Consider the following 121896-nt stretch of genomic DNA (forward strand, 5'->3'; position numbering starts at 1 on the left):
CTGCCGCTGTGGTGGTCGAGTGGTTATAGTGCCGGACTCGTGATGCGAGGATCCGGGTTCGAACCCCACAGTGGTGGTCGGCTGAAGTTGGTTTTCTGTGGTTCCCAACTTCAAGGCGCAAATGCGAGCCGATCTCCCCGTTAAAAAGTCTCGCCACAGAGAGCAACAGTCCTACAACGATAAATCATTCAACCATAACACTTCACTCATAGTTAGTAAAACTGGGGCCAGATGACAGCACTACACATAACAAGCATTACACAGCAACAAACTTTACGTCAGGTTGCACTACACGTACACGCACATTCCCGCATGTACCGATTCGTTGGGGGGTTCCGCGGGGGGGGGTGCATGTGTGGTGTAGCAGTAGTAGGTAGGGGCTCGGGGATCCATGATGTTCTTAAGTCAGCCACCTCATTGGGCAATTTGCCTGTTGTGGCGTTGTATTTGTATTTGTATTTTGAGTAAGAAATAAAAATTTCAGCGAGCTGAAAAAAAAAATGTCCGAAACTCTGGAAAAGTCTCGTAAAAATACTGGCTATATGGTCACCCTATATAAACAAGTTTCCGGCCCTTGGACTGTAATGGTTGTGCCCCCCCCCCCCCTGATCTAAATACAACTCCCTAGCACATGAGATATAGGATTTTGTATTATGAAGATGAATCTTCTCTGTAATAACTCAGATTATGTTGTGACGCGATTCTATAAATGGAATATTACACATTGTCCCAAAAGGAATTATGGAATTTCGAAAAAGTTGTCTTTTAGACGAATGGAAATAAATGCATGTGAATAGTGTAAAAAATATTGTATTACAGACCCACATGCTATTGACATTCAATACCTCATTTGAAAGGAGGAAAAAACATTTGCATACCAAAATTAAAAAAACAAATACAAATGAAGGCTGCCCCAAAAGTTTATGGCAGTGTTTCTCAATCCCCTTTTGAGCCCGCAGCCCGGAAAATCGCTTTTTCGTAAGTGAAAGGCCCGGTCTACACACAATCAATGAGAAATTAATGGGAAAAATGAGACAGCGAATCACTCACGTCCTGGTGTGATTAGTGTTAGGGACCCGGCGGGTGAGAAACACTGGTCTATGGAATAATCGAAGACATTATATAACTTCTGAAAAATACACGGTACAGTTAATAACGGATAATGTTTCCCCTAATTTTGAAAGACCATCAAACAAGCGCTCTTTCATTGAAAGAACTACTCTTTGCAGGAGTTACGGTTCCAAAAATTATGAAATTCAGTTTCTATGGCATGTTTCGATGCATCACTGAAGTGAACTGCCACCCATCGGACCGGAGTAGACTTAACGAGATCCGAAGATGACGTCACTCACTGTTACTACGGAGGTTTCGACTGCTGGCTCTGATGCGAAGATAAATCCAAGAAAAAAAATTCAACTGGCCCCTTGCGGGGAATCGAATCCACGTCCCGGGTGAGCGTCCTAGACCACCAGACCAGTACCGTCTTAACTCATGGGCTCATCCGGGAGTGGTTCGGGGGCCCCGAGAGAAGAGGGGCCCTTAAAAAAATGAAATCTTGTTGAAATTTTCGAGAGTAAGCATGTAAATTTGTCTGGTGGGCCTCAGAAAAATCACTTTGCCAAAGGGGGCCTATGATGTTCTTAACACGGCCCTCCACGAGACTACAAAGCCAACGAATCCGCTTTCCTTAGCGCTCGTGTGCGCTGAACGAGGCCGAACGTGGACAGTCAGATCTAACTCACAATTTCTGACATTGCAACCAGACGGATTTATCTCCGCATCAGCTGTCGAAACCTTTGTAGATATAGTGGGGAGTGACACCATCTTTTTGGATAAGTCGCAATCTGGTGGCAGGTCAGAAATTGCGAGTTTTGGCATGAGTTAGATCTGGATGTCCAGGTACAGTTCCATGTTTCGCGTTCAGCGCACACGAACTCTAAGGAATAGAGGACTGGTTGGCTTTGTAGTCTAGAGCAGTGTTTCTTAACCTTTTTCAGCTCATCGCCCCCTATGGATCACATTTTTTCTCGTGGTCCCCCTGTATAGGCCAGGACCCCCTCTACCCTCATCCAAGATTGAGATACTTTTATTATTTTTTATTATGAATAAAATTTGAATAAACGAGATCAATATTTGGAATCCTGGCTAGGCACGGATTCAGATGGTGGATTACCATCCCTCCCAGGAGTCAAACTATATGGTAAAAAACGGTCTGTGTAAAATACGGGACGATTCAACGTACCTGCACGATAAATCGACGACCTTCCCAACACATTAACCATTGCTGTGGCGGCCCTCCATACTTAGCTGGAAATAACAGCTTACATATGAAAATCACAGTACCAGATCCCATATAGTGCAGTCCCCTCCCCACCCGGCAAGTGAGAGGACGCGGATTCAAATCCCTGGAAAGACAGTTGAATTTTCTTTCCTGGATTTATCTTCGTATCAGCCAGCTATCGGAACCTTCGTAGACTTTATGAGTCATTATGTTCCCCGCCCTGTCTATCAGGCTTAGATCAGGACTCATCGGGGGCCAGTCCAGTAGAGTCGCACTCTTTCCATTTTCAAATAGTTTTCCGCAAAGTTGGACATATGCATGGGAGCATCGTCATGCTGAAAAACGCTCTAGCAATGTCTTCAAAATTTAATTAAGAAGAATAAAATTTTCAAGTGTCTCTATGCATTTTTGTGCGTCCCTTCTCCTATCTAGAATTACAAAATATGTGTACACATTGAATGTTGAGGCAGCCCGTACCATCACAGAACTTCCACCCTAAATGTCTGCTTAAGTATGAGAGTAACTTTTGCTCCATATGGTCATAATACCTTATATATATGTATCGGGACCACCAAGTTACATTTATTTTCGTCACTGAAAATAACACTGATCCAGTTGTCTTCATAAGCTACGTGGTTTTGAGTCTATCTTAACTAGGGTGACCATGCGTCCCGTATTTCCAGGGACAGTCCCGGTATTTTTTGGTTTTCTGGCCGTCCCTACTTTTTTGGCAAAATTGTCCCGGGTTTTCCCGTATTTTACACGAAACCTACTTGAATTTTTATTTTTTATTGAAGTCAAAGATTGAAATTTATTTTTCTACTCATAAATTACACTATGATAATTACAACTATAAATAAGAATATTAATCTCCCACATTTGTCTTGGTGAACGTAGGAATTCATTTTATCGTGGAATTCATTTTAATGAATTGCAATTAGCAGTAATGCTTCATTTCCCGCCATTGTGATTTTTCCGTAATTTCAGGAATATTTAGCAACTTTGTTCGGTTTTGGAATCATTTTTGGCGATAATTGGCGATGTCCCGTATTTGGAATCCGAATTTCCCGTATTTCTCTCTAGGAAATATGGTCAGCCTAATCCTAACCTCTCGAAATGTGTGTTGTGTGTTTGAACGCGGGGATCTGAGATGGGGGAGGGGAGATTAGTTAAAGGTTAACCATAAAACCAGTTTTTTTAATTCATCTTAGAAGCGTATTTGGCGAAGTATTCAAACTAGAGGCCCGAGTGATTCCATAAACAAACATTACCTGGGTAATCGTTATAAAGGAATTTCCGATTTTTAACATGTGTGAAATGTCTCTCACTAGACATTTATAAAAGTCAGACTGAAGGAGCATTCGGAATTTGACAATAGCATAAATACGCTTTATTCCAACATTAATACAATACTACAGAGAAACACAACCGACCGTCATGGCCGCCAGAACTAGAATTCCACAGCAATCGAACGGTGCGCGCGTATTGAAGCTCGCGCTCTGCGCTGTTGCCAAATCATACATGAATATAACATATATATAACACCTTCCCTTCGAAAAGAAAGTCTGCACTAAAATGCACAAGTTCAGTTAGGCAACTCACTACACACCTAGTCTTTCAGATGGTCGCCTGCGACGTCGTGATCGCCTCAGATGAGGAGGTGATGAATCAACAGCTTGAGGATCATTTGCCTTCGTCAGTTCATTTCTGGTGGACTCGGTATTCTTCGTCTGATCGGGACCCTCTGATTTATTGGGCTGCTGGGATACCTCGGAACCAGCTGAACGCGAAGTTGACACCGAAAGCCGTTGACGCAATTGGTCCCGATGCCGAACCACGTGACCCGAAGGAGTACTGACTTCCGACATGACCCTACCCCTTGAAGCGGAGACCGTTCCTGGCATCCACCTTGGGCCACTTGCGTAGTTTCTGCACCATACCTTATCCCCAGGTGCAAACTTGGGTTTGAGATCGGGATCCGTCGCCAGATGTTGACCCGGTTTCAACAGGTCCAACCTGCTTCTCATGACTCTGTTGAATATCGCCGTACCAGGAGCTTGACTAGTTGAGGAGACAGGTGTCCTTTGATAGTGAAACAGAAATCTGTCAAGCATTTCTTGGAAGGAGCCGCCCTTAATTTTCTTCAACGCATCCTTCATGGAGCGCACCGCTCTTTCAGTCAACCAATTTGACTGCGGGTAATACGGCGCAGCTCGGACATGGATGATCCCGTTCCTACGGAGGAAATCTGAGAACTCCTGACTAGTGAACGATGTTGCATTATCACTGACGATTGTCCTGAGCAGTCCGAATCTCGCAAAGAGGGATCGTAATGCAGCGACCGTAGCAGCTGACGATGTCGAAGACACCGGAATTGCTTCCAACCACTTAGTGGCAGCATCCACTACTAACAAAACGATGTGGTTATCAAACGGGCCTGCATGGTCGATGTGAATTCTGCTCCAAGGCTCCGTTGTGGAAGGCCATGGTGCCAAGTTTGATGGAGCAACGGAAGCTTCGACTTGACAATCGATGCACGAACGTACCAAGTCCTCAATGTCCTTATCAATATTCGGCCACCACACAGACTGTCTAGCCAAGGCTTTGAGAGCACCCATACCTTGGTGACCCCCATGAAGCTCCGACAGCACGTACTTCCTGTACTTTGGTGGCACGTATATTCTATTCGCACGTATAATCATACCGTTTTCCACCGACAAGTCAGTTCGGCAGAGCCAGAAAGGACGAATTTCAGCCGTTACACGCCTGGGCCAGCCTTGTGCTATGTATCTCTTCACTTTCAACAGAACAGGATCAGCATCTAACTCGTTCTGGAAATGAAATCTGGTCACCGCGCCATCATATATAGATTCCAGCAATAATATTACATCAGCAGGCGTTGGAGAATCAGTCACTGTTGTCGGCACAGGTAGCCTACTGAAAGCATCAGCATTAGCATGAGAAGATCCTTTCCGATACACAATGTTGTACGAGTACACTGATAGTACAAGCGTCCATCGCTGAATGCGAGAAGCAGCCATTGGAGCCACTGGTTTAGTCTCAGAAAACAGGCTCACTAGGGGCTGATGATCGGTTACCAAAGTGAATGTTCTTCCAAGAAGATATTTCCAATACCGTGTAACCCCGAAGACCAACGACAAGGCTTCTCTTTCGATCTGGCTGTAGTTCCTTTCCGCTTTCGTCAGGGATCTAGACGCAAAAGCAATAGGACGATCGCCCACAGCCGAGGGATGGGACAACACAGTTCCTACTCCGTACGGACTAGCGTCACACTCCAGACGAACTTCCTTACTTTCATCGAAGTGGACCAACAACGAAGACATAGACAATCTTCTCTTTGCTTCTTGGAAGGATTACCTCTCCTGCTCAGTCCATTTCCAACATGAATTCTTATTCAACAACTTATACAATGGTGCTAGCATAGAGGACATATTTGGAAGGAATTTTGCATAATACGTCAGCAAACCTATGAAAGACCTCAGTTCACCAGCATTCTTTGGCTCAGGAGCTTTCTCAATGGCTTCCAACTTCGTTTGTACTGGATGTAGTCCTTCTGCATCGATTCTATGCCCCAGATATTCTACCGATGTCTGCATGAACGAGCACGTCGAGGGATGCAACTTGATACCAGCTTCCTGCAAAGTACACAACACTTTTCTCAAATTCTTTAAATGATCCGAAACAGAGCTGCCTGTTATCAGCAAGTCGTCTAGGTAGCGCAACGCATTTTCATGCTCTTGCAAGAGCTTGTCCATTTCTCTCTGAAAAATTGATGGAGCTGACGCTACCCCAAAAGGCAGTCTCGTGTACCTGAACAAACCTCTATGAGTGTTAATCACTAGTAAGTCCCTGGAAGCTTCATCTAATTCCAATTGACAGTACGCATCCGATAAGTCGATCTTTGAAAAAGTCACTCCCCCTGAAAGACGAGCGAACAAATCCTCAATGGATACCTCTCGAGATTCAAGGGCTCGCTGTAGCAACGTTGGCGGTGTGCTTAAAGTCACCACACAGGCGAATCCTACCGTTCGCCTTCAGGACTGGTACTACAGGTGTCGCCCATTCCGATGACGACACTCGTTCCAAAACGCCTAAATCCAAAAGTCTCTACTTATTTCTTCTTCTACCTTCTTCTTATAAGCGTAAGGTACGGGCCAACTTTGAAGAATTTTGGTGAAGCACAGTTTTTTCTTTTCAGACGAACTTTCACATTTTTCAGCTTCCCGAGGTCTCCCGAAAACAGTTCTTGATGTTCATCCAAGACGGCCCGCAAGTACCGTGACGAAGATTTCACGTCAACCTGGATCGTGTTTGTAGAGCCAGCCGGATCAATAGTGCTGAACACCCCTAGTTCGCGGATCCAGTTTCGTCCCATCAAGATCACGAAACACTGATCCACCACCAGGATCGGAAGCATTTAACATTTGGATTCGTACTTCACAGAAACATCCATCGCTCCCACTATCTTCAGACTATGCCTTGTAAAAGATCTGAGCTTTATACGAGTGTCTTTCAAAGGTGGAAATCGACATCGGTGCTTCTTGAACATCGAATAAGGCATCACCGAAAAAGGTGCTCCCGTGTCCACCTGCATTACCATAGGTAGCCCTTGAATCACGACTTGCACGGTACGAGGTGGTGGAAAATCCGACATCGAGTTCAACATCAACACATCGGACGCAGAAGACGAGTTATCCAGCTGGTCGACTTGATTCACTCTGTTCGCACAACGTCCTTGGCCTTTGACTCCAACACTCCACCTGTTCTTCACTGACTTGCATACTCTGGCCAAGTGTCCCGTCTTCCCGCACGAATGGCACGTACTCTTGGCAAACTTGCAAGTTGAGAACTTGTGTCCACTTGCACCACAAGCATAGCAGGAAAACATAACCTTGGCTTGTGACGAGTGATCACCTTTGGAACTCTTCCGTTGCTGCGTCGCTTGCGGCTGCTTTACAAACAGCACTTCCGCTGGAGACGCGTTGTCACCACGCAGGTTAGAGGCGTTTTTCGAGGCCGCTTCCATCGACATCGTGATCTCTGACGCCCGATCGAAAGCCTGATCTCTCTCCGCCAACAGCCTTCTCTGAATAGCGTCATCATTTATCCCACACACGAGCCGATCTCGTAGCATTTCTGCTAAGGTATGCCCATAATAGCAAAACCTGGCTAGAGTTCGAAGTTCGGCTGTAAAGGTTGGCACAGATTCTCCCGGTTTCCTACAGCGACAGTTGAATTTGAACCACTCTGCGATCTCCGACGGAGCCGGTTCAAAATGATTTCTGAGAACGTCTATCAATTCTGCTAGCGTTCGTTCCGTGGGAAAGGCTGAGGACACCATACTTCTTATCAAGCAATACGTCGGCGCACCCACCAGCGATAGGAATATAGCACGCCTGCGGACGTCATCCGTAACTTCATTCGCAATAAAATACTGGTACAACCGCTCGGCATACTCCGAAAACGGTTCTTTCGCTCGGTCGAATTTCCCGATTACACCGATCCGCAGCGTATGAGGAAATCGCTTGAAGAAACTAAGCCTACTCACTACAGCTTGCTTCTATCTTGTTCCTGTTCTGCCGAGACGATGATTTTTAACTTCTGCAGACTGACGTTAGATGTGAGTGACCAAAACAGTGCGCAAGCATGTGAGGGAACTAGGTCAGTGAGTGACCTAGAATGTGTGTGTGTGTGTAAGCAATGAATGGATGAATGAACGCCAGAACATTGCCACTGAACTTATCCCGTTGCCGAGATCTCTTCCAGACCAGCTTCGTGGCAGAGTCCGGAACAGGTGTGTGTAAGCATGCGAATGACCAAAAGATTGATGTAGATAGTGTGAAAGCACGTGGATGTCCAAAAAAAAAAAATGACATAGAGCATATGTAAAAGCGTAAATGATCAAAACAGTGAAACGAACGCTTTTCTAATCCCCCAAATAAGTGTTAACTAGCTCGTGCTAGTTAAATAGGAATAGAGAATAGAGGGAATATTTAAAATTAGTATTTTCAGATATATTTAAATTGATAGTTTGGAGTATTTTAAATTTGATTTTTGGATTTAACTATTTAGAACTGTAGGTCAGGCGCCGATAGCAGGCGACAGTAACCGATCTACTATATGTACAGCAAACAAATAATTGAACAATAGGAACGTAAATAAGAATGGTTGTTTATGGATGGTAGACATGTTTCTTGAGGGTTTAAAGTAAGTGGCGTCATGTCGATGGAAGAAGCTTTGTCCAAGCGGTGGGAACATAGTGCCAATTAAATGAAATACAATCACAGGCCGATGTAAGTAGATGGGGCAATCGCCATTCATTAGGGAATCTTTTAGTTACCGTCACAAAGCATCTGGTCGGTTGTACTTCAGGGGTGCCCTTGGCAAAAGGGATCGTTCGAGGAGTGTTTTCTTGGAGAAAAAGCGGGGAATCGTAGAAAATAAAGGGGACCAACGAATGAATAGGCAAATTTCAAGATTGAGAATAGATGACGGCCATTTAAGTAGAAGTAGAATCCCTTTATTTAGGGGGTGCAATTAAAGTATAACAGAGGATCTAAAATGCCGAGTGTTAGTCATGGGAAGCTTCAATCTAGGTTAAAGGTTAGGCCATGGCCGTTGGGGTTCTCGGGGTCCTGAAGGGAGAATCGCTTGGACAAAGAAATTAGGGATGGATCGGCAGTGGCCAATCTTATGAATAAACCTTCAATAAACGAATAGAAACTTAGAGATGATGGGTAATATATCAAATCAAATTAAATGGGTGGAGTTTTCCAAGGGACGGGGGACGTCCGAAATGAAATCCTAAAGGGATGAGAAAATCTGGATACGGGGAATTGAGAATTGGAGAGTTAGAGAGAAAGGAGTAACGAAACTAGACTGAAAAAGAGATGATTTGTGAAGACTAGAGTTGTAATCACAGGAATCGGTTTCTTGGCTGCGATGAGTGTCTAAGGGGCTAAAGCTAAAGACTGGAGAAGGGTCTCTCTCTGCAACTTGGTGAGTGATGCATGGATTATACTCTCTCTCCCATATGTGACATATAGTGTAGGTACTAGTAATTAATTGTTTTGGGGGTGAACTGAGGTGTAATGGAAAACTACGGGTCATATAATGTTCAGGGTCAAGAGCTTAATTGTTTTGGGGGCCAATCGAAGATTTTGTTAAGTATCTTTGAATGGAATATGTATTAATATTTTTAATAAGGATGGTAATATGACAAATACCATTTGCATTAATTCAATTAACTACAGTGTAAATAAACTAATTAACTTCCAGCATCTCGTGTATGACTACTTTGTGTAAACTTTGCCTGGGTTATATACTTTATAAACACAACTCAACGCAATTGAAATCAGGGAACGGTATTTGCTTACGTACTTGCGAGAACGGTCTCAAACCCGAACGGGCTAACAGAAGTTCACATAGGCAAAATGCAAACACCTGGAATTCCTTTATAACGAAATTTTTTAATTATAACGAAGTGATTTCTCCGAGTCTTTTCGAGTTCGTTATAACGGGATTCGACTGTATAACCGATCCCTGTCTAATTACTTCATCCTGGTGCATAAACGATGCAAGCTAAGGGCTGAAATGGTGTGCTAACCCAGTGGTACGAAAACTTTTTGGAGTGCGACCCCCTTTTGACCAAAAACTTTATCCGATATTGATTTCAATTCAAAATTGATATATTCAACTTTTTTTTTAAAATATCATATAAATATTTACTTTGTTTTTTGATGCACTTAGCGTTCTTTATGCAACATGGAAGGGGGTAGCAAGGTGTATGCTCCTTGATTTTCATATACAGGGTGATAAGAATCATCCGATTTCAAAATGATTCTACCCTTGAAAATCGACCATTAACATATTTTTTTCGTAAAACTAGACACATTTTCCCCCAGTATATTCACATATCACTTATCATTTTATTCTGTGTTTTTAATTTTTAAGAGATATGCAATTTTGAGAAATCGGGTGATTCTCTCTGAAGTGAGCATGTAAAAATACTAACTGGATATTGTCCACCGCATGACAGAAGCACGAATGTACAAATTCTTTCCCTTTTTCCCTTCAATTCCCTACAATTCCCTTTTTTTTATCAGCTGTTTGGATATCCTGTTTTACTATCTATACTATCTAAGTCAAGGGTGACCAACAGTTGGCCCGCGAGACACATGCGTCCCGTGAAGTGATTTTGTGCGGCCCGCGACAAGGTAAAAAGTACAGTGAAAAATTTAAATTTGTGTGATCATTATTTGAACTATCGGTTCCAACAGCAGATTCCTTGATTAACACAAACTGCTTACAAACTTATTTCAAGTGACGAAATTAATTTAATAACTAACTAATTAATATAATGGAGCGGCTTATACACCGAAGCTGCACCACTGATGCGGCCCGCGACGCTACAGCTGACCATTATGTTGGTCCGCGAACAGAAAGAAGTTGGCCACCCCCTGATCTAAGTTGTGCCTGAAACGCGGATGTGTATCCCTTTTTGAAACACACGTTACAAAACATCTTAGGAAAATAGCCTCCATAGAGTAGACATGGGTATAGTAACCATTGAAATGTCATTTCTCACGTTCTTTTTATTTTGCAAGGACATTGCACATTCTGGCATGACAAGGCCGATATATTGGTTATTGTACCAGTAGAATTTGAAAAAATTACATTGTACGATACATGGTAATTAGTTGAACTGGATAAAGGCATTCTTTAGTGTTTTGACACATTTTTAAATAAAAATGAATTTCTTATTTGGAAGTTTTTATTTTGGAAAATCACTCGCGATCCCCCCCCTCGACGCGACTCCAGTTTTGTGCACCACTGTGCTGGCCGATTCACTCCTACCATAGTTAACAACAATGTGCTTCAACAGATGAATTACTTTCTCGCTCATTATTGAGCAATGACATGCTTAAAAATACATTTTGTAGGTGTTGAAACGTCTGTTGAAAATCATTCGCGTTGGAGATTCCAATCTGGTAAGACGCGTTTGCGTCTGGCCTCGAAGGAAGGCCTCTGTATGAGGCCTAATCTAGAATTAGGTAAGAATCACAGATTTTAGGGCTTCGGTCGTGGGCATTGACACTGTTAGGTAGCTCTGGGAAGGGTTCCCAATGCCCCCGTTTGATGTTTTTGTGGTTCGTTGCTCTTTTCTCCCCCTGTTAGTTTGGCTTAGTTCTGTGGACCATAGAGGTACCGAGCATCGTGACCCCCGGCAGTTTGAGTGAACGAACCCTTTGCGTTCGTCCTCTCTGCATTTGGAGGTCAGTTGCTCAGCCACTTACACTCAACATCGTCGTGGCAATGGTATCACTGGCTCGTTGTTTCGAGCCACTGTGCCAATGGTGCCGGGTTTTGAGGAGGTGGACCAAGGGTTCGCAGAGCTGAGCAGAAAGCGTTTCATTCAAGACAACTACAGCCAAACTTAGTTGCCGCTGTGGTGGTCGAATGCGAGAACCCGGGTTCGAACTCTATCGTCACCACAGTGATGGTCATATGAAGTTGGTTTTCTTCGATTTACATAATTTTCATTACATGTAATCTTTGGTATATCCATAAATTCTGGTTTTACCTGAGATACCTGGTTTCCCCTCCCGGGGGAAGGGGGCTGAAGTGCTTACGTTGATTTTTGCGTCAGTCTGGGCGTTTCGCGGTTTTTCCAGTTATAACCGAAGTGACTCCACGCTGAGCCAAGGAAAGCCGCCCACTAATTAAAGCCACCCATTTGCTTAGCTTAACAGACTTGGAAAGTATTAATTTGTTTACTAGTGCAATTAATGATATTATTAAGTACAGTAAAACCTCTCTTTTGCGGTCACCGGTGGGACGAAAAAACAAAAATTCGTCCGTAAAAAATTGGTGACCGTTTATTAAGGGCTTCAATGGCATACTTTTATTACACCGGGGGAAAATATTATTTGCCCGTAGAAGAGGGATGACTCCATCAGTGCAGTGTCCGTTAAGAGGAGTTTTATCGTACTACTTAACCGCACATGTATCTCTTAAACATTCCTGTGGGAAATTTCTAAGGAATTTGTGCAATCCGAACGTGTTGTGTACATATGCGTGACTGTTAACGTACAGTCAAACTCGGTTATAACGACTTCGGCTGTAATGCCCTATAATTGACGGTTCGTACTCATTCCCATAAAGAATAATGTTGACAAACATTGCTTATAGCGTCGATAAAATGCAACCACCTCGGATACAACGACGAATTTTTCGTCACTTTTGTTTCCATGTTGATGACGTTTTCTCAAGAAATTGTTGAGATTAGAGCTGATTACATCCAGGGAATGTTCGTCTGTTTTTTACATTTATACCTAACGTTGGGAAAAAAGATTTATTGCACATATATCTTAAAATTTGTCAAATAGGAGTTTGTTATATCGAGGTCAAGTTTCAGAATTCGTCAAATATGATCGCTAATTATAAGAGTTATTTCAACGATGTTCGGAAAAATTCGCTGAATCAGAGTTCATTATATTTCATTCAGATTCTGGCTCACAGTACGGTCATCTGAATAATAAAATGTTATCACGGAAATCAGACCGATTCATTCTACTTACCAATACGAAATGGCGATTATACATATAATAACCGGCAAATGTAATGAATTTAGTACGATTCATCATGTCATGGACGACGCTTGGGTATTATGCATAAGGGGTCATTCAAGTATTACGTCAGCATCGATGGGGGGGGGGGTTCCGATTTGCTGACTTTTGATGACAAGGGGGAGAGGGGGGGGGGTTGGATGATGCTTATGTAATCAACCACCCTTTATGAAAATATCAAATATTCTTGATGGCATCTTACTCGGTGTGTGCCAAATACGAGAAAAACCTTTCGCTAGTTTGTGGTCACCTGAACTAAAATTCTCCCTAATGATAAATCCCTCACAGATCCACTTCAGCGATCTATAAATGTTTCACGGATCCTTCAAGTGCTCTGGAAATGTTTCCGAGAGGCTTAAGTACTCTGGAACTGTGCAACGCATCACTCAAGTGATCCGGAAATCTGCCACAGTTCACTTAAGTTATCTGAGAATGTTCCGCGGGTAACTTGAGTGATGTAGAACCCCACCGGGGGGCCGGTTAAGTACTCTAAAATTGTGCCACATGTCACTCAAGGGATCTCTAAATGTGCCACGAATCGTTTAAATGTTCTGGAACTGTCGCGGGTTACTTAAGCGATCTTTGAATGCGCCACGGGCCTACTTCAGTGATCTGAATGCCACGGGCCTCTTAAATGCTCTGGAATTGAGCCATTGGTCATCTAAGCGATCTGAAAATGTGGAACTTAGTTCATTTAAAAAAAGTGGGTTTGAGGGGCAAGCCACATCACATAACCTTCAGGGGCAACATTTGGTCCGCGGGTCAAGTGTTTACCATATATGGCTTAAAGAGTGGGTTGCAATGAATTTCTTAAAGATAAATTTTGAGTTAATAAATTGACAGAAATCGATTATAATAACATATAAAAAGGTATTTCTTTCGAAATTTTAATTTTTTACGTTAAAAAATATTTTTTTTTCGTCTGGGGGGGGGGAGGCGCACGAGCCCCCTATGCCCCCTCCTCCCGCGTACGTTTCTGATCCCACCAATATGTGTTAGGAGGTAGGGGGCAGTGCTGACGAAATTTTGCTGACAAGGGGGAGAAGGGGGTCAAAAATGGCTAAAAATTTGCTTATGTAATACTTGAACGGCCTCTAAGCAAAAAAAAATTCATATGTTTTTAAAAAATTAATAGCAACTGATATGAACATGGCCATAAAATTACTATGAGCAAAACCATAGAAATATTTCATTAAAATATATATGCATTTTCCCCCTGCAAATTGAAAGTCTCAATTTGTTTCGAGAGTCCAATTGTGTCAAAACAATTATTCGACAAATATTGGTGTGGCGTTACATAGCTCTCCACCAAGGTTCGTAATCGTTACTTGGTTAATACGTAATTATAAGTATTCTGCTGGTAATTATAGAAATTTCATGAACAGCTCACAAGTAAAAATCGAATGCTTAGGAGTTGCTTAGAAGCATCAATGCCGAAACCAGCCCAAAATATACAATGCCTTTAATTGAAAAATATGAGGAAACTGATGTTTGCTTAAGAGCAACGCTACCGAATAGAGGGTTAAGACAGGCATTTTCTGCAGCATTTATCATCCACTTCTTGACCGAGGAACTGTCACTGAAAGGCTTGGAATGTTTCACTCAAAATATGAAATGTCCTTATTTGAGAAATACGAGAAACTCATGCAGCTTGTGAGAGCAGCGCACTCGAATAAAGTTTTAAGCATTATTTTTGGATACGTTTAGCCCCAGACACCCTGTATTTCGACTTTTCATGGCGATATACCGAGTTATGCGTCATTGTCGGGCGTTTCATTGTCATTAATGAAACGCCCGAAACATTCAGATAATATTTCACTTGAAAATGTAGCTTTCTACAAATAGAATATTTAGTTTTATGACATCGCGCGATCGTAACTGAAAACAATGATAATTGGTGATTCCGGGGTTCCGATGGGTAGCTAAAACCCATTAAACGCCCTTCATCATTACTATGGTGATTTGGTGATTCATATAGCAGTAGTGCGGTTTGCCATAACGGTTAAGTGGGTGAATACGTAGGTTCACCTGACATCCTAAAGGGCTCTTTTTTTAAAAAAGAAAATCAGCATAATTACACAGGCCAACCAGGACTCGTGAATGCCGCTGTGGTGGCCAAGTGGTCATAGTGACTGACTCGTATCGCGGGTACCCGAAACCGACCATGACGTCCCGTCCCCATGGGGGGGGGGATATAAGCTGGTCACCCAGAGGGCTTGGACCATAGTGAAAGAGCGATGCGACGCCCGGAGCACCAAGCATCGAAAGACCCCTAGTTCCCAAGCAGACACAAAATTGAGGTCGCAGTGGGCAGATGATTGCAGAGATACGCACGTCGCCAGCAGGCCTCGAAGAACTTTCGACAGATATATGTATATACACAATACCGTATGCAACAAACAGAAAGACACAAATGCAGAACAAAAACGCTAGTAAGGAAACATTTTATTTTCTGGATATTATGCTGAGGTGAACTCAGAAAGAAAAGCCATCCTGTCTCCGCCGGGACTCGAATCCAGGATCTCTTGCATTCCAGGCAAGCATGATACCATCTACACAACCGGAGACACGACCCTGCCTTCCTTGGTATGCAAGAGGGCCTGGGTTCGAGTTCCGCGGAGACAGGATGACTTTTTCGAGTTCACCTCAGCATAATATCCAGAAAATAAAATGTTTTTTTGATATCTTGGGCTGAGAAAACGCCATCTATCTCTCTCTAAAAACGCTATTCCGGGGCAAAGGGCAACAAAATACGACTGGGGAAAAATGACATGTAGAAAAGCACTGTGCATGTAACAAGTAGATGCAAAGAAATATAGAAGCGGAAATTATATAAGGTATTACATGATGCAGTGATGCCGAACAAAACGCTGCACAAGTGCATTGAATTAAAATCTGTAACAGAATTACAGGAAGCTTATGAAAATATGACATATACATGTGACGAAACTTGGTGCCAAAAATGCAGAGAATACTATGGTATATGATACTACAGAAATTGACATGATGCTGAAGACATTACATTTTGCCAATGCGATAGAACGGAAGGTATAAAAGACACAAAAAAATATGACGTAGTACTTATTGCTACAAAAATAGAGACGTAGTATAGCGACAGCATTATGAACAGCAACGGGAATCAAGGAACTTCATTGTCTGTCAGAAGCTGCACGCAAAGACATTGTGAGAAAACTGTGGAATATCTCATACTTGGGGAATCGTGGTCTGAATCTGAGTCCGATGAGGGGTTGTGAAGGAATTGAAACATTCTTATTTTGGAACAGTTTCGTGACTGCGATTCTGTCTTCGTTTGAAATGACGCATCTAATAAGGCGCTTAATTCTTTCCATTCTGGAGTGTTTTCGCAGTAACTGTAGCTTCCAAGTGGTGTAATTCTGTGGCGTAGTAGAGCCAAAATGAAAGTCTTTGGTATACTCGCATGCTGTGCCATAGTGAACGACGGTTCCTTCACCTCCACATTTACAGCTATAACCAGACCAGCCATAACTAGAGCATTTAACTTGCGGAAGTACTTCATACATGTCACGATCTGTTTTCGTGTCATTTGACCACCGTGATTGCCATTTCTGTAACAGATCATTTCGCAATTTCTTCATCGCCCAACACTTCGGGACTAGGATAGAGAAATCTGTTACTGGTCTTTTTCGGTCGCTGTTTTTGCTAACAGATCGGCTGCTTCATTCCCAACATTTCCTCTGTGCGCTCTGATCTACGAGGTATGGATATTTCTATTTGGCGGTAATAGGGCTCTAATTTTCCTAGCCATTATGTAGCGTGAAAAAGGATCTAAAACAGCATGTAATGAAGAAAGGGAATCAGAAAGAATGTGTGTTTCTTTCTTGTTGGTGCTTGCTATCGCGGGGACCGAGTTCGAGCCCCACTGTCGCTACAATGGTGGTAGGCTGAAGTTGGTTTTTTTGTGGTTCACAATTTCCAGGCGATGCGAGCCGATCTCCCCATTAAAAAGTCTCGCCACAGAGAGCAACAGGCCTACAAACAGTACAAATATTCAGTCATTACACTTCACTACTGAAATATAGATGGCAGCACTAAAAATCATACACAGCACTAGATACGCACTCAGACTGTTAGGTACACACACTTGCACTTCCGGTACAACTCACTAGGTAGTAAATTGCCCATGGCGAGAGACCTGACTTGTGCTCGGTTTGAAAGAAAGAAAGGGACTCGTGGACAGAATAATTCCAAGGGGAACATAGAGGGCGCGGTAGCCCGGTCGATAAGATACTCGCCTAAAGTACCAAAGAGGTGTCGCGAGTTCGATACCCGGTTCGTCCTTGTCAGAAAACTTTCCTGACACAGGGGGTACAACAAAAAAAACGGTGACTTGACCGCAGCAAAAAATTGCTGCCGCAGGGAGTCCCCCATCGAGGGGTTAGCGCACCAACCTCTCGACGAGTATAAAAAACAAGCCTGCCGTTCGGAATCGGCAATAAATTGTAGGTCCCGGTCTAATTAGCCCTCATGTGCAGAAAATGACCGTGGTGCGACAAAAATGATCAAAGAATGATCAAAGGGAACGTAGAAATACAATGAATACGTAATTGCGATTAGATATGATTAAATGCGATCAAGTATGGATAAATGCGACTAAATGTACAAATACAAATACAAATACAAATACAACGCCACAACAGGCAAAATGCCCAACGAGGCGGCTGATAAAAAGATACCCATAAAAATATGGTTGTCATATGTTTCAAAAATACAGCAACCCAATTAAAAATGCAATTAACACAAATTACAAACAATATATACACATGATAAAATATTATACAATGCCCATAAAGAATACTTATGGTTGTCGTATTCTAAGAATGGACAGAGCTTCTCGATTTACCCCAACATGTTTATCGTATTTCTTTTTAAACGTGTCAATTGTGTTACAATTTACTACCTCCGGGGGTAAGCTATTCCATTTATTAACAACCCTATTGGAGAAAAATTCCCTGCGACACCATAACCTTGCATTGTCCCTCACCAATCGATACTGGTGTCCCCTTGTAAAAGCAGTCGATTGGCGGTGTACTAAAAGTTCATGGTCCATCCTATCCATCCCATTGAAAATTTTGAACACTTCGATCATATCTCCTCGACACCTGCGTTCATCCAATGTAAACATATTCAAAAAATGAAGTCTTTCTTCATAACTCAAGCCCTGCGTGCCAATAAGGACACGCGTAGCTCTTCTCTGCACCCCTTCAACCAAGTCTATGTCCCTCTGTAGGTATGGTCTCCAAAACCTTACAGCATCCAAAACCTTACAGCATATTGTACATACAGCATGTATGTACAATAATAAAATATGAACTCAAAATTCTGAAGAAACATCAATGTATGCCAAGTGTTTAACCAAGTTTTGTTTTGTCTCTCTTATGCTTCTATGCTTCACATCTATGTAAAAAAGAGAAAGAAACACCATTGGGATAAAAATAACCACCATACCTTGTACTATACCTATTGTTTGATCAACTGTTGATCACATATAGAGATTTCTTTGGTCTAATATGAATATATGAATTTCTCCCCCTCCCATTCTGTTTGTTTTTCCTTATTCCTTCCCCTACCGTTTTGTATGTTTTGTGTCAATAGGTTCTAATTTCATATTTACACTAAACAGGATCACAACAGACATCTACAACAGAATACCGAAAAGAAAGCCAAAGGCATGTAGGTCACTCATCATAATTTTTTCAAAAAAAGGGGATCTCATCAGGGACAACATGGTGGTAAATCACCATGAATCATAGCATAGGCGTACGCAGAGTTTTCTCAAGGGGGGGGGGGGGGGGGGGTTTCAATTTCTTTTCCTTCTCGGGGGGGGGGGGATTACGTTTTTTCCTGCAAAATAACAATATAATCTCGGCTTGAGGGGGTTAGAACCCCACCCCCCCCCTCCCTTGGCGTACGCCAATGAATCATAGTATACTATACTATACACATTTTTCCAGAGAATCAAATAATTGGCATGCAGAAACAGTTCGACTTAAAGAGCGCTGTTTCTCCATTACTATTGTCCTCATTACCTCATTATACGAGACATTCACAAGCCCGGAACTGCAGACTTGAATATATGCAGGAACCCCTTAGAAATGTTGTTGAGGATCATATTTCATTACTATATTTGAAATTCAACAGTTAAAAACAAATGCAGTTTTCCGAAATTAAAATTAATTAATTAATTTTTAATTAACTGATTAATTTAATTTTGAGAAAAGACATAAGTGGAACGTCACCGCATTCACCAACACGAAAAAGCGTTGCTACCCGTAACGCCAAAAATAAATACCGCATGTCTATAAAAAATAACAACTGATATTGCCATCAAATTATTACGAGCAAAACCATGAAAAAATATTTCATAATAAAAAATTTCCCCCTGAAATTTAAAAAGAAACCCCCAATTCATTTCGAGAAAGTCCAATTGCATCGCAGCAATTAGTCCATAAATACTTGCATAACGTTATAAAGCTCCAGCAAGGTTCGCTGTCTTTCGTAATCGGCTTCTGGTTAACGCGTAAAGGATAAATATTTGTATTTAAATTATGTCTAGACCTTTTCATTCGAAATAAATAATCATGTTTCCCACAACTCGACATTAACGCTGTTTGCTCTCAATGGAAGAAACATTCTGTGCCGAGCTTTTCTTTTTTGATTCCCGAATGAAACAAACTCCGTTTCCGTTTCTTTCTGTTTCGCGTAGGAATTTAAAACGGATGCGTCTCGATGGTTTCTAGTTAATTTGTATCATTCTCGGTCGTTTCCCAGACTCGAACCTGAAGGGCTTCGATACCGGATATTAGCGGAATTTCCACGAAACGTGCCTTTATCGCCGACTGGAACTCGCCAGTATTTAAGAGGGAACCCATGCAGTTGCCGTCACTCAATCTCGATAAAGTACAACGAACTCTCTCTGTCCTCAGAACAGACCGCTAACAAGTATAAGGTGAGTCAAGTTGTCCTCTTCTTATTTTTGTTTTTTGTTTTTTTTTTCGTTGTTCCACGTTATAAAATCTTGTGCCGTAAGTGGCATTATTCATTTTTGACGTAACCTGTGTGTTGTCAACTGCGGTTACGATTGAATCGCCGCAGAAAAGAGTTTGAGATTGATTTAACATATCCATTTGTAAACGATTTGCTAAAGTAACGTGATGCCAATCTCTCTCTCATACAGTGCAGTTCTAAGAAATTGAATTTTGTGTAAAAATTCATAAACTTTTACTTGCTCTCAATGAGATTCGTCACCCACGTCGAACCAACTGAGTGTAAATTTTGAGAATAGAAAGGAAGAACTTGACGTTGATAAGCATTTCTATTACTGCTTTTACAAGGGGACACCAGTATCGATTGGTGAGGACAATGTCGCAGGGAATTTTTCTCTAATAGGGTAGTTAATAAATGGAATAGCTTACCCCCGGAGGTAGTAGATTGTAACACAATTGACACGTTTAAAAAGAAATACGATAAACATGTTGGGGTAAATCGAGAGGCTATCCATTCTTAGAATAAGACAACCATAAGTATTCTTTATGGGCATTGTATAACATTTTATCATGTGTATATATTGTTTGTAATTGCATTTTTAATTGAGTTGCTGTATTTTTGAAATATATGACATCTATATTTGTTCTGGGCATCTTTTTCTCAGTCACCTCGTTGGGCATTTTGCCTGTTGTGGCGTTGTATTTGTATTTATTTGTATACTTCACCTTATATACATGCACCTCGTACACATTCCTCTAAGGAATTTCTAACGGATCGGCACATGCCGGGACGCGTGTTGTGTGGCCCTCACGTATGTGATGTTTCGTGATCATGATGCCATCTGTCTTCCATTTTCTGAAGTAGAGATGTAAATGATTGAATTTTCATGTTTATGTTAGCATAGTGTTGTAGGTCTGCTTGCACTCTCCGCAGGGAATAGCCATGATGCATAAAAATTTCTGCAAATTATAGAATTTTCGGTGTAATTTTTTATAAACTTATATAGACGTGCACTCAAAAACTGCAGTCTGAGGAAATCGCATTCGAGATGTTTTTTCTTGCATGCATTTACATTATAATTCATTACGTCATTCTTTGACTGAAATTAAACCAATTGACATGCAATTTTTTGCATTTGATATAGAATTGAATGAAGTATTTTTTTAGTCATTTTTGAAAAATCGACCTCAGGGGTTCGTGGCTCCTCTAAAGTCATCCTATAGGATCCTATGCTATGCACAGAACTTCTCTACCCCCCCCCCCCGCTCTCCCGGACTATTCCATTCTGTAGAACACTGAATTACATCCACTCTAAGCAATTTCGTGAAAAAGTTCATAAAATTGTTTATGTTTTCGATGGGATTTGTCACCCACGTAGAGACAACTGTATATGAATTCTGATAGGAAAACTGTATATCAGCACTATGTCGTATTACGATTTTGACTCATACTTCCTCGTTTTAATTCTGTAATTTTGAAAAATTTCCTCATCTTCATCCTTGTCACCACCACACACTGTGTACATACGCGTTCTATTCACCAGTGTACACATGTACTAATTTATACAGGGTGATTCAGAAAAGATAGGGAAAAACTTTAAGAGGTGATAGTACACACCAATACAAACAATTACCATAAAAGAATGAATGCGTGGGTCTAACATGAAGCGCAAACGCGTGCCAGTGCGTTTCGAAACGGCCGCGCTCCGAGTGAACGTTAAAACGGCATTCCTGTTGGAATTTATCGGGAGGAAAAAGAACACCCATGTAACCTGGGGAAGAAGAAGAAGAAACTGTATGCAAATATGCACCAGACCCCGGGAAGCAAGAAAGAATCCCGTTTCGCACAGCTGCCGATGCAAGCGTGCAAATGTTTTCGGATTGGGCAACCGCCTGTGTGGAAAACGCTCACTGTACATTCGTGCTGCCTCTGTGGTACTTCCGATTGCAGCTCCGCAAATGAAATGCATGTTTGCTTTTTTGGTTCTACTAAAGTGTGCCATTATCCCTAACGTTACAACTGTTAGAACGGCTGCACGCTGGAATAACTTCACAGTGCTGGCATCCGCGACCTTTATTCACTGTGATGCAGACATGCATACGGTCTTTCCTTCTTCCCCAGGTTACATTTTCACTCACGGTATTCTTTTTCTCTCGATAAATTTCAACAGGAATGCCGTTTTAACGTTTAAAAAGCGGCTGTTTTGAAACGCGCTGGCGCGTTTGCGTTTCATGTTAGACCGTGCATTCATTCTTTGATGATAATTGTTTGTATAGGTGTTTACTATCACCTCTTAAAGTTTCCCCCCCCCCCATCTTTTCTGAATCACCCTGTATATCTATGTTAATATGTTTTATTTTGATCTTGCAGAAGACAAAAAAACGAAATGGACGTGTCGTCACCTCATGTACTTTTCGCAGTCCTGCTGTCTATGATGTCAGTTGCGATCGCCGCGGACGATGTCCCTCGCTTACCGAAACCTCTAGCAGAATTCCCTTTCAAAGGATCTGCCACTGGAAAAAGCGCTCATTGGAATATGCCAGAAGTGAGTTCCAACGCAACGTGCATTCATTTGAGAAATAGAAATCTCAACAAATGATTTCAATAATCTTTGAAAGCATCGAAGTATGTAAGTCTTCATGGGCTGCCTCATAGCAAGATTTCAGACTGAAGAGCCGTGAGTCAGCGTCAGTGGTCAAGGATTCGGCTGAGAGCACACCGTTTAGACACGTCAAGGCAATACCGCTTTAAACAAGCCTAGTAATTTTGGTTCCTATAGATTTGAATAACGCAACGTTTCGGTTTATCTCACTAATCGGTGAGCGTTGCGACGTACAAATCAACGTGAATAACAACGATTAAGCGTGTCTAAAGCTGTCTTGTCTAAAGCCATGTCCACACTCGTGTAAATGCTAATAGCCATTCGCAAATATTTGCTTCCAAAGTGTCCTTTCCTTGAGGCAAAGAAGCAGCAGTGGCATAGGCTGACTAAACTGTGGCGCTGCCTGGTTCAATATTCCTTGGCGAATATTTTCCAAGAGCAAGAGAACCGATTTTTCCAGAACACTCGTCTTGTTGCGACTGTTGGCGTTCTTTGCCGAATGTGTGTGGCCATACCGATCGGAAGAGGGGGGGGGGGAAGGAAGGTGGTTCCTTTGACTTTAGTTGGAAGCTGAAAGGAACTCGACCAGCCTTCCAATACTTACCAGCCTCCTATTTGACGAGCATTGCGAATGGTGGAGCGGCCACACTACTTTCCCATAGAATGCATCGGGCCAGCCTTGACACGGGTGTGGCCATAGCTTAACCGTCGTTTTACAGACTGAAACGACTGACGTTCGCTGTCAGTCGTTTCAGTCGTCTGATGTGAACCCAGCCTTAGACTTCGTAAAAAAAAAACTTGAGATTTACAGATGCGAAAGTATTACTTGTTAAGGATGAACGACAGGGAGTTCAAACATTCTGAAGTTTTGGGGAAGGGGGCAGCTTAAGCGAGGATGCAATAAGTGCGGTGCACCCTGGCGGTATGGTGTAAGGGGCAGCAGCCTAAGCTTTGTGTGTAAACACATAAATTTTTTGAAATTTTTGAAATGTAATAATAAAAATTCCTACGACATTACGTACCGTCAGTGTTTTTCAGCCGTACCTTGAAAATGTTGAGAAAACTTGACGGGGGACAAACAGGGCTCAGGGCCTAATACCAGAAAAAAAAGGACTCTATTACCGAAGAGTGTATTGGTTCCGCACCCAGTAATTTTTTGGAAGCGGTCAAATAAAGGCAAAGAAAGAATTTGGGTTCTCACTTTATCAGGGACTGGAGCACCGGAAAACATTGAGATTTAAATCTTCCTTCTTCCTCAATACTCCTCAAGAGCTTCAAAGGGGAACATACAGTTCCACATCGAACACAACAAGCACCTACCCTCCACGAATTGTTACAATTCGTTCTGGTCGACAGTACGATTCCGTTTCCGATGATTAAAGTACTGTAAGGGTCCGATACATCATTATAAAAAGCAGACTTTTTTATATTTTGTTGGTTAAAAAATGGTGTGCGGATTTGGACGGGCAAACGTTTATAACAGAGTCCCCATTGGCTAAAGCCCTTCAGTTTTCCCTCAGACTTGTCTTTTGGGGGGGGGGCGGGCAGTATATGAGGTTCTACATTTGGCAGCAGGCACGACTTCCTATATAACCTAGGAGACTAGATCCATCCGTTTTGAGTTCTAGAATTCTTTCAGGAAAAAATTAGTTTCAGTTTTGTAACTATCTCTTATAGCAATGCATTTTCTAAGGGTCGACGGCTTTGTTCTCAGCCCAAGATATCAATGAATGAAAGCCCAATTCATTCATTCAGCCCAAGATATCGAAGAAACGGATATTTTCTGGATATTATGCTGAGGTGAACTCGGAAAGAAAAGTAATCTTGTCTCCACATCGGGACTCAAACCCAGGCTCTCTTGCATACCGTGTGTAGCATGCATGTAGCCAGCACGCTACCATCTACGCCACTGGAGACAGGACCCTACCTTCCTTGTTTCACGCACTGCGGCGTGAGGAGCTGAATTATCTTGGGCTGAGAAAAAAGTCGTCCATCTTTATATCTACCGTCCCACCTGGGGGCCATTCCCTGAAGTTAAGAGAGAGGCCACTAATGCCTCTACTTCAGCTCCTCACGCCACAGTGCGAGAAACAAGGAAGGCAGGGTCGTGTCTCCAGTGGTGTAGATGATAGCATGCTTGCTCAGTATGCAAGAGGGGCCTGCTGAGATAAGATGACTTTTCTTTCAGAGTTCACCTCAGAAAACATCTGTTTCCTTGAACGCATTTTTCTGTTAAACACTTTCAGAGCTACGCAAGTAGTTATGCATTAAACTAATGACATATTTCGAATTCATTGTTTGCAGGACCACGCGATCCGCCGGTACCTATCCAAGTCACCTGGCAAATTTCTCGGGAAAGTTACCGACGAGGACGTCGAGAGCCTTCGCCAGAGTCTTACGCAAGAAGACTGGGAACAGTTCACGCCACCTCCAGTCACCGATACCCAGTGCCATGTTGAATTGCGAGAGGTGAGGAAATTTGGACAGTGTTCTCACGTATTTTCTATGTTATCTAGCTCGTAATTCCTGCTAAAAAAATATACAGAAGTTACATTTAACAAGGGTCATCCACGGCCTGATTGTAACGTGTTCTGGGGTGGGGCTGGGGTCAAGAAAAAATTTGTGTGGGGTGGGGGTGCTTGCCCATGTGAAAATCGGGTCCTGGGGAACAGAAGATTTTATATGGGTTCTGTTGCTGACGATGTGAGTTTCAACTTTAATGCAAAGTTGCTGGTGTATGCCATACAGGTGCCCCAATATCTTAGACGTGACATCGTTTTTTTCCCCTTAAATTACTATTGTGCTTTTGAAATGCTGCAAAAACAAGCGGACAACCGTTGTCTGCTAACGGGAAGTTCCCATTAATAGGTAGGGATAGTTGTAGGAGCGATTCCACTGTTTTACATTTGATGAGAACTTGTAGGGTTATAAATGTAATACCGTAGAGGAATGCTATTAACTGCGCTTTGTATGACATGCTGTCGTGGGGAATTGCATTATACATTGATGTGTGCTCTCCGCATTCACTGGATAGTTATTATAGTTTCTGGACGGCGAGCGGCTACTCTCTCATTTCTAAATAGCATTTGCATGCCAATTTCGTATTTTGAGATGTTTATTTATTTTCCAATGCTCGATAACGTTGACTTTAGTCACGTATATTCTAAGAAAGAGCTCATGCCGATATCTCAGTAGAATATATTTACAGAGTGTGCGTATTAGATACATATGTATATATAAGTGGTAGAAAGTCAATCCTTATACAGGGTATATACTATGGACGACCATATGGACGACCACCCTTATGAAAAACTAATATGGAGAGGTCTGTTCAGTTTTTTATTTCACTAATATAATTATGCAGTCATAACACTTTAAGCATTGATTACGTCGCTTCATAATTCTGCCAAATTCACCAAACGTATAATTTGTCGTTTTCGAAGATGATAGAAATTCTATAATCCCTAAAAATTGAAGGAATCTGTATATTTGTGTGAATGACATTTACGAAAAATTTATTCTCGCAGAAGGGAAATTTTTTTTTAGCGCAGAAAAACAAAATTTGGTCAATTTTTTTCCCTTGATAGAGGTCACTGCACGAAAGCTAATCACTGGAAATGCGCAGATCAGTCCTTTAAAATGCAGTGTGTATGGTTGAAAGCTCATTTCTCTGAATTTTCCTGTTACTAGAGCTTATATAGGGTAGCGATGTTGACATTGGTGGATGAAGTACTACACTGGTGAAGTTGTTTCGCCTCAGCCCAAGAATAACGGTCTGAAGCTTTACGAACGTTTCGGACACAGGAGAGATTGAAAAAATATCCAGAAATCCGTGATTTTATTAAATCCCTCTACCGACGAAAATTTAAACTAATTTCTTTTCTGTACAGAAACCCCCCCCCCCACCCAAATCACATTCAAATATGCCACTTCCTTCAATTTTTATGAATTTATAATATTGCCCACTTAGCGAAACACTAATTAGCATGTTGCATCACCATTTTGATTGTTTCCGCAACACAATTAACGTGATTAACACAATAAGCTTGTCGAATGATCACAGAGTTACAGATTGTCGTGATGACGTCTGAAAAATACAATTTAAAATTTTTACGGCATCTTATTTATGTTATGAATGTGTGTATATTTAAAACCATATTTATAAGAATAAGCAGTAAAGTGATGGCTTCGAATTTGAAAATTGAGAGCTGAGGGAGGAACGGATGCGTATAATACGACGTATAAGAGTATTTCGAAGGGGCGGAAAAATTATTAGTTTTTCCGGTAAAAGCCTGAAGTTTGTCTCTGCTAAGAGGGTCCCAACATGACCGTCTCCTTATAAATACGCCACTGAATGAAACTTCATCTGAAAAAAGGTGGCCAAGTTCCGCGTGAATTATGTAGGCTGAGATAAATTTCGAAAATTGTGAAAATATTCCAAGGACAAATCCGATGATACCGATTTCATTATGTCAGCACCTAACATGCAAAGGTAGGCCCAAAAAAGAAAAAAAAAACGTATTCACGCCAAAATTTGCGGACGTGATTATGAAACGGCCTACCCCAAATTTTTTCTTGTTCCGTTACACCGACGCGTAAGTGATAGATCACTGTAGTACTTTAACCCATTGCAGGTGAAACGCATTCCTGGACGCTGCACCAAGCTTGGAGGTCATATACCGGCATGCCAGACAGACGAATACGTCGAGATCGATTACAAAGAGTGCAGCTAGAGACGATTCGGAAAAAAAAACTCATGTTACTCAATACCCATGTATCGCAAGTATTATCGATAAAATGGTCAGCCTATCGATCGATCACGTAAAGCTGATTCATTGCGCATTTATGTATTCTTCCTGTACGACGATGGGAATCACTGGTTCGGTGTCGAATACCACCACTTTGTGTCTTATATTGTGTGTAAATATATATAACGATGTCTCTTATATTATTTCGTCAGGTCCTGTTATTCATGGTGTTCTTGTACAGTATGTTCCGTAGAACATGTGTACTCGCACTTATCGTTATTTAAGTATGTCATTATAAATATATAAAAAAATATATATTCAGCGTTATACTTATACCAGCACATTTTCATCAAAATTGCAGCACGAAAACTATGCTTTCGCATGAAGTTATACATGTTTGCAATTATATTGTAGAAAAAAACACACTCTTTAGCATGTATGCCACAGGAATGCTTTGAATTTCGGTACGACACTGTACATTGTGATGCTTGCTGCAGTTGCCATGCGCGATGATTGATATTTATATCACATTTAAATAACTTGTATGGAAACTTGTTGAATAAATGTATGCGTTCTAGAAATACGAATCTGTATTTTGTGTGCATTTATTTCCAATATATCTCTGTACGGTATGTATATAGGGTGCACCAAAGTCATTGGACTTTGAAATTCATAAGGAGGGATAGATAGACAGAACCGCTCACAACCCCGAACTGACGCAAAGCAACTTACCCCCGTTACCTCAAGAGACAAGATTGTGTCGGAAAAATTAGCAAAGATTAATAGTAGTGGCCTCTTTGCCCCGTGCTCGCAAGTATCAAATCACTCGCGTCGTTTTCCCTACGAAGACAGCTATCAAGTCTATGTAACGTACAAGCCATTTGACTAAAAATGGACAGCTGAACCCAATGACCAGGGAGAAAAATTGCACGAGCGCCCAGTGGCACATAAGGGCTGGAGACCGCAGCTTAGGATTTCAAAAGAAGTGAGGAGAAGACTTGAGGGGCATAAGAGGAGGGATTGTCTTCGCAAGTTATGATGTGTATCTTGAAATTTCACTCGTATATCGGGGTGCCGTAGATGAGACATATACAGCTCATACCCCCTCCATCATCGCTCTGCCGATTAAATGTAGTAGTGCATTGAAGCCCATGGTTGGCTCAAAGATGGCGAAAATTTTAGAAAAGAAATGTGGCTGGAAGTACATCTTTATCACGGGAGTTACCAGCCACTGCCACAGGTACTAATAAATATCATATATTCATGGTAATTGATGCTAACTAATTATATGCGATAAAATGATGTAATATGAATAAATGGCGATAAAGTGTCACCATACGATGAGTAAGATGTAACAAGTTAATAGTCACGCGATTAATGGTACATGACCGCTGGTCATGATGGTACATGGTACATGAATATGGTAATGAAGATGCTTTACATTTGATGTGGAAAATATTTTACTTGCGGTAAATAGGGTTCATAATATGTGTAACTAGGGTGACCATACGTCCCGTATTTCCCGGGACAGTCCCGGTATTTTCTGTTTTTTTGGTCGTCCCGACTTTTTGGCAAAAGTGTCCCGGTTTTTCCCGTATTTTACACGAAGCCTACATGAATATTTACTCTTTATTGAAGTCAAAGATTGACATTATTTTTCAACTCATAAATTATTTCATGACATTCATCTTGGTGAACGTTTTTCTTCGTGGAATTCATTTTAATCCACTTCAATTTGCAGTAATGGTTCATTTCCCACCATTTTGATTTTTCTGTCATTTCAACAATATTTGGCAATTTTGTTTGGTTTTGGCGTCATTTTTGGCGATAGTTGGCAGTGTCCCGTATTTGGAATCTTAATGTCCCGTATTTCTCTCGAAGAAATATGGTCAGCCTATGTGTAACATGAAGTATTTACAATGACATATAAAGTGTATCAATTCTGGCAGCACCAGAATGGAGAGAATAAGCCATATAATACAAGTACATGTCAAAGATCCGGAACATTGGATCTGGATACCTCGAGAAAATTTTTAGGATTTTTATGTCTGAAGGTATCAGTGAGATATTATGATGGAGATTTCACGCAGATGACCTGTCAGAGGTGAGAATCATAACGATTTCTGGAGAGGTATTTGGAATAATCCATGATTGTGTGCTTCAATCTTGGTATCCCTGAGTTTATGCCTATTTCGGATGAACCGGGCGCGGTAGCCCAAGTCGATATAAGACACTCGCCTAAAGTACCAAAGAGGTGTCGCGAGTTCGATACCCGGTTCGTCCTTGTCAGAAAACTTTCCTGACACAGGGATACAACAAAAACGGCGATATGACCGCAGAAAAAAATTGCTACCGCAGGGAGTCCCCCATCGAGGGGTTAGCGCACCAACCTCTCGATGAGTATGAAAAACAAGCCTGCCGTTCGGACTCGGCAATAAATTGTAGGTCCCGGTCTAATTAGCCCTCGTGTGCAGAAAATGACCGTGGGACGACAAAAATGATCGAGACCCTTCGCTCTGTCTCCCAGGGGGGCCTGGTATATCTTCCGAGTATTATGTTTTGGAAACGTTCAGTGGATCAATAACATTAGGATACATCCAGGCAGGAGCTGCGTAAAGCAACGCAAAATCATTAAGAGGGCCGACCTACACTCGGAAATTTTGCTTCGGGACCCTTCCTACCTCTATTTTCATCAGAACTAAATTTTGACAGGACAAAATATCATTGTAGATTTTAAATCATATATTTAAATACTTTTATTTAAATTATTTGTTTTTATTTTTTATTTTATTTTATTATTTAAAACTTTTATTTTATTTATTTATTTACATTTTACCCATTTTTTTGTATTTATTCTCTTTATTCATTTATTTTCTTCGCTTTAACGACAAAAAAGTTTAGCAGTTTTACCAACAGATGGCACTTTCAAGCAATGATCAGAGATATGCAAAAATGAAAATTTCAAAATTATTTTGACATCTTTCTCAGCTGTCCCTTCAACATTGGTTTCTTTTTTTCACTCGTAATTTATGTTAAGAGTTTTGAGAGTTCTGATTGAAAATTGCAAGTTAAATTAAATAACCCTAACATAGCAGGAGCGTAAGCAGGATAGATGCCCCCCCCCCCCGTTTCGGGGGCGCTTGCGTTGCGTATTTTTTGAGAGACATAGCGTTTAAATAATTTCGTCGCGCAATTTTTTGTGAACGCTCCTGGTATCGATGGATGGTTTAAAACAGTGGTTCTCACCCAGGGGCCATATGGCCCCCTAGTGGTACTGGGATATTTCAAGGAGGCCACGGAAGAAAATGGAGAAAGAGAGGCCATCACAGGTGGTTTGGAGGGCTACAGAGAGCTAAGAAAAATTAAAAGGTGGGAAGAAATATATGAAGCTTTTATATTAGTGACTATACAATTACAGAATCCAACAAAGCCACCCATAAAACCAGGGCCGTCTTAGGGCAAGGACCCACCCGGGCCTCACCGCCTACATTTTGCAGCAGGTTCCCTAGGATGGGGGTTTTTCCGCAGGCCCCCGGCTAGATTTTTCACAGATCCTCGAAATAAAATTATAGTGTGAAAATCAAAAAATGATGAAAACCATATCAGGCCCCAGGCTGCAGCTCTGTCAGTCCCACTCTTATGAGGGGTCATGCCCGGGGGTCTCGTGTCCATAAGTGATCCCACCTTATGATAATTTGTATAGTACTGTTACGATTTGTAGGCGATAGATGGCGCGATTTGTTCGATGGCTCTCAGAAATATCGAAATCGGTTCATGCTGGTTTCAGTTTATCGGGTAGAGATGTTACTGGTGAGAACATTCTAGAAAGTCCCGCCCCTCCATACGGTGGCGCCGCCGACTAGGAAACTTAGAGATAGAATTTTGTAGAATGTTCTATTTCTCGAATTTTCTGTCGGGGTTATAAATAGTGCGGCGCTCACAAGATGGCAGGCTAGACAGGTTCAGAAAAGACTCAGAGAGACTGAGAGAGGCTAGACAGGCACAAGGAGATTCCGTCAGATGTGTTTGACGTTGAGAGAAAGTTGTTAGCTCTCTGATTAGGCTGTAAATACGTGTAAATTGCTGTTCTTTAAATAAATCTGTGTTTGTCCGTCGAACCGCTTCTTGTTTTTGCAATACCGAAGTCTTGTGGAAAATTATCCGGAACAGTACAATAAATTTTGAAAATAAGTAGGAAATATGCAGGCTGTTTATTTCTAGCTATGTATGGTTCGACCACAGCATCACTTTACCTAGGGGAGCCCATGATGTTGAAACGGTCCGGAATAGAACTCGGACTATTGGGGAGCTCAATAAATTCTAGGCCAGTGTCTGGGGGATAATCTTTGAAAAATTTTCATTCAGTATAAATTCACTGGAAAAAAAATCAATTCAATACGTTTATAGGATCTTGCTTCTAGGATGAGGGTCGAAGACTGGGTAAGACAGGGGAGTAACGAGAAAAAAAATGTGGTTCAAAGGGGGCTACGCGCAAAAAAGGTTAAGAAACACTGGTTTAAAAGACGTATTCACGTCAAAAATTAAATGTACAGGGAAACCAACAAGAAAAGACCACCTCTAAACAACTGGCCTCTTCATCTTGGAATAGAACGGATACTGTAAAAATTTTAAACGTGTTTTAAGAAAAATAATATTTTTGACATTTTACGTGAGTTTGTGACATGATTTCTAAAACTCTGTTCATTGTATCATTACGAAATTTTAACATGATATTTTGCTATGTATTGTTGAGGCAGGGAATCAAAATCTAAAAGTCTATCAGATATATTTTTTTAATTACAATATTTTATAGATGAAATGTAGGATGATATTTCAGAAACTCCACGCGTACATTAACATATTTTGACGTAACCTATGGGCATATTACGCGATCCTTTAAATTTTAGTTCATAACCTGCAACATTACTAGCTGAATGTACTGTGAAAAATCACAAACCATTTCATTATCAAAATTGCTTGCAATCGTGTTTCGAATATTACTTGGATTTTGCCTAAAATTTGACATAAAAATGACGTTTTCATAGAAAATGGTACAGGAAGACCGAAATTTTTACCGTTTTCACCATTTCCCGGACGCTTTCTATCAAAAAAAAAGCTGTTAAAGTTCACTCCAGTACCATTTTACGGAAAAGAATTCTCGAACGTAGTCGGATACCTTAACGAATTAACATTTTTTCATAAATGTTGCAAGGAAGAGAAAGGTTTTAGTTATTTGTTTATGCAAGGATAATTGTTTTGCAACTTATTATAAGGGAGAAAAATTAATGCAAAGTCACCGCACCCGAAGGGGTGGCCACTCTATTCTATCGTATTTCGCTTTTCATCTCACCCAACTGGAAACAATTAGGGACAAATAGAAAAATAGTATAAATACATAAATTTAGTTTTAACTTATTACAAATATTATTAAAGGGAATTATATATTCTTCTATGTGTATAATGAAAATCTACCTAATGGAAGATTCTGTTTAGGTGTTAATCTTTAAATGGGGTTTTAATCTCGTAAATTAGTAATTAAAAAGTTGATGTGGATCTAACGTGCAATATCAATAGGCCCTGGAGACTGAAAATTTCTTATGGGAATCTCTGTATAATTGTGTGTGCCTGTAACAAATATAAAATATTGTTCTCAAGCCGATTCGCAAATATTAAACATTTCACTAATAAAGCAACCAGTATTCAACTGACTGATTTAATTATACATTGATTTTCTCATCCACTGTTAAAACAATGAGTATTGCTTATACCCCCCAAAACAAACTTCTATCAATACTGTAAGATGTAAGTACTGTAAACAAAAAGTTTCGCAATGTTTTCATGAAACATAAATACACAGGTAATGAGGTTGTGATAAAAATTGGCGGGGGAGGTCACCGACAACATTTTTTTTTCACCGCTAAGAAAGTCCTTATTTGGGAAAATTCACTCTTGACGACATGTTCAGACAGCTCGACATGAGTGAATGACATTCATGAACTCGAGATTCAGTTCGACATGATTGAATAAATGATCGAGAGAACAAGTGAACGAGTGAATAAATGATCCAATGAGCATGTGGACGTTTGAGCGAATGAATAAGTGAACATGAATGAATGTGAGGTCACTCAATCTCTCTCTCTCTCAGTACATCGGCCACTCACTTTCTCTGTAGGTCGCTCATTTTACTCCCTAGGTCACTCACTCATTAAGTCGCTTGCTTTGTCATTCCCTCACTCTATCATAAACTCACCAGGTTGCTCACTCGGTCACTCACTAACTCCATTACTCCTTGAGTAGGTCACTCACTCTGTCACACACGCACTCAATCACCTTCTCCTAGCCAGATCATGGCCCGGCGCTGCCAATGAAGATATTTTAGCAGGTGGTCGAAGACCAGAAACATGCTTGGAAATATGTACGTACAAAGGTTTTTAACAGCTGCCTGATGCGAAGATATATTTTGGAAAGAGAGAAATTCAACTGCCACTGCGGGGAATCGAACCTTCGTCCTTTCACTTTCCGGGTGGGCGCCCTAGACCACTAGACTACAAAGACAACGAATATCTCAATCTTTCCTTGAAGCTCGTGTGCATTGAACGGGACCGTACATGGACGGTCGGACCTAACTCAGACCATAACTCACAATTGCTGACAATGCCACCAGATGGCTACTTATCCGAGGATGATGTCACTCTCCGTTATCATTCTTTCTCCGGATAGCGGAGAGTGACATCATCCTCGGAAAATATGTATGTGTTGCGAATCTAATGTGAAGCTTTTTCTGTTCAATGCTTGTTAACAATTAATCACCAAGTCACTCACGCACTCACTAGGTCACGTATTCCGACGCTCGCTTGCTCACTCATTCTGACGCTCACTCACTCGCTAGATCACTCATTCTGTCACTCGCTGGCTCACTTGACCACTCAGTCTACCAGGGGTTGCTCACCATGACCCTCACTCACAGAGGACTTGCTCTATCTCTAGGCCGCTCATTCTGTCACTCGCTAGTTTGCTCACTCACCAACATTAACCACTGTGTCTCTCACTCACTAAATACAATCCCTACATCGCTCACTGACGCTCAGTAACTCGTGTTGAACTGTTGTCGGTGAATTTTTCCAGCGTTGAATTTTCTCAGTAGTTAATTGCATGGCTGGAATTGTTGTCGGTGAATTTTCCGTCGGTGATTTTTTCATAAACCGTGATAATTATGTGAGAAATTTGACACCATTTTCAATCAATTAAGCCAGACTTCCTATCACCTCTATATTTCATTTGCAGTGGAGTCAGAGGTCTTCAACCTTTTTATAGTCACGAGCACTGACTGAACCCATCGTCAGAAAGAGAGTACCCTTTCAGCAGTTTTAACATGCGAATGCACGAAATCAGGATGATTTCAGACCTTGAACGCAATTCGAACAAGGTTTTTATTAATTCAAACGTTTATCAAGTGCTCTCGAGCAGGAAATCGGACACGAGCATCAAGCACCCTGGGTACTTCAGAGCACCATGGTGCTCGCGAGCAACCGGTTGAAACTAATTCGTAGTCAACTGATTCTAATTTTAATATGCAAATAAGGAAAAAATATTAATAAATACCACCCGAATCATTGAAGATCACTTAAAAAGAAATCGTAAACATCAATATTTTGAACGCCAATAGAAGCCAAGAATGAATTTAAAAATCCCACAACCCCCCCCCCCTCCTCCCCTAGAGTGTTAGCGGCGGTCAGTATTATTTCGGCAACCCTAGAGTGTTAGTGACGTGATTCCAACATCGCATGGTCAAGTACATCACTGACAAAAAAAGTGCGTAAGAGAGAGGAAAAAAAAGAAATAACTACATTCTAGAAACAGAAAAGTTAGAGGGAAAGAAAAAAAGAAAATGGAAAGAAGTTTTTGTATAGATCAAAATAAACTAGCTAACGATTTTAATGATAACTTTATAAATCAAGTGAGGGATACTGAAGTAAACAATCAAACAAATGACTTTGTAAGCAACGAAAGTTCTCAACTCAATTCAATTGTTCTTCACGAAATTGACTTGCCACAAACTGAAAGCTTGGTTAACTCAATTAATATTAATAAGCCGGCAGGAAGTGATGGTCTGACACCAAAAATGATTAAATTTATCTATCGTCACCACCCATCACTAATAACCCATCTGATTAATAAATCTCTAGATACTGGAATATTTTATAATGAACTAAAAAAGTCGATTGTTACGCCTATATACAAGAAAGGTAATAAAGATGACATGAACAATTACAGACCAATTTCGATTTTACCTATTATGTCAAAATTATTAGAGAAATGGGTAAAACGACAACTTAATAGTTATTTACACGCCATTGCCTACTACTCAAATCATCAATTTGGTTTCAGGGAAAAAAGGAATACTGAAATGGCTATGATTAGATTAATGGACTATATACAAAATAAAATTATTAATAACAAAAAAGTAGCAGCTGTATTTATAGATATCAGTAAAGCGTTTGATACAGTAAACTGGGATATCTTATTGGAAAAACTAAAAAATATTGGAGTAAGAGGGCTCCCGCTTGATTGGTTCAGATCATTTATAACAAATAGGAAACAGACCGTTAAAGTAGGCAATACGATAAGTCAGGTAAGGGCAATAGATACAGGCGTACCTCAGGGATCGGTCCTTGGCCCAATACTTTTTTCTATTTACATTAATGAAATTCATAATATCAATATTTCCGGTCAACTTGTTTCATTCGCAGATGATACAGTTCTAGTTTCTTCCGCTGAAACAACTGAAGAACTGATAAAAAATTTGGAAAAAGACATCCATGCAATAAATAAAAGAATTCGAAACCTTCGACTTAGGCTAAATGCTAGCAAAACTAAATGGGTTCTTTTTAATTGAACTAACTTAAGCACACAGACAGATTTAATGAAATTTCATGAATGTAACGACTTTCTTTCAAATACTATATGTAACTGTTCATACATTGAAAGAGTACGGCATTATAAATATCTTCGAATCATTATTTCATATAACCTAAAATGGAAAGATCATGCTGATCAAGTTGTTAATAAATTACGAGCAATTACAGCAATGGCGTATAAATTAAAGGCTATCATCTCACACCAAAGTTTGAAAGAAGTTTTATATGGACTACAAGTTTGGGGGGGGGGACATAAAAATTCAATCCATACTATAGATAATCTTTATGACTGTTTGCGACGTGACATTATACAAACTAACAGTTCTTCACAAAATAAAGTATCATTAATCCAATTTAATATACGGCAACTTTATCTGTATAAAGTTTTAGTATTCATCTATAAGAATCCTGATTGGTATCCCAGGGTGAACATACAAAGAAGCATTATGAGATCACAATATTTATATCAAATACCATTACCTAAAAAAACAATTTTCAAAAAATCAATGTTTTCTTGCTCCAAGAATATGTAGAGAATTTGATGATATTATTAGACAACAGCAATCATTTTATATGTTTAAAAAGGCTATAAAAGATCGTATACTGGAAATAGCAGATATGGAGCGGTTCGTTTCGTTCGATAATTAATGAAATTTCAAATGATATAAGGAGTAAAATTTGTTTATATCTTTGTTGTGTAAGAAAATATATCTATATTTCGACATATCAGACTATAGTTTAACATTTTAAGGTAATATAGTTGGTGTGACTTGAATGCAGCAATTGTAGTAAAATATATCTATGTATGTTGCCAGAAATTCTTTACGTAATGTATCAATACGACCCATGGAAGGTTTTTTTATATCCCTTTGGGTCGAAAAGTGTTTGTTTAATTTTTTTTTTGTCTGTTTTGTCCATTGTGCTGTTTGTTCAATATAGATGTCGCCAAGAAGCGCGAGAGGTGATGAGTAGCCAACTGATACCATTTTTAATAATTTTTTCGTGGCTATATTAATTACATTCCGCCGCTAATTTTTTTGTTTTTTATTTATTTCCGGGTGAGATGAATATGCACTGAAATTCTCTCACAGTCTTTTAAGGACGACACCTTTTGGCCCTTATCCTGTGAGACTCACAGAGTGTTCGACGCTATTAATGACAATTGCTATGCCAGGGCATCTAAGGCCCCTCTCATGCAGCTGGGGGAGGGGGGGCAGCGCTCAAGTGAGACTATGCGTCAAGACAGATGCGTGGCAGGCGTTTCCGGAACTAGGCATCATTGTCTACACCTTAATAATTTCACGAGGTTTGTATCATATATACGAACGGCTGGATATGCCACCTCGCATATCCAGCCAGCAGCTCAACCCGTTGCTCGCGAGCATTACTGTGCTTCCTAAAGCACCCAGAGTGCTCTATGCTCGTAACCGATTTCGTGCTCGCGAGATTAATGTTCCAATTAAATTCCTTGTGCAACTTGCGTTCTGGGATGGAAATCATCCTGATTTTATGCATTCGTACGTCGAACTTGCCGAAAAGGATGCTCTTCGTTTTTGATGATGGATACAAGCAGTGCTCGACCTCTGTGCTAACCCCTCGTCCATGTGGGACTCACCGCGGTAGTGGACTGTAATATTCATAGCTCAAGCTGTGGTTGGCATGGAAATTGTAAATTGCATTATGAATTCTCACTTGTTTGCGAGAAATTAAATGCTGCTGAATTTCTAATTTGCTGATTATCCATCAGTTATATTTTGAGGTTTTCTTTTTTCTCTTAACGTCTTCACATACAGGCTTCTGGCAACAAAAAAAAAAAGTACGATCTCTATTCAAAGTAATGGCGTGTTAATTCTGGGGGTGGGGGGAGTTCTTGCTCGCATGTTAAAAAAGGAAAAAGAAGGGAGGGGGGAAAGAAATAGAGATGGAAGGAAGAAAACTAGAAAAAATACAGGGCGGGCAAAAAGTCCGTAGAAACTTTAAAAATGAATAAAAACCGGAAAATAACCGAAATAAAAAAACTATTTGCAGGGTTAGCATCGCTAGGTCACAGGGATTTGTTTAAGACAGGAAAAAAATCCCTCAAAACAGCCGATAGGTGGCTCTGGTGCCAGTGACTTCAGTGGACATATGCAAATGAGACTTATAAGAACTTGCGCTCCTAATCCACAACCAGTTCACCGTTGTAAGCAAGGATGAGTATGTGAACAAGTATGCTGAGTGCGGAGGATAAAGCTTTGTTGGTGAAGTTCTTTTACGTGAACCTGTGGTGGTCATGTGGAACACATACTGCTGTAATAAACGATTTGGAGGCATTCTGTTCGTCATTTGCGTATCTTTTGTTTGACTTGTGTATGCCAGCGCCACCTATCGGCTGTCTTTAAGTTATTTTTTCATGTCAAAAATATTCTCGTGACCTCTGGAGATGCTAACCCTGCAAACTGTTTTTATTTCGGTTATTTTCCCGGCTTTTATGAATTTTTACAGTTTTTACGGACTTTTTGCCCACCCTGTATGTGGTACAGATGATTTTTCTACCCCGTTTTTCTATTTCTCTTTTACGTGTTCTCTTTCTACCATGTATAGTAGAAAGATACATCACATGTTTCTGGGGGGGGGGGTGTCACCAAACAGGAGCATAGAAGTAGAACGCGGACATAAAGACAGCTTCTTCCGTTCGTATGGTTGCACCGCACAGCTTCGCGATGACTAAAAAAAAGTTAAAAAGAAATGAAAAGGAGCTGGAATGAGTTTTTTCCATTTGCTTCGGACAAGATTGACTTTATATTGATTTCTGGGTCCAATAGAATTGAGGACATTTTTTCTGCGCATCAACATTTGACAGCATCAAGAGTTCGTGCTGAATGATGCAGGCCATAGAAAAGATCAGCTTTAACACACGTGACATAACTTCTAACTTTAATGAACGAATGACAGAGATTATATTTCTACAGAGATCTTCGACACATTTACTGATACAGAAAAATATTTTCTACTCTGAATGACTTTTACAATAACTTCTCCAACTCAGTCCAAGGGAATTCTTACATGACTCGAATCTGCTCATTTACAGAATATCACATACAAGAGCGTAGATCTTCCAATTTCACATGAGCTGTGACGACTTTTTTCCCCCTATAACTTCAAACGCTCATGGTCTTCACGTTTAATGAAAGCATGATGGACAAACCATACCTAGAGAAAATATAAATACCAATAAGTGGATTTAAGTTGCAAGTTCACGGTAAATGGCTCCAAATACCAAGAAACGACGACTTACCACACTGAGACGGTCGAACACACATGTTGCCGTTTCTGGAATTTCGTACAAGGCCATCGGGGCAGAAGCAGTCCCTTATGCATCCTATGCCACCTGCGGAACCACTGCAAGGCGATTTGGTGGAGCCCATCAAGTTCTCGCAGCTTGGTGGACATGTCCTGGCGCATTCTTTGAGCATCATTCCTTTCGGGCATGCTAAGATAGTAAACATTAGTGATAGAAAACATTAAAACTGTGATGCATAATGACATAGTATTAGGGGCACTATGTTTTCTTTAACCCCAGGAATCCATTCTGTATTTTAAAATTTGGTATGGATTAATCGATAAATCAGATTCACAAAATCGTCATACACCAAGTAATACTCATACCATACTATTGAACACGGATTGAATTATTGTATTGTCATACTTACACATCACTATCGGGAAGTTTCCTGTATTGACCTGAGATGATATCATGGCAGAGGCGGGAGGACTTGATCCACCCGACAGCAAAGAACCCAGCAGTGGAAGAGACGATCCGGAAGAGCCAGAACCACCTAACAAGGAACCTAAAAGAGGCAAAGATGATCTCGAACCACCGCTACCAGATAACAGAGAACCTACGATAGGTAGAGATGATCCTCCGGAAGAGCCTCCGATTCCCGATAACACAGAGCCAACGACAGGAAGAGATGATCCTCCAGAAGAGCCTCCGATTCCCGATAACACAGAACCAACGACAGGAAGAGATGATCCCCCGGAAGAGCCTCCGATTCCCGATAACACAGAACCAACGACAGGAAGAGATGAGCCACCAGATGAGCCACCAGATGAGCCACCCATGCCTGGTAACAAAGAATCAGATAGAGGAACATTTGGCTCAGGATCAACTCCATCTGTTACGGGTGATCTTGTGGTGCCACCTGTGCTTCCAACTTCCTGTTTATGCGTTGTTGTACTCCCTGTAGAAGAAAACGAGATGAGAGTTAATTTCAAAACCGAAATTACGATGGATAGCCCGAATCGATCCACTCAATCACGAGCAAGTATTCAATTGTATATTTACCTACTACGCCTGTACCCTGAGTATCGTTTGTGGTAGGTTCATCGAATTGCAACCGATCCTCAACTATGGTGACCTTTGCTTCCTTGTCTCCGAGCACACTGCCGACAGAAGGGCTGAAGAGCTGTACTCTGAAACTACGGGTTGGTTTCACGTACGGACTGAAGATGATATCTATGGTTATTACAGCTTCGGTGTTGCCGACGTTGAAATTCAGTACTCCGTCTTTCGGCCTGTAGTCACGGTTTGTGGTGGCCGTACCATCGACAGTTCTGAAGCGTACAGCACCCGTGCCGCTGCCGCCCGTTCTGGTGACAACCAAGCGGGCTACTTGGTCAGATTCTCTGACCATGACGTGAGTATCTTGGAAGGATATGACTGCGAGGTCTGTCGAATAAAAATTTGAGACATTAAGCAATCATCTCAATCATTAGAAAATTGAGTTTCTTGCTATAATAATAATAATAATAATAATAATAATAATAATAATAATTCTCACCTTCATCATTGTCCAAGATCTCAGCTGTGAACTTATCCGGGGCACCTAGGGCTGCGTTCCTGCTAGGTTCCATCAGAACCACGTCGAACAATTCGTTGTTCTCCTGCCTGTTGTCGTCAATTATCGGCACGGATATTATCTGCTGCGACTCCTCCGGCGAGAAAACCACGGTACCTTCTGTAAACTGGAAGTCTTCGCCAGCTTTGGCCGTTCTCTCGACAGTCCTGAAGCGGACGGTGGCTCTCCTCTTGAGGTTAACTCTCCGGACAACAAGGATACGGATGCTCTTGGAACTCTCCCTGACGGCTCCGTTTCTCTTGGCGAATTGTATGACGCTCTTCGGTTCTATAAGGGGATACAAAAAAACCAACGGAATACGGTGAATCAATTAATTGAAATAATATCGTGACTCGGTAAGTCAAATCTGATCCGTGCATGAGTCGTTATGAATGGGCCAGAACTTTGGTAGGGAAGACCAGGCATGGTTGGCATAAGGGGTAAGTTGGCATACAGATTCTTTTTTTTTCTACTGCATAAAAACACATAGTGCCAGTTTCGCCAGTGTCGAACCACCCGAGGGTGTTGCATCATCCACTGTAGTTTCAGTGTCAGGGGAAACTCCCAGAGAGGAAGGAGAGCAAGTTTCCTGATTTCCTGAAAGGATTTTTTTTCTTAATTAAAGTTTTTGTCATTCTGAGAAGCCCGTGAATATGTTGAAGCGTTTCCAACAATTGGATCGTCATGTTTAAGAAGGAAATTAGTCCGAAAATCAAGTTTTTGAGAAATCGAGAAAAATGTGGAAGTGTTTTCATTCAATAACGACCGATTTCAAGGTTCCTTCTCTGCCTCTAGGGACTGGTTTCTGTTTTTCTTAACAATCACGTGTACAGTGAAGCTTGGAGATAATTTAGAGCTGCGTTTCTCAGCCCCTATGGTTCGCAAAGATAGCATAGGTGACCCACAGGCAGACTTGATAAATTAACTCTATAATTGAGTGAAAGGAACAGCTTCGGTATAAGGGACACGCCAAATTGGCGACTTTTTTTCCGGCGATAAGTTGCTGTTGTTCCAGAATGTTCGAAGAATTCTGCGAGGCGGTGGCGCTGGTTGTTGTTTTTCCGTGTTCCTAGTGTCCTAGCGCGTCTTTCAAACGGGTCTTACTGCCATTTTCAAACTGGTTTTCTCTTTTTCCATTCTATTCTCTCCCTTTTTTTCTTCCAAATGACGTCACCTTATAGCCGCGGCGTTTTGAAAAACCGTTGGGAGATTAGTTCATTTTCTCTTCCTTCCATGTATATGATGTAGTGTGTGTGTGTCGGATTAATTATTTTGGATATCTTTTCCCTCATGTTGTACCTTTAATATTTTCCAATATTTATTCTTTTCTACATGCAGGATGCCCCTGCATCGTTATTATTTTATTTATTTATTTTATTCAAAAGAATCTGGATACCCGGAAAGAGAGTCCGGGTTTTAATTTATAATTATTTTTTTATTATAATTATGCTTGTTGGTTTTATGCTCGCTCAATCCAGCTCTTATTTATGTTCCCATTTCTCTTGTGTGTTTCATGATATTTTTCATATTGTTTTCTATGCTGGCGTTTTTTTTTTTCGGCGCTCGTAATGTGTCTAACGGCCTTGGCGACTTTTGATGGGGTCGTCGGACATATTTGGCGCCGAAAAAAAAGTCGCCGAAAATCGCCAACCTGTCCCTTATACCGAAGCTGTTCCCAAATCGCTGTGAAAAAAGTGTGTTTCACAGAAAAAACGTTTATAATGACGAAATGAGCATATTGCATTGAAAAAAATACTGAAAATTGTGCAACTTTTGGATATATATGGGAAAAAACAAAATAGGTCATCGTACCATTGTCACATGAATGTTCTGAGGACATTCTACCCAATAAGAATGAAATCGATGCGATAACAATGTCATCTACTGGAGTGCAAAAGAACTAAAACAACTTTTCATACTCCTATCGAGACCTCTATCACTCACAAGTACAATTTTTGTCAAAAATCATAACAGTAAAACCAGTGCAGTCTAGCAAACGTTGCAGCCGTGCTTTTGTGCATGACTTTGATTAAAACTTTTATTTCAAGCAATTTATTTCTATTACTTTATTCAACTTAATATTTATTTTCGTTAATATTCTTACAATTGGGACGTGGACACCCCCTTCCCCAGTAATATGTTCGTGAATTCCTAGGGGTCCGTTACTATAAATCATCATGCTATACTTGCCAACTTGCCCTACATCTAGAGTAAGTTGGCCTAGTTGGAATAATTTTTGAGTGATTTAGCATACAATTTTAAGTGATATTCTCATCCCTAATTTGTAGCCAAGGAGTACCGCTATCCACAGCGTCGATCAATTTGCTGTAAGCATTGTAGAAAAAAATAGAGATATCAAAAGTAATAATGATGCCAAGTAGCCCCAGTCTCCCTCACGCAGCAATTGGATACTTCTATCGCGTCTTATACTCTATTAGATGATTTTTCTTACCATCATCATCAATGATCTCGACAGAAGCTACGTTTGTGGGTCCGAGTACGGATCCTTGGGTTGGGTCCATGAGCTCCACGGTGAACGTCTCAGTCTTCTCTTGTTCTCGATCATCCAGGATGGGTACCCGCAAGGAGACTTCGCTCTCACCATTGGCGAACGAAAGGATGCCTGAGACAGGGGTGTAATCTCTTCCGGCTGTCGCCGTTCCGTCCCGTGTGACATACCGGACACGGACCGCACCGTCTTGACTCTGGGTTCGGATAATGCTCAGGAAAACGGCACCGCTACCTTCCTGGACTGTGTACGTTGGTTGCTTGACCTGGATGACACCCGGACGAACTAAAAGAAAAATTAGAATGACAGTGATTTTTGCCTGGCGTGGGCTTTTCCATCCGTGATTTTTTTTTTCGCAGTATCGCCAGGCCAGGGCCTGTTTCTCGCATGCACAAGGGGCCCCAAAGTTTGTTCCAGACTCTGCCATGGAAGACATCTCGGTAACGAGATAGGCCCGCTGGCAGAGTTCTGGCGTTCATTCATTCAGTTCCTTGGAATTGGCTGCCTGTTATATTATTTTAGGCATAGCCCACATGCTCCCTCTCCCTGCGTACGTCTCTATCTGAAAGATGACTATACATAAAAGACCGTAAAAATTCACATTTGCCTAGGTCTCAAACTCATGAGGAACAGACCCTGAGTATGGCGATGGCGTAAAGTCTCTACTCGAATAGATTTGAATAATTTTTAGGTATGTCAAATGTTGTGGACATAAGGCGATTCTTTTAAGAAGGTTTTTTTACCATCATTGTCTATGATCTCCACAGTAGAAACGCTGTTTGGTCCGAGTACAGCTCCCCCAGTCGGATCTTGAAGCTGAACCGTGAATGTCTCAGTTCTTTCTAGATCCCGGTCGTCGATGATGGGAACCCGTAAAGTAACCTCACTCTCACCAGTGGCGAAAGTCAGCGTGCCAGTGAGAGGAGTGTAATCGCTGCCGGCCGTCGCAGTCCCGTCCCTTGTCGTATATCTGATTCGGACCACACCGTCCAGACCTTGAGTCCGTTGAACAGTCAGAAATACGGCGTTATTGCTTTCCTGGACTGTATACATGCGTTGCTTGAACTCGATGACACCCGGACGAGCTGGAAAACAGGAAAAAAAAGTGATAACTTTTTTTGAAGAATTAAACTTTTCACATAGAGATTTGGAAAAAACTAGAAACCACTTGCCATCGTCATCTGTGATCTCAATGGAGGCGGCACTTGTGGGTCCAAGCACAGCCCCTCCCGTAGGGTCCATCAGCTCCACCGTGAAGGTCTCGGTTCTCTCCTGTTCCCGATCATCCAGGATAGGAATTCGCAAAGATACTTCGGTCTCACCATCGCCAAACGTCAGAGTGCCAGAGACAGGCGTGTAATCCCTGCCGGCCGTCGCAGTCCCGTCCCTTGTCGTATACCTGACCCGAACGGATCCATCCTGACCTTGGGTACGTGTAACGCTGAGGAATATAACACCGTTGCTTTCGCGCACTGCATAAGTAGGTTTGCTGAACTGGATGACACCCGGACGAGCTGCAAATGAAAAAACAAAAAATCCATTACCAATAATATCCGTCACATACAGTGAGAACAGAAGTCACACAATTCATAGAAGAGGGCGTCAGATTGTGCAAAATGCAACTCACCGTCGTCATCGACTATAGTGATTGTTATGACTCTGTTCGGCCCGAGAGTAGCTCCCACGGGGCTGAAGAGTTGCACGACGAACTGCTCCTCGGGTTCCCTCTGGTTGTCGTCGATGACGGTGATGTCGATGGTCGCTTCTCTTTGGCCGTCACCGAATTGGATCTCACCTATGGTCTCGACGTAATCCATCGATTTCGTTGCTGTTTTATCGGCAGTCGCATAGCGAACGCTTATCGGACCGTCGAATCCGCCCGTTCGCGTGACGGTAAGCGTGACCTTTTGGAACGATTCGAAAATCCTGATATCGGTGACTTGGAATTGCACAACTCCTGGGATCTCTGAAGTGGAAAGAAACAACAACAATCAAATGAATTATTTCGAAGGAATATATGCATAAACAAATATTAACTAATCTTGGTATCGATGGTCCAGTTCCAAAGGGGCCGTTCAAGTATTACGTCATCATCGAGGGGGGGAGGGGGTTTCCGATTTCCTGACTTTTGATGTCGGGGGGGGGGGGAGATAATGCTTACGTCATCAACCATCCTTTATGAAAATATGAAATATTTTTAATGACATCTTACTTGGTGCGCCAAAAACGAGAAAAACCTTTCGATAGTTTGTGGGCACTTGAAGTAACACCCCCCCCCCCCTATTTATAAGCGCCCTACAGAGCCACTTTAGTGATCTCTAAATATTTCGCGGATCCAAGTGATCTGGAAATGTGTCCGGGCCGCTTAAGTGCTCTGGAACTGTGCCACGCATCACTTAAATAATCTGAGAATGTGCCGCGGGTAACTTGAGTGATGTAGAACAGCACTGGGGGGGGGGGCACCTAAGTGCTCTAAAACTATGTCACTCAAGGGATCTCTAAATGTGTCACGGACCGCTTAAGTGTTCTGAAACTGTCCCGGGTCATTTAAGTGATCTGTAAATGTGACACGGGCGACTTAAATGTTCTGGAATTGTACCACGGGACACTTGATCGATCTGTAAATGTGCCGCTTAGTTCATTTTCACAAAATTAGGTTTGAGGAGGGCAGGCCGCATCAGATAAACCCCAGGGCCATATTTGGTCCGCGGGCCAAGGGCGTTTATGCGATTCATCTGTATATGGCTTAGAGGGCGGGTCGCAATGAATTTATTAAAGATAAATTTTTTGAGTTCGTAGCCTTACATTGAAATTTTAACAGAAATTGTGTTATAATAACATATAAAGGTATTTTCTTCCGACATTTCAATTTAAAAACAATATTTTTCGCATTAAAAAAATAAATTTTTGGTCGTGGGGGAGTGGGACATGAGCCCCGCATGCTCCTTCCCCCGTGTACGTCTCTGATCCCACCAATTTGCGTTAGGATTCAGAGGGGCAGAGCTGATGACGAAATTTTTCCGACAGGGGGCGGGGGTCAGAATTTTGCCGACTTTTGCTGACGGGGGGGGGGGGAGGAAGAGGGCTTCAAAAATGGCTGAAAATTTGCTTACGTAATACTTGAACGGCCCCAAAGGCGACAAACCATAATTCTTTTGTTTTGAGATATCCGCATTTCAAAGATCCAGTATGCATGGAATTCAATGAGAGTCGGCTCAGGTTTAATTGCCCAATGGGGGCAGCGTATCAGCAGTATTGGGACCGGTCGCGGTTTTGCTATATGTGGAGGCATTTTCCCCCGTTCTCATTTTTTATGTGCTTTACTCAAAAATTCAATTTTCCGAATTGTTTCGTTTTTGAAATGGGCCGTTGATATCACTATATAGGCCAGGGAACTCCAACGCATGGCTAGCGGGTCACATTTTCCCCTCTTTTTGTTGTGGCCCGCTGATCATTTTCAGAAAACGATTGAAAAAGAAAATTATGAAAGAAATTATAATTTCGGATCTTGATGAAACAAATAATTTGAATTTTGATGAAAGAAACAATTCGGGATGATTTCAATGACTCAAATTAGCAGCCCTTCTTGGCCTCTCGCCTCTGCCAATACACCTCTGTCCCAAGATCACTCTCATGGTCGCTCACATTCTCACAAACTGTTTTGGTCACTTACATGCTTGCACACGCTCGAGGTCACTTTTTTGGTCGCTCACTCACCTGATCCTCGCTCCCTTGGTCAACTCCTATGCTCCTAAACCCCCCCCCCGGGTCACTATTTTGATTGCGCACTGACATAGTACTTCACTCTTTAGGTCCCTCACATTCTTGGTCACTTACTGACGTAGCCACGCGCCCTCCAGGTCGTTCTTTTGATCATTCACATGCTTTCATACTGTTTTGCTCTTTTATTGACCTTTGAAAATCAAACACACCCCGCTTCCCATCTCATTGAGATATCGAAGCGTTCCTGGAGAATGGGTGAGTCTGGAAATTTTATTAAATATCTTCAGAATAATAAATAAAAATATTACATATAGGTTGCACATCTCTTATTGACCTGGTCTTTTGACCTCCAGGTCACTCTCATGCTCAGACACTCTTTATGTCATTCTTTTTTGGTCAATCACTGACCTCGTCCCTTGCTCTCTAGGTCATTCTTTGGGACATTCACTGACTCTTTGCTCTATTGGCCTCTCTTTTGTTCACACACATGTTTGCAAATCCTATAGTTCACTCGTTTGGTCATTCACTGACTTGGTGTCCCGCTCAAATGGCAGAGGCAGGCCTATGGCTTTACCATTTATGGATTAAAACACTTTTTCACGCGCTTACCCCATTCTAATTATTTTCTTTACTACTCATTCCCCAAATTTGCAGCCCCTAATATTTTTCCGAATTGAGTTATAGTCCGCTAAGCACCCCCCCCCCCGTGAATACTCGTCTGCGCTCACCAACTGTCATATCATCATACAACAATTTACTACCGATAGACTTGGGCCTGACATCAAGTCGCCATCTGTCGGTGATCACCTTAGGTTCAGAAAGGAAAGAACTTGTTAACTATGTTCTTCCCTGGGATTGAACCTGCGAACCTGATGGTATCCTTAATAGTGGCAAACGAGCATCTTACCACTGCGCCACTCGGGGCAATGGCAGCGGCACTGGTGAACAAAATTGACAATACTACTAATTTCTTCATTGTTGATTGAGCAGGATCCGTTCCACTATCTTCTTAAATGCCACCACACGCCCGGCATATCTCGGGAATCTTCAGGAACCGTGTGGTCCGGTGGGACCAACAGCGCGCAGCCTTCGCGGCAGTTTGCTAGCTTCGTGTCGCGTCATGCGGATTTCCTCTTGACAGGACCGCTGACATAAGGGAAGGTAATAGCTCTCCCCTGGTTTGTCGCCAGCTGCGCCAAGGCAAAAACCTCTGACATTCCTTAAAGGAAACCCTTGTTCGTATGAGAAGTGATATTCTCAAGGTTTCCATGCTGGATGTCATGTTGGTTGACCTTGACGTGTGGTTCCGGCTCGCTGGATGGTAAGACATGGCCGTTTCGGCAAGGTAATGAATGTCGGATGCCCCCCCACAGGTAAGGCGACGCGTTGATGTAACCGTTTACTGTTGATTGAGCAAAATATTACATCAAATCGCGAACCGCGCTAATCAACAATCCCACCAAATAATAGTTTACAAAGACTCTTTGATATCTAATGAAAGCACTTACTGTCATTGTCCTGTATAACGACCCGCACGTATTCAGTGCTCGCAAGAACAGCACCTCCAGACGGATCGAACAGCTTTAATCGGAAGTCCTCATCAGGTTCCCTCACGTTATCATCAATGATGGTGACCGTAACCACTTTCCGAGTCTCGCCGTCCTGGAAGACGATAACGTTATTAACCGACACGTAGTCCATCCCGGAAACCGCGGTACCATCCTGGGTGCTCCACTGAACTCTGATCACGCCGTCGGCTCCACCTGTTCGAATGACCGTGAACGTCGCTGTACCTATACTTTCGGAAACGGTGTATGCATCTTTGTCGAACTTTAAGAATCCCGGATTACCTATAGGTGGAGTCGAAAGACCAATTAGAGTATACTATACTGTAGTTCGAGAGGTTGAGCTGAAATGTGATTCATATAATATCATCATAAAACCAACAGAATCAAATCAATTTCAATCATCAATGCTTTCTTGCAATGCTTCAACTTATTCTAATTTAAATAAGTTGAAATAAATTTGATAAACCGGTTATTATGCATGATTGGCTCGGTAGGTTTGATAACAGGTGAGTTTGATAACCACTTTCATCGGTGATTATGCATGGTACACAAGCGTCGTTGGCAAAGTTTATAAATTCGAAAATAACTCACTTTTACCTGTGATTATGCATAATCCGTTTATGTAATTGTAGTCGGACACCCGATATAACGGACTCATATTCAATGAAGTTCACAAATTGAGGATTTTATATAATCCTGTTCCCGCGTGAATCTGTTAAATGAGAACTTGTAAACATTCGTTAAAGTGAAATAATTTGTTAAATAAAAGTTCGCAATATCTAGGTACGGAAGTGAAATTTGAGTACATTACATTAGGGGTACGATCGAAAAATCAGTAAAATACGAGTTCGTTATACCGAGGTTCGACTTCAGAATTCGTCAAACAAGAATATAGGAGTTATTTCGGGGATGTTGGATAAAATTCGTTAAATCCGAGTTCATTATATCGGGTTCAAAGTGACTGTGGCTGATACAAGTACGGAAATCTAAATAATAAATCTCATCACGACAATGAGACCGATTTATCATACTGAGCAATACGAAAGGAATGTCATGAATTCAGTACGATTTATCATGTTTACCAACGACGCTTGGGCATTATGCATAATCACCGGTAAAAGTTGTGATAATCATTTTAGCATTCATTTTATTTACCAACGACGATTGAGTATTATGCACAGTCACCGGTAAAAGCAATAAATTTAGAGAAATTTATCAAAATTACCAATATATTCGGTGATTATGCATAATTATCGGTTGTTATACATAGAATAACCGGATGTGTCACATTTGCCATAACATATGTATGTTCAAGAAGAGCAGAACGAAATTTCTATAATATACTGAAGAGCCAAAAAAAACTGGTACACCTGCCTAATATCGTGTAGGGCCCCCGCGAGCCCGCAGAAGTGCCGCAACACGGCGTGGCATGGACTCGACTAATGTCTGAAGTAGTGCTGGAGGTAATTGGCACTATGAATCCTGCAGGGCTGTCCATAAATCCGTAGGAGTAAGAGGAGGTGGAGATCTCTTCTGAACAGCACGTTGCAAGGCATCCCAGATATGTTCAATATAGTACATGTCTGGGGATTTAGGTGGCCAGCGGAAGTGTCTAAAGTCAGAAGAGTGTTCCTGGAGCCACTTTGTAGCAATTCTGGACGTGTGGGGGTGTCGCATTGTCCTGCTGAAATTGTCCAAGTCCGTCGGAATGCACAATGGACATGAATGGGTGCAGGTAATCAGACAGGATGCTTACGTACCTGTCAGAGTCGTATCTAGACGTATCAGGGGTCCCATATCACGCCAACTGCACACGCCCCATACCATCACAGAGCCTCCACCAGCTTGAACAGTCCCCTGTTGACATGGATTCATGAGGTTGTCTCCATACCCGTACACGTCCATCAGCTCGAAGCAATTGGAACCGAGACTCGTCAGACCACGCAACGTGTTTCCAGTCCTCAACAGTCCAATGTCGGTGTTGTAGGGCCCAGGCGAGACGTAAAGCTTTGTGTCGTGCAGTCATCAAGGGTACACGAGCGGGCCTTCGGCTCCGAAAGCCCATATCGATGATGTTTCGTTGAATGGTTCGCACGCTGACACTTGTTGATGGCCCAGCATTGGAATCTGCAGCAATTTGCGGAAGGGTTGCACGTCTGTCACGTTTAATGATTCTCGTCAGTCGTCCCGTTCTTGCATGATCTCTTTCCGGCCGCAGCGATGTCGTAGATTTAATTTTTTACCGGATTCCCGATATTCACGGTACACTCGTGAAATGGTCGTACGTGAAAATCCAAATTTCATCGCTACCTCGGAGATGCTATGTCCCATCTCTCGTGCGCCGACTATAACACCACGTTCAAACTCACTTAAATCTCGATAACCTGCCATTGCAGCAGCAGTAACCGATCTGACAACTATGCCAGACACTTGTTGTGTTATATAGTCGTTGTCGACCGCAGCGCCGTGTTCTGATTGGTTTCATATCTCTTTATTTGCATACGCATGCCTGTACCAGTTTTTTTGGCTCTTCAGTTCATAACCCCGTAGACGGAAGAGTTCATGGTCTCACCAATAACTGGGAAAGAGAAAATCCAACCCCCCCCCCCCTCCAGTTAAACAAGACTGAAGTTCACATTTCACAGAATTTCGATAACATTTAAACTTTGGTTTCATTACAAAGTAGAACATAGAGCAAAACTGAAATTTCTGGTTTGTCTGGCAGTTAAACCCCTCCCCCCCCCACCACTCCTCAATAGACTACACTGAAATAATTCGGTATTTGCCTCTAATTAGACTGAAGGAGTTCAGCAGCTCTACAAGTCTCTATTACTAGACAGAGTCTCCAGGAAAGTTATTTCCCATGCAGTTTTAATTATTATTATTTTTATAAATTGGGACAACACAGATATTCAATTTGTTTCAAACTCCAGCAAAAGAATCTAAGTGTGATCTGTATACTTTCTTTCAAACCGAGCACAACTCAGGTCTATCACCATCTATAGGCGATTTACTACCTAGTGAGTTGCGCCGGAAGTGTAATTGTGTATGTGTGCCTAACACAGTCTGAGTCTTTTCCAGGATCGAACCAGTAGATCCTGACGGTGACCTTCTCGGTGGAAGATGAACATCTTACCACTGCAGCACTTGGTCAGACCAAGAGACTTGAATACTGAACGAATCAAGTTGCTTGTTGTCACAGCGCTACTCAAAGCTATCCACCAATAAGTTTACCACCTTCGCAAGAATATAAAGAATTATTGTCTACTAAGTATAAATTGTACTTCGTAGCTTAATACTTTTTTTAGAGGGTGTTGTATTCTTTATATACATATTTATTTTATTCTTCGTGATTTAGTGCTGAGCATTCTACTTTACGTAATTTTTTCGTATAATCTCTTACGTATATTTTGCATAGTAATGTATTTTACATTATTTTAATTTCCAGTTAACGTTTCTCATTTTCGTATTGTTAAGTATTATTATTATTATCTAGCTTTAGCAATAGTGTTAGTATGCCTCGACCTCGACTAGTGTTGTGTAGAGCTTGCGACGGGAGGTTTCCCTGGTCTAGGGGTATAGTAGCTGATAGTTTCAATTGTAAAGGGTGCTTGGATAGAAAAAGGCTGGAACTCGAGGTCGAAGCTTTACGGGAAAAAGTTAGGGTGCTAGAGGGCCCGGTTATAACGGACCCTCTGGTCGTCGAGCCACCTGTTGATGAAGAAGCAATCTCCACGAACAACGACATTTTAGAGGGCGAATGGGTGGTCGTGGATGAGGTAGAGGGGGATAATGATAGGGGTTTAATCATCGGCGATTCTATGGTTAGGGAACTTGGGAACCGAGTGTGTAGGGATTTTCGGGGTTTCGAGCGCTGTTGTCTTCCTGGGGGGAAGATTGGCAACGTTCGAGACGTTTTTCATCGCCGAAAGTTGCCCTTGCGGGTGATTCTGTGGGTGGGAACAAATCAGGTAGGAGCGAATATTAGTGAGTCTCTGTCAGAATACCGGGATTTACTATTATCCGCTAGGGAGGGGGGTTCAGATGTGGCAGTGATTCCAGTGCTGCCAAGGGGTAGTAGGGGATATAGGAGTAGGATCCACCAATTCAATATAGGCCTGAAGGACATTTGCTCCTCACTTGGGGTCACGTTCTTGGAGCTTCCCGCATTTACCGATAGGTGGCTTCGTTCGGATGGGATCCATCTAAATAAGAGAGGGGTCTGGGAGGTTTACGATAGTCTTAGGTCAGGTTTTTTACTCCCAGACCACGTAGTCGGGAATGCGGGTTAGTTAATGATAATCACAACAGTACTGACGGGGAATTACCCACCTCTGACTTGGATGGCTTCTCGATTGACACTAAATCACCGGGCAAATTAAAATGTGTGTTAATAAATGCCAGGAGCTTGGGTAACAAGAAAGATTTTTTAGAAACTATGATAGTTGTGGAGGACTTGGATCTTATAGCCATTACAGAATCTTGGGCAAACGATGGGGATGAATCTTTCTTACACATCTCCGGATACGATACTTTTTTGAGAAATAGATCTGATAGGAAAGGGGGTGGAGTGTTGATATACGTGAAATCATGTTTGAAGGCTAGAGAGTGTAACGTACAGAGAAGTGATATTGAAACCATATGGGTTGAACTTGAGAACAAAAGACGTCATAAGCTTATTGTTGGGGTTTGTTACAATCCACCGAATAGGGATCAAAACTATATCGCCAAAATGCATGATGAAATTTCCTACATGTGTAAGCGAAAGAGGGTTCTCATACTAGGGGATTTCAATTACCCGGGTATTGATTGGGAGAACCTTTCATCTGGAAATCAGTATGAAAGAGACTTTCTTAAGTTGGTGCTCGAAAATTTTTTGTATCAGCATGTATCAGAAGCCACTAGGGGTACTGCTATTTTGGATTTAGTTCTTACTAGTTCTGAGGATCTTGTTGAACATGTTTCGGTGGGGGAAGAGTTTTCTTCCAGTGATCATCGTATCGTCAGATTTCACTGTAACTTTTCCTCGGGTAAGGTTGATAACAAAAGACTGGTTCCTTGTTTTCGGAGAACTAACTTTGATGTTTTGCGAAGAAGGTTAGCGGAAGTTTTCAAAGACCGGTTGGAATCAGTAGGGGTGGTAAGTCAATGGGAAGAATTTAGTACGAAGTCCTCTGTTTTGCACGACGTCATACCCTTTGTTCGAAAAAAGCGTGTTTGTACATCACTCCCTCTATGGTTCACGGATAGCGTGCGGAACCTTTATCTTGAAAAGAAAAGAGCATTCAGAGAGTATAAAAGTGGACGAGGTGACCTATCATTGTTTACTGATAAAAGAAGACTGTTGAAGAAAGCGATAAGGGATAGTAAAAAGCAAGTTGAATCTAGGTTGGCAGATAACATTGGCTCTGACCCAAAATCATTTTTTCAATAATGGATGTAAGGGGACAGTTGGCCCCCTCTCGATAGGGGGCTCAAAAGTAGAGAGCAATGTAGGCATGTGTAGTGCTTTCAATGACTTTTTCGCGTCGGTTTTTAATGGAGATAATGATATTCGATATACGGGTGTTGCATGGGGTAATAAAACGCTCAACGATATTCAAGTGGAAGACGTGGAGGTCCTAAATCTTCTAAGAAATGTATGTGCAAGCAAAGCACCAGGACCAGATGATATCTATCCCAGGGTTCTCAGGGAAGGTGCTAATGAATTGTTGGGGCCAGTCGCACAGATATACAGGAGTAGTGTTGCTGAGGGTATCGTCCCGGGAGATTGGAAACTGGCTAACCTTGTTCCGATATTTAAGAAGGGTAGTAGAGAAGTGGTGTCTAATTATCGTCCAGTGAGTTTGACGAGCTCCCTCTCGAAAATTTTGGAAATTATCATCAAAAGGCAGTTTGTGAAGTGGATAGACGAGAATAATGTATTGTCGGATAATCAGCATGGGTTCAGGAAGGGGAAGTCATGTGTAACTAACCTCCTTTGCTTCTATGATTACGTGACTAAGGCTTTGGGTAAGAGCAAAAATGTCGACGTTGTTTACCTTGATTTCCAGAAGGCATTCGATCGGGTCCAACATGGCAAACTCTTGAAGCGTTTACACGAGATTGGAATAGGGGGCAACTTGCTGAATTGGATAGAATCGTGGTTAAGAGATAGGTCGCAACGAGTTATGGTGAACGGGGAATTCTCTTGTTGGACAGACGTCACAAGTGGAGTTCCTCAGGGAAGTGTCCTTGGCCCCATACTTTTTTCACTTTTTATCGACAAACTCGATCAGGGTATCGATGGAATTACTAGCAAATTCGCAGATGATGTGAAGCTAATGGGGGTAATCGGAAATGAAAGCGATAGGGAGTTGCTCCAGACCAACTTAAACAAGATTGCAGCATGGGCAAATGAATGGAGCATGACGTTTAGCGTAGATAAGTGCATGGTCGCTCATTTTGGTTCGAACAACCCACGGTTCTCTTACGAGTTGAATGGTGTCACTATCCCGGATGCAACTAGAGTCACCGATTTGGGAATTCTCATTGACGAGCGACTTAAGTTTTCTGAACATTGTTCAGCGGTTGTCAAAAAAGCGAATAGAATGCTTGGTCTCATTTTCAAAAAGGTCTCTTCGCGTTCTCCTAAAGTCATTCTTCCGCTTTTTCGAGGCTTAGTTCGTCCTGGACTGGAGTATGCTGTAAGGTTTTGGAGACCATACCTACAGAGGGACATAGACTTGGTTGAAGGGGTGCAGAGAAGAGCTACGCGTGTCCTTATTGGCACACAGGGCTTGAGTTATGAAGAGAGACTTCATTTTTTGAATATGTTTACATTGGATGAACGCAGGTGTCGAGGAGATATGATCGAAGTGTTCAAAATTTTCAATGGGATGGATAGGATGGACCATGAACTTTTAGTACACCGCCAATCGACTGCTTTTACAAGGGGACACCAGTATCGATTGGTGAGGGACAATGCAAGGTTATGGTGTCGCAGGGAATTTTTCTCCAATAGGGTTGTTAACAAATGGAATAGCTTACCGCCGGAGGTAGTAAATTGTAACACAATTGACACGTTTAAAAAGAAATACGATAAACATGTTGGGGTAAATCTAGAAGCTATCCATTCTTAGAATAAGACAACCATAAGTATTCTTTATGGGCATTGTATAATATTTTATCATGTGTATATAGTGTTTGTAATTTGTGTTAATTGCATTTTTAATTGGGTTGCTGTATTTTTGAAACATATGACAACCATATTTTTATGGGCATCTTTTTATCAGCCACCTCGTTGGGCATTTTGCCTGTTGTGGCGTTGTATTTGTATTTGTATTTGTATTTCTGCAGCCTCGATATTGAAGTACAGATGAGGCTGACACGTTGAGTCACCAGTCCACGGGTCTCTTGCAGGTTTCCTAGTCACCCCAACAACGTGCCCTCTAACTTTTTTCCTCCATATGCGTGAATCTTTTGTTGCTTTGCACAAACGTATTCACACCTGACTGAAAAAAAAAGTTTGCTTGCAATAATACTGAAAAGGGACCCGGGTTCGACTCCCGGTAGAGGCAGAGATGAGTTTTTTCCTTCCTTAAAAAATTAACATCTAAAATAATAAATATCTTCACAACATCCAGTCTTCTGTATATCTTGAATACTGAATTTATTCTGAGATGCCGGATCTCCGTGTGCCCGGAAGTATTTTCAGTCGTGAGCAATCACGCGCGTGCGAACAAATCAGAAAGAAGGTTGGTCACCAATACTCTAGTATCCAAGTCTGAGTGGCGACCGGATGCTGAGTATTCCGGTATCTAGGCAACAACAGTATCCCCACGTGAGGATTCCCCACTACAAGCCTGAACATCCTGAGAGTCGAGAAGTAGTCCGTTTAGTCTTCTTGACAGAAAAAAAAATTGGCCAAGGCTGAATCTACGCGTCCCGTTTTTCAGTTGAGTTTGTGGGATTTGCTGAGTATTCCAAATAAAGTTAAACTGACCGATCTTCCTTGAAACGGCAGAACAGAATCAGCGGGGCGAAATACAGTCGAATCCCGTTATAACGAACTCCTGACCTGAAACATCACTTCGTTACAACGAAATTTCGTTATAAATTAATTCCCGGTTTTTTGCTTTGTTCCTATGTAGACGTATTTTGGGGAAATCAGAAAAGTGTTAGTCAAAATGAGATTTTTGCTATAACGGCATTCGCTAAATTCCTCTGTACGTATTTAGAAAAATATATGCAGGAGCATTTTATATTTTAGGTGAATGAAAGATGCGGAATTGACGCAGAATTCATTATTTGAGTAGTGGTATCTGCTCCTTATTCTCCAAACCCAAGGTGTCTTAGAAACTCGTGTAAATATTTTAAAAATTCATAAAATTTGTAGGAATCGGTAGATTTGAATGCGATTTGCAAAAAAGTTATTCTCTCAAAAAGGGATTTTATAGTTTATACAGAAAAATTCAAATTTTTGTCAATAGAGGAAGCTGCACGGAAACAAATCTTTGCTTCTTGAAGCTTTCTCCAAGCTCTTCTGCCTAAAATGTTCGTAAAACTTCATCCGGTTAAGGAAAAACAACTTCACCGATAGTGCTTTATCCCCGATGCAAACTTTAAATGCCACAGAAAAATCAAACATGAGCTGTTACTCGTACACCCTGTATTTCATAGGACTTTATTTTGCATATTTCCAGTGATTTAATTTTAGAAAGTGCCCTTGAAAAACTAAATTATCTAAATATAACCCATTCTTTCAATTATTATGAATTTTTAAACTATTCACCAATTTACGGGACCCTGGAGTGGTATAACACTTGGTAACACCCCGTTTGACATCAAAGGCATCCAGCTATTTCTTAGCCCCTACAACAATGTTTCCCAACCGTTTTGATATCGTTGAGTCCCTGCAGTGAAGACCAATGCAATGTGACCCCCTTGGTGGTTCAAGCCAATGCTCTGCGGACCCCTGTAGCCTCGGATTTTCAATTTCAACTCCAACCTCTCATAAAATCCAAAATATACAATTTTTTTTAAGTTTGTTTATCATAAAAAACTGAATGTATCACAATTTCACAACCCAAAATGTGTCATTCATGCAGTGGTACTGAATGAAAATAATCCTTCGGACCCCCCCCCCCCCCGGTTTCTTGTCCAATATGGGACCAACAATAAACAACGTTTTTGACATAGTTTGGTATAAAAAAATTTTGTTAGGCTGTGTCATGGACACGGCCGCAAGTTTCAAGTTCTTTGTGAAGTAGGTACTGACATAATGCAATTGGTATCATTGGATTTGTCGTGGGAATAACTTACAGACGATGCTAATGTTGTCTATTTGAATTGCGAACTTATCGATGTATAGCGTAAAACAATTTCGTTCCTAATGCGGGATGCGTGTCTGGTGCCCAGACCGAAAGAGGTATTAAAACACACAGTAGCAGCATCGTTGGATTTGCCTCAAAAAATGCCTCTCAGACGACATCATTAGCTTTTACTTGTGTTGCGAACCTCCCGAGATATAGCGGAAAACAATTTCGTTACGAAAGCGGGGCCGCGAGGCTGGTGCCCAGACCGGACAAGGAGCGAGAGTGGTAGCTTTGGATTTGTCTTAACGAGAGCTATGTACAATTCATATTGTATTTATATCTGAGCTACTGCAAAGATGTCCAGTAGTTTAGATGTAAATATAGCATGAATCTTACGGAGCGTACCTTTAGGGCGATATAAACCTTGTAATGCCCTGAGGGATAGAGAATTGAAGCTTTGAGTAGAATGGAAGAAGAAATTAGGCGGGTAGTCTAATGACCTGGACCACTTTTGTACCAAGGGTGTACCAGTGTTCTTTAAAAAATTGAACAAAAATTAAATTTACATAAAGATGCAAGAAGCATCTTCACTCAGCCTCTCCTGCTGGGTAGGGTTGCTCTTGCAATTGTCGATCTTCAGATCCAACCGTATGCCCATAGTGGTGGGTCTGAGTGTTTGGATGCATTAACGACAGCTACCTGTAGACCCAAAAATAATTGATATATGACAGATACAGGAAACTAGCTATATAAGGAGATATCGATGTTTCAGGAAAGGAAAATTCATCTCTGCTCTCACGGGGATGTCCCTGTGAAGGCAGAGATGAATTTCGTCAAACAAATCTAAATATATTTTCCTCTAGTTTGTCTCGCATTTTGTGTTTAGTCTAGAAGAATGCCTCGCTCGATACGGGTGATCCCGAAAAACATATCGATGAACATCCGAAACGGTCTTAAAACTAGATGACTTGTGTTGTTAACCAAACCTGTCTCACATTTGGATTAATTAACAATAATCAACAATGCAAAATTACTTACTATCGTTGTCGACTATGGTGACGGTAGAGACGAAGTTCGGTCCAAGAACGGCACCCCCAGTCGGTCCGTAGAGCGACAGCCTAAATGCCTCGTTTGGCTCCCGTATGGTGTCGTCCACGATCCTCACGTTTATGGTGTTCCTGGACTGTCCATCCTCGAAAACGAGTTCCGCCATCGATGCCTCGTAGTCACTACCTGCCGTGGCAGTCAAGTCCGACGTCTTCCAGAACACCGTCACTCGGCCATCGGTGCCTCCGCTCCTGACAACCTCTAATGTTAAAGTGCCGACGGACTCGACGACCTCCAGAGAAGGTGGTTGTATTTCTAGAATGCCTGGTTTAGCTTGATTGATAGAAACGACATCATGTTAGATCATAATAGACATTTTCAATCACGGGACAATTTCGGTCTGGAGAAGCCATAATCTTACCCCTGAAATCTTCATGACTACTTACCATCATTGTCTAAGATGGTGACGGTCAGCGAAGCCTGCTCTCCGATGGCAAGTCCCGTCGACGGGCCAAACAGTTCAATAGCGAAAGTCTCGCTCGGTTCTCGTAACGTGTCGTCAATTATCGTAAACTCTATGAAACTCTCAGTCTGTCCGTTCTGTAAAACCACCGTCCCTCCTGGAGCCATGTAGTCCTGATTTGCTACAGCGGTGACGTCGCGCGCTTGCCAACGTAAGCTGACGACACCTTTGGTGCCATCCAACCTCACAATCCTGGCTCGGACGACTCCAATGCTCTCGGGAACCATCGGATTCATATCCATAAACTGCACTGTTCCTGGTTTAGCTGCAAAATATGCAAGATACGACGTGGCCTCCATAAATATGTATCATTTACTCAGTTTAGACGAATGAGTTTTATAGATATAGGCTGGTTATAATTAAACCTACGACATTTAGAGAATTCGACAGGAAGAGATTGTGGACAGAGAGAGAGAGAGAGAAAGCTGACACTGCCACCAATCAGATGAAAATGGGTATTACTGCAAGAATGGCTATTAGCAGACAGTAAAGTGTTACATTACTTGCAGTAATGAGCAGACCATTAGCAGACAGTAAAGTGTGACATTACTTGCTGTTACAGTAAATTGTTACATTACTTGCTGTTACAGTAAATTGTTGCATTACTTGCTGTTACAGTAAATTGTTACATTACTTGCTGCTCCCTCATTGTGGAATCTTACGCTTTCGACAGCATGTCGGATTCTTAGGATCACCTTGTCGACTGCCGGTTACAGAATTGGACGTGACAGATTGTAACTTTCTGGTTGCTCAGCTCTGACATACAGCGCACACGATGCAAGCCCCAGAGATTCCAGGAATCCCAATCCATCGGTTACTTTAGTTCTCGTAATACGTTTTCTCTCAGAGATTTACATCATCAGATGTATTCGGTTCATAAAAATGTGGAACAGCTTCTTTGGTATACGATTTTCCAAGTCCATTTCTATGCGTCGCTTATGTCGTGCAGATTATAGAGCTGGGATTAGTCACTGTCTACAGAGACTGATTGAGTTTTTAAGGGATTAACCGTTCAATAAACCATTTCGTCTGATTGTTCGGTTCCGATAGTATCAGCACCTGGTGACCAATCCCAGCATGGCATTGACAATTGAAGGATCGGACATCCCCCTTCTTCCCGCTTCGCAAGTCATTGAGATATCGAAAATCCCAGCATGAATGCCCACTCAAAGTCGAACCGATGCATAAATGGATTCTGATGTCCCGGAGGTGTACTTTTGTTGCAGAATACATTTGCTGTTTGCAATATAATGAAATCAAAGAAACATCGAGTGAATACTTAGACATACATTGAGCAGCAATCTATTGACCATGAAATACTATTCATCCAGAGACGACGACCCTGACTGTACGTATAATATAAAGATAACTCGAATCTCACGAAGACAGAAAGCGAGAAGATTGAAGACAGAGAGCAGAACAATATTTTGATAGATAACGCGATGAATTTGTTAAAGCGGATGCGCCATCTAACGAGTCCAATTCATAAAAACCAATTTGCTTTCACAAATATTTTAAAAAAGTCAAAAAATTATTTGCAGACACAGTAATTATCAATTTTTATTAAAAAAATTATTAAATAACAATTAGTTTGTAGAAAAATATCTGGATTGTATTGCTATTTACTTGAAATTAAAGTTATATATTTTTATATAAAAGGTTTATTTACATTATATGAAAACAACGTGGCCAAAATGTTTGTGTCTGTAAGGACTGCTCAGCAGTGCTTTCGATGTGAGAAGTGTTACGGAACAATGTTAGTCTTGCGTGGGAGTTTCTTAAACGGGGGTTTCTCTCGACATTATCAGGGGCTCTACAAGGAAAAACTATTGAAAATTAAGTGCAAAAAGTTGTAGTTAAAAGGAAATTTCAGAACCACGTACTTCAAAGATTCCACTAATAGTTTGAAATCGCTGTTCAACAGGAAAAGGTGACCCAATTGAACAAAATTTTAATTTGATTATCCGTGGTTCCCGGCACATATCTACAGAGCAGTAAAGGACCATCCATATCACAGATCGTGAAAAAAAAAACTCGTAAATGCGAGCCGGTCTTCCATTTGGAAAAGTTTCTTCGCAGAGAGAGACAAGCACACCTTCAACAGGATACTTAAATATCACGAAAATTCAGGCACCTGCCGTTTTCACTTCAAAATATGTCAGAAAGATGGCCGCACCACCTGTACAAATACAAACAACATAGGCCACACCAAACAAATTTCAAAACAAGAGCTGGCTTTTTTTCTTTCTTTCTTTCAAATCGAGCGCAACTTAGTTCTATCACCATCTATGGGCGATTTACTACCTAGTGAGTTGTGCCGGAAGTGCAACTGTGTGTGTACCTAACAGTCTGAGTGCGTATGTAGTGTTGTATTTTGATTTTCAGTGCCGCCATCTATATTTCAGAAGTGAAGTTAATTATTTGTTATGATTGAATTAAATTTGCACTGTTCGTAGGTCTGTTGCTCTCTGTGGCGAGACTTTTTAAAGGGGAGATCGGCTCGCATTCGCGCCTTGAAGTTGGGAACCACAGAACAACCAACTTCAGCCGACCACCACTGTGGCGATGGTGAGGTCGGCTGAAAACAGATGCCCATGAAAAATATGGATGTTAAATACAGCCGAACTCGGTTAATTCGAAGTCCAAAGTCAAATGAAAACAGTTCGAATTATATCCAATTTTAATCCACCCTGGATCTGTATAAAATTACTAAAAAATTTCATTTATTCATTAAATTCACGTAAAATAATAGTTATCGGGTGTTAAAATTTTATCATCGGTTACGAAACTGTTTCCTAAATTTTGATAATTTCTAATTATAATGATTGATCTTAGCTGCTGTTAAAATGGGAATTAAGTACCAAAAATAAACAGAATTTTTAAACCTTTATTAGTCTTTAAAAATGTGTTTTTTTAGCAACTTCATCGAGAAAAGCAAATTTTGGCTTCTTGTAGAAATTTTGAAAAATAAATTTGCTCGTATAAAAATTATGATTTTTTTTCCTTCCATCTTCGAATTATCCAAAAATTTCGAAAAAAGTTCGAATTAAACAAGCAATTTCAGCATAAAATTAGATAGAAAACTCAAGGGAGAGTTCGTAAAAGTTCGTAAAGTTCGATTTACAGCAACCCTGCATCTTGTTCCGGGAAAAACAGTGGTTCAAATCGACGTTAAAGAAAAAGCGGGATAGGATAGGGAACAGCGGCTGATGTAGCAATAACACTGACGGCGAATTTCACGCCAAGATGGCGGGTAAGTCAGCCTGGTATTTCAACCTGGCCAGGAGCCCCTCGTCGAATTGTTAGAAGGTTCACGTCAATAGAATAACTCACGCGGATTCTCAAATATATCTCGTGAAATCAAAATTGATAGTGGAAAGTAAATCGCACACTTACGACACTGGTCTACCGGTATACAATACTGATCTGGTCCCCGGATGAAACCATCTCTACAGAAACAACCAGCGGTGCATTTAACCTCGCAGCAGACAGTCGTACCCAGAGAATCGCAGTTCATCGGGCAGCTGGGACCGCATGTCCTGTATTCCTCATTCGTTTTGCATACTGCAACGGAACATAAGCACGTAAACCTTCATGAATAATTATGGTGTGTATATATGCAAGTATATATATATGTGAGTGTTATATAATGTGAGAAATGCGGTTATTATACATATTAACCGATTATTATGCATACTTACCAAGCATTTTGGTAAGTTCGATAAATTTCCCCAAATTTATCCCTTTTACCGGTGACTATGCATAGTACCCAAGTGTCGTTGGTAAATTTAATAAGTACATATTGAAAAATTATTATTTTTTACCAGCGATTATGCATTATACCCAAGCATCGCGTCGTTGGTAAACATGATAAATCGTACTATATGATATACTATGCATGATAATTCTTACATGTATTGTATCAGTATATCTGGGTACGATCGTGGAACTTGTTATCTTTACAGTATATCGGTGTTCGACTATATTTATCACACATTATAGACTTATTTGTAATTTTTTTTTCATATTTTTAAATTCATAAATTACACTAGGTTATTATGCTAATCACAGATAAAGGCAATAAATTTCAAGTATTTATCAAATGTACCAATGGTACTTGGTAGTTAAGCATAATCACCGGTAAAAGTGATAATGTTTTCAGTGTTAATAAAAAATTTACCAACGACACTTAGGTATTATGCATACATTATCACCGATAAAAGTGATAATGTTTTCACAGGGTCGTAGTGTACCTTTCGAAGGCGGACAGACTTTTCCTTGAAGATCCTCTTGAAAGAGTTATTATGAAAGAGTTATAATCTTGAAAGAGCTATTTTAAAATAAATTTAAATTTTGTGGGGTGCTCCCCCCCCCCATTGGGGCAGAGGAGCAGTTCCCCGGTTGTCCCCACCCTAGTTATGGCCCTGTGTTTTCAGTATTTATCAAAGTTACCAGCGACGCTTGAGTGTTATGCATATTCACCAGTAAAAGTGATATTTATCGAACAACATGACGATTGATAAGTATGCACAACATTCGATTATTATGTATTATAACCCATATTTATCATATCTACCGTAACATATATATATATATATATATACAGCAAAACTAAATCAATGATAAATTCCTTCACGAACATTACCTGCACTCAATGATGAGACTTGACCCAACAACACCACCAAAACAACAACCAAATGACCGATCAGGACAACACTCTTGAAATTACCTGAAACGAACATTTCCATATACACAAGAAACATCACTAGAAATATTTCTATCATAAATGCACACTAATTATCGATAAAAGGGTTCACATCATTTCTGAGAAATTTTCCATCCGTATATAAGAAAAGCAGAGACTAGAGAAGGATCAAAGAGAATCCTTAAAAGATAAAATTCTGAACATTTCATTCAATTATCTTAATGGAGTTCCGATGTTCCGAACACGAAACAACAACAACAAAATGTTCTAGACTTACCAGAGCGCAACATCGCACAGCCCACGTCCAAACGGCAAACTGCGATCAATATTTATTGTAAAAATTTCCCTTCAAAAAAAATAAAAAAGTAATGAAAAATTGCTACGGTTTGGATATTCCGAGGTGTCACGTTATAAAAATTTCTCTTTTTGTGGATTTTTATTCTTTTTTTTTTATCGTATTTGGGATCAATTTTCGAAGAATTTCAATCGGAACTGGAAATTACAATGAAAATAAAAATTTGAACGTTTACGTACGCGTTGTACGTACGTGATTTATTTGATTTTTTGAAAATCGGATTCACGATTTGTAACGTATTCAATTCTTGCAATATACGATTGCAGGCTCTCTCTCTCTCTGTGTGTGTGTGTGTGACATCATAACTATAGCGTGCATTCAGGGAAAAAAAAATAAATTTCGTGATGTCCTTCATGGCAATTTTATACAGAATATGACACCACATTTTTCAAAATCATTTTTTTTTTCATCCTGTTATTTGACTGGTTCGATTCATTTTATAATGTAGGTATTGTCAAGGGTTGTTGTACAGGGTGTCCTGTAAGTTCGTAAATATTTAAAAAATTTATAAAGAAATACAAAGAATTGTATACAGTGAGACACCTTGCTACAAAGATACTGGATGTAACGATAAATCCCTCCGAAATGATGCCTTTTTCAAGTTGTGTTTGGAAATGTCTATATCAGTTGCAGAGAGAGAGAGAGATAGGGCTTTATTTCCTCAGTCCAACATACAAAGAAAACAGGTATGTTCAGGATTTTATGCGAAATCAAAAAATCAACCATGCCCCCCCTCCTCAAGTCTGTTCTTACGGCGGGGGAGGGGATATAAGCTAGTTACCCCAACGGGTGTGAGCCATGGTGGGGAAAGAAAGACACACACAAACCCATCGAGGCCCGTCACGACGAACCTGCGATGTACAGTCGAATCCCGTTATAACGAACTCCAAGAGAAAGGAGAAATCACTTCGTTATAACGAAATTTCGTTATAAAGGAATTCCAGGTTTTTTGTGTTGCTTGTATGTGAACTTATCTGGAGGATTGGAAAAGTGTTCCTTAAAACGAGATTTTCTCTGTAACGGTACATTCGGTTATTCGTTCAAATAGGATTCGACTGTATTTACGCCCAGGTGAACTCGGAATGAAAAGTCATATGGCCTCCGCCGAGACTCGAACACAGGCCTTCTTGCACTACGGGCGGGTATGCTGCCATCTACACCACTGGAGACACGGCCCAACCTTCCTTATTTACTTTACTCCAGTACTGTACTTTATTTACTACCGCTACTATATACTTTAAACAGAAAATATGTTTCCTTTGATATGTTGCCTCTATCAATCTCTATCTCAACCGTCCCACCTAGGGAGCCATTTGTCAAAATAAAGAGACTACTAATGCCTCTAATTCAGCACCTTATGCCACAGTGCGTGAAATAAGGATGTCCGGTTTCCAGTGGTGTAGATGGCAGACAGACATTCTGACATCCAGAATGTTTGTTCGGAATGCAAGAGGGCCTCGGTTCGTTGTTGGAGACCATGTGGCTTCTCTTTCCGGGTTCACCTAGGCATAAAATCCAGAAAATATTTGTTTCCTTGTCTATATCTCAATGTTTCACAAAGTGAGCAATATCGTCCCCTGGGGACGATGGAAGGGTCCAGAAGAGCGGTAGCAGTTTTGGGTATAGTATAGGATTCTATGGGTTATACACATAGCTGGAATTGAAGGGCGATGAGATGAAATTTCTGAAAGCAGGGGGCTGCACCCCGCCCACCCCCCCCCCCCAGCGGAACCCCCAACGAATCGGCACATGCGGGAATGTGCGTGTACGTGTAGTGAAACCTGATGTGAAGTTTTTTGTTTTTCTGTAATGCTTGTTATGTGTAGTGCTGCCATCTGCCACCAGTTTCTCTAACTATGAGTGAAGTGTTATGATTGAATGATTTATCGTTGTAGGGCTGTTGCTCTCTGTGGCGAGAATTTTTAACGGGGAGATCGGCTCGCATTTGCGCCTTGAAGTTGGGAATCACAGAAAACCAACTTCAGCCGACCACCACTGTGGGGTTCGAACCCGGATCCTCGCATCGCGAGTCCGTCACTATAACCACCACAGCGGCACTTAGGAAAGCGATTCTCAACCGGTGTTCCGCGGAGCTCTTGGGGATGCGTGTGTACTTCCCAGGGGCTTCGCGGCCACTCGAGAATAATAAAATAAATCAATAAATTTGGTAAAGAAACAAAAAAAAAAAAGACGCCCAAATTGTACCGCCATATAAATAATAGAAATTATTCACTGAAAAGGGCTCCGCGAGTCAGAAAAGGTTGAGAACCGCTGCCTTAGGCCATTGCTTAATAGTCCAGAATTCGCTTGTAACTCATTGAAGTCCGGCCATGAAAAGAATTGGGACAGAGTGGGAGCCATGTTCTGGTCTGGCGGTGGTGGCCATGAAAGATTCAGAAAAATTTTGTTATTAAAAAGTGTGAAGGAATTTAACTCAAAAAACGACGCAGTGGTGTCTCTACATACAATGAAATCAGCTACATATTCGTTAAACATTCTAAGCCTTTCAGCGACGGTTCCTTGCTAAACCACTTTAGAGGGCTTTCACACGGAGCGGATGCGGACGCGGGTCCGGAAGAAGTTTTAACAATTGGAATGTACTGAGCCTTTCAGACGAGCCGAAAAATCTCCGCACCTAGGAAATGTTCATGCGGGTCCGGACGTCGTCCGCATGTGTCAAAACCTAAGTGCGGGCTCCGCATCCGCACATAGAAGTTTCGACAATAGGTTTATTCGGAGCTATTCACACGATGCGGATGCGGAGCGAATTCGTCCGCATCTTTGGCTACTTTTTGAAGGTGATTTTTCACGGAATTTTTTTAATTATTTGCCATAAATACCCTTAAAAACACCATATGAAGGTCCCTGTTCATTAATATAATGTACCTACATACGTCTATCCCTCCGTTTCCTTCTGAGATGGAGATATAGCAACTTTAACTGCCTTTTGTCCATATTTCACAATTTTATACAATAAAACCTGCCAACAACGGCCACTGACGGGACCAAAATTATAAGCCGTTCTGTTCATTGCGAATATTTAATTGACTACATACTTTAATAACTTTTAAATTTAATTTAAAAATTTTAATATTTTTCTTTTTAAATTTTTAAAATTATGTAAAATCTATAAATATTTGAAATATTATTTTAAATATTTGTTATTTTTTAAAATTTTAATATGTTAATTTTTTTAAACTTAAAAAAAATACTTTTATTAAACAACGTTATCCACGTACGGGCCGTATCACTCAGGGCCGGATTATGACGTTTGAAGACCCTAGCACTTGAATATTTTTGGTGGTTCCCTCGATACCTACAAGTATATTTTACTCGATATTCAGTCTATAAACTTAAAAAAATGAAATTTTATATTTCAGAAGTGACTAATCTAAGGATGGGATTTCTCTATAAAAATGGTTTATGAAAGTTATTTTATAAAACTTGAAAAAAGCAACTAATAAATTTATTAGTTGCTTTTTTTAAAAGAATTATTATAAAAATTTGATATAAATTCTTTTATAAAACTTGAAAAATGTAGCCGATAAACACATCTGTTACATTCGAGCGAACTTAACTGATCCGCCTATTATCTAACCAATCATTGGTTGCATTTTTCAAGTTTTATAAACGAACTTTTATAAAACCTTTATAGTGTAATCCTAAGACGGAATTGTGATGTGAATATTTCTAAGCACAGACATTTTGAAAGTCTCCACCCCTCCCCTTTTTTTCTACTTGCAATCCTTTGATATCTCCTGAATTTTCATCAAACATCAGTTTCTTATATTTTTCTATTAAAAGGCGTTGCATACTTTGAGTTGGTTTCGGCATTGATGCTTCTAAGCACACAACTGCTTAGTATATTCTATTTTTACTTGTGAGCTGTTCATGAAGTTTCTATAACAACCAGCAGAATATTTATAATTGCGTGTTAACCAAGTAACGGTTACGAAAGATTACAAACCTTTGGTGGAGCTATGTAACGTCATACCAATATTTATCGAATAATTGTTTTGACGCAACTTTACTTTCGGAACAAATTGAGACTTTTAAATTGCAGGGGAAAATATATACATATTTTAATGAAACATTTTCATAGTTTTGGTCGTAGTAATTTTATGGGAAATGTTCGTATATATATTAGTTGTTAATAATTTTTTATAGACGCATGCAATTTTTTTGGTAGCATGCAATTTGTTAGAGGTAGGAACTGTTTTTAGTATCAGTAGAATGCGGTAACGTTTTACTTATGCGTCTTTTTTTTTTAAATTATACATGATTTTGAGGGACTGTTTTTTTTTTTTTTCAACTGTTATATTTTTAATACAGTAATCAAATATGTGATATTAACAACATGCTTAAAGTCCAGAGTTTTCTTGTAACTAACTGTAGATTTGTAGGAAGTTGCATTGTCAAATGCAATTTTATTTGTATTGTAGAGCCTCAATATTCTTATATGCATTATTATTATTATACTTTGCACATTGGCTCTCCCTTAACAACCACGCTCTGGTCACGTGAAAGAATCTCAGTACATTCTGTACTGAAACACGAGATGATCACGTGACCGGATGCCATGTGTGTGAGAAAATCAGTTCAGCTCCAGCTCTCACACGAGATGCATCCACGTCGTCTTTCTATCTCTCTTAATCTACTGTAAAAATGTACCACGTAAATAATATCTTCAATATGGCATCATAATTAAAGATAATGTATCTAAAACTACGTCTCATCCATACGGATGCGCTACCGTCACCACTTAGCGGTATGTATCGTAACATACGCCGTTGTGCTACACTAGTGACTGTGCATAACTCGGTGTATCGCTATGAAAACGCGAAATATAAGGTGTCTGGGATAAATTTGTCCAAAAAATTGGCTTAACCCTTTATTCGACTATGTTGCTTGAACATGAGATTCTAATATTTTTCAAATAAAGAAATTGCATTTTTTTCAGCTAGTTTCGGCATTGATGCTTCTAAGCAACTCTTAAACACTCGATTTCACTTGTGAGCTGTTCGTGAAGTTCCTATAATTACCAGCAGAATAGCTCAAATTCACACTTGTCTCCCTATTTCTAGGAGACTAGTGTACCTTTGAGTACACTTGTAAAGGGTTAAATAAAAATACAAGGGTAAAAAATCAAGGAAGAAAGATTTTTGACCCTTGCATTTTAAAGGAAAATATCATGTGTGGAGGAGACATATTGCTGGTGTGCATTCCTCAACAATGACAGAAGAGGAAGTTGGCAAAAAATAAATGAAGAAATGGGGGGGGGGGGGAATGGTTACGGTCCAAAAAAATCGATATTGCTGTTTCTGCGGTTTTTGTAGCCTAGTACCGTCTCTTTCACCCACGTAAAACACCAGAAGCAAAAATGCTTTCAGTCTGCTGTAATAAAGGAAGAAAGATACTGCATAAGGGACAACGATTTTAGTCACAGTGAACAGATGGGAAAAGAATCCGAGTCCAGCATATGCGCATGCTCAGGAAGCGATATTTGTGTGTATGTATTTGTTTTACTTCACTGATGTGTAGTTCGTTCTTTGTCCTTATGAATTTGAGGTTAGTTCGCGTGCATCAAAATATCACTTAGTATAGATTTATGTGGGTTATTATCCTACACGAACGTCCTATGTCGAGATTCTAGAGGAATGGATGGAATTATAAGAAGCGGTCGTGTAAAACCATCTACGTAAACAAGAAATTTTTAAAGCTTGGACAGATTTCTTAAAGCCTAAATTCTTACTGCCGACAAGGCTAATCAGATGCCTTCGTGTAGATAGTTCTACACGACGTTCAGTATACGTACCACAGTTCCAGTCTTTTTGGTAGTCACGCCAACCAAGTTACTATTAAAAACAAGCACAAAAGGAAGTAAAGGACTATCAACAAAAGGACATGCCTATCGAAGTATTGGAAGTTTTGTACAAGGCCCCAATCCCAATCTCTCGATCGAACTATAATGACCTGCAATCTTTAAAAGCGAACGATCATCTCACAATGCTGGTAAGTGTGGTGCTACGGGTTCGCTATGGCACTACGTCTGCCAATGTCCACACACATTCGGCGTTTATTTTGGTCAGATGTCACAAAGTCAGATGACGGCATTCAAGAGAAGAGTACTAAAAAGCCCGATGAACTTCTGGCGCCTTCAAAATTTGATTCAATTTTTAGACCGTAACCTATATTTGCTGCACGACGAGAAGAGTGGACTACGGAAGAAGCTGGATGAACTTCAGCCTTAGTAAAGCTGATACCAGGGAGATACCAACTTGCGGCCACGTAGGGGTACTGGAAATTCACGAAACTGATATGGCGTTGAATGGCGAACTTTATTGGAGACACAATAGATACTTATCAATGCCACCCATAATCCAGCTAGCCAGCCGATGTAGCTTCGGGAATGATGAAATTATCCCAATTGGCCAGGAGAATTAAGATGCAAGATGCTTACGGAACAGGAATGTGTGCCTAGAATGAGCTAAAATACCAGGGTGTTCGAATATTAGCTGACTTGAACATTTGGACCAGAACTTCATGTGACGCAAACATCACATAGATTTGTAGTTGTACGGCCTACACGACTATGACTTGTGACATCCAACGAATGCGTACGGACCGCCACCAACGGAACTCTGGTTATCGAGTCCAGACGTGCCAAGGACGCTATAATGTCAATTTAGATTTCAATTCTTAGACCACGATTCATCATAATTATTCCATTGATTTATACTCCTGTAATTGGACTTGTTGTTGTGTTATACAAATTTATATCCATATATATACATATACTCATTTAATAAAATTCCCGGATTCAGCCGACCACCACTGTGGCGGGGGGGGGGGGGTTGAACCCGGGAACTCAGAGAGAGTCCGTCACTATGACCACTCGACCACAACAGTGACACCATGTGATGACTATATATCTATTCAATGCATTTTTGTTAGGTTTTTAATCTGTGGGCAAAGTTGCTGGACTTCCAATGTGACGAGATTCAGAATTGATACATTTCGTTGCAAAATGATAAACAATAATAAAATAAATAGTGACACTTTAAACATCAGACAGTTATATATTTACAGAATGATGAACTTCTACCAAGAAACAACGAATGGTTACGGAGAAAAACAAATAGAAACTCGATCAGATTTAAAAACACGAACATCAAATACCAAAAACTAAAAAAAAATCTCTTCCAGAAATGTTTGTCTTTCTATGCACCTAAAATAATGAATTTTTTTCCAAACGGAGGATCAAACAACGAACAACGCTAACAAAAAGTATGAAAGATATCAATACGTAAAAACGTCTGAAATAGTGAAAATGATATTCTCCTAGTATTATGAAATATTTCGATTGCTTTTTTTAATTTTCACACACACACACACACACACACACTCTCTCTCTCTCTCTCTCTCTATTTGTATACTTTGTAAGTGGCTGCAATAAAAAAAAACAAACATAACTGGTAGGTGAGGGTAAAAAGATAAATCTACTTCGTACCTTACTCCCTTATCTATGAGCATTACAGAGAAGAAAGAAAGAGTATATATACAAATACAAATACAAATACAAATACAACGCCACAACAGGCAAAATGCCCAACGAGGTGGCTGATAAAAAGATGCCCATAAAAATATGGTTGTCATATGTTTCAAAAATACAGCAACCCAATTAAAAATGCAATTAACACAAATTACAAACAATATATACACATGATGAAATATTATACAATGCCCATAAAGAATACTTATGGTTGTCTTATTCTAAGAATGGATAGCTTCTCGATTTACCCCAACATGTTTATCGTATTTCTTTTTAAACGTGTCAATTGTGTTACAATTTACTACCTCCGGGGGTAAGCTATTCATTTATTAACAACCCTATTGGAGAAAAATTCCCTGCGACACCATAACCTTGCATTGTCCCTCACCAATCGATACTGGTGTCCCCTTGTAAAAGCAGTCGATTGGCGGTGTACTAAAAGTTCATGGTCCATCCTATCCATCCCATTGAAAATTTTGAACACTTCGATCATATCTCCTCGACACCTGCGTTCATCCAATGTAAACATATTCAAAAAATGAAGTCTTTCTTCATAACTCAAGCCCTGTGTGCCAATAAGGACACGCGTAGCTCTTCTCTGCACCCCTTCAACCAAGTCTATGTCCCTCTGTAGGTATGGTCTCCAAAACCTTACAGCATACTCCAGTCCAGGACGAACTAAGCCTCGAAAAAGCGGAAGAATGACTTTAGGAGAACGCGAAGAGACCTTTTTGAAAATGAGACCAAGCATTCTATTCGCTTTTTTGACAACCGCTGAACAATGTTCAGAAAACTTAAGTCGCTCGTCAATGAGAATTCCCAAATCGGTGACTCTAGTTGCATCCGGGATAGTGACACCATTCAACTCGTAAGAGAACCGTGGGTTGTTCGAACCAAAATGAGCGACCATGCACTTATCTACGCTAAACGTCATGCCCCATTCATTTGCCCATGCTGCAATCTTGTTTAAGTTGGTCTGGAGCAACTCCCTATCGCTTTCATTCCCGATTACCCCCATTAGCTTCACATCATCTGCGAATTTGCTAGTAATTCCATCGATACCCTGATCGAGTTTGTCGATAAAAAGTGAAAAAAGTATGGGGCCAAGGACACTTCCCTGAGGAACTCCACTTGTGACGTCTGTCCAACCAGAGAATTCCCCGTTCACCATAACTCGTTGCGACCTATCTCTTAACCACGATTCTATCCAATTCAGCAAGTTGCCCCCTATTCCAATCTCGTGTAAACGCTTCAAGAGTTTGCCATGTTGGACCCGATCGAATGCCTTCTGGAAATCAAGGTAAACAACGTCGACATTTTTGCTCTTACCCAAAGCCTTAGTCACGTAATCATAGAAGCAAAGGAGGTTAGTTACACATGACTTCCCCTTCCTGAACCCATGCTGATTATCCGACAATACATTATTCTCGTCTATCCACTTCACAAACTGCCTTTTGATGATAATTTCCAAAATTTTCGAGAGGGAGCTCGTCAAACTCACTGGACGATAATTAGACACCACTTCTCTACTACCCTTCTTAAATATCGGAACAACGTTAGCCAGTTTCCAATCTCTCGGGACGATACCCTCAGCAACACTACTCCTGTATATCTGTGCGACTGGCCCCAACAATTCATTAGCACCTTCCCTGAGAACCCTGGGATAGATATCATCTGGTCCTGGTGCTTTGCTTGCACATACATTTCTTAGAAGATTTAGGACCTCCACGTCTTCCACTTGAATATCGTTGAGCGTTTTATTACCCCATGCAACACCCGTATATCGAATATCATTATCTCCATTAAAAACCGACGCGAAAAAGTCATTGAAAGCACTACACATGCCTACATTGCTCTCTACTTTTGAGCCTCCTATCGAGAGGGGGCCAACTATCCCCTTACATCCATATGTATGTGTATCTCTCTATATATATACTGTATATATTATACTGGTTTATTTTATTTGTTTTTTTCTTACTTTTCTACTTTTTTCCCTTCCTTTTTGTAACATGCGTTTGGATGAGGACAAGTTTACCATATTTATTGCCGATTCGTCGAACGAAGATCATCCGAATTTCTCGCGGATCGATGTAAGCGAAGCGGTTAAGGAATGTGATAAATGCTGCAGAAAATGTCCGTCTTAACCCTCTATTTGGCCGTGTTACTGCTCTCAAGCAACATCAGTTTCTTCATATTTTTCTATGAAAAGACAGTGCATATTTTGAGCTGGTTTCGGCATTGATGCTTCTAAGTAACTCCTCTCATCACCTTATCTTTTTTATACTGTCTTACTCTTTCATTTTTTTCCTTCCATTTTTCTAGCGTGTGGTTAGGTTAGGACGAGGTTACTATATTTATTGCCGATTCGTCAAATAGAGAGCATCCGAATTTGTTGCCAATCCGCTTGTAAGCGAAGGGGTTAAAAAATGATTGCGTCACTTTTAAATCACGACAAATTCACCGAACGTGCATCAAACGTATGGCTTGGCATTTTTGAAGCTCATAACAATGATATTAACCAAAGTAGAAATCAAGAAAGCAAAAGATGTGCAAATCCAGTTTTTTTTCTTTCTCGCATTTTCCCTCGAAAGATTTAACTTACAGTGAAGGAGAAGAAGATTACCACATTTTGGGCCAAAAAAAGTGTTGATTTTGGTTGAACAATTTTTCAAATTGCCCTCGTTCGGCTAACATTCCACAAATCTGATGATAAATTTGTCAATACAGTTGGCGAAGGTTAAAAGTTTGTAACATCATACTACATGAAGAAGAAAAAGCGTCAATCGTGAAAAAAAGAAGGCCAAACTTGGCTTCTAACGGGATTGGACATTTCAGTTCATTTTCAAGAAGCTGCAACCCACTGCAAGGGAAAAAAAAATCATTTCTGCTGGGTGTTTGGCGTGTAACTGACGGGATCAACGTCATTTATACGTCACAAAACTTCAAAATGTTATATCTCTGAAATATGAAATATTAGTCTGAGATCCAAAAACGGAAAACGCTTTATCGTGTTATTTTTTTGACATGAAATCACATGGTTCAGTTTTTGTGCTACCCACACAAGCTATTTCTTGTGAAACACTACTATGTGGAAAAAATGTTTTTTTTTATTTGATCAATAACTAAGAAGCTATTATTGTAGTTATTACGCATTAAAAATTGATGACGTCACTACAAAATCAACCGAAAGTGCACCAAATGCATAACTTGGCATTTTTAACACTTTATATTCGACATCATGAAAAGTAGAATAAGAAGAAAATTATTATAAATTAAAATTAAAGTATAAATGTAATGATAATAATAAATAGTTATCATGTAAATTATTTGGTAGGTCATTTTAGTTCTAATTGGAGATACAAAAATACATTTTTGGAACTATTAGTTAATTCAAAACAAATTATCTAACCTGGTACTTTACAAAACCGTCAGAATACAAAGGGTTAAGGTGGTAGCAATGCAATAATCCCGAGACTAATCAAGAAAGCTAAAGCTATGCAGACCAGTTTTTTCCCCTTGTCCTTTCCCTAAAAAAAAAATTTCACTTAACAGTGAAGGGAAAAAAAACACATTTTGCAAAAAAGCGTTGATTTTATGAGAACAAATTTTTCCAATAGATCCCGTATGACTCACACTTTGCAAATCTGGTGATAAATTTTCCAATATAGTGGGCGAAAGTAACATGCATTAACAAGATTAACACCACTCTACACGAAAGGGGAAAAAGCGCCAATCGTGAAAAGAAATAACTGATCTTGGCTTCAAACGGGATTGAATATTTCAGTTCATTTCCAATTAGCGGCAACCCGCTGCATGATATTCGTCCGATCCTAAAATGGAAAACAGTTTTATACATTAGTTTTTGCACGTGTCAGTCACGTGTGTGATTATTGGGCGCTCGAAGTATCCACCCTGTATACGAGTAATGATAATACAATATATTGTTCGCGTTAATGCTGCACATTGGTGTAAATTACATGCGCCATATTCACACTACCATGCTTTTTGTGTTTGCCGCAGAATTTCAGCGTATAATTTTTCACCAGATGGGGAATATAGTCATCCCAAGATCATCACAAAATTAGTCTACGGTCGCTGATAACTATTTTTTTGTATCGTATTTCATGTAATAAAAATCGGAGAGAAGCTATCGTAAATAATTTCATAATTTATTCCGGATCCAAATTATTCCCCACTGAAATATGACGACGCATTAAATATCCCTGTATTATTAAGAACATACTGGAAACATTTTTCCTTCAACACCACAATCAACAGAAAACATCCCACACTAACATAAAATTGTCTCTCCTGCCATAAATATTTAATCAACAGAAAACACACGCAATCTCCCGGTATTTCTCCGGAGGATAAAAAAACGCTTCTTTTTCCAGGAGGAAAAAAATAATAATGCGTGTATACAATGCAACAAGTATTCTTTTTTTTCCCAGGACGAGTTCCCACTTTTCCCATCAAATTAACAGAGAGAGAGAGAGCAGGTATAAATATATATATATACATAAACCGGAGTTTTCCTACCAGGAGCGCGACGATTCCCAACTTACGTATATACAGTATATATATATATAAGAGATTCCCGTTTTGTCCTGGCTCTCAGTTGTTCATCATCCGTCGCAACTCCCGCCTACTTACTTTCTATCCAATTCCCAGATCTCGGAGAGGAAATTTTTAGTGTGTGGGTGCTTTTCTCGCTTTCTCCGTCCGGGAAAGAAAATCGCTCCGTCAAGCGCCGGAAGATCCTGGAAAAATAATAAAAATACGGGAAAATAATAAATAAATAAGAAACGAGATCGTTTAGCCGAAAAGGAAAAAAAAAAGGAGAGACTTACAAAGTAGCGATGGAGTGATATTTATTCCCCCCTCTCTCTCTCTCTCTCCAGGCCGATATTATAGCCGTTCGCTGATAACGATCACTGACCATGGACAGGATGAGGACACTGGTCAGCATATACATCGTGGTTTTCTCCGCTATATTCATTGGTGAGTAGATATTCTGTGTTGTTTTCGTAGTTTTCTGGTTGTTATTGACCTGGAGCGGGCTTTCGAAAGCCTGTCAAAAAATGTGCTTGGTGCGTTTTTGAAACGTGATGGGAACTTGTGTGTGGGGTGAAATACGAGTTTCTTGCGTTGTTGTCAGGTAGGATTCATGTCAAACTTTATTTATTACCTGTAATGCCATCGGTGTATTCTCCGATTTTTATCCCATTCCATATAAAGGCGGACTCTGTCATACATTGGAATATTATTTTTCAAACTTTCTTTTTTTCAAAGAGTCAGTTTTCAACATAAAATTGAATTAAATTCATTTCTCATATCTATACAGTCGAATCCCGTTATAACGAACTCCAACAGACCGATGAAATCACTTCGTTTAAACGAAATTTCGTTATAAAGGAATCCCAGGTCTTTGTATTGTTCCTATGTAAACTTATCTGGAGGATTAGAAAAGTGCTCGTTATATAAAACGAGATTTTCGCTATAACGGTATTCGTTAAAACGGGATTCGACTTTATACTGTATTAGACATCAAGGGTGATATTTAAAGTATATTTTTCGTTCTTATTATTTTCATGTGATATGAATTTGAGAGTAGGCTAAAACTATCCGAGGCACGAATTTGGGTCTTGTACCTGAAACAGGGTCAAATTACAAAGCCGGAAAGAATACAAACATTACCAGAAAAATAATATAATGAACATTTTTTTAATCATAAATATTGAAATGAAAAATATCCGAATAATGAACGCAATTATGGTTATTAATATACAGTCGAACTTGATTAATTCGAAGTCCGAATTCACTGGAAAAAATGCAAATTATCCGGTTAATCTAGCCCGAATCACTAAAATGACTACAAATTGCTTAGCGATAATCAACATTCACAGCGGCGGCTCGAGCTTACCTGCCGCCCGGTTGCAAAGAGGCTCACGCGCCGCCCCTACAAACGACCCTGGTGGGAGGCTGGCAGGGCTTTTACCTAGGGGATCCTAGAATTCACCTAACCTTTTTTTTTTTTAAACGACAGAGCCACACTCCATTTTTTTACCGAGAAAAATGTCCCGCTTTTGAAGAAACTGCCCCGTTTTTCTGATTGTTTTTGGTCTAGAGTTATTTCACCTCTCTTACTTATTGTCAGATAATCCAATCGACAAAACAGCCTTGATTTGTGGGGCCATCATTGCTTTCACTGCATTCTCCTAGGCGATTTTTATTCATAAATTCATTTCAAATTCGATCCCTGGTGCTCCAGATTCTTCTTTTGCCTTTATTTGACCGGTAAGGGAAACTAATATTTCAGGGCACTTATATTAATGCACACTTTTGCCCCTTGTGATAGAGTACTGTTTGTGTTATTGCTGTCCTAGGTCTTGACTGTTCCCTCGAATTTTCTCATCAACTTCATTGTCAGATTAAAACGTGATGTCATGTGAGTTTTTAATATTAGAAATTTTTGTAAAATTTGTTGTGCCCGATTAAAGTTCAAACTGCCGCCCATTCCAACCTACAGTCCGGATGCGCCCTCGTTTTAGCCGCCCCTGAACATTCACACAATAAACACCAATTATTAAAATTTTATCAATATTAATTTATCGAAATTTATCAATTATTTAAAAGTTATCATCAGTTGGAAAACTGTTTCCCAAATTTTAAAAATTTATTATTATAATTAGAGCCCGGAAGTTTAAGAACTTAAAATGGTCAAAATAGGAAGGCAAAAAGGCACTAAAGATGCCTAAAAATAGGCAATAAAAAAAAAGCATTTATAATTTTTGGAAAGAAGAAAAAAATAACTAGAAACTATTTTATTTTTTGTGTCCAATTACTAGCTGAAAAATCGGTTGCACTTAATCCGTCATTATAAACTATAATTAAAACAGCAGACGCGGATTATGTGCAACCGATTGGATGTATTGATGTCATGGCTCACACAAGGCGGGGTAGGAGCAGACACGGCTCTGGGGGCCCATGTGAAACGAGAATTATTTTCAACTCGAGAAAAACCCACAGATCATTTCCTCTACCGACTCCGCGTCTAGTAATGGTGGCCCTGGAATTGGCCTAATCCTGAGGGTCTGCTAACATTTTATATTGGACTTGAAATCAATTTAATTCGGATTACAATGCAGTTTGCTGATTTAATTATAGTTTATAATAACTCCATTGTGATCCAAATTAAATTGATTTCAAGTCCAAAATAAAATGTTAGCAGACCCTCAGGATTAGGTCAATTCCAGGGCCACCATTACTAGACGCGGAGTCGGTAGAGGAAATTATCTGTGGGTTTTTCTCGAGTTGAAAATAATTCTCGTTTCACATGGGCCCCCAGAGCCGTGTCTGCTCTTACCCCGCCTTGTGTGTGAGCCATGGCATCAATTCAAGACCTATTGGGATATAACCATCGGTCCGCTATACACATACGACGCCGTCCAATGCAATGCCTGAGCGAGACATTATGTGAAGCCTGTGGGGGAAAACAAATTTCTAACTTTCCTCTGCTTTTCTAACACGGGCTGCGTTGATGTGTGAATCCATTCACGTCAAACACATTCACGAAATTCATTCCCGTCTAACATCATCCGGTCAATGCAAAGTTAATGCTTGTCAACACCAATCTTCCAGATTACTTGGTTGCATCTAAATGGGGTTGGAAAGGGGGAAATTGTCTTTCTAATGATAATTAATACTGAGAGTTGGAAAATTTTGAAAAGAGAGAAATTATTTTGAATGCCCAAAATATCCAAGTTTTACATATTATGGCCTCTGAAATTCACTAATAAACTTAAAACTATGTTAAAATAGGCATTTATGTCACGAAAATTTCAAAAAGGCATTTTTGCCAAGGTTTGAAAATAGGCAAAAAAAAGGCATTTACGGGCATTTTGCCTGAACTTCCGGGCTCTTATTATAATGTATAGTATAATCGATCTCAGCTGCTGTATTATTCCGCTGCTATAAAAAAATCTTCATCTCACTGTAGGATTTCTTAACCCTGCTCAAAGCCTGATTTATAGGAACAGTTCATGATCATAATTTACGAAAGTGCATCCCAAATTTTTTCTCAAGGAGAAATATACTTCCATTAACGTTGTTACACACTATTTGAACTTTCCGATACTCTCCATATTCTTGAGATGACGACGGAAAAATTCAGATTAAGCGGTGCACATTCTCGATGTCCTCCAGCTGAACGGTGATGAAATGGGCATTAAATTATTAAAAGAAAAAGCTGGAGAGAAGAAACCACAGAATTCTTAAACTTTTATTTGTTTTTAATTAAAGATTTGTTGTTTGACAACTTGGTCAAGCAAAAATAAAAGTCTGGCTTCTTGTAGAAATTTTTCGAACAAAATTTGTTTCATAAAAAAATTATGATTTTTTTTCCTTCCAACTTCGAATTGTCGAAAAAAGTTGGAATTTGACAATACATTTTAGCATTAAATTAGATAGAAAACTCAAGGGCAGTATTTCGATTCTCCCCCGAACCTCAAGTTAACTATGTCTGCCTGTTTCTGCTTACAAAAGTGCTTAATTAAAGCTGTGGGATTTCTTCGATATACTTTAAAGGCCCATAATTAATTTTAAAACGACCTACACTATATGAATTAATGCAGGTGAATATTAAAAGACTATACGGAGACATTAATTTTCATGCTGGAGAGGATATAAATACAAATTTGAAATCAATGTTATTGCATGGATATATTGCACTTCAAGTTATATACTGTTCAAGGTGAACGGGGGCTGTGTTTGATTGTTCCCGCCGCACTTTTATAGTATGATAGTAATTTTGTAACCTTGAATAGTTGTATGAGTGATATTTGTACCCAATACTACCTTCATAGTAATGTTTATATGCATTATCAATAGTATAAAAAAAAATTTGTAAAGTAAATAATGCATGCATGCAATTCAAATGTGAATGTCCAGCACTGTCAACGGAGGCTCTGATTATTCCCGTCGCAGTGCAGGCTCTGTGTGTATTCTGTGAGGGTGTATATTGCATATCGTGTAATAGGAAAGGCAAACAAAACTACTCAGCACTGTGGGCGGAAGCTTTGTTTCTTCGTTTCCCGTCACAGTATATATGTAATTTGTATACATTTTGTTTTTTGATCATTCTCAAATGTCTCCCACTTCAACATGCCAGCTTCTTTTTCTTCTTTCTTGTCCACAAGTCCACCCTTCTTTCGAAATCCCAGGCTGTAGTCTTCGGCCCTTATGTGCCACTGGGCGCACGTGCAATTTTTCTCCGTAGGAATTGGATTCAGTCACCCATTTTTGTCAAATGGCTTGTATGTTGCATTGAGTTGATGGCTGTCTTCGTGGGGAGAACGACGCGAGTAATTCGAAACTTGCGAGCACGGGGCAAGGGGAGCCACCACTATAAATCTTTGTCAACTTTTCCGACACAACTCTGCCTCTTTTGAGGTAACGGAAGTAAGGCGCTTTGCATCAGTCCGGGGTTGTGAGCGGTTCTATCTATCTACTGTTCAAGGTACGCTATGCACTACCATTTGTAAAAAATAATAATTTTATTCACAATGCTTTTGGTATGATTGAGCACTTGGTAGGTGATTACCTGATGAACCATACCAAGTGTTCAATCATACCAAAAGTATTCAGGTCATCACCTGATGAACCATATGTAGTGAGGAACCAATGGAGTGATTTTCATACCAACATAAATATCGTCAGAGAGAAGATACCTCTGAGAGCTGCAATAATCGTACGCAAAGTGATCAATCAAATTTCAAATTTAAAACTATTTTTCTCTTAAAACTATTTACTTTATAGAACAATAATATAATACATTCTATATTACTTATAGAACAATTTACTTTATAGTAACAGAACGTAATCATACACATGTCATGAATATCTGCATGTATGTTCCAAATGACCTTATTGGTTTGAAAAACCAAGAAGTTTCACAGCATTTGAGAGACCTTTAACAATTAGTAGTACTTGCATAGATGGCGCTAGTCTCATTTGGTTTCCGTCTTTCCGACACTTGACTGTCTTTTACAAAAATACTAGAAAACGTTTTTAACTTTTCATCTTCTTGGGGGGGAGGGGTATGGTTCAGCCCCATAGACTTAAGATATAAATAGACCGCGCACGCTATTCATAAAACTTGTCGAACGTGAAGAAAAGATGAGCAGTATTGTCGGGGAAAGAACAGGTTCTGCGCTATTACATTTGGCGCGTTTTCGCAGAAGCTAGGATGTTGCTGTAACGAAATTTGACTCAATTCGATCAAGTTGATGAAAACTTTCCTTCATTTTTTCAATGAATTTCACTCATTTTTATGTGAAATATTTAGGGAGTATCAGATTTGAAAAAATAAATTCTATAAAATAAACAAATATTGGAAAACGGAACAACGTATATGTTGTAAAGCCTAATTCATTTATATTTTTAAATATTCTCTTCATTCACTTTGTCGCTTTTAATTTCGAAAATTTATTTATACGAGGGGTTATTAAAACAAAAATATATCTTTCCAGAACATTACAATTACTCTATATACTCATAATTAATGTATAATTAATTATGATGCATCATATTATGTTATGTAATGTAACACATTCACACTCATACCATATTCAGTCATGAAATAATATTCAAACAATAAGAAAAAGTTTCATTTCTAACATTCCTGAAAAACCTTGTATAACCTCATCACACAAAACTGTAAACACTTACATAATATTTCAGGATTAAAATAGATTTTACTCAAGAAAATTACAGAATCTCATCATCAATTTCTCTAAATTATAAGAATTAAAATTCCATTTAGAGTATATATGTAATAATTTAAAGTGTGTATATATATATATATATATATATAATATTTTAGGATATAATATTTCATATATATAATATAATATTTACACATGTCACATATATATATATATGACACATGTAATCTCTTCGCTCCAAAAGTATGCATATGTTAATCTTAATTTAAGGTATTAAATCGTTTTTAGAATGATTCTTTTTCAAGATAACATCTGAGGTACACAATATATGACTTCAGGTCTTAGTACAGATATTGACTCAAAAAATCAATTGAATAATTAATTTTCTTGTTTGAAGCGGCAATTTCACATACAACAAACATAAATTAATGAATAAAAAAATTTCTTTTCTGTAATAGTTTTATCTCAGGTGTGAAGAGGGGTAAAAATACTATTATTTTTAGAGGTTGTTATGCACTTTTATGCAAAACTGCAATTGTCTAGAGGGGGTGGGGGGGGGAGTTTTCCTCACATTCTATTTAAATAGAATATTTTTCATAAATTTCTCCTCCTGAAAAGCATATTTTCTTCCAAGTTGAGCAAAAGTCGAATGAACTCACTAGCTCGCCAAATCTCGCCAAATCTTGCGGAGACGTATATTTCAGTTAAAACTTCATAAAACTCACAATTTCAATCATTTATTGCCAAAAATTCTATTAAAACATTTAATAATGATTCATGACATTTGAATTTTACCAAAACTTGGAACTTTAATTGAATTAAATCCAAAATGGAGTCGTTAAAAACTGAGATTACGTCAGAAATCCATTGCATCGTCAATTTAATATTCCAATTTTTAATTTATAAGAAGGGGAATAAGCAAAAAAGTATTCCCTTGTGAAAGGATACTGGTCCCCCTTTCCTAAACCGCTCAGAACATCCGAAAGCTGCGCAAGTGTTGGCCATTCTAATCAAAAATAAGACAGCGCGTGTAGATCGTCATACGAGTAGCCATAAGGAAAGCATTGCCAGCGAGATTCCCTGACCAGCCTTTCGACTGGAGTCACGTGACTCCAGATCTTTGCTTCACATTGTAACCCCTCGCGCGCACTCTATAGTATTATTACTCTGTGTTCAGCCCCCATGCCCACCCCTGCTTACTTTCTCTCTAAGAAGGACGAAGATGAGCTAGGAAAGCTTTTTATCTGCGGAGAAAAAAGACTATATTATAGAAATTTTCTTTGCATGATGAAAGAAATTGTGAAAATATGTAAAATCAGAGATAATCAGACAATTAGAAAATGATATGACAATAATTCTAAAAGTTTTCTGGGAAGCATTCCCAGCATTTTTCCGACGATGCCTTGGGGGGGTTGCGCGGAATCCCGGATCAAAAACGTCTGATTCTTGATCTATATGACGACTTATCCCACTTATATTACATATGCAGGATCCATGGCATAATAACTCGTCGCACCACAAACTACTGCCGAACCATTGATCCTAGAGAGAGACCATACTTCCAATTAGAAAAGGTATCCATATAATGTGTGGACCTCAGATACGGAACTGATATTGCAAAGCCTTTTAGATTTATTAAAATGAAATAAAGTGTAATCTTTATACGAACACCCTGTCTTCAAATACCCGATTAGAAAGTTGTTGCCCTGTTTCCCCCGAAGCCAACAAATACAAATTCCGCGTTTCTAAGCGAAATATTCGCTGAAATATTTCAAAAACCGGAGAAACTAAAAAAAAAACTAACACACAACACTTGTTTTCCTCATTTATGTTGTTCTTTCGCAACTTTTTCCGTTTTCCGAATTCAAATATCTCTGCAAATATTTCATTTAGAAACATGGGAATTATTTTAGTTGGCATCAGGAGAGACATGGCAACAACTTTCTTATTGGGTTTTTGAGCACGGGGTGTCCGTATAAAAAGTTATTTTTACTTTATTTCAATAACTATACAACCCCTTGCAATATGAATGACGAATCAAAAGAGTCCACACGTTATTTAGATGTTTCTTCTAATTGGAAGTATGATTCTAGAATCCACGGTTCGCCAGTCATTTGCGGTGCGAGAAGTCAACAAAGCACCCTGTGTATTTAGTTATTAGCTATAATGCCCGGGTTTCCTTCGATGAGATTTTTTGCATCACGTGATATCTCCCTCTTTCTTTCGTTGAGGGACATACAAACCGTGTCTAAGTTAACCAATGACTCATGAAAGAAACAAAAATCTAGATTTAAAGAAACGTAGAAATGAATATATACTTTTTCTTTTTCAAGGGGTGCTAGGTATCTCGATTCCCACCCCCTTGAACTTCAAGTTACCTATCTGCCTGTTCTTGCTTCCAAATTGCTTAGTTAAAGCTGTGGGATTTCTTCGATGTACTTTACGGGCCGTAATTAATTTTAAAACAATCTAAACTGGATGAATTTATGCAGTTGAATATTAAAAGACAATACAGAGACATTAATTTTTATGCTCGAGAGGATAAAAAGTTGAAATCAATGTTATTGCGGAGATATCTAACTCATAAGTGGGTCCGGCTAATTATTTCATACTTAATTTTCTGGGCTTCGTAGCTCTAAGCGAACTCAATACTTCAAAAATCGAGAATTCAATACAATTTTTAAAAATATTGATGTGGTGGAAAATCCCACTAAATTTCCGCATTTCTACCGTAAAATCGGAAATTTTAACATTGATTTCTATGGAGATCATCCTTTGCCTTACCCTCAAAGTTCCGCTGATGATGATTATGGCGTCTATTCAAAAAGCTCTCATTACTGGGAGAATTGGGAAAGTGATAAACCATTATAAAGGTATAAACTATTGTAAATAAATAAATATATATGTATATATACTGGCAGCGTTAAAAAAGTGGCATACCATTGTACAGGCATATACACGTCTGAAACGCACTGCTAGAGAACCACGGTAACCAAAATAAACGTTCCGAAAGTGATTGTTGAGCCCCAGGAACCATTGCTGCCCGACAGGTTTTCGCTCATCTCGGGCATCTGCCCTGCTCTTTTAAAGTATCCTATCGTTCAAGTCGGGTTCCATTCGGTATATATATATATATATATGCGAAATTTGGCGACGATCGATATAAAATTGTAGATCATTGATCATTTTTGTCGCACCACGGTCATTTTCTGCTCACAAGGGCTAATTAGACCGGGACCTATAATTTATTGCCAATTCCGGACTGCAGGCTTGTTTTTTTTTCTGGTCGAGAGGTTGGTGCGCTAACCCCTCGATGGGAGACTCCCTGCGGTAGTAATTTTTTCTGCGGTCATGTTGCCGTTTCTGTTGAACCCCTGTGTCAAGAAAGTTTTCTGACAAGGACGAACCGGGTATTGAACTCGCGACACCGCTAAAGGTGTAAAGATAAATACTCGCTTTAGGCGAGTATCTTATCGACCTGGGCTACCACGTCCTAAAATTGTAGATTTGTATGGAGAACATACACACACAGGGAGGCAGGCAGACAGAAAATCAATTTTCTATATATATAGATTATACTCGTGAAAATTGACGTTAGGTGATTTTATTTGAGATATAACATCCACGATGCTATATATCTGGCATGATGAACAAAATAAAATACTTTCTCACATCTCCTAAGCAAATTCACTTTTTTGGATGCCTCTATAATACCCGGCGCTGCGCCAGTTTTCTTCAGTTACTGGGAGGATTGAAAAAGTGAGGAAACCATTATAAAGGCATATACAAGATTTACAGAAGACTGGATGTTGTGAAGATATTTGTTATTTGAGATGTTCATTTTTTAAGGAAGGAAAAAACTCATCTCTGCCTCTACCGGGAGTCGAACCCGGGTCCCTCGATTGCCGGACGAGTGCTCTGACCACTAAGCTACAGAGGAGATAGAGATTTTCCTTCGCTAGAGCGTATATATGCCGAACGGAACCGTGCAATGGACGGTGAAACCGATCAGCTAATAGCTCATGGACGACGAGCCACCAGAGGGCTATATATATGACATGAATGTCGCTCTCCACTTGTTAATACAAGATTTACAGAAGACTGGATGTTGTGAAGATATTTGTTATTTGAGATGTTCATTTTTTAAGGAAGGAAAAGACTCATCATGCTCTGACCACTAAGCTACAGAGGAGAGAGACCACTAAGCGTCAGAGCACTCGTCCGGCAATCGAGGGACCCGGGTTCGACTCCCGGTAGAGGCAGAGATGAGTTTTTTCCTTCCTTAAAAAATGAACATCTCAAATAACAAATATCTTCACAACATCCAGTCTTCTGTAAATCTTGTATTAACAAGTGGAGAGCGACATTCATGTCATATAAAGGCATATGCATGTCGGAAACGTGTTGCTAGGGGATCACAGCAACCGAAGTACACATTCCGAAACCATTGTTGCCCCAACAGTTTTTCGCCCATTTTCCCTGTTCTGGCGAACTTTTAAAGTAGCGTATCGTTCAACTCGGGTGCCGTTTGGTGCAAATATATGCAAAACATATATATTATAAATATAATATGCAATATTTACCGACGATCGATCTAAAATTTTAGATTTGTATAAAGAACAAGCGCACATACGGAAAATCAAATTTAAATATATAGATTGTCAAAGACATCGTCTCCGAGTATATCAACATTTGACTACACTGATTATATGCACCTCAGCAGTGTCATAATCAGAACAATACGCTGGGTGTCGAGGTTTATATTACCTCCACACTCTAAGTAAATTTAAATTTGAGTAACACACATTGAATATTGAAGGATCGGCCACACCCCTTCACTTCTCATCTGAGAAAGATATCGAAGCATTCCCGAAGAATGGGTGTATCCGAAAATTTATTGATTCATGAGAAAATAACAAACACCAACAAACAATATTTCAATATACATATCTACAATGAAGAATCTAGAATAAAAATTGATAGTAATCATAATCATCATCATCTTAATCAGTCCGTAATCGCACAATGTTCTTACGTAAATAGTCTCGGTATAACACACAGGTGGTGAAACTGCAGGAACCAAGTGGGGTTCGTGAAGGTTTTCTAAAAAAGTTTCGAAAAATATCTGAAGTCACACGATGTTCCAAGTAGCAATCTGAAGAGGGGAAAAAAGTTCGAATATTTATATTTAATTAAAATTATCTGCGATGCTTGCAGATATTTCTCCACAATATCGGATGTATGGAATTAGCAAAATATAAATTAGAACAGCATTTCACAATCTTTCTGGTAACAAGGACAAGTAAAATGTCTGAAAGAGTTTGACGACGGACCACTTGTGTCCCGTATTACAGGACGTCCCTGTAATTTCCGTTGTACCGTTTCAACGTTCATTTCAACGAAAAATAACCAAAATAAAGAAACGGTTTGCAGGGTTAGCATCGCTAGGTCACGGGAATTTTTTTAAGTCAGGAAAAAAAATAACAAAAACAGCCAATAGGTGGCAATAGTACGAGCGACTTCGATGGAAATATGCAAATGAGACGGTTATAAGGACTTACACTCCTAATCCACAATAAGTTCTCCGTTATAAATTGTGTATGTGGACCTGCTGCACTCTGCCGTTGCTGGATTTTTAACTCGCCTTCAATGTGTTGTTCCCTGTGGTGATAGTGGTCACGTGGAACACATACCGCTGTAATAAACGATTTGGAGGCATTCTGTTCGTTATTTGCGTATCTTTTCTTTAACTTGTGTACGTCAGTGCCACCTACAGGCTGTTTTGTGAGTTATTTTTTTTCCTGTCTTAAAAAATTCCTTAAAGTCTACAGACTTTTTGTCCACTTTGTATGTCCCTGTATAGTGCCCTATATATATATATATAAGACGGTCGTATGATCGCAATTTCTAGCATTCTTCTCCATGATGTAAGGTGAATCTAAGTGTATGAAGGCTTTCATTTGAACCCATATGGGTATTGCTAAAATCAAATACAAAGGGTGATTAATTTTATCCTCTGCCTGTAGACAGCCTACGCCATCGTTGCGGACCACCTCTGGTTGAAAAACGCTGAAGTAGAGGAGTTGTAAAAAAGAGGTGTGAGAGTGTAAGTTTTTCTATGTTGGAAGAAGATACGCACAAAATTTGTGGTCTTGATTCAGCACACCACCCCAACATAAAAACACGCATTATAAGATGACGGCACCACTCTAGATACGCACGCAGATTTTGAGTTACACAGACTTCTGGCACAGCTGACTTACCCTTGAAACAGCTGTAAAACGGAACAAGGAAAGGGTCCCAAGGTGACGTCTTCGAAAAGTTTTGAAAAATTACAACTGGATGTACTCGTTTAAATACGCACAAAAATATAAAAAAAATCCGGCGGAATTAACTATGGCTCATTTAAAAAAAAAAAATCGAAATATTAATATTTTGAGGACTCTATACGCCAATAGAGGCCAAGAATGAACTTCAATCCCGCAACCTTAGATTGAGTGTTAGACTGAAGTCATTAAATTAGCCAATGATCAAGTACATCACAAATAAAGAAAGAGGGGGGAAAAAAGAGAAATATAACTATAGTCCGTTTCAGGTTAACTTTGCAGTGAAAGGGAAGCTACGAGGGAACCGCATCACTCGTTGCTATGGGAACGAAAGCCTCTTAACCAATGTATCGATGCGCGGTCTCGGTAAGGTATGGCTGATTACGCCAATCTCACTGAGAAAAATATTTTTAACGTGTAACGTAATTGCACAGTTAAATTAGTAATAATTATAGAATTAAAAGAAAACCATTGCCGATACTTGCAGAAATTAAAGTGAGGTTTTTTGAAATCATTTGTTTTGTTTTTTGATTAGAAAGTGTTTTAAAATTTAGAAAAAATAATTATCTTCTATCAGCGTGTCACTTACTCTTCATTGATGTGCCGTAAGTAACACTAACAATTTCAAAAGACAGTCATATTTTTCCGCAATATTTCCCTTACCTCAGCTGAAATTTATTTACAAAAAAAAATCCAAACAATATTATGAAAGCAACATATAATTTTAAAATACTGTATATTAACCATGGCTCTCAAAAACTTGAGGATTTTTAATTTTTTCTTAAATTTAAATGGAAAAAATTAACATTAAATAAAATTGAGGAGAAGCAGATTAACTTTGTTTTCACGTGTAAATGCAGGAATAGCACCAAATAATAATAATGATACGGAAAAGTTTAGAATTTTTCTACTCACTTTTCTTGCCGAAATTTTCATCGCTCGGCCTTCTCCCCTTTCCCGAACGGTATACGTCGATGCCACTTGCTTTCACGACACCTTTAGTCTTTTGTTACGGTGGATGTGGTGCTCATGGTTATTACGGATGATTGTTATCGAGTTTTGTTTACAGCGAGTATTCAAAAACCAAAAATATAGTATTCAGGAATGGAGGAGCAGAGAAATTTAGCGTGGCTATTTCTGGTGAAAATAAAGACACCACTGTCACATAAAAGATGAAAGCTCAAACCACTGTGGACCCCCCCCCCCCTCTCTCATTTGTTTTATCTGAAGAGACACTAAAGGCAAGGGGCATCTGGAGAAACAGGTGGGTGGAAGATGGCGTCCGTTCGTGTGAGTGGAAGTCGCGACTCTGTCAACACTCTCCGTGATCGGAAACTAAAACTATCCCATAAACATGGCAAAAAATAAATAATTAAAAAAAAGGAGGACATAAAACCAAAACTTCTGCACCCATAGAGGGCCTCTCATAACAATAACGGTGCTCTCGTAGAAGAGAAACACTGAAACACTTCTTGTAATGTATGAGTGAATATCTGAACTCATTTTTGGGAAAACTGATTGAATATTCGTTTTTATGTAAGCCTATAACTGCATGCAAAACAATAAAAAATTGTATTGTTATGGAAAATTCACCCAAATAACGAAAAAAAAAAAAAATATATATATATACACAGTATACAATTGTGTAACGGAAAAAACGACAGTGATATTGGCGGGGAAAATTTCTAGGATATCGCGCCAGAGTGTCGTTGCCGTTGCTATGGATTTTTGATAATGGTAACCAATATTTTTTATAATTTAAAAATTTTAAACAAGTAAACATCGGTTCAAAACGATGTTTTTTCAGTATTTTTTTCAAAATCATATAAAAAATTGAAATATTTTGTATAAAGGTTCATCTTAAACCTCCGATATATGAGAACTATATTTTGCGGCGAAGGAATACACTCTCTACCTTTCTCTTCACTGCAAAGTTAGCCTGAAACAGACTAGTATAGTTATAGTTTCTCTCTTCTCTCTCTGGAAACAGAGAAACTGGAGGAAGGAAAGGAAAAGAAAGTGAAAATAAGTATTTTCATAGATATCGCCGAGAAGCGCAGGGTCCAATGAGTAGAGAGAGAGAGGGGGAGCCAACTCTGTTATAATTTTTAATATTTTCTTTGCGACTTTAATAATCACACTTCACCGCTAACATTTTTAATCTTATGTGATTCTGAGTGAAATGGATATACCTGAAAGTTTTTCGTGATTTTTTGAGGACCGACACCTTGGAAATCTTTCCTTGTAAGTTGCCCTCAATTTTGGAATAGATTGGGGTTTAGAACAATTTCGCGCCTCACGCTGCCTCCTTCCCCCCCCCCCCCCCATGGCTAAAGGATGACTTACACTATAAACAACTACTGAATTACTTTTACCCATCTGCAGTTGTGAAAAGGTTAAAAAACATTGGGTTATGCTCTACTGTACAGACACATTAATAAAACGGTATTCACATGCAACGAAAGGAAATATAGTCAGAGAAATCGCCCTCTGACAACAGTAAAAACAAAAGACTATGACAACAAAATCGGATTATCTCGAATACTCCCCGCCCCCCTCACCCTTGAAGACACATGCGCATGAAAATAATATACTATAGGGTTTATTTAAATAAAACCTAATACCAATAGATACCATAGTTTTTCCTTCGACCACTTCGTTTCAATTCGAAACAGTGTTTCTCAAGGTTTTTATCAATGCAAAAACCCTTTAATGTTCTTTTTTTTTTTAACCTTTAATTTTGAGTTTGAAATTTTTTGAAATTTAAAATTTTAATTTTAAATAAGATTGAGTCAATGAAATTTCACAACTTTGCTTCATTTCATGAACTGAATAGTTTATTTTATTTTGAATCAAGTTTTATTGAATTACATTGATGCCGTCATGGTATTTTATCATGCACGCAAGCTGCTTTTAATGCATTGTTTTGAAAATTGACTAAAATTTGAGTATTCAAGATATGTAAAACTTTATACCAGCATAGGATAGTACATACAATCAAGAACACGTGTAAACGATTTGAAATAAATTAATGGTTAAATACTATTTTTAATGACATTTCTATTAGAGCATAGCTGTTTCACCATACTAAAGGTAGTAAGTTTCTTTGAATAAAAACTGATATCGCAAAACACCATTGATAATCTTATTATTGGTAGTACGGATGGACGTTGCATCCAGCATAGGTGGTCACATCCCATATTGGCCTACCTTCTCCTTTGGACCTTTTGTTGCTCAATATAGTCTATGATTGTTCTTTTCTACATCGGTTTCTCAATTTTTGAATTTTCTTTGCAATTTCACCAGAGAGTGGTGTCCTTTGCTTCACCTTATGATATGTATGAACTTCCAGAGAAAGGAATTGAAACATTTGCTTTTATGAGCATTTTTTTGCTTAACATTTGAGCATCAGTGTAATTTCCTGCATAATCTACATGCGAAATATTCATTGCTGCTGCCTGCAAAACCGTCACAAATGTTCTAATAAACTTGTACAAAAGATATCCCTGCTATTGATAAATGGTTTTCAAATTTTCACGCACTCACAGTCCCTTGAAAATGCGTAGGCGATTTGCTCACCCTCACAGGACTGCATATGAAAAGCTTGTGCATCCCTGGAAATCCATACGATCAATCCTCAATACATGTAAAATAGGCCATAGGTATCTCAAGAAGTGCTTATTGCCCTGTAAGAACGCAAAATACTTTTTTCCCCCCAAGAAAGCGTATGCATCCCGACAAATATGCAGTAAGCTTTCGAATACAAATACAAGGCCACAACAGGCAAAATTCCCAACGAGGTGGCTGAGAAAAAGTTGCCCATAACAAATACGGACGGCATATATTTCAAAATTACAGCAAACTGGAAACAATATACGTACATGATAAAATATTATACAGTGCAAGATTCATTGAAAGACTGGTTATTTGTGGAGATGAAGATTACAAGGAAGAGAAAATGCATCACTGCCCCCACGGGGACTCGAACCCCGGTCTCTCGCTTGCCGGACGAGTGCTCTACCATCTATGGGATCAGATGGTAGAGCATTAAAGAGCACCCTGCGACATCATAACTTAGAATTGACCCTTAACAATCGATGCTACTAAACCAGACATGCACCTCGTCCATATTTCTCGTTCCATGCGTGCCCATGTTATGAACCTAACGTAAAGTTTGCTTCTGTGTAACGCTTGTCATGTATAGTGCTGCCATCTGCTACTAACTTCTTTAACCATGAGTGAATTCTAATGTTTCAAGATTTTACCGTTGTAGGCCTGTTATTCCCTGTGGAGAGACTTTATTTATACCAATCGATACTGGTGTCTCCTTGAAAAAGCGGTCGATTGACGGTGTACTAATAATTCATGGTCCATCCAATCCATCCCGCTGAAAGTTTTGAACACTTCGATTATATCTCCCTGACACCTGCGTTCATCAAATGTAAACATATTCAAAAAATGAAGTCTTTCTTCATAACTCAAACCCCGTGTGACACGCGTAGCTCTTCTCTGCACCCCTTATACCCCTCTGCGTATCTTTTTCGTATATTCTTTGATAATTAGTTCTGTGAATTATAATGTTTGCACTTTTTTAAATACTCTACTTGATTTTGAACTGTAATTGATCATTTTTTCACGCACCTGAATAGCCCGTAACATAACCATAGGAAACAAACACCAGTCAAGAAACGTTGCGTTCTTGTTCGAATCGAAATATTCACGTACTCGCACTTGTCTGTACTAAGACATGCCAAGAATTGACAATAATCCTAACTAACCAATCGCAATGAAATGCCGGTGAAACGTTTTATTTGTACATTTTTTATTATCATGACATCATTTTCTTTCAGAACTTTTCAATCGGTAAAATTTAATCGCAAAAGAAATGAAATTGCGTGAAAGAAATTTCTGTAATTGTTTCATTTCTGAACTGGCATTGAAAATCTTGATTTGTAATTAAATCGTAAACAATCCCGATGGTTTAGAGTGAGATATGGATGGCAGCCCGAGATATCAAAGAAACAGTTATTTTCCGGATATTATGATGAGGTGAACTCGGAAAGAAAAGTCATCTTTTCTTTCAAAGATGACTTTTCTTTCCGAGTTCACCTCATCATAATATCCGGAAAATAACTGTTTCCTTGAAATCTCGATGGTCTTTAGTAGTAGTGTTTTGTGCGTTTCTGGAGTGGTCCTGTTGTTTTTTGGTGCGTTTCTGGAGTGGTGTCGTGCTATCTTCCTTCTCGGTTTATAACCTTAGGGTAATGTACTTTTTAGCTTCCTTACCTTACATCAAGTCTTACCTGGTTGTTTTGTGCTTTTATCACAATATCAATATCCTGGTAAGCTTTTTTTTTTGGAGTTCAAATGCATACCAGGAGTTTGAAGTTGTGATGCTCTGCTGAACTGAAAGCTAAAAGGGGGTAAAGCACAAAACAACCAGGTAAGGCTTCATGTAAGGTAAGGAAGCTAAAAAGTACATTACCCTAAGGTTATAAACCGAGAAGGAAGATAGCACGACACCACTCCAGAAACGCACCAAAAAACAACAGGACCACTCCAGAAACGCACCAAAAAACAACAGGACCACTCCAGAAACGCACAAAACACTACTACTCTCTTTGTATATAGACGGCGTTGGCATCAGATTTACTTCTTGAAATCAAGTGTGTGATTTAATGATTACAATATGATAGGGTGGGAAATATCGGCCAAGGATCAGGGTCTTACATTGTCACGAGCAGTTTAATGCTTTCAGTATCCCCAGGCGGAGAAGGGAAAAGTAAAGCTAAAATAGCCAAAAAGCTCCTTTTTTCCACATTTCCAATTGAATTAATTAATTACCAACTTCGAGCCGGTATTTCCATTAAAAAGTCTCGCCACACAATGCAACAGACTCTACAACGGTGCAATCCTTCAAACATTGCACTTCACTCACGGATCGAAATGTAGACGGCAGCGCTAACTCACCACACTAGATACGCACCCAGAATTTGAAGTACACGCACATCTGACCAGCACTTCCTAGAGATAGAAGGCCTCCGCAGTCTGCTTGTGACGTCAGTAAGTGGTTCATTTTCCCTCAGAATATTCAGCGAAAAAAATTCCCTGCTCGTGCCAGAATCGTTGGCACGAGCAGGGTATTCACCACGTATCATCGTTGTGATGAAAAGAAACGATCGGGCTCAGGATTGGCGATTTCTATGCCCGACATCCAATCACTATACGGTATTTGTGAGCCAATCAGGAAGATTCTAGGCTAAAATAAAAAGAAACGAAATAGGATGCTGTGTTTCAAAATATGGCAAACTTGCTAGGTACTCTGAATGACGTTTATGGCAAACAGTGCAGAGGCCATCTATCTCTTGGAGTGATAGATCGCCACCGGATATGTAGAACCATCCCACAGAGGTCTCACAAGCGTAAAGCTTGCACATCACGGATCATGATAAGTCCTTAACCCACTAACGGCCGTAAAACGGTAGTAATTTGCCAAAAATGACAACAGATCGGGATTGTGCTCAACTTAGAGGAAGTACTAGCCTCATGCTGCCCCCCCCCCCCCCATAACTGCTATGCAAACTCACAGACAGTGCCGTCTTAATACATGCTCCCACACGGGCCAAGCCTTTTTGGCTTCATGAAAATGAGATCTCATTAAAAATTACGAGAGTAAGCATGCGAATTGATAGGCAGGCATTTCTAGCTAAGTAGTGGCCTCAGAGAAATCACTTTCTCCGAAGCCCATGATGCTCTTACAGTATCATGCATAGGACTACCCTGTCTACATGAGACGCCCAGACCAGACCATCACAAATATTTCACGAGCATGCCTTGAAAAATCCCTAGCGGACCCATCGAGGGTGAAAAACCAGTTTTCTATTCACTATGATGTCAAAGTGACGTCCAATCGTTTGGAAAAATGCATACGGGGATAGCTATTGACTTTAGTGATAATACTGACTTCACTCTGTGCATGAATGGGGGATGATGAGTCGGGCTGGTTTTATCCAGTGGCTATACCTTGCACAACTCGTCATCGACGCGTTATCGAGTCTTTGTCTTGACATATACCTACTCAGGCCCGCAACTAGATACTTTGTCATCCGGGGAAAACCGGCATTTTGGCGCCCCTTGATGTAGAAGAAACAGTTAAAAGGTGAATTCGACGCCCCCTTCTGGTTCAGCGCCCGGGGCACTAGACCCGCCTGCTCCCCTCCCTAGTTGCGGCCCTGTACCTACTTTAACGTCCAGCACTGTGTACGGAAACTCTGTTTGATAATTCCCGTCGCAGTGGAGGATCTGTATGTGTATATTGCATATTCCGTAAAAGGAAAGGGAAACAAAACTGCCCAGCACTGTGGACGGAGGCTTTGTTTCTTCGTTTCCCGTCACAGTGTAGGCGCTGTTTATAAATTTTGTATGCATTGTGTGTCCAGAACATTCTCAAATCTCTCCCACTTCAACATGCTAATTTCTTCTTAATTGCCCCACAAGCCTTTTCCACACTTCTTTTGAAATTCCAGGCTGTGGTCTCCGGCCCTTATGTGCCACTTGGCGCAGGTGCAGGTTTTCTCCCTAGTCATTGGGTTCAGCTATGCATTTTAGTCAGATGGCTTGTACGTTGCATCGAGTCGATGGTTGTCTTCATGAGAAGGACGACGCGAGTGATTCGATACTTGCGAGCACGGGGTGTAACGGAAGTAATTGGTGCTTTGCATCAGTCCGGGGTTGTGAACGGTTCTATCTATCTACTGTAATATCCAAATTGGTAAATAACAAGATACGCGCGCGTAGGAGGTTATTATTTCGGTGATGACTCGAAGTTCATCGTATATGACTCTTTTCTCGTTTTCTTCAAGTATCTTTCTTTACGTGCAGAAAAAATTCGAAAATATTCGAGGAAATTGATGAAAAGTTTCATCCGAACATCAAAGGCGGAAAAAAAAAATCGCGATTTCTTATTATTTTTCTTCATTTTCTTCAGACTTCAATATCGAATACGATTCTTTCCCCCTTGCGAAAAATGCAGCATCAAAGGCAAAAAATAAATTTTTTTCTAGAGCGGAAACAATTACGATTGAGTGACGGAAACATAAGAAAAAAATCGTAAATATTTCGTCTCCTCTTTCGATAAATTCCGAAATTTTATTTATTTTTTTCCTCCTCTCGTTTCATCTCTTGACGTTTCTATCGCGCCTACGCTTTTTTTTTTTTTAACGGAATTTCTTATCGACGCTATCGGAAAAAAAAAGGAAATTCATTTCCAATAAATTTCCATAATAATTTCGGTATTTTCATTACCTCGTGGAAATGATAGGAATGTTCTAGAAACATGAAAAAAAAAAAGGTGTTATTTTCCCGTTTATCGTGAAAAAAATGATATAAATAAAGAATTTAAGAGTTGTAAGAAAATGTTCTTGTCGTAACTCGGATGGAGAAATCAATTATTTATTCCGAGTCCTTTATTCGTAATCATGACAGCATTAATACACAGGTGGTTATGACATTCGTATAAAGGACGGCGAAATAACAAGAATTGAATGGCCATAAACAAGAAAAAATTAATGATGACAACCCATAGGAAAAACCGCAGAGAAAATCAATGTTTACTCGGAAAAAGAAACGTGATGACAAGTAAACAGAAATGACGTCATTCGTGGATGATGTAATCATCATCAATAGAGCAACCGTGTCACGTGCGTACCCCTCGTCGCAATGGCAGAGAATTCCCCCAACGCTGATAATGAAATATATTTTTGGAATAAATATTTCGGAAATGGAACCGAGATTGAAAGCGTTGCGGACTCCTTCCACAAGCCGTATATAATCGATGTTTATACAAGGATGACGTCACTCTCCGCTACCATACGAAGGTTTTAACAACTGGCTGATGCGAAGACATATTTTGGAAAGAAGAAAATTCAACTGCCCCTGCGGGGAATCGAACCCACGTCTTTTCACTTTCCGGGTGAACGCCCTAGACCACTTGACTACAGAGGCACCGAATCCCTCGATCTTGTGGTTGTTGAATTTTCTCTCTTTCCAAAATATATCTTCGCAACAGCCAGTTGTTAAAACCTTCGTACGGTAGCGGAGAGTGACGTCATCCTTGTATAAGTCGCCATCTGGTGGCAATGTCAGTAGTTGTGAACTTTGCCTGAGTCTGGTCTGGCCGTCCATGTACGGTCCTTTTCAGTGTACACGAGCTCCAAGGAAAGATTGAGAGATTCGGTGCCTCTGTAGTCTAGTGGTCTAGTGCGTTCACCCGTAAAGTGAAAGGACGTGGGTTCGATTCCCCGCAGGGGCAGTTGAATTTTCTCTTTCCAAAATATATCTTACCAACAGCCAGTTGTTAAAACCTTCGTAATCAATGTTTGTCGCAATTCATGGTCATTATGGGCGTCCCCATGCTGTGTACATGCTTATTTACTGAAGTCACGTGCGTACGCTCACAGAAGATTTCGGGATCTTGTCTCGAGAAAACGGGAGAGTACTTAAAAAATCTTCAACCTTTTTTTTTTGTTGACAGATCAAACGATTGTCGGATGATGATATGTGAATGTATATCTACAGTGGGATAATTACAATTTAAAATATAACACTTAAGTGAAGCAATTATTATAATACAGTCGCCTCCCCCCCCCCCGTATTTGCGGGAGTTACGTTACGGGGGTAACCGCGAATACGGAACATCGTGATTTATGTTTGGTGTTTCTTCTTCTTCATATGATCAAGTATTTAGACCATTCTCAAATCTCTCCCACTTCAACATGCCGACTTCTTCTTACTTGTCCCACAAGTCTTTTCCACACTTCTTTTGAAATCCCAGGCTGCGGTCTCCGGCCCTTATGTGCCATTTGGCGCACGTGCAGGTTTTCTCCCTAGTTATTGGGTTCAGCTATCCATTCTAGTCAAATGGCTTGTACGTTGCATCGAGTTGATAGCTGTCTTCATGGGGAGAACGACACGAGTGATTTTATACTTGCGAGCACGGAGCTGAGGGGGGGGGAGGCACTGCTATAATTCTTTGCTAACTTTTTCCGACACAACCCTGCCTCTTTTGTGGTAACTTACTGATCACCAGGGGTGGTATGTGAAGGGAAAAGACAAGTATGTGCATTGCAGTCGAGTCAAAAATCCAGCAATGTGTTGGTCATGTGGAACACATACTGCTGTAATAAACGATTTTGAGGCATTCTGTTCGTTATTTGCGTATCTTTTTTTTTTTACTTGTATACGTCAGACACACCTATCGGCGGCTGTTTTTTGAGTTACTTTTTTCTGTCTTAAAAATATTCCCGTGATCTAGCGATGCTAACCTTGCAAACCGTTTTTTATTTCGGTTATTATGGATTTTTAGTTTCTACGGCCCACCCTGTATACGGGAGTCTTGGAAACTTGTACCTTCTAGTGAAGAAAATATATTGGCATTTTTGATGATTTTTAATTTCATATCGTTGTCTTGACGCATTTGTGTCAAGTTGCTGTATACATTTTCGACACATTTCAGTGCTTTTCGTGTAATTAGTCAATACAATGGAATTCCACGCCGAGGAGCTGGAAAGTCATCGTATCCACAAACGTATCATTTTAAACAGCTTATTAATTACTTTTATTTCTTTGTTTTTATGTCGTACTAAAATGTAAAAGAAAGTCAATAGTTTAAAAATTTTGATTTAATTTCCATTTCAGGATCGCATTGTTCTCAAATATGCAGCATCGACAGTTTACGTCAAACTATGGCCTCATTACAAAAGGCATTAGATTACTTCAAATCCCACTCGACAGAGCTGAATATAGATGGCGCTGTAGCTGCAAGAATATGTTCAGGTTTCTTTCTTGTTTTTCATATCGATAACTTTCTCCAATCTCATAAGCCTCTGTTTGCATTAAACTCCCTGCACGAGACTGCAATTCGATGTCTAATTTAGTCTGCATCCTTCCAAGGAATAAATTAACGTTAGCGTATCCCACGGAGAGAGGCATTGAGCCATTCCGTCTAGCTGCGTCGTTGAGTCCTTTGTTTACCAGGGAATGTTCGAGAGGATTAAACACATCAGCAGTCTCCGTTCTGACGTTCATAATTTAGTCAAGGATGCAAGATGGATGTCGCGTGGAAACGAAAGCCCCTCGGAGGAAAAAGGTCACGCGCGCCTCATATTTAATTGAAGGGATTTGTATCGAAATCCTAACATAATGCGATCTAATGTCTCCTGGGAGAGGAGTCGCTATTTTTGTCCCGATGTCACGTGCAAGTAATCTTGGAATGGTCCGTGTGGCAAAAGCAGGTGAATCGTATAAATTGCATGAACGCGCGTGTGGCCCGCGGGCCGCATACGGCCTTCGGAGTTTTTTGTCGTGGCTCGCTGATCATTTTCGGAAATTGGTTGAAGACATTGAAAGACGACTATATGCAGAGTTAAGGAAAGAAATAATAACTGAGATAAGAAAATTCTGAATTTTCTATAGAATTAAGTCCAGAATTGAAGAAATAAGTAATTTTTTTCGATTTTTGAAACAAACAATTTCAGAAATACCGAAAAAAAAAAGAAATAACTTGGGAATCAATGAGAGAAATAATTTCGTAATTTGTAATGGAAATTATTTCACACCAAAAAAAATGATTAATGGCATATGTAATTATTGTGAAAGAAATTATTTCAAGATATACTGAGAAGGAAATAGTTACAGAATTACCGGAATAAATAATTACGGAATTGCTAGAATAAATGATCGTAGAATAATCAGAACAAACAATTACAGAATTACCAGAATAAATAATTACAGAATTACCAGAATAAATAATTACAGAAGTACCAGAATAAATAATTACATAAATTACCAGCATAATTAGAACATACAAAAATAAATTATTCGAATAAAGAATTATAAAATGGCCAGAACAAACAATTACAGAATTATCAGAACAAATAATTACAGAATTACCAGGCGCACACCACCTGGTCACTGAAGTGTTAAACAAAATTACTCAAAAACGGGTTTGAAAACCGACAAGGGGCCGTTCAAGTATTACGTCATCATCGATGGGGGGGGGGGGGAAGGGGATTTCCGATTTGCTGACTTTTGATGACAAGGGAGGAGGGGGGAGGGGTTGGATAATGCTTACGTCATCAACCACCCTTTATGAAAATACGAGTTAGGATTCAGAGGGGCACAGGTGATGGCGAAATTTTGCTGACAAGGGGGGGGGGGTTCAGCGTTTTGCTGACTTTTGCTGACGAGGGGGGGGGAAGGGGGGGTCAAAAATGGCTAAAAATTTGCTTACGTAATACTTGAACGGTCCCCAATAATAAATTAATTTATTATTAATTAATAATAAATTAATTAATTTCGTTTTCAAACTTTTTATGAGCGAATGGTCGACAGCATTTAATCGAATAGAATATAATTAGCTTTTCAAATCACTCGGCGGTTCCCTAACGGGGTCCACGGCCCAGTTGTAAAACCATGAAAAAATAATTAATGCCAAGTTAAAATAAAATATAATGAACAAATATGAGATAATAATATAAATACAAATAAATTATTTGAAATAAAAAACGTTTTAATTAAATTAACGTGCAACAACAGCATTGTCATGACGCAAATAGTACTTGTGGTGACACCTGTCGATGGGAATATGAAACGTTGTTTTTGGTTCTTTCGGTTCTTCTGCAGTCCAGTAGATAGCATTGCTATCGTTTATTACTGTTACCGGGTGGGATGTCCTCCACTATTCGAGAACATTCTCACTGTTAGTGGCTGTAGTTCCTGCTGTTCTAAATGGGGGGGGGGGGGGACCAACACCACGCACCGAGATTTCCGGAGGGGGGGGGGGTCCACGACTTTAAGTATTCGGGAACCGCTAATTTAAATCGAGGGTGCTAAACTTTTTTGGACAGTGCGGGTAACTTTATAGATTGAAAACGGGTTGAGAGGGGGGGGGGGTCACTTAAGTGATATTGAAATATGCCGCGGGCCACTCAAGTAAACTTCAAATGTGCAAGGTTACTTAAGTGATCTGGAGCTATGGGTCAGGGGTCTTCAACCCATGGCCCACGGGCCAAAAGTGGCCCCTTGAGCTTTCTGCTGTGGCCCGCCGACAATTTTGAGGATATAGTTACTTAACGTTCAAAAAAGATAAAATTGCAGAAAAAAACAAAAAAAAAGTTGCTAAAAAGAGCTCTGGCAACAGAAATCTGCAATGCTGCATGAGATGCTTTTCAGATTCAATAGAGTGTAATGCTATGCATTTGATACATGAAAAAAATGCCTTCGTACAAGTTCGGAATCCAAAACACTTTTTGAGACCTACGATTTCATATAAAGTACAGGGTGTTTCAAAAAGAATTACCCGATTTGAAATGCGTACATTACGAAAAATATTTGATATATATATATTTCTCAACCAGTGCTCCGCGGAGCCTCCACGGCCGTTATAGGAAAATAAAATCAATCAGTAAATTTGGTAAATACATAAGAAAAGAAGCCTAAAGTATTCCGCCATATTAATTATATACTAGAAAGGTTTGTTCGAGCCAAACAGGGCTCCGCCGTAGAAATTATGTACTGAAAAGCCAGTCAGAAAATGTTGAGAACCGCTGCTTTAAGCGATATATGATAAACTCTTGACCCGCGGATCAAATGTGGCCCTGAAGGTTATCTGATGCGGCTTGCCCCCCCCCCCAACCCAATTTTGTAAAAATGAACTAAGAATATTTACAGATCGCTTAAATGACCCGTGGCACAATTTCAGAGCATATAAGTGGCCCGTGGCACATTCAAAGATCACTTAAGTAACCCGCGAGACAGTTCCAGAACACTTAAACGACCCGTGGCACATTTAGAGATCCCTTGAGTGACATGTGGCACAATTTTAGATCACTTAAGCGGGCCCCCCCCCCCCCAGTGCGGTTCTACATCACTCTAGTTATCCGCGGAACATTCCCAGATTACTTCCGTGGCATAATTAAGGCTCATTGAGTGATGCGTTGCACAGTTTCAGATCACTTAAGCGGCCCGGAAACATTTCCCTAACACTTAAGCAGCCTGTACACATTTCCTGAGCACTTTTTTACGTTTAGAGAAACATTTAGAGATCGCTGAAGTTTCTCTGTAAGGGATTTAGCATTATAGCGAGTATGTTAGCTCATGTGCCCACAAACTAGCGAAAGATTTTTCTCATTTTTGGCGCACCGAGTGAGATGCCATTAAGAATACTTCATGTTTTCATAAAGGGTGGTTGATGAAGTAAGCATCATCAAACCCCCCCCCCCTGCCCCCTTGTCAGCAAAAGTCAGCAAATCGGAAAACCTCTCCTTTCCCCCCCCCCCCCATTGATGCGATGCCGACGTAATAATACTTGAATGACCCTTAACACAGTGATTCTCAACCTCTTTAAGACCGCGGCCCGGTAAATATCTTTTGCGTAAGTGAAAATTCCTTTCATACACACACACACACACACACACACACAACTAACGAGAAATTAATGGGAAAAATTAAACTCACTCTCTCTTCTCTCTTCTGCGAATCTCACGGGATGGGTGCGACAACTGTCAAAACCCAGCACTGGGTCACGACCCCGCGGTTGAGAAACACTTTCATAACAGACGCATAACATATAGGCGTTTAGAGAAGAGATTCTTGGCATTCCTGCACGAGGGCTAGCTTTGCGTACTATTTTAGAAAACCATCTGCACGGGAGAAATTTTATTTCACAAGGGGGCGATTCGATTCGCTGTCATTCAAAGAAGCAGCAGGAATGTGGAGGCAAATAGTTTCCCTAGAAACGCTGAATGAATTTCCAAAACGGAATTCTCCAGAAGGCGGGAAGTGGGGGTACGGACAGTACAGTGACAAAGAATGAAACGTGCTTTCATCATTTCGGTATTCTCGGGAAAGTCCAAAAACAAGGTGTGGGTGTTTCAAGGCGAAGCAAGGCGCCAGTCAAGGCTATAGGATCGGTATATAAAGGGATCATTCAAGTATTACGTCAGTATCGGGAAAGGGGGGGGGGGGTTCGGGTTTGCGTACTTTTGATGACGAGGGGAGGGGGGGGGTTTGAATGATGCTTACGTCACCAACCACCCTTTATAAAAATATGAAATATTTTTAATGGCATATTACTGGGTGTACTAAAAACGAGAAAAACCTTTTCTTAGTTTGCGGGCATCTGAACTAACATTCTTTTATTTGATAAGTCCCTTATACAAGCACTTTGATAATCTATAAATGTCCCGCTGATCCTTCAAGTGAGCTGGAAATGTGTCCGGGCAGCTTAAGTGCTGTGAAACTGTACCACGCGTCACTCAAATGATCTGTAAGTATGCCGCGGATCACTTAAATGATCTGGGAATGTCCCGCTGGTATTTTGAGTGATGTAGTATTGCACTGCGGGCCGCTTAAGTGCTCTAAATCCTGGCCACATGCCACATAAGAGATCTCTAAATGTGCCACAGACCGCTTAAGTGTTCTGGAAGTGTGCCGTGGGTCATTTAAGCGATCTGTGAACGTGCCACGGACCGCGTGAATGCTCTGGAATTATGCCACGGGTCACTTAAGCGATCTGTAACTGCTCCACTTAGTTCATTTTTACAAAATTAGGTTTGAGGTGGCGGACCACATCATATAGATAACCCGAGGGCTAGCTACATTTGCCCCGTGAGTCATAGGTTTAGCATATATGACTTAGACAGTGGGTCGCAATTAACTTTTGAAGAGAAATTTTGAGTTATCAGCCTTCAAATAGCATTGAAATTAACAGAAATTGATCATAACAACATATACACGGCATTTCCTTCCGAAATCTGGGAGGGGGTAATAGCGGGGCTCGTGAAGCCCCGCGTACGTCTCTGATCCCAATATGCGTTGGGAGGGGGTGCTGACGGGGGGGGGGGCTAAAAATATGCTGACGTAATACTTGAATAGCTCCCAAGGGAAAAAAAAATCGAATTTTGTAGTACCTACTGTAAACCCTTAGAAATATGTGACAGGGAGGTGGGTCGCAAATCACTGTTTATTCACCACGTGATCCGGAAATTTCGCCTCCGACATTTCGTCCAAATACACTCATTGCCATAAAAATTTGCGCACCAAGAAATAATTGTGGGATCGAAACGAAAGTTGGCCTGAAGGTACATGTCGGGCAGATATGCAAATGATTAGAAATGCAGCGTGATTGTGCATTGCGTAATGCCACTAGAGGGCGTTGAACTTCGTTCTCCTTGGAGTATAAAACAGGTAAGCAGAGATTGCTGGAGTGTATTTAATCGTTTGCAAAGGAAATGCTGAGGTAGACATGCCGTTACGCCGCCGTCGAAGACCATATGAGCAGTTGTCAGAGTTCGATAGGGGAAGAATCATCGGGATGATGGAAGCTGGGTGGTCAGCTCGGCGAGTAGCTCGTCAACTAGGCCGTTCTGATTTTACTGTGAGGAGGTGTTGGGACCAGTGGACAGAAGAGACGTCATTTACACGGCGACCAGGTTCAGGACGCTCTCGACAGACCAGTCGTCGAAAAGACCGTCACATCATCCGAAACGCATGCGTAGAGCCAACTGCCTCATTGGCCGCTATCCAGACACAGACAGCAGCTTCACTACGGGCCCCCTGTGTCTTCCCGAACCATCGCAAGGCGCCTGGCTGAAGGACATCTGGTATCGCGGCGCCCATTACGTGTGCTGCCAATGACACCCACCCACCAACGCCTCCGTTTGGAGTGGTGTCGAGCACGACGGGATTGGACTGCAACGGAATGGAACCAGGTCGTCTTCAGCGACGAATCGAGATTCAACTTGAGCAGTGATGGCAATCGTGTTCGTGTGTGGAGGCCCCGTGGTGAACGCTTCAATCCCGCCTTCGCTTTACAGCGACACACCGCTCCCACAGCTGGTGTCATGGTATGGAGTGTCATTGCTTACGATACACGGCCATCCCTAATATTGATCCATGGCACAATGACAGCCCAGCGGTACGCCCATAACATCCTTCAGCCACATGTGTTGCCACTCATGGCAGGGCTCCCAGGAGCCATTTTTCAACAAGACAATGCTAGGCCACACACAGCAAGGATGTCACAAGACTGCCTCCGCCGCATTACCACCCTTCCCTGGCCTGCTCTATCGCCAGATTTGTCACCAATCGAGCATATCTGGGATCATTTGGGACGGCAAGTTGGACATCCTACGAGGTTGGTCGAACTAGAGGCGCATTTACAGCAACTGTGGAACGAGATGTCTCAGGACATCATACGGAACTTGTATTCTTCAATGCCCGCTCGTATCGCATCGTGCATTCGCGCTAGAGGGGGTCCAACAGAGTACTAAAACTTCTGTTCATCTGTACTTTTTTCTGCAATAAATGATCCTTTTTCTTGGATTTTCTAATCACTTACTTATATCAACGTAGTACTTACATGTGTAAAATTTCGTTTCATTTTGACGACTTCTTCTAGGTGCGCAAATTTTTATGGCAATGAGTGTATTTCGCTCCTGGTACGTTTCGTCCCCGGTACATTTTACCCCTGACATTTCGCCCAAAATAAATGTATGGGCGACCAGGCGAGGACTAAGTAAGTGACTGACTGTGTGAATGAGCAAGTGATTTGGAGAGTGGCCGTATGTTTGTGATTGACCATATATGTAATTGGGTGAGTGACCGTATGATTGAGTGAGTGACTGTATAGGTGAGGGAATGCCATATGGGTGATCAAGAGATCGTGTGAATGACCGTACCAGTAGCCAAGTGAGCATGCGAGTGACCGTATGAGTGATCACACTCACTTGGTCTCTCATACAGTCACATACTTTCTTTCCAACCGATCACAACTTGGGTCTTTCGCCATGGGCAATTTACTACCGAGCGAATTGTGCCGGAAGCGTGTGTGTACCTAACAGTCGTGCGTATTTAGTGTTGTCTGGTTTTTCAGTTCTGCCATCTATGTTTCAGAAATGAAGTGAGTGAAGAGTAATGACTGAATATTTGTATCGTTTGTAGGCCTGTTGCTTTCTGGGGCAAGACTTTTCAATTGGGAGATTGGCTCGCATTCGCACCTCGAAGTTGGAAACCACAGAAAAAACCAACTTCGGCCGACCATCGCTGTAGCGACGGTGGGGTTGGAGCCGGGATCTCGTGATGTGAGTCCATAACTCTCTGACCACTCAACCACCACAGCGGCACGGTCACATACTATCATTCACACTCATGCGGTGACCCGCGTCTTCAATTTGCCCATCATACGGTTGCGCTCATTTACTCATCTGGTAACTCAGCCACTCACTTGGTCACTTCACTCATTACGTCACTCACACGGTCAGGGCAGAGAGAAGAAAACTATTTTTTTTCCGTCCAAGAATCACCTTTTCTTTGTTTCAATTGCGTTCTTCGCTCTGTCACCAAATTGCAAACTACGATTCATTGCCATGGTTCGTTTGTCTTAGACCGGACTCATCCCTAGCAGATCGTTATAAAAATAGAAAACGATTTACGGCCATTGACATTAGAGGCAGGGGAAACTCGTTGTGTCATGATTGCTGAAAATGACATCTTCGCTTACTTTAGCGTTGTGTCTTCGAGAGTTTCTTCGTTTCCATTTTTGCCAACTAATGTGGTCTGTTACCGCCACATTTCGTCTTTATATGGACACTAATTGGTTCTGGGCCAATCTTTCGTGACAGATTTCGAAAATTAGGTTGCTGGCCAACCTAAACACGGCCCAACAAATATTCCACGTAATTTATACCTGATAGGCTGCCACCTGAAAATAAATAGCAAGGGATCCCACCACACAAGAGCACATCACACAAGGGGTGTTACAATAATGTTTCTGTGGGTAAGTACGCATATCTCAGTGCAAAATACATTGGGTTGCATTTCTTTACTATGTATACAGCATGCTAGACACACGATATAAATCCAAAATGACAAGCAGGGTTTTTTAAGCGTAATGAAGAGAACGACCTCAAACTCATCTAGTGAAGGAATGCAGAACTTCTTGTGCATGGGTTGAGAAGACGAGTCAATTTCATGAGAAACGGGTGTGTTAGGACCCACGAACCTACTCGCGGTTGCCGGGTTTGAGCACTCAAAACACTGAAGCAAGAACTTAGAATGTTCTATCATTCTTCCTGAGGTACATCTGAAAATTATGTATCTTATAGAATAATTATTTCCTAGAGAAAAAGTTGCTCATGTGAAAAGTACTAGCAAGAAATAGCGCGTTACTTCCTTTGAAGTTATAGACTACCGAAATAAGAGCTATATGCAGTAGAATCCCGTTTTAACGAATACCGTTATAGCGAAAATCTCGTTTTAAAGAACACTTTTTTTTAATCCTCTAGATAAGTTTACATAGAAACAATGCAAAAATCTGGAATTTCTGTATAACGAAATTGCGTTTTAACGAAGTGATTTCTCCGGTCTCTTGGAGTTCGTTATAACAGTATTCGACTGCATTTCCAGTTGTCATCTCGAGCCAACAACACTTTCATAAGGCCCCCTATGTTTTGTCTACTAAACTACATTGAAATAGTTTTCCGGATTGGCTACAAGCTGTCCAAATCATATTTTTTGTGTACAAAATCGTATTAATTATGTGTTAACTCTTTCCACAGATCAACTTGATACAATATTGGAGTCTGAGTACATTCTGAACTTACCAGTTGACGTCTATTTCCGTCTTCGTAGAATAAAGGTAAATTAGAAAATGTATATCGTTGTAAAAAGGAGCGTTTATGGCGAAATAATCGCTACCAACTCAAATGAACTGATTTTCCGTTATATTTGAATTTGTTAGGAAACTGCTGATGAAGCCACCGATCGGTCCAAGCCGTTCGCATTGTTCAACAGCAACGAGGATGCAATAAGTAAATAAATGTCCATCCCATACAACTAAACCAGTAAAATTAAATATCATGTCGGTCGAAATGCGACTTTAAACGTGACCTTTTTTGGGCTGTACCCGTAATTTTGAGTTTAATTTTATGTGCAGATCTGATAGCTCTTCTCGAACCTGGCACTTGGAAACTGGATTACGCTCCGAGGCGCGTCGATTTCGGTCTGATGACGAGTTCGAGCTGTAGCAGCAGCGAATTCATGGAGAACAAATCTGATTATTGCGTCGCCGAGCTACTCCCTCATAGGTGAAAAATCAGATTTGCATGTTTGAATAAAAAGTAATCATGATGAGCTTCAAAAGCGTGTTTGTTTGTAGGATGAGAATTGATTCGATACCGTCCGTTTCATGTTCGCCAGTGCAGGTTGAGTGGTGAAAGCTGTAGAATTTCGCCTTCTTGCTGGGAGATGGTGATGACGCCTGGTTACAAAGACTACGCATTGACTCATCAGCTCTTATATCTCCAAATCGCCGAAATGGTATGTTCTTAAGCCTCGCGGTTATTTTCTTTTCTTTTTCGTGTTCAACATGCTGCATTTCGCTTATGATAAAATAGTCTTAAATCCTGAATGATATTATTGCACACTTGAACCTGAAGAACTAGATGCATCCAAGTTCCCATCAATTGTGTCATTTCTGATCTTTCCAGACGGGTGGATATAACTAGATACACCAACACACTGAGTTAGAAATGCATGCCTAGCAATGACTGAAGCCAACTCCAGCATTAATAGTGCATTAGTTGCAGCAGTCTATAATCAGATGTTTAATTTTTGCATTGTTTTGCATTTACTTGCTTGGTGGGTTGGATAGATTGATGGGATATGGGAGGGTGCTGCTACTTTTCCAACAGATACCCTTTACATTAGAGGTTCCGTAAGGAATATTAGCGTGGATATCTGTCTGGTGTTTCAAATTCAAGCTGTCTATAATTTGAGCAGGGTCGCGAAAATCGGATGCCGTGATTGTACACCTATTGTCGAAAGCGCTCATTAAAATTCAAGTCTGACGTCTTAGTCGGTCAATTCATTGCACTGCAGTCAATAGAATGCTCCTCGAACCAGGCGGAACCAAACGGGACCTTCTGCAGGTGAAAGTACCAGCAATTGCTCTGCTGGTGCACTCCACGTGCGATACATACACATACACAAATGAATTTATGGGGTTTGAACAAAACACCCCAATCGTTTTAAACACTAACATTCAGTTTAATGGTTTGAACAAAAAGACACACTGATTACAAAATTATACTCTTTACGTAAAAGCTTTCGTCAAGAAATTTGGATCGCCTATATTTGACGAATCGGCGATGAATATGGTAAACTTGTCCTAACCTGACCGCACGTTAAAAAAAGGAAGAAGGTAAAAGACAAGAAAATATATGTAAGGAAAAAGTATAATAGATAAGTAGATAAAAGAGTATTGTTTTTAAAGTCTCTTTTTCACCCTCACCCTAGGTATTCTTATTCGCTCTCGCATGTATAAAGTAGAGAGATACATTATAGGTGAGGATAAAAAATCAGTGACAGGAGTATAGAAAGAAAAGATGGCGTCAACTTCAGAGAAGGGGATCAACTTCGGTTCATAGGGTTAATATAAAGCTTCACGATGGTAAAGATGGAGAGAGAGCGAGAGAAGAAAGAACACAGGAAAAACACTCTTGTTTGAATTTATTCCACTGTCGGTTGGGCGAAGTATGTCGTCCGTGATCGCAAAGGTGTTGAAAAAACTCTCGAAAAAACATCAAGCAAAATCACGTGTTTTAAAACCGTTAAGAAAGTAAAATAACATCTAATTATAAAGTTATATCGAAGAGAAAGAGTGCGCGCGCATCTGAAGAGGGACGAGCTTTTCTATCGGCGTTAGATACGAGTCTCCTCAGCTTCCTTTATGCAAACGTGGTGAGCGACGTCACATGTGGGAGCGTTGCCACTGATATAACCAAGTGGATGATACACAAATGAATATAGCCAAGTGGAAGATGCAGAATTGGGGATCAGTCACAAGCAGCAGCGCGAACCGATGTGCATCGACATCGAGAGTATCAACTACAGTAATAAAAGTCCCAAAGGAGGAACTTCCCCCCCCCGATTGGTTACACCTCCCTACTATTCGACTTCATACAGCCAAGCAGTAGTTACGGAGATTAACTGAGGCAGTCCGGCTGCCCCAGAGTCTTATAGTAAAGGCTGTCTCATAACGCGCTGGAGACAGTACCAGCTGACGTCATCGCCCTGACAGAACCAGTTGATTACCATTGGCTACTCTGGTATTTCAAGGTCACGCTTTAGTTAGACAGTATTAGAGCAGAACGTCAGGCCCCTGATTAGAGACCACATCCACTGAGCCAAGGTGACAAAAGCAACTTCAAAGGGGGATTAGACAGCCCTTACTATATAGCCTAGGCCTAGAGCGTCCCTCTCGAAATGGGAAAAAATTGCTTCAAAAAAAGCGCGTTGTTTTACTACCCTATCAATTTTGTTCCCCCCCCCTCCCCCCCCAAAAATAAATTTCTGGTCAAAGCTCTGCTGTACAGTTTTGCACCTGTAGTGCAAGATGCAGGATTTCCATGGTGATACCGCTATATTCTCAAACTCGGGTGTTTAATTGGAAATGGGACTCGTGAATCCGTGCCAGTTGCTTTCAATCGGGGGTATGGATCAACATTGTTGCCCAAACGAAGTAGCTAAGTTCTTGGTTCGGGCAACAAAGTTGAGCTCCGTGACTTGCATTAAACGCACTGCTGGCGTAGCCCGTATGGTCAGCTTTCTGGGCTTCATAGGCTTCTTAAAAAGTGGGGCATAAACGGGACATTGATGTTACTATTCGATGTTCCCCCCCCCCCGTTCATCCCTGACTTAGCAAAGAATGGCAACATTATAAACAGTCACACACACGCAAATGGGAGTAACACTATTTTCTGGTTTTTTGCACAGCGCCATCTATGAGGAATTCAACATCTCTGACTATTTTTAGTACATCGCACTTTTTAGTCTCATTTCCCTTTTTTTTCCCCCCTAAACTAAAAATGCAATAAATTATTATGAAAAGTTCAAGTATCATCAAATACTGTGTTATTTTTTTATCATTCAAAACTTATTAAAACAATGATATGATTTATAAATAGCATAAGATATAAAATTTGGTTTCTTTTTTTGTTACAGTACAACTGCGGGTACAAAATGCCCATGTTGAGGGGGAATTACCTGCGGTCGCTACATGACGTTCTGTGCTCCAACATTTACAGAGATGCCGTTGTGATTTCTCGTGCGAACTACCCCGATTCTCACAGGGATATCTTCTCCGAACAAAGTATGGAACATATATAACGCCTTTTTTTTTTTTAATTTATTACGCAAATACAAGCATATCATTCAAACACATGATATACAAATACACGTTTGTTTCAAAATTAAATTAGCACACCCGAGATATTTACAAGTGCTTTCATGAAATGTTCAAGCTCTAAAGAGCTCACATTAGCAGTGCGGTTGTAATTTGCATTCTCATCTTCTACCAGGTAGATATCTCGAGCATATCCGTGGCATAAAGTAAATAGAATGATGCGTCCTAAAATGCCAAATTACTTTATCTTTGTTTCGAAAAATTTGAACAGTAAAAAAATTGCCTTGAAAACGGATTATTATATGAATATTTACATGCAAATTTACATCGGCTTGATCGATTAAGTGTTGTACACTTTCTTGGTTATATATGTAAACTTTGAATAGTTCAATCAAGATTTTTTCCTTTGTTAATTGCTGCAGCATTGATCTCGCTTCTTTGACACTGTCAAAAATCTTGATGGCATTTGAAATTTCCATCTCCGTACAAGTCTTCAACTTCTAGAAGCAAAAGATAGAGAGTCTAATGTACACATGCATCCAGAAAAAAGTCTTTTGATTCACTGGTCTTTATTTTTTGGTTCCAGCAACTGAAAACTTTGTTTGAAGAAGCAAAACACGAAGAGATTAGATCAAGAATTCGGCAAAGTCCATCAAACATCATAGATACTTCGGTGGTTTCGTAATATCTGATGATTTTACCCGATGCTTATCCTACCAAGAGATTGTGGAGTCGTGCTAAAAAAAAAAGCTAATCAATTACAAACCAGCAGCTATCGGCTCTAAAATAACGGATAATGGGATTTAATAATTATTTACGGATAATGGAATTCATGGGTGAGGCCCGATCCATATCTGCTCTGGAGACTCATCAATTCAATGTCTTGATGCATGAAATCCATGGACAAGACCAAAGATGGTCACAGTACAATGTATTCGTACGATATCAGCACACGTTTTCTCATACTGTCCAAGCAAATGCGCATGTAATTTTGCGTTTGCAGAAATGTGCAATTTTTCTATCCGTATTACTATAAGATTGAACTATTTTAGGTTTGCATACGTAACCAGGAAAGACATGCACCACTTATTCTATAAAGTTGATGCAAATTTGCATGAAAATATTTATGTAATATTCCGTTTTAAGTCAGATCTTCTAGTTTTCTTAAAACAAACAGGAAAAAGTAATTTGGAACTTCAAGACGCATCAACTCTACTTTATGCAATTTTCTTGCCACCGACATGCTCACGAAGAATCACTTAGAAGATGAAAATTACTACCGCACTGTTAAGTTAGGCTTCAGAGCTTGAGCATTTCATGAACTGCTCTTGTAAAATTCTGGGTTGTTTTAATTTTTCGAAACAAAGGTGTGTACACACGCATATAATACAAAAAAACACCTTGTGACCTCTCAAGGGACTGAAAAGTCCTCGCTATTTTATTCAATACTAGCTATAATACCCGGCGCTGCCCGGGATTTCTTCAATGAGGCTTTTGGATAACGTGATATCTCCCTCTTTCTTTGAGGGACATGCAAACCGTGTGTAAGTTAACCAATATGGCGACTTCCTGCGCGACTCATGAAAGAAAGAAATCTAGATTTAAAGAAACGTAGAAATGAATTTTTTTTCCCCCTTCTTTTTAAGGAACGCAAAGTATTTCGATTCTCCCCCATCCCCCTTGAATTTCAAGTTATCCATCTCCCTATTTCAGCTTTCAAAAATGCTTAATTAAAACTGTGGAATTTCTTCGATGTACTTTACGGGCGCATAATTAATTTTAAAACAACCTAAAATATGTATATGAATTCATGCAGTTGAATATTAAAAGACAATACGGAGACATTTTTATTTTCGAGCTTGAGAACATGTAAATAACAAATAGAAATCAATGTTATTGCATGGATATTCAACACAAAAGTAGGTCCAGCTAATTACTTCATATTTAATCTCCTGGGCTTCGTATATCTCTAAGCAAACTCAATATTTCAAAAATCGAGAATTCAATAGAATTTTTAAAATTATTGATCTGGCGAAAACCCCTACTAAATTTCCGCATTTCTACAGCAAAATCGGAAATTTTAATACTGATTTCTATGGGATCATCATTTGCCTGACCCTCAAAGTGACGCTGATTATGATTTTGACGTCTATTCAAAAAGCCTCATTACTGGGAGGAATGAAAAAGCGACAAACCATTATAAAGGCATATACTTGTCTGAAACGCATTGCTAGGGAACCATGGTAATCAAAGTAAACATTGTTAAGGCCCAGAAACCATTGTTGCCCAACAGTTTTTCGCTCATTTCGGGCATTTGCTCTGTTCTGACGAAATTTTAAAGTAGCCTATCGTTCAAGTCGGGTTCCATTTGGTATATATGCAAAATTTAGTTACGATCAATCTAAAATTGTAGCTTTGTATAGAGAACATACACACACACACAAAATCAATTTTGTATATATAGATTCTGCAATATAATTCAATTATTACTTACAGTAATTAACTGACCTTTGGCCAACTGATAAAATTACTTAATTTTTTCTTCACATTGAAATTCAACATCCAGTTGGATTGTGTGGAATGATGGGATATACGGATTTCTGGAGGAAGGACTGGATGGACACCATCCTGGGATGGCAAACGCCTCTTGGCTGTTACTTTCATCCAAAGAGATGGGCGTGTACAGGTATTTTTTTTTCCGTATTAATCATGTCGAAAAGGCTCATGTCCCTAACACGATATGGATTATAATCGATGTCTGACCTAACTCTCGGCAATTTCTGAATTCCAGAAAATCTGACTAAAGCCCAAGAATCAAGAAGATCAAAACGCGAGGATATATTCACGACAGGTATTTGAATATCTTCCATTAAGAGAGATTGTCAATGTATCTCGATTGGGATCTTCTGTTCCAAGATATGGATCTGGGTTCGAAGCTTCTGGTGATGTAAACTGATTAATGATGAATAACATTCTTTGTGACATGCCAAAAACCCGTGATTATTCATTTACTTTTGCAGACGGATGCTCCGTTCACATGACTGGCGTCGCAGCTCTCACCATGACCACCGATATAAAGTTCTGTTCTCAACATCTCTCGCAGCATTATCGCCCTCCGAAGAAAAGATACGATTGAAAACATATTTATTGTTTGCGCATGCGTAGTGTAATTTCATTGTGTTATCATCCGCATTAATAAAGTGATTTGGACTGCAAAGACCGTTCCCATGACTGCTTTTCGTCATAAGAATATATTTGACCCATTTATTCAAGAATTTTCGGTGTGTATCCAGGCGCATCGTTCGCGCCAGAGTGGCGTGGTGGTAAGATACTCGTCTAAGGTTGCTGTCACGGTCTCCAGTTCGAACCCAAGGGAGGATATAGATAAGGTATTTTCCCCCTAACGAACTTGAAGCGACCACCGATAGGTAGTTCCTTCATTTCCAATCCATCTCATTAATCGCAGCAAATTGCGATATGGTCAGAGCTGGTGTTTGGGTGAAGTAGTCGTATCGTTGTGCAACAGGTGATTTCCAACCTTTAACCGTAAAGGCCCGTTCACACACATCAAGCAATTAATTAGTTAACTAAATTTTTCATCAAGTTCTTCAAAATTTATGCAAATGGACACGAGCCGTTCACGCGGGTTCAGTTGTCAAGTTGGATACAATCAGCACCTCCTAGAGATAGAAGGCCTCTGCACTGTTTGCCATAAACGTCATTCAGACTACGTAGCAAGTTTGCCACATTTTTAAACACAGTATTCTATTTCGTTTCTTCTTATTTTTACGTAGAATCTTCCTAGTTGGCTCTCAAATACCGCATAGTGATTGGATGTGGGGCATAGAAATCGCCAATTCTGAGCCCGATCATTTTTTCCCCTCCCTCACAACGGTGATACTGGCACCCAATCATTAAAAATGCTTCAAATATTATCATCGAACATCATGGAAGCCGTTCAAGTAGAATAAAGTAAAACAAAAACTAAATATTTCAAATCTTATAGCGTACTTGAACCTTACAAGTCACATGATATGGCTTATAAATCTGATAAAAAAATCTTCATGCACCCAATAAGTTTACTACAACAATAATATAATTTTACGATCAGAAATGATCGTCAATCATGTACAAAGTTATTTCAGAGAATTTTGACAAACTTCATTTAGACACACCCCAACAACTCCCGATGTTGTCTTATCGGATGAAATGTGAATGAAAATTATGCTGCTTGTTAGATGTAGAACTTTATAGGAATCCCCTCCACTTAGAGCTTGGCTACTTCACTACACACACACACACACACACCAACTACGGCCATATCGCTATAGTGCAATTTATTGCCGTTACCGAGTTTGGTTGGAAATGAATTCGCCATCTATCGGTGGCCGTCTCAAGCTCGTTAGGAAAAATACCTTACGATTTATATTCTTTCCCCCCCCCCCGGTTCGGACCTGGGAACGGAAGTTAAACTTCACTGTGGTAGACTAGCATCTTACCAGCACGCCATTTGGGAGCATTGGAGCTTGGCTAAAAGGGTACATTTTCCCAGGAAGAACATGCATAAATTTCAGAAAACCCCACGTTTCATAACTGTCAATTTTTGTCGTTAAACTTATGGATTTTGTTTTGTATAACATTTCAGTGCTTGGAGAATATTTCCTCTAAATATCACTTATTATGAGCTGATGATCACTATAAATTTTAAATTTTTAAGGTTTATAAAAAATAGAATTTTTGTCTCAAGTAGCTTCTGAGATGATGAGTGAAGGAATTTTAAACATTTTTTTTTTTTGGGGGGGGGGAGGGTTCAAAGTTTCCTCTTAGACCAACGATTTAGGAATTCTCTATTGGATACCCTGTATAGTCAACATAAAATACGTTTCGAGATAATACATGTATATTGAAATACTTCCAAAGCATGGCTCAATGAAATGAAAATTCGCAACTAGAAAAGTAATTTTCTCTCTTATAACGACGAAGAATTCGTATCGTGGCTGTAACATATCAATAAATACGAGACGTAGAAAAGGTTACGACGGATATTGTATGTTCAGAGAGAAAACCATGTCTGTATAAGGCAACAAATTGCCGATAAGAAAACCTTGTTTCCATGTTTTGACAACGTAAGGAACATTTTCTCCTGAGAAAATGCTGTAGATAAACAAGCGCAGACTCACTCTGTTTATTTTAGGACCATAATCGAATATGAGCAGTCCGTCTTTACACATTCACGAACATGTCAAACACAAAAACATAGTTATATTTACATGCGCATAGAACGTATCCAATTCTCCGTTGGAATTCCGTAAGACATCATGTCAAACATTGCAGTTTCTTCGGGAAGATTTAAGAGAAATACTACTCTATGTAGTGAACAAAAAGTCCAGCTCCTCCCTTTTTTAAACCTTTCAGACCCTAGTGCCACAAATGTATGGGTTGGGGTTGCTTTTTCTCACTGCAGAATTTTTTCGTTTGACTTCAGGGAGTTAAGCCCTGATTTAAAGGATTGCGTAAGTTTTGAGTTAGAATATGGTGGTTATTAACTCCGGGGTCTTTCATCAGAGGGCAGCACCTGATCTTGGACTTTCAGGAAGGTTTTAAAGATGGCTTCAAGGAAAAGTGTGGCTTATTACATAAAAGATCGATTTTCCTCTGAGACACTGGTAACGAACGTGCTAATTAACCGATAGAAGATGGATTGATTAGGCAGCGGAATTTGTTATGTTAAAATCGCGGAGGCCTCACCCGTGTGCGTTATTCCATCCTATACGTAGGATTTTAACATGGGGTTACGCTGATTGGCTGAGATCGTCATTACGTCGCTAAAAAGCGAGGCAAGCTGCGGTATTCTCTTTATGAATATAGCCAAAGCCTCCTAGATACTACTTCTAGGTACTTCTAGCCTCCTAGGTACTTCTAGGAGACTTTGATATAGCGCCATCTGGGCTGGCACTCAACTAAAACCTGCTTACTCCATTATAGCGAGCAGGTTTTTGAAATATGGGTTCCGACTGTCGGATTCAAAGAGGGACTAGTTAAATTGTTCAGCAGCAAGTTCTCTTTGCTATTAATAATCGCCAATATAATATTGATTATGCATAGTCACCGGATTCATCACGTTTACCATACGTAATATATACAGTCGAATCCCGTTATAACGAACGCCAAGAGACCGGAAGAATCGCTTCGTTAAAACGAAATTTCGTTATAGAGGAATTCCAGTTGACCTAGCATTGTTCCTATGTAAACTCATTTGGGGGATTAGAAATGTGTTCGTTAAAACGAGATTTTCTCTATAACGGTACTCGTTAAAACGGGAATCAACTGTGTATATATATATTTATATATACACGCACATCTTACGTGATGAATGTGATAAATCAAATTATTATGCATAGCAGCAGGTGAAAATGCATAGCCACCGACCATTTTGGAGAGTTTTTATAAATTTCAAGTATTTATCAAACTAACAACATAAGCTTGATTATTATGTATCAAGGGGGAAAATATCTGTATTCTTTTTCAGTATTTGCCAAACTTCCCAACGCATTCTTGGTTATTATGCATAATCGCCGGCAAAAGTGGAAAAATAAATTGCCAAACTTACGTTGACGATCAGCAAATAAATTGATTAATTATGCATAATAACCGATTTATATATATTAAGTTACCGTTGAACATTATGTATCAAAACATTTTGAGCCCCTTGCCTCTGTAGCGTCGCCTCGGCCTTTCATTGGCGTAATAGTAATCTCGGCCATGGAGCGTAAACCCCATGTTAAAATCCTAGTATAGCATGGAATAACGCCACCCGCGTACAGTGCCCTGTGCACTTGACAAATGACTATTCAGGGTGATTTCGAAGATAAAGCAGATTTAAATAGACATTCTCTGTATTTTGATGCATACACATAAGTGATTTACGGTATTTGGACTCACGCGAGTTGTGTTTATTCAGACACCAGAATGCCATGTAGTGAAAACACGACACAAGAAATGCTAGAAATTCCTTTCTGTGGGGAGCACAGCTTGGCTTGACAAATGCGAAAAAATGGAATATCTGTCCTTTCCGAATCCGTAAATATGAGTGCCTTCATCATGTGCAAAATCACAGTAACAAATGATCGTCTAATACAGCGGTTCTCGAACCTTTTCCGCCCGCGGCATCGTCATTGTTTTTACGCGGCTCCCCAAAAGAGTCTAGGAAAAAAAAAAAAATTTTTCAAAACAGGCCGCGAAATGGGAAGGCCGATTGGAACGGGCATACAAACACATTGACAAACATTCTTTTTTCATAGATCTCTCTCCCATGGTCTCATTAAGATATCCTACAAATTTGGCTACGATATCTTAAAGAGCAGTTTTTTCCCCTCAAAAAGTGCTATATTCGGATAAGCAGTTTTTGCGGAAAAACTACTCAGAGTACGAGAACTTAATTATAATCACACTGTACTCAGCGATAAAATTAAGCCAATTTCTAAACTACTCAACCCGTGTAAACGGCAACAAAGAATGAGGAAACAGCACTTTCCAGGCTTCAAGATACAGCGCTGTAAATTAATTTGTGAAAGACGTTGTCACAACAATGAACACTTTTAGAAAATATAACTCTTACAACACAGAGCTTTTATTGAATATCCTCTCGTGATTCGATTAGCTTCCCCGAACCTGGTTTGCACCTTTTTCCTTCTTCTTTCTTCCCACACGAACTATTTTCGTATACCAGCCGTTAAATATTCGTTCGTCGTTTGTGAGTTCTCGAGCACATTCGTGCATGTCGCTTTATACAGGGTCTTTCAAAGTCCACGCGAATTATAGTTTTTCTTAAACGAACTAAATATGAACTTTTCAATACAAAATAACAGATTGAACTTATGAATTGAAACATTACCTTTAATGAAAGTTTAAAACAACTTTGAATTTACTACACACAGGGTGGGCAAAATGTCTGTAGAAACTTTAAAAGTGAATAAAAACCGGAAAAATAACCGAAGTAAGAAACGGTTTGCAGGGTTAGCATCACTACATCACGGGAATATTTTTGAGACATGGGAAAAAATAACTAAAAAAACAGCCGGTAGGTGATGCTGACGTACACACGTCAAACAAAACAAATAACACACAGAATGCCTCCAAATCGTTTATTACAGCAGTATCGTGTTCCACATGACCACAGGGAATAACACATTGCAGGCAAGTCACAAATCCAGCAACGGCAGAGTGCAGCGGGTACGCATACACGGTTTACAACGGTCAATTGATTGTGCATTAGTAGCGCAAGTTCTTATGACCGTCTCATTTGCATATTTCTACCGCAGTCGCTGGTACCAACGCCACCTATCGGCTGTTTTTACCCTTGCCTTAAAAAAATTTCTGTGACTTAGCGATGCTAACTCTGCAAACCCTTTTCGGTTATATTTTTCATTTTTAAAGTTTCAACTGACTTTTTGGCCACCCTGTATAAAATTTGAAGCGTTGGCTTTTTTTCACGGGCATATAGGTACACTTTTTTATCAGATTGCTCAAGACTTCGGCAGAGTAAGGGCCCTTTCACACGGAGCGGATGCGGATGCGGGTCCGGAAGAAGTTTTAACAATTGGAATATACTGCGCCTTTCAGACGAGCCGAAAAATCTCCGCACCTAGGAAATGTTCATGCGGGTCCGGACGTCGTCCGCATGTGTCAAAACCTAAGTGCGGGCTCCGCATCCGCACATAGAAGTTTCGACAATAGGTTTATTCGGAGCTATTCACACGATGCGGATGCGGAGCGAATTCGTCCGCATCTTTGGCTACTTTTTGAAGGTGATTTTTCACGGAATTTTTTTAATTATTTGCCATAAATACCCTTAAAAACACCATATGATGGTCCCTGCTCATTAATATAATGTACCTACATACGTGTATTCCTTCGTTTCCTTTTGAGATTGAGATATAGCAACTTTAACTGCCTTTTGTCCATATTTCACAATTTTATATAATAAAACCTGCCAACAACGGCCACTGACGGGACCAAAACTATAAGCCGCTCTGTTCATTACGAATATTTAATTGACTACATACTTTAATAACTTTTAAATTTAATTTAAAAATTTTAATTTTTTCTTTTTAAATTTTTAAAATTATTTAAAAAATATAAATATCTGAAATATTATTTTAAATATTTGTTATTTTTTTAAATTTTTAATCTGTTAATTTTTTTAAACTTTAAAAAAAATAC

The 121896-nt window shown here is 40.0% G+C and overlaps 3 protein-coding genes across 4 annotated transcripts; 2 read left to right on the top strand and 1 right to left on the bottom strand.

Annotated features, from left to right (window-relative positions):
* Nucleotides 1–19820: 19820 nt before the first annotated feature.
* On the top strand, nt 19821–27893 carry LOC149077903 (uncharacterized). Its single transcript, XM_089241417.1, has 4 exons — nt 19821–19918; nt 22327–22501; nt 24863–25027; nt 27193–27893. The coding sequence occupies exons 2-4, from the start codon at nt 22343–22345 to the stop codon at nt 27289–27291; spliced, it is 423 nt and encodes a 140-aa protein (XP_089097543.1). The 5' UTR covers nt 19821–19918; nt 22327–22342; the 3' UTR covers nt 27292–27893.
* A 30786-nt stretch (nt 27894–58679) lies between these two features.
* LOC149077904 (sodium/calcium exchanger Calx-like) lies at nt 58680–64765 on the bottom strand. Its single transcript, XM_089242080.1, has 6 exons — nt 64753–64765; nt 64416–64499; nt 63167–63334; nt 59694–60035; nt 59239–59580; nt 58680–58735 (listed from the first exon to the last, which is right to left on the bottom strand). Exons 1-6 carry the CDS (start codon nt 64763–64765, stop codon nt 58680–58682), a joined length of 1005 nt encoding a protein of 334 aa, XP_089098206.1.
* Nucleotides 64766–77060: 12295 nt separating this feature from the next.
* Nucleotides 77061–115888, top strand: LOC149077905 (UPF0764 protein C16orf89-like). 2 transcript variants are annotated; one of them, XM_089241418.1, is made up of 10 exons: nt 77061–77383; nt 100128–100265; nt 109049–109128; nt 109231–109300; nt 109426–109576; nt 109694–109808; nt 112494–112641; nt 115241–115360; nt 115466–115525; nt 115695–115888. In XM_089241418.1, exons 1-10 carry the CDS (start codon nt 77323–77325, stop codon nt 115808–115810), a joined length of 1059 nt encoding a protein of 352 aa, XP_089097544.1. In that variant the 5' UTR covers nt 77061–77322; the 3' UTR covers nt 115811–115888. The 2 variants fall into 2 exon arrangements, with proteins under 2 accessions (XP_089097544.1, XP_089097545.1); XM_089241419.1 differs by lacking the exon at nt 100128–100265 and having other exon boundaries at nt 77224–77383; nt 115695–115878.
* The last annotated feature ends 6008 nt before the right edge of the window (nt 115889–121896 follow it).

Source organism: Pholcus phalangioides, unplaced genomic scaffold, assembly GCF_987345545.1.
Source record: "Pholcus phalangioides strain wild (caught in Gottingen) unplaced genomic scaffold, Ppha-v1.0 ptg000014l_1, whole genome shotgun sequence".
Taxonomy (NCBI): Eukaryota; Metazoa; Arthropoda; class Arachnida; order Araneae; family Pholcidae; genus Pholcus; species Pholcus phalangioides.

Coding starts and splice junctions, on each gene's coding strand:
- LOC149077903 (XM_089241417.1), top strand. CDS start 22,343: ATGGACGTGTCGTCACCTCATGTACTTTTCGCAGTCCTGCTGTCTATG. Junction 22,502..24,862: donor CTCATTGGAATATGCCAGAA/GTGAGTTCCAAC, acceptor CATTGTTTGCAG/GACCACGCGATCCGCCGGTA. Junction 25,028..27,192: donor GCCATGTTGAATTGCGAGAG/GTGAGGAAATTT, acceptor AACCCATTGCAG/GTGAAACGCATTCCTGGACG.
- LOC149077904 (XM_089242080.1), bottom strand. Junction 63,335..64,415: donor AGTCTCATCATTGAGTGCAG/GTAATGTTCGTG, acceptor GTTCCGTTGCAG/TATGCAAAACGAATGAGGAA. Junction 58,736..59,238: donor CACCATAGTCGACAACGATA/GTAAGTAATTTT, acceptor AATTTTTTAAAG/AACACTGGTACACCCTTGGT.
- LOC149077905 (XM_089241418.1), top strand. CDS start 77,323: ATGGACAGGATGAGGACACTGGTCAGCATATACATCGTGGTTTTCTCC. Junction 77,384..100,127: donor TTTCTCCGCTATATTCATTG/GTGAGTAGATAT, acceptor TTTCCATTTCAG/GATCGCATTGTTCTCAAATA. Junction 100,266..109,048: donor AGCTGCAAGAATATGTTCAG/GTTTCTTTCTTG, acceptor CTCTTTCCACAG/ATCAACTTGATACAATATTG.